Below are 109,769 nucleotides of genomic sequence, written 5' to 3' on the forward strand. Positions count from 1 at the left end.
CGAGAGAAACACCAACAATGAGCTCAGAAGATTCACGAGATAAAATATTGGCTCAGTATTCATGGTCCATGTCGTCGTTTTCAGAATCAAGGTCATTGTCTTCCCCCAGCTCCATGTAGTCCTTCTCCAGACAGGCCAGGTCCTCCCGGGCCTCGGAGAACTCCCCCTCCTCCATCCCCTCGCCCACGTACCAGTGCACGAACGCACGCTTGGCGTACATGAGATCGAACTTGTGGTCGAGTCGAGACCAGGCCTCCGCGATGGCCGTGGTGTTGCTCAGCATGCACACGGCCCTCTGGACTTTGGCCAGGTCTCCACCAGGAACCGCAGTGGGAGGCTGGTAGTTGATGCCGACCTGTTGAGAGGAAGAGAGCGATCAGAAGGATGAAGTATCTCAAGCTTTACTTCTAATACTGATCCCACATGTGACCAACGCAAACTAGCCACTGCAACCTGGCTACACGTGTTTTGGCTATGTTCGAGCCTCCAAACATACCGGGAGAAAATCTTTGTATCGCTTAGTGACATCTATCACGTGCCGATTGAACCGCAACCTGTCGTTGCACTCTTTGGGGTGATGCCTGAAAGCACAGTAGGGCCGGTTGGCATGCATGTTGTGATCGCCTTTACCATCCTGCTAGCCCGGCGCCTTATCCTCCTTAAAGGGACTCTCACCTTTGTTGCATTTTTACACTTTTTGTGGATAAGGTTAAATTGGTATTAATAAGGTAATGACACTCTAAAATGCAAGACAGACCCACCAGGAGTAAAAACAAACAATTATTTCACTCTCATAATATTTAGTGAAAACTTCAACCAATAAAATTCTTCGGACCGAAGGACCTTATTGGCCGACAGACCTGTCTGTTTGCTGCATGGACGTGCAGGTTTTCCGTCTGCTTCTTGTGGCGCATTCGGGCCCGCGTCATCAAGGCATGTGAATGTAAATGTATATAACTTACCGGTGCTTCTGAATCCGAATCCATTGCTTTGGTAAACAAAAACTCACGTGCGTGCGCGGAGGCAGTAGGTCGTAAGTCTGCTTGTAAATAAAGTTTCTTCAAAAAAACACCGCGGATGGGAACGAGGGGGTGGGGCATTGGAGGAAGGCGGGATGATTTGAATGTGCTGTAATTCTCAAATGCAACAAAGGTAAGAGTCCCTTTAACTGGAAGAGGCCGGTACCACCATCGCATACAAGATGGCTCAAAGAGATCATGTTCTATTTGAACCTTGAAAAGATTAAATACGCACTGAGGGGAGTCACCGACACATTTGAAAAGGTATGGAGGCCTTTTCTTACATATTATAACAATTTAACCCAAATAACAGACTGGATCGATTCATAATATTTTTAGTATAGCACAGTGCAGAGTGTACATTACATGTTTATTTATTTATTGTTGTTGTCAAGGGGATGCTGGGGTGGGGTGGGAGGTTGGGGGAGGGCACATGGGACGGGGGGGAAAAAAAAGAAAAAAAAAGCTGAAACTAATGTACTGATGACTTTATTTAATGGAGCAGATGATGTTTGTCCAACACGGATGTTAGCCAGCCTTAGTACAGCTCCAAAGAATGCTGCTGGTATAATTGTTTTGAAACCATAAATCTTTCTTTTTTTGTTTTTGTTTTTTTCCTTAAAAATGTTATTATTACTTTCAATCGATGTTTTGCAAAAGAGTTTATATCTGTAAAACGAAGCATCGTTCATCCTGAAGTGGGAAAAAGTCAATGTCGTAAAAGGTCATTGAATGCACTGGACCCCATTAGTGTTATAGATGTAGGTTACTTACAGATTATTGTGTCAGAGCATTTTCAGAGAATTGAATTTCAAATAATGTTTTGTTGTTTGTTTTTTTTGTTTTTTTGATGAGGATCTGGAATTAAAGTTCTTATTGTACAGTATAATACATGTATATATGTTATGAAAAAAAAAAATCTTAAAAAAAAAAAGACTGGTTCAATTCCAATCTTCTCTTCCTGTGGTTTCCCCATTGGGTTCAACTTTGACCCAATATAACCTCAATGCATTAACGTTTATCTGACCAGCTTTCTTAATGACTCTCACCTTGAAACCAGTCGGGCACCAGTGGACGAACTGAACGGATCGTCTGGTTTTTATATTTGCGATGGCGGTGTTTACGTCCTTGGGCACGACGTCTCCTCGGTACAGCAGGCAGCACGCCATGTACTTGCCAGTACGAGGATCACACTTGACCATCTGGTTGGTCGGCTCGAAGCAGGCGCTGGTGATCTGGGCCACGGTCAGCTGCTCGTGGTTCGCCTTCTCAGCAGAGATTATGGGCGCGTAAGTAACCAGGGGGAAGTGGACTCGTGGAAATGGCACCAGGTTGGTCTGGAACTCCATGAGGTCGACATTGAGGGCGCCATCGAACCGGAGGGAGGCGGTGATGGAGGACACGATCTGACCGATCAATCTGTTGAGGTTGGTGTAGCCAGGAGTCTCGATCGCCATGTTGCGGCGACATATGTCGTAGATGGCCTCGTTGTCCACCATGAAGGCGCAGTCGGAGTGCTCCAGGGTGGTGTGGGTGGTCAGGATGGCGTTGTAGGGCTCCACCACAGCTGTCGAAATATGGGGAGCTGGGTAGACGGCAAACTCCAGCTTGGATTTCTTGCCGTAGTCGACAGACAGACGCTCCATCAGCAGAGAGGTGAAGCCAGAGCCGGTGCCGCCTCCGAAGCTGTGGAAGACCAGGAAGCCCTGCAGGCCGGAGCACTGGTCCGTCTGGAGAGAAGGAGAGAAACACAGAGAGTCTCCACTGACTTCAAGTGGCTAGAAATGATCATTTTATGAAAAATGTATCAACCTACAGAGAATTATCATCAGAATCTGCAACATAACTTGGTTTGTCAATAAACCGTAAACCTCATCTGTAAAGATATATATTTAGATGTATATATTTTATTTTCTATTTTAAATTTTTGATATTCTATTTCATTGTTATTCTATTTTATTCTTGTTTATTCTATAGCATTGCTTAAAGAGAGTGTGTGACCCAAGCATTTCATTGACAGTGACTACATCATGTTATCTCTGTTCATTTGACAATAAAAAATCTTGAATCTTGAATCTTGAAACGGGCGCCTGAAATCATTCTATAACGGTGAGACTCACTGTTATTGAATTTAAAAACAGTAACTTGTTGTTTTTATCACAAACCATTTTCCTAATGCGCTGCATGACGTCATCAATGATTTCCTTCCCGACAGTGTAATGACCACGAGCGTAGTTGTTGGCTGCGTCCTCCTTTCCAGAGATCAGCTGGTCAGGGTGGAACAGATCTTTGTACTTTCCAACTCGCACTTCATCTGAAATCAAAGATTTAGTTCAGAAACGTCGACTGAGATCAACGTCCGCTTGGTTTAACCTGAGAAACCAGAGGAACGTGGACGATTGTCACCAAAAGAAAACGTGTCCAAGTGTGGGATCCTAGTTTATCATCGTAAATATCTGTGTAATGATAATATTATTGACATAATTGTAATTATTAGAACTTTTTCAACCCAATTAACTTTTGTTTCCTTTTGCTGTAAAAGGCAACATCTTAAAACCTCCATTGATTATAAAGGTGAAGCCATAAAAATCTGTAACTGAATATAATTTAAGCACGATAATGATAATTGCACCATCTTATTGTTATAAAATAGCTAAATATGCGACAAAAAGATAAGTATTATACTGAGCTAGTGGAATATAAATAGAAAAGTTATAATTTATTTCAACAAATGCATTAAACGTTAAAGAAAATGTATAAAGCTTTACAGTGTATATTTTTAACACTTGATATTACTGATCTTATTCACAGTATTTTGCACTTGATAACCCTGTAGTACTTTTTGTCAGGTTTAGGGCTCCATACTTGGAGCATTTCACTGAAACCATATTGATATTACAGTCATATTTAACCATGTTTATTTTTCTCTGCACAAATCAAAGGTACATATTGGAAAATGGCTTTCACCATCAGGCTAAAATCTATTAATTACTCCGCCAAGTATGATCCTGCTGTTGATTCAACAGACTCTGTAAATGTTTGCCACGATTGAATCAAATGTAAAGGAGCCACCAAGGCACTTGTTGCCTGGAAACCAGGGGCTTGGATCACATGAGCAGTTCCCGCTGAGATGCTCTCACAATAGATTCACACATCTGTACTTAGAGGAGGAAGGGAAAGGTAATAAAAGGCAGAGATAAGGAGAGTAAACAAAAACACATGAGCGCTCACCGACCACTGTGGGCTCCAGGTCCACAAAGATGGCTCGTGGAACATGACGCCCGAAGCTGCCAGGGTTGAAGAAGGTGTTGAACGAGTCTTCTCGGGAGTTGGGTTCTGCAGGTTCCTCCAGGGAGACGCCATCAGGGCCGATGCCGTGCTCCAGGCAGAAGAGCTCCCAGCAGGCGTTTCCTGTCTGGACACCTGCCTGGCCCACGTGGATGGAGATGCACTCTCTCTGAGCAGGAGAAAGAGATGGAGACACAAGTTAAGATGAAGGTCACAACAATCTTAAAAGCACAAAGTAGTGGTGTTTCTCAACATTTCGGACACACAAAAAAGTGACGATTCTTTTGTATGGACTGTTGAAACAAACCTGGGAGAGAACAAGGATCCTTTTTACAATATATTTTTGCAACTCATGAATTACATTAAATCAGATATTAACTTCAGATTACATCTCAAATTTAAAACTGTTCAAAATGTGGATGTGTGTTATTCAAGATAAAGATATTTATTTAAGTAAAAAATGGATTTCTAAATAAAAATCTAGATATTGGAAGGCAAATTTTCTCAATCTAGGCCATCAGCAGTTCAATTTTAAAGCTAATAGAGGGAAAACTTTTCACCTTACATTAAAAACCCAAACCATTGCTAACTATGTATTGTTGAAATCGAAACATATTTAAGTATCTTATTGTGGAAAACGTTTGTGGTTTAACGTGTAAGGAACTCCTGTCATTTTTCGAATATGTTTTTACTTTGTGCAAACACTTGGAAGATTAAAATGTGTTTGTTTGTTCAATGGGTTCACAGATTCAGATGTAGGTTTGTGAAACAGGAAATTCCAGATGCTCAAATAGAAAAAGTCAACTTCAGTTCCAAAACTTCTAAATAAAATAGTTTTTGAAGTTGCAGCAGTTTAAATCACCTGTAGGGCATTTAAACCTCAGAAAGGTCAGATGGTTTTCAAAGTATGATATTTCATTTCATAATTTATGGTGTAAATCATTATGCAGTTTTTTTATGCAAACGCAGAGCCTGATGATTAACTGCACTGCCGTTGATTTTCTAATCGTCAAGTGTAAACCATGTAAATAACAGGACGGGCTCGTTTCATCACTGCAGCTCTTTCCAAGTTCTCTCAACAATCGTGTTTCAACATGTTGAGAATTTCAGCTTTTGTTCTCGCTGGAGGGAGAACACCCCCCCACCACCCAGATGATTTTCTGCTGTTGAGTGACATTTGTAAAACATGGGTGGATAAAAGTCTGGAACATGAAAACTTGCAAAAACTATGGAAAACTCTCAACAGCCTGTTTAAATCCAGAGCTTTTCTAGATTGAATATGAGGCTGATGGTGAAGCTTTGAGCTCCACTTGTTGCAGCTCTGCAGTAAACAGCCTGTCAGTGATTGTAAACTCATAAAACTGCAGTTGAGCAAACACTAATAGCCTGAAAGGACGTTATCAAAAGGTCACAGGAGATTTGCTGTGTCAACACAATCAGCAGCACCTTTAACATTAGATACATTCAGATCAGAGTCTGGAGAAAAGTATTGTTGATCATTAAAAACCCTGATTTCAGAAAATGCTGAATCTATAATCCATGATAAAAGTTCAGCAAACTTTCTCAAGATGAAGTTTGATTATTTAACTATCTTACCATGATGCTCCAGATGTTAAAAGCAGTTTTTTGGAAGTTAGGCGTGTGTCAGCCAGGCTCCAGACAGACGTGTAATTCCTGTGCAGTGTCCCGAGACGAGTGAAGTGTGTCTCCGTCAACACAGAGCTGCTCTGTTCCTCCCGCTGCCAGACGCCCTTTATACCTGCAGACAGTGACGGAGCTGTTCCAGGCTGCAGACTGACGAGGGTGAAGGCAGGTGGAGGGAGGGAAGGAGGGATGATAGATTTTTCTCTCTCGTCAAGCAATTTATTGTTGATTGATCCCTGATTTTGTTTATTTTAGCAGACTCAGTTAAAAACAATTATTCAACTTTCAATGTGTGATAATCAGGGAATCAGGAAAATATTTGATACTCTTAGTTGTTTTTGGTGTCTACCGACGTCTGAGGGAAAAGATATCGTTGTCTTTAGCTGTGAATCGCTTCACAAATCTCATCAGCCGGTTTCTCACTTTTTCGTGTCGTTCTGCTGTCACCAAACAGGTCGTTGTAGATAAATATTTACAACAGCCACTTACATTAAATATAGCTGATTGTAAATGTTGGACGAAATAAAAGTTTGATCAGATGACAGAGTCAGATGAATAGTAAAGGGATCAACAATAATTAGGATGAATGTCTGTAAATGTCATTGAAATCTGTCCAATAGATATTGAGACATTTAACTCAAAAGCACAAATGATGGGGAAGCTTGAAGAAAAGTCAGAGGATCACAAACTCATTGGGATTAATCCTGATGAGGATCACAAACTTTTGAATTGAAGTTTCATCTCAAACCCTCCAGTCTGATATTTCAGTCTGGACCCAGGTAATGAAAGAGCCAATATAGATATCGCAAAATGATTTATCTTTTATTTAAAAAAAGACATGTTGGGAGGTTGGAGAATGAAAGCAGAAATTTGCTGACGTGTGGACATTCAGTTTTTACTGTTTTACTGATGTTAAAATGGACATATTCAGTTATATAGTGATTAAAAATGCATCCAGCCCGTTCATGTCAAGCGTCTGGAAGATTCCTCACATTTTCTCTGTGGGTTCAGAAACAAACGAGGATGTTTCTTACTGACTCTGCAGAAGACGTGTGAAGCGAGTTTATAGCGTTTTGTCCTGATGAGTCACATGTTTAGATCAACACAGATAAAAAAACGCTTTGGTTCTCAGTCGTGTTTATTCACTTCCCAGGTAACAGTGATGTCAAGACTACATGGACCTGTCCGAGCTCATAAGCTGAGTAAAAAAAAAGAACACAAATCACATGCACTTCACCCTGTGATTTCTCGGTTTTGCCAAACAAAGCGACAAAATAATCAACTGGTACAACTCAGTCATTTTCTAAAACAATATTCATCTCTAAATATATATTCTGAGAGCGACAATAAGTAATAAACCTTTCGTAAATATAAAGTGATTGGAATCTAAAAGCACTGTTTTACAGGTAGAATTACAAAAAGGATTAGTGACCCATTGAAGACCTTGAGCACACGTGATGATGAGCCGATCGCGGAAGTCTAACGTGAGGCAACATGAATGTTCACGGTTTGATGGAGGCCGGAGTCGTAAGGCAGATAGCAGCAGCTGGAGGTCGAACTGTGCTCCAACTTCTCATGTGTGTTTCTCGTGATGAGTAGAAATATATTGCACTTTGAAGACAAACTGAAAAAATAATCTCACTGGTAAAGACAGCAACAAGAACCACCGATGAGTGTCATGCAAGTGGCGATGGGTCCTCGGGGGTGAAGACGACCACGGCGAAGGTGAATCTCTGTTGCACGGTCCAAACTGGTGAAGGGAGAACTCTTCAGTGGAGGCGGCAGCGGCCCGAACTGTGGCGCCTTCTTTGAGTGTTTACTGGCGAACAAGCGTCTCCCTCTGCAGCTCCGTCTTAGTGGCATTTGAGCAAAGTCTAGCTGCGCGTCCTCCGGCCGGATTTTCCTCTTGTGGCTCTTGTCCTTAGCGGAGATCACTTTTCCCGTAGAACACAGACGCCGGCGTCGCACCGCTGCGTCGCCATCGAAGTGACGACTTCCCAGGAGTCGACAACCGGGTCGTAACATTCGATGCTGCTGAGAAGTGAGTTCCCATCGTATCTAGAGAAAGAGAGAAACAGAGATTTTAAACCACAACATTCAGGACTGTGACTAGTCTGAATCAGCCTGAACACAAGCCCGATCAAAAGTTAAACGAATATAATGTTGAAACTTGCTGTCTTTGAATGTGGATCGATACGTTTATTGATTTAGCAGCTTCTTTCCGAAGCAACTTAAACATTTACCCTAGAGATCTATAGTAAACACATTGAACAGAAACACTTTAAATACTGTAAATTACCAGGATAAACCTCAAAACTGAGGGGCCACGGCTAATCTCATACGTCTCTATGTCAAAGCTTTTTCCCATTAATTATGTAGACTAGGGCAGATCGCCATATTCTTATTTGTCCTGCCACAGTTTCATAATGAACCAAAAATTATTGACACTTCTCATAATAACACTCCACCTTGGTGTTTACTCTGCTGCATTGTACAGCAGTGTGTACTTGTCCTTCACATATATATAATATATATATAGTGAACTTTACTAACACTGCCAGAAGTTTGAAGTAGTTTATACTAAAGACACAAACCAAACTGACAGAGGTAGAGAAAGATGTTTTTCAAAGATGAAAACATATTTTGGAATAGGTTAAAAAGAAAGTTCACAATTGCTGGTTTGTGAAACATGTGCATACAAAACCCTTATATAATTCTTCTTATCACTTCATACACTTTATATATTCAATATACTGTGAGCTTGATACCTGATCACACAGGCACCACAGTCAAACCTGCTTCATTTGGTCCTTTAGGGCCCTGGAGCAACTCTACTGTTTGATCAACTTGATGCTACATGTTAACGATTATTTGTTCAGACCCAAAAAAAAACCTGTGTCAAGAAAAACAAAAAAGGTAAGAAGCTGCTGCGGAGAGGGCGTGTTGCTTCAGGTCCTCGGGAAACTTTGAAACATAATCAAGTCCAGTTTGAACAACTGATCCATGAGCTTTAAAGATGTCACAATAATTTATCATTTAAAAACAATTTATGTTGCAATGAAACAGGATTTGTAAACAATTCTGGAAAGTTACTGTCAATCATTTAAGGTTTTCCTGGGACAATTTGACATTAATGTTACAAAGTGTATTATAAAATCACATAATATAAATGTATATAAATGGACCAATGTAGGAATAACACATTATTTACTCCTTAATACCTGTGTGGGCATTAACTCGCAAAAATCCATATTGGTTGGGCTCTAAAGCTTATAAACTATATAGACAGTACATTAACAGAACTTGCTGAAATTGTGCAATAACTCTACAATAAAGCAAAACATTGATCTTTATTGTTATTATGAGGAGTGTTTAGAATTTACAAATCATTATGAAACCATGGCAGGACACATTAGATTGTAGTGGCCCATCCCAGTCTCTGTAAACCCAAAGAGAGAAGAACATTAGACCACTTTTCTTACCCAGCAATGGCATAGAGACGTCCTCTCAGTACAGTGGCTCCCACGTAGCACCGAGGGGTCGTCATGCTGGCTACAGTGGCCCAATAATCTGTTCTGATGTTGTAGACCTCAACCGAGTCGAGGTGCGAAACGCCATCGAAGCCTCCCACCACGTAGATGTGGTCGTTGAGCAACGCCACACCAGCTCCTGGAAACAGAGCACACGTCTCTGATGAGCAGTCTCACTCACAGGTAGCGGTGATCTTCCAGCTTCCTGTCGTCTCACCTACCTGACCTCTTGGTGGCCATGGGCGTGACGCTGGTCCAGTGGCCAGTGTGTGGGTCGTACCGCTCCACTGAATTCAGGATATTCAGTCCATCGTATCCACCTGTGAGGAGACGTTAGATGTTGATTTGTCCATCAGCAGAAAAATAATTGGCAATTAATTGTTTTAGGTTGCTGTACAAGGTTAATGTGATTTCCTGCTCCTTTTATTCTTCGATGATTATCGCTAGATGTCGTTTGTGTGCGACTCTTAATATAAAACAGTGTTTCGCATTGATTAGAGACTGTGGCAGCATGTCAAAGCCTAATTTGTTCAACCACAGGTTTAATACGCGAAGGAAAACTGTGTTTACACATTCATAATAATATATAAGATCCCTTAATCAGAGTTTTTCATTGTTGTTTCATTGTATTAGTGTGTGCAGAGCTCTTTCCCTCTCGCTTGCCCACTTACTCCCTCGTCTGCTCCTCCACTCCTCTCTAGTGAATCTGCCCTGGCAGTGTCTGAACCTGTCATTTGTGGTTTGTGGGTGAATCAGTATGTGAGGAAAACTTTCCCAGCAGGACAGGTGTGGTCTCATAATCATGGTTCTCTGATATTTTTAGATTTGAGTTAGAAGACTCTGCAGATATTCTGATAATCAATGCATCGTTTCATTACATTTTCAAACACAATGTGAAACAATTGTTGGATTCATCATCCTCCTTTCATTTAGTGTGTGTTTTAAAAAGGTTTAGGTAAATTATATTGGGGAACTATAATTACCATTTTATTAATTGATTAGTTGAAACACTAATCAGAAGATTATGTGATAAAAAAAAGTCATGTGTTGCTTCCCTTTCCTACTAAAGGATTTTTCCTCCATACCTAAACAGTATATAAGTCCACTGGCCACCACCAGACCAGCCCCTTCTCTCGCTGTCTGCATATCTCCCAGCATGCTCCACTGGTCAATGTTTGGGTCATATCGCTCCATGCTGGTATGACGCCGGCTTCCATCGAAGCCTCCAGCAACATAGATCATGTCTGTGACACGGGCGAAAAGAGAGAATCTGTCATGTTGTGGTTTACTGCGAGAGAAGAAAACCTTCAGACAGGATTTCACAGAGAGGCAGCACACGTCATTCTGAGCTCCCTCACCTCCAAGTGTTGTGGCCCCTGCGAGGCCACGCCGTACATTCATGGTGGCGACGGTGTACCACACCCCGTCCTCGTCCGCTGTGTAGTCCAGGCACTCCACGGAACTGAGCCGCGACCGCCCGTCGTAGCCTCCGATCACATAAACCCGATCGTGGAGAGACACTGTGGCAACGTAACGCCGTTTCCGTGCAATGTTCTGTTGAAGACACGACTGTCAGTTATAGATAAATCCACTCAGACAATAAAGATAAAAACTCTCTCTCTTTTTCAATACTTACAGGAAGGAAGCTCCATTCTTGTGTTTTTGGATCATATTTCTCAACAACGTCTATCGGTGATTGTTGGCTGCCAAACCCTCCAATAACCAACAGGACTTCTTTGGCACCTAAAGATAATAATATAATAATACATATTATCTTTGTAGCACTTTTAACAAAGCTCAAAGACACCAGAGAGGATTACAAAAAATAAATCGCTTTTCTCATTAAAAGGGACTCTCACCTTTGTTGCATTTGAGAATTACAGCACATTCAAATCATCCCGCCTTCTTCCAATGCCCCACCCCCTCGTTCCCATCCGCGGTGATTTATTTAAGAAACTTTATTTACACAAGCAGACTTACAACCATCCCGGTGTTTTTATTTTTTTGAAGAAACTTTATTTACAAGCAGACTTACAACCTACTGCCTCCGCGCACGCACGTGAGTTTTTGTTTACCAAAGCAATGGATTCGGATTCAGAAGCACCGGTAAGCTACGGTCGCTACTCGCTACTGTCTGCCGTGGAATCAAAACAAACCCTCTAGTTGAGGACGCGCCTTGATGACGCGGGCCCGAATGCGCCACAAGAAGCAGACGGAAAACCTGAATGTCCATGCAGCAAACAGACAGGTCTGTCGGCCAATAAGGTCCTTCGGTCCGAAGAATTTTATTGGTTGAAGTTTTCACTAAATATTATGAGAGTGAAATAATTGTTTGTTTTTACTCCTGGTGGGTCTGTCTTGCATTTTAGAGTGTCATTACCTTATTAATACCAATTTAACCTTATCCACAAAAAGTGTAAAAATGCAACAAAGGTGAGAGTCCCTTTAACAAAAGAGTGCATTTAACAGAATAATGCATAAAGCTAAATTACAGTTGCAAACAGGATTCCCACCTAATCTGGCTTGTGTGCGTGGGCCTTGCATCTCACTCCTCAGCTCCGGTCGCAAGTGGAATTTCTTGGCCTCATCCACAAGGTCTCGACACGGCAGGCTACATCGAATGAGGGGCTGAGCCGTGTCAAAACACGCTTAATTATGAATGTAAGTGTAATAAATACATCAACAGATACTCTTTTGCATGATAACTCAAAATCCCTGCCGTGTGTCAGCTGGCTCACCTCGGCATCGATGACATCTGTGAGGTACCGCGGGGTCAGCAGCGGCAGTCGGACAAACTCGAGCATGTCTGAGAGGCACGGCTCTCGCTCTTTTCTGTTGTGTTTGACCCAGTTTAGCACGGCTTCAAATACCGGCTCCTCCGAGTCCACCTGCACACACACAACATACACAATGAGAAGAATTGGAGCTGCTCCAAAGACATAAATCCGCATGACGATTTTACAAAACTCCAGTTAAAGATGTGGCACATAATTCATTAGAGATGCATCGACTGCACCCACGCTGTTAATCTGTAAATCGCTCACAATGTGTAAAAGAGACAGTACAGTCTGCTGAAGGTAGGAGAAGCCACTGTTTTATGGGTTTTACGTGTAGGGTCTGGTTTTATTTTTAAAAACAACAAAAATGCCAGGAAGAGCGATGTGAAAGAATTGATGATCTATAAATCAGCGTGTGATAATAACTGTGTTTTCACAAAGCAAGGCATGCGGTTTCTGGAATAGGAATTTCCTGAGCACCGAGGTAAACTCAAGTTAAGTTTTCTCCTCTGCAATTTCAATCCTCAAACGTGAGTGGAATTGGAGGGCGACACACCGACTGAGATCACAGCAGGTTGGTACTTGCTGAACTCTTTTTGCAGGTGTTTGAAAGACAATATGAAAGCTGTGAACGTTGAGCTCAGTTCACACCTTTTAGGTCAAGATATTCACCAGTTTAAAACATTACAGATGTATTGGTGAGCAGATGTGACGGATGGATTCACAATATTCAGTGACAACAGATCAAACAACCTCCACGAGACACTTGAGACCAAACTGTGGAAAGGCTGATCCACACATCAACTTTTCTTACCTGAATTTCGTCACATTTTATGAGCTTTTCCACTTCGGTCTGGCCGAGCAGCATGTACTCCTCATGCTGCACCACCTCGGAGAAATGCTTTTGGGAGAAAAGCTCGGCGGCCCACATCAGTTCAAGGCAATTGTGGGTTTCGGCAAAGTCCCGAATACCCAGACAGTTGGTAGGATCAAGCTGACTCTCCAAAAAATCACAACATGCTCTTTTCACCCCTGAGGAAAACAAATGATGTGTATAAGACGAAATCCGATGCAAAAAATACTTTCATCATCTTTTGAATAGGAAATGCTGTGCGAAATTGTGTTAGTTGAATCAAATATAAGGCTTTTAAAGTTGTTGCTCAAATAAAAAACTTTAAAAACAATTTTTGCTACAGGTCTGGTGAAATACAACAAAGAAAGACTGAAAAACCTGCACTCGGATAACCATCCATAACAATAAATGTCTTTAAACCAGGCAACAGGACTTGCCCATTTAATACTTGTGTAAATACATTTTAAGACCTATAATCCCTTCTAAGCCCTTTTTAAGGAACTGAATTTATTGGTTAATAAGACTTTTCTAAGACCTGCAATTCCCCTGTCCCTGAACTCACTCTGATAGTTGCTGTCTAAAGCTGGTTCACCACCACCCACCTTTCAGCTGCAGCAGACACGCTGCTGGGAGCAGCTCTTGTACGTTCTCCACTGTGACCAGCACCGTCTCCGTGTAGACAAAGTCCAGGAGGATCTCCATAGTGGAAGCAGTGAGTCCTTGGATGTCGACGAATGATTTCCCCTTCTCTGCGAGCTGCAGAGCCACAACAACAGAGATCTTCAGGTGTAATAACAAGAAATAAGCAATTAAGGATTTACTAATGAACATTAAGTATTTAGGGAGGTTTTGGAGAGACTCAGAGAAAGACCATTGAGGAACAGGAGTTTTCCCTGAGAGTATCAAGACCTATGTCATATGTTTAGTACAGAATAAGCATTTATTTATTTGATAGCATTGAGTTCTGAACAAATCAAGAGTTTTAGTTTTACCTCACTGGTGAACATGGCACAGAAGTAGTCACTGCAGGCAGCCAAGACAATGCGGTGCGCTGGAAAATCTGCGCTCTCCACTCTCAGAGTGATATCGCAGAGTGTGTTGCTTTTGCGAAGTGAGTTCATTGCATTGAGGATGGACTTGGCGTGGGAATTGGTCATGATGTCTTTAGGAGCCATGTTGCCTTGAAGGTCCCTTGAGGATCTCAAGCTGCTGAAGGAATCTAAAAATAAACAGAAACACATGCGTTGAGAACGAACGTCTATCACACAGTGACAATAACAACTTTTTAAATGTGTACACACTTAATGTAGGAATGAAATATGGTGAATGAGTGAGCATGTGCTGTATGTGGACACAACATTGGTGTGTTAAGGGTTTAAGATTCATGTATGAACGTTATTAATGTGTAACAACTTAATTTCCCAGAAATATGCCTTGGGAATTTTCTAATTAATTAAAATTGTACTTAAATTGGAGATTTCTCACCCACAGTATATAATAATTTAAAGGTTCAGTGTGTAGAATTTATTGAAGTTTCATGTTGCAGCTCAACCCCCCCTCACCTCACCCTCCCCTTCCAAACATGAGACCCATGTAGTAAACTTCAGCTGTCATAAAAACTCAAAAGTTGTTAAGTTTGTCCAGTTTGGGCTACTGTAAAAAACATGGCAGCCTCCGTAGACAGGGCCCACTCCTGAAGTAAATATTAAATATAAAGGAACCATTCTAGGGTCAAGAAAACAACAACTACTATTTCATATTTACTTTCTGCCACAATATCCTTTCACTAAAATCTTACACACTGAACCTTTAATAAAGATATTTAACGATGTATATCATATCAGTATTTGCATCTCCCACATGTGAAAATACCTTTTACATGTAATTCAATGACCTAATAAAGTGAACTACTCCTTCCTCCAGTGCTGACACTTCACTGTTTCCCCAGTAACATGTGGAAAGTACCAACACTCACTGTGTTTATCGTGCTAACGTCACAACTCACCGTTAAATGATTTGAACACTTTCTCCACCACTGGGAGGCAAAAGCTACAGCTACACATTAGCTAGCAGCAGCCACCGACAGCTAACGCCAACGCTGCACAACAAACAACAACAACAACAGCTGAGGAGACACAGGCGGCGGTCAGAGGAGACAACACAAGAAGCGACACGGACACACACAGACGGACACACACAGGGAGTTTTCTTCATACCTGTCGCCGCCACACAGCTGATTCACAAACGCCTAAGTAGCTAAGTAGCTTTAGCTTGCTAGCTAACGTCAGTAGCACCGGAGTGTCCCCCGGAGTGTCCCCCGGTCCCTGCGGCTGCTGTCGGGTCAGAATCCTGCGGGCTTCCGGTCACTCCCTGGCGGGCTCCACCGGGTCTCAGTGTGCGAGGCCACCTCCAGGACCCATGTGTCCGCGGACCAACACTCCTCACACCGCCATGTTGCCCCGCTGCTCGGTGCAGAGCCTCCGCAGGTCGATCAGCTGCTGGAGCTCCACCGGACCAACATAAACACTGCGTGGCCGTGAGTGGCCGTGCGTGCGCGCTCCCGAGGGCCGGACGGGCCTGTGAGGCGCGCTCACGTCCATCCTGTCCTTTCTGCTCCAACCACCAAGACCATCGGAGACCAGGATCGATTATAACCGATATTTTCTAATTCGATCTCAGCGTTTTTCAATGGTTAAAATACAAAAGTGGTTAACCTGAAAACTATTGTTGAATACAGAAGTGCATAAGTAATAATAGTGATAATAATAGTGTAGATAAAAGACCGAAATAAACTGGAACTACTCAAAGCAAATGAAGTCAACACATGCAAATAGAAAAAAACCCCACATGCAAATACAGAAAACATCATCAGAAATGTTTACAGGGGAAACAAAAAAGGGATGGACCTGCTGTAGTTCAATGCTTTGTGAGGTCCCACCACCACCAGAGGTTTCAAAAGTATTCACATTCATTACTCAAGTAGAAGTATAGATACTAGGGTTTAAAAATACTTTTGTAGAAGTTGAAGTATCAACTCAAGCTTTTTACTTAAGTAAAAGTGTAAAAATACTGGTTTCAAAACTACTTAAAGTATAAAAGTAAAAGTAATGTAAGGAAAAAAAAAATTCCTATAGGCGTCTCAGGGGCCTATGGTGCACTACCCCCCCTCCTCCAAAAAACAAATTTTTCTAAAGGCCACTATGACTATAATGTTATATTAAAATGTTATGTTGAAAAATGTGGGATGCACTAGGCTACCCGTTTGAACTGCAAATATGCCCATTGAAAATTTTATTATTTACAAAGCAAATACATATATTGTTGGAAGAGACCTTTGGACTCAACACTACCAATAATCAAACCTGACTATCTAGAGGAAGTAAAAGTCGTAACAAGGTCGTGTTGCCTTTTTTTGTGTGTGTTTTTGAACGATGACAAACCGGAATGAAAACAAGCCAAAATTAAATAGGAGTAACGAGGCTATTTTTTAAATGTAAGGAGTAGAAAGTACAGATTTGCGTGAAAATGTAAGAAGTAGAAGTAAAAAGTCGTCTGAAAAATAAATACTCCAGTAAAGTATAGATACCGAACATTTCTACTTAAGTAAGGACACCTCTGACCACCACTGATGAGGAGCAGACTTCAATAACTTTATCATATTAATATCTCACCAAGACTTGACTTCTGCCCCAGAGTCCTTGTGCTTTGCAGATCCAGGATCGCTGCTGCAGCCACATCGTGAATCGTGATGGTGGTGGCTGATCTTGTATGATTACAAAATCTGCTTGATTTACAATGTGCATACACACATATTCTACCATTACTGACAATAACTCCTCAATTAATTTGTCATTGCCGCTCCCTTTCATCTCTATCAGACATTTTATTATGTATAAATACTTGTAACATTGACTCTGTTTCTTCTTATCAATGTTGTAAATACTGTAATTTGGTTGATGTGCTTAGTGACAAGCATTTGTACGTTGTACCTCTGGACTCAGTGAGTGACGTCTGTCTTGCTTCAAGAGGTTTGTGGTGTTGCCCCAGAACATCTCAGTCCTCCCACACACACACACACACACACACACACACACACACACACACACACACACACACACACACACACAGCACTGATGCTCTTCTGAGAATTGAGAAAAGATCCTCACATGAGTGCATCTGTGGTCGGCCATCACCAGTGTCAACGCTCTGCTCAGTAGCTCGGTGGCTCACACATTTGTTCCTTCCGCCTGTTCACATACTGGTGACAGGCGGAAGGTGAAGTAGTTCCTGTATCAACTGGATATTATCCAGACAGATCCTGGTGATGGTGGAGTAACTTCCTACTGTCTCCTGGAATGTTTGGGATGGGAAGTATCCTCACAGTCCTACAATGCTTGAATTACAATTTTGAAATGGTCTACATTTAATAAAACATTTAAAATCAATGGACTATAGTTTTAAGAACTTAAAACTAAAATGTTATGTTTATATTAATTTGTTAGGTGTTAAACTCTGGATTTCTGTATATCACAGACAGTTCAACGAAACCGATTATTCTTCTAATAAATAACAAAGTTCCCACCAAATCTCATAGTACTGTTTGTGAAACTTTGTGGGGATCTATTAGGGGAATTAAAGACCTGAAAATGAAAGTGATACTGTTTATCTAAAAATGTAAATTCCTTGTTCCTTATCTGCTGCACAAACACTGTAACGTTATTTTAAGTCACACCTTGTCTCATTCAAATATCACTCATGCTTAAACTGTTTCCTTAGTAGGAAAATTAGTTTTTCTTCTAGAATAACGACTGAGCCAGAAGCTGTGGCCTCACAATGAGACAGAACTGGGATGTAAACAAACAAAAGTTTTAATTTATTTATTTCTCTCAGTTTGAAAGATTTAGATGAAGAATCATCATCATCATCATCCTCATCTACGTCTTCTTCTCTGAGGTTTAGCAGTAGCTGACATCCTCAGTGTTGTATTATACTGCCATCCTATGGAGTTTGTTAGCTACTATGTTTTCTCACCGCTCCTCTACTGGAGAGTCTGGATTATTATTATTATTTAAAAGTTCATTTAATCCAGTTATGTTTCAGTTTGTTCTGTAATAACTGTAAAAAAAACAAACAAAGACGTCATAATCCAGAGTCTGCATTTGATCGCAGTCATCATAGTTTAGAGATAAAATAAAATGAAATTATGATTTTTAAAGTCACAATTATGAATTCAAGTAAAAACGTTGACTTTCTAAATTTGAGAAGTTGATAAAAATAACGAGATAAACTATGAACTTTGATTCAAAAGTATGAGTTGGAACTTGAAACTTTATAAATGAGAAGTAAAAAGTATGACTTTAAAAGCCAGACAGGAGTATTACGTATATGTTAAATACGACAAGAGAAGAATGGAATAAACAAGTAATAAGGAAAAGAAAAGACAATAAAATAATAATAAAAAGTAAACTCTTTTTTTGTTTTTTTGCTTCTGTGACGGCAGCGGCAGCTCGGGCGTGTGGGCGGAGCCTGCGGCGTGTGGGCGGAGCCTGCGGCGTGTTTCCGCTCCGAGGCCGAACACACGAAGCTGATCTACGCAGGAAAAGCTACCGACGAGCGGCGGAACATTAGTTCAACCCAGCGACTCCGGCTCCGGACCGCGAAAGTGTCCGAATCCACCGGGAGATCGGTATCTGCACCGGGGGTCGAGGGGCAGGAGGAGGCCGGAGAGGAAGCAGCCGCCGGAGCGGGAGGAGGCAGCCGGACTGTCCGCTATGGAAGCCGAGTTTCGGGAAATCGATGACAACGGGAGCTGGAGCTGCGTGTACCAGGTAGGAGTCCCGGTAGATCCCGGTAGATCCCGGTGAATCCCGGGGGAACCGGAACCGGGACCGTCCGCGGGACCCCGGTCCCCTTAAAGGCCTTTCCACCGCAGCGTGTGTCCCGGGTCAGTCCGCCGGCGGAGCTCCGAGTCCGGGTTCCGCCTGCTCGACCAGTCCGATGATTGATGAGTGTGTCTGGGTGTCTACACCCGGGAACCACGTCCCATCCCCGGCCCGCTTCGTGCTGCCCTCCCCGGGACAGCGACTCGGTTCAGGGGGTTGATTCTCTGACATGCACCGCAGGGATGGAGGAAGTAACCACTGATTTAGTTAATACTCCATTACTAGTAACTGTCCTGCTTTAAAACTCGGGTTAAGAAGCCTGTACGAATGATCACTGATTATTAGTATATCCACACATATGTAGATTAAATGTTGTATCATTTATTGGTAAATTGAGTGTCTATAAATTAAGGAAATGGGGGGAAATGCCCATCACACCTGGTTCTGTTGGACCAACAACACCCCAACATATCCAGTTCACTATGCACAGCAGCAAAGGTTAGTTATCAGTCAATTAGTGGATCAATCAATCAGTTATTCGTCCATCTCTAATTCCTAAAGAACAGGGGGTTAGATTTCAGATCCAAAATCCAAAGATAGTTAATTATAGTGGCTTGGTAACTTATTATCATGTAGAGCTGTTACAGGAGAAAGCTGGTGTAGTTAATCTTCACAGAATGTTGGCCTGTAGAGGTGGAACCAGAGGATTCTTTTAATCTTTCTCACTTAAAACCATAAATCCACTTAATAAATGGATCGATAGCTGATTAATTATCTGTCAGTTGACTAACGGTTGCCGCTCCATTAATCAGGACAATCTACTTAAAGGTAAAAGGATTCATTGATGGTTATCCCATTATATATTTATGTCGTTGGATAATGTTTAACTATCATTTTTTTATGAATGTTCAAGCAGCGTTTTAATGCGGCTGTGGCTGAGGGGGTAGAGCGGTCGTCCTCTGACCAGCCGGTCGGCGGCTCGATCCCACACTTACCCACCTGCATATAAAAGATCAGACCTCAAATAATTCAACTCCAAAGAAGAAAATCTTCACATTTAAAAGCACGTTAACTGAAAAAATCGTTTATAATATAAAAGTTGCTATTAACTATTATCTGTGTAATAATCATGGGGCAGTAAATAGCTCAGTAATATATCTTGAACCTCAATTGTTGTATTTGTGTAGAGGTTTTCATGTTGTGTCGTCAGGTTCTTGCACTAAATATCCATTTCAACAACGTGTGTGTTGACATGCTCAACACCCCTCCCTCTTTTTCTCAGACTTATTTCTTGGAAGGAACCAACCCCCCCCCCCCCCCTAAACTGAATTCCTTATGTCATTTGATGCTGTTTAAAAGCATGGAGAACTATTCATACCGTGTCAGACCTTTAATGTCACATGAATGTAACGTTAAAGTAATACTATGTCATTATTTTTTTATTCTGTCACAGGAGATTCGTCACCAGTCTTGTGATCTGCCATGCAAACTTGCCAAACTACCCGAGAACAAGAATCGGAACCGCTACAGAGACGTGAGCCCGTGTAAGTCGTGCTTCCCCTCGATGCCTCGGTGCACTTCACCATTTCATTTACTCAGTTTCAAATGAATGAGCGACTGATTCTTTAAAGGTTCTGAGTCGTGCAAGTCTTCCACGGAAGAGAGTTACACAGAGGTGTTGATCTCCGGCCAAGTATCGTAATAATTACGTAAAATTACAGTGTTAGTGTTACTCAAGGGACACGACTTTGCGTCACAGCCGGGGACCGACTGACGTAAAACAGGATGTGACTTCCAATTCCTAACTTTTGTTTTGACTTTGTATTTATGAGGGTTTGTAGCTGTGGTCGCAGCACATGCACGTAGAGATAAGTGAGGCCAGCAGGAGATTAGACTGGAAATATTAGGTTTTCTTCAGAATCTGATTTGTTCCTCAGGTCTGACATCACCATCTGCATGATGTCTGATGGAAACTATCAGTAGCTAAGAAGTTACTTTGACTTCCATTGAGTTGTTTTTTTCTCCAGTCCAGACAAATTTAAATAAAATGACTATTTAAGGGACTGTGCGCTACTGAGTTCCTTTGAATTTCTCGTTTAAAATGCTTTTCTGTAAAAACAGTCCAACATCTGAACCATGTTAGTTCCTCTTTTCACACTTAATGAACAATGCAAATTGTACAGACCTTGTTGCAAATAGTGTTTTCACTTTTAACAAGACAACTACACGACAATCTAAGAATTTCTTTGACTGGATATCAAGAAAAGTGGGTGCCCCAGTTTTAAAGTTGGAAGCTCCCGACAGACTGTTAGTTCTCAGCAGCTTCGTTGATCTGAGAGCTGCATGTTCATTCCCTGGAGGTTGTGACAAATAAAAAAAACAGACAAACATGACAGAATCTTCATGATGTTTTCTTCCTCTCCTCAGTCGACCACAGCAGAATATGTCTGCAGCTGGGAGCGAACGACTACATCAATGCCAGCCTCATCACGGTGGAGGAGGCGCAGAGGAACTATATCCTCACTCAGGTACGTGAAGAGTTGAATGGTGATAATCCTCCTTTACCCAGAAGAGGTTGGAGTAGGTTTGTTTCATAGACGTTAGTGAGTGTACAACATTTTTATATTTATACTTTATATTAATCCAGCAAATAACTTATGATAATGAAATCAGTTGTGCTGTTCATAATAATAGAATCAAAGAACATTTGTTGTCTTTGTTGGTTATAATAATAAGACTGTTTGCCAACTATAACTTTTGAGGCTGAGGCATAAATAGATAAATGTCCCACAACTGCAGCTAATAAACCATTTATTAAACGTTATGTATACAGCTTATAGATTTAAAAAAGAATGTTACTGATACTTTTCATTCAATGTTAAAACATGGATTGAATCAATTTGTTTAATCCCAGAAACATTAACAATAGTAGAAAACAGCCTCAGATGTTGGCTGGAGTCGTCCTATTAGATCAGCCGTGATGTAGCCTGAGAGACGAAATGTGGGGCAAAAGAAAATCAATGTTTGTTGTGATTTCCCGGTCGTGGTTCATTGCAAACGTGTTCATCAGCTTTCATCCCCTCATCTGGATTTGGCAGCTGGACACCACGAGGCTGAGATGAGGAGAGGTCTTGGTTTTTAAATCAAAAAATAATAGTTTAGAAAGTGATGGGGCTGGGATACTCCGACCAAAGTGAGGATTGTTGTACTTGTCTTTTTAAAGAATATTATGATCAATCAGTACTAAGACCGTCCCCTCCTGGGTAACTTGGAGAGGATCTGAGTCAGAACCTTGTCCACTCACTACCCGGGTCCCTCAAGGTTCCGTCCTGGGTCCCCTCCTCCTCCTTTTCCCCCTTTAAACCAAACCCTCTCGGCTCTGTTATTCACTACATGGCTTTTCCTACCCCAGCTACGCAGATGACACCCGAATAATTCTCTCTTGTCCCCAGTTGAAACACAGGTAGCAGCACGAGTCTGACTGTCTGACTGACTTCTCTCAGTGGATGTACGCACACCACTTAAAAATCAACCTTGACAAGACCGAGCTACTTTTACATCCGGGGAAGGGCTCTCCCACCCATGACCTTACTATCACCATCGACAACTCTGTGTTAGCCCACACCCAGATCACAAAGAACCTGGGTGTGACGCTCAACTCTCCCTTACTGCCAGCATTGCTCCTGTAGATACATGCTGCTCAACAGCAGTGAGAATACTTCCCCTTCTCACTCAGAAGGCGGCACAGGTTCTGGTCCAGGCTCTGGTCATCTCACACCTACAGGTAGACTATTGCAACTCCCTCCTGGCTGCTCTGCCTGCTAGTGACATCCGACCTCTGCAGCTCATCCAGAAGACAGCAGCTTGACTGGTCTTCAACCTAAATTCACTCAAACTACTTCGCTCCTTTCACTGGTTACCAGTAGCTGCCCGTATTCGCTTTAAGACACTAGTACTTGCGTACCGTGCTGCGGATTGAGTCCAGTCTACATCCAGGACATGGTCAAACCTTACACCCCAGCCCGTCCACTCAGCTCTGTATCGGCCAATCAGCTTGTTGCTCCCTCACTGCTAGTTAAACACTCAACAAAATCACCACTGTTTACTGTCCTGGCTCCTAAATGGTGGAACGAGCTCCCCAATGACATCAGGACAGAAAGTCAACACATCCACCTTGGTTTAGAAGATGATGGTCTAATAACCAGGGTCAACTCTGATGTTGAAAAACAAAACAAACAACTAAAAAGTTAGTTGCATTGTGTTGTATTGCAGTTACATGTAGTACTTTGCACTTTGTAATTTTGCTTTGTTTAAGCTAATGTACCTACATGAATCCTGCTGTTCTGGGTTTGAACCCTCATGGTTGAATCTACTTATTGTAACTCGCTTTGGATAAAAGCATCAGCTAAATGATACGTACTGTAATGTAGTTGTACAGAATAAAATCCTTTATACGCTACCACTATATATACTAAAACTTGTTTTCCTTTTTAGGGACCCCTTCCGAACACATGTGGCCACTTCTGGGAGATGGTGTGGGAGCAGAGGAGCCGTGGTGTGGTGATGCTGAACCGAGTCATAGAGAAAGGATCTGTAAGCAGCTCGTCCTCATATTCTAACGTACTTTTCTCTCCGTCACACTGTTTCTAACTCGCCTTGGTTTGCTTTTAGATTAAATGTGCCCAGTATTGGCCGTTCAGAGAAGAGAAAGATGCTATTTTTGAAGATACCAACTTCAAGATCACCCTCATCTCAGAAGACGTCAAATCTTACTACACAGTCCGTGAGCTGGAGCTGGAGAATCTGTCTGTAAGTTTTCAGTGTGTGTACAAGCTGACCTGGTTTCAAGTGAACACAACACCACAACACTTTCTTATCTTAAAGTAATAGATCGGTGCTTATATAAACCTTGTAACAGGTTTGACTTGCTAGTGTTGTTCCTCCTGTTCACGCTGGTCATTAAAATGTCCCGTCTGAAGTTGATTTTAGTTCAGGTAATGGAGTTAAAAATTCGAAGTAAAAATGGGGCTGCAGGATTATGAAATAGTCAAATCAAGTCTATTTATTACATTTATTTACTTGATGTCTTCCCTGTGATCTTGCTCCGCAGACTCAGGAGACCCGTGAGATTTTACAATTTCACTACACCACCTGGCCTGACTTCGGGGTACCGGAGTCTCCGGCCTCCTTCCTTAACTTCCTGTTCAAGGTGCGAGAGTCTGGGTGTCTGAACTCCGATGAGGGACCCCTGGTGGTTCACTGCAGCGCCGGCATCGGACGCTCGGGGACCTTTTGTCTCGTGGACACCTGCCTCTTGTTGGTTTGTACAGAGCTCTGCTGTAAACAAATGATCACACTGTTCCTTTTTATACCTTCTTTATTTATATTGAGCAGGTAGATGCGCATGTAGAGTAGGGATGGGAATTGGCAAAAATGTGACGATTCAATAGTATTGCGATATTTGGGCCAAGATTCAAAAGTATTGCGATTCGATTCTGCGATATATTGCGATTCATGTCCCCCATATTATTCAAAGCCATTACAAAATATGAGGAAAATAAGACTGCTCAACTCACGTCAAAAGTCACATTTAATTCTGTGAACAACATTGTCTTCTACACATTAACAGTGCAAAAACTTTGTCCTTGAACATTCAGGACACAGGACCTTTGTAATTATTTCCTGAATAGGAGACCTCTCACATGAACACTGAGCTCAATCATATAAATAAGAGTAACCTAGAGCTTCAATCAAATTGAGACCTGCAAGGTCATGACCCAAAATGTTAAATTCATTTGGGAATATTGGCATTTTTGTTCAGAAAAAGGAGTTGGTCAACATGCTCATATGTTAAAGTGCTCCTCTGGGCCGTTACTATATCTCCTGCAGTGGAGAACATCCTTTTTAAATATTGCAATACTTTGTGCTACAGTATCGATATAATCGCGGGCGCAAAATATCGCGATACTGAACAGAATCAATTTTTTCCCCCATCGCTAATGTAGAGCAGTATAACTACTCTAAAACGTTGTCATCAATATTAAGTTACCAGTAATAATGGAGGCAAACTGACTGTAGAACTTGTCATTTTGTCAGTTATCATATTAAGAATGTTACTTTTCACTGTTAAATATAGATGTCCAACCGTAAGGACCCGTCTTCAGTGCGTATTCGCGATGTGCTGCTGGAGATGCGACGCTACCGAATGGGTCTGATTCAGACGGCGGATCAACTTCGCTTCTCCTACCTCGCTGTCAACGAAGCTGCCAAGTACATCAAGGGAGACACGTCCCTGCAGGCAAGTGCTTCCTCTCTCCTCTGCTCCTCGGTCTTGTTTTTACCTGGTGTATCGTAAACTGCCACAGGAAATAAAAACATATCTACTAATCTTCGGTAAATTTCTTTGCAAATGCTCAAATGGATTGTGTGTGTTTTTTGTTTTCGAAGGAGTCATGGAAAGAGCTGTCGAACGAGGAAGACGATCCACCGGAGTTCACCCCTCCTCCTCCTCCCCCTCCGCCCAGAGACCCTCACAATGGCAAAATTGAGCCGTCCTTTTTCCCTGAAAATGATGAAATCGTCCGACACATGGAGAGCAGGACTTTGGGGTATTCATCAAAATCATTTCTTTAAATTTTATTCCAGTGTAATTTGTTAGTTTTTGAACCAGCTATTCAGAAACCTGAAGATAAGTGTTTGTGCCACGTCTGTTAATGGTGAAGAACGTGGTTAAATGAAATGTATGATGTGTATGATGTGGCAAGTGCTAGAAGAGACACTTCAGATCATTTTCTGTTTGAACCTATGTAAAATGTATTTGTTTGACCTTTAAACAAGCTAACTTTAGATTTGGTCCAGTTAGCAACACGACTCTTTCACTTGGCTGCAAGTGGGTGTAAATATGAAGTGATAGCTGGTCTTTAAACAAGAAGTGGTTTGTGTGACGCAACACATTTTATTTTGGTCTTAATTTGGTAAACACAGAACTACTAGTTTGAAGAGCTGCTGCTTGTGGCTCCAGAAATATTTTGCTCTTTACAGAAACGTTGACACTGTTTAGACCTGGTATGAACATCTGTCCCGAGTGATCACAAGTGTGCAGTGCTAAGATCAGGAATGAGATCTGATCACTCAGAACACATTCGAAGGTCTAAAACGCTCTCTTCTAACAACCGTGCTCTTCTTCACTCTCTCATTCTGTCGTCGTCCAGGTCCTCACAGGACTCCGAGCTGCGAAAGAGGAACATCGCTGCCCCCCCGCCTCTCCCTGATCAGACCGAGCAGCTCGATGATCACAAGGTAATCCAAGATCTGACCTCCGAAGCTCCAGCCAAATCCCAGCAGCAGCACGAGGCCGCGAAGCAGGAGACGCCCGAGGCAGCGGAGCAGCCGAAGGAAGACGCTCCTGCGCCGGGGGCCTGGCCCCCCCTACTAGCCAACGTGTGCCTGTGCACGGCACTGGCTCTCAGTGCTTATGTCTGTTATCGGGCCTATTTCCACTGATGTCTGTCCCGCCTCCTTTCTGTTTCCCCTCCCCGTCTCTCCACTGAGAGAAGTGGACTGCTCTGGCCAATCAGCCTGCTTTGACTCTGGGTTTACTCTGCGAGTGAGAGGATTATTTGGACTTCAGCAGATTCAGGTTCACTCGTTTTGTCTTTTAACGAATGCAGTGCGAGGGGCCGGCTCCTCCTCCTCCTCACCCAACCAAACCTTCTGTCAGTGTGTCATCATGGACGCTCAGGGCCTCAGTTTGTCAGGTGTCGTGTGTTGAATATGTGTAAACGCAGACTCGACAAAACAATGACACGTCTTGCAGTCAGTAGAGTGAATGGGTTTGTTTTAGCTCCGTGTCCCAGGATGAATGTCCTCTCTGACCCCGTTTTACACACGTCTCCGCTCTTATTTACCAAATGAGTTCTTCCATTTCATCCTTTTTACAATGTGTCCGTTATGATTTCTCATTTCTTAGTTCTCTTACTCAAATCATTTATCCACATCTCTAACCAGCCTGTCTGAAAATATCCCAGTAAGGAAGCCAATTTAATTTGTTCTTTAGTTTTGGCTCAATATTAGATTGTGTGTATTTGTATAGTGCTTTGCCATTCAACTATTCACACACACACTCAGTGCATCTATTTGCAGAACAACACCCTGCCCAGTCAGGGGCCTTCTGCTTACTGGACAACCCTGTTCTACCTTCTGAGCCCCAGCCGCCCATTAAACCTGTTCAATAAGGTGAAGTGTATGAAAGTAAGACTGAAGCGATGCTGTTTCCACTAGATAAGAGATGCATGCTGGGGTGGGCACTGAATCCTTATCTGCCCCCAGTCGTGGGCCGCGTTGAGGTGCAGGAGGCTGGTCGAGTCCGTACAGTGTGTGTGTGTGTGTTTTTGTGTTTGAGTGGTAGTTGTTGAAACTTTCTTCTGGTGCTTGAGTTAAATCCACTCTGTGAGAAGTATTAATACAACATTTACAGGACATAAAATGTGAGATATGTGGCCCAGGCATTCTTCTCTCCCTGGTAGATCAACAGTGACACAGAATGCTAAATGCTCTGTATTTATAAAGCATTGATGACCACTCCTTCATACAGTGCATCTACGTGCAGCACTTTCTCTCTCACACACAACTCACACTGTCGGCACAGCCGTCTTTTAACATTTAGGATTCAGTACCTTGCCCAAGGACACTTGTGGAATAGGGGAGACTGGGATCGAACCGCCAACCTCGTGCTTAGAGGACGAGCCGCTCTTCCCCCCCCCCAACAGAACGACTTTGAAAACAAAATAGTGCAGGAAGAGGTTGATATGTGACTCTTTCCATTTTCCTCGCATTCTTTAATTGACACTGGAATGATATTGACGCCTTGAGATGTGTTTCTTCTTTTTAAGGTCAACACCTTTTCCTTGTTTTTCAGTCACCGTGGTTAAAAATGTGTGGAGGATTTTCACAGCAAGAGAATGTGTAACATAACCTGAAAGCAGCCGATGCATGTAATCGAATGTCCGACACAAAGTAGCTCACACCCGTTTCGCCAGCAATACAAACCCTTAATAACGTTTCACCCGTCATGTTAACGAACTCAGTGTCACAGGGAGCCGAGGATTCTGAACAAACCAAAAATCAAACACCAGCACAGGGATGGAAACAATACACTGTAGTAATAATCCGTTGCATTGTGGCGCAGCCCCGAGCTGGCAATGTTTTCTATGATTATGATCTTTTAACGCATGCTGCATTTGTGAATCAACAGGTTTGTCCTAAGAAGAGATTAGTTGAGCTGCTAGCGTCGAGTTTAATTTGCGACTGGACGGAGCTCAGCGCTCGAGTCTGACAGCTGTACCTTCCTTTAGAATGTATGAACGTCCCGTCCGAGGACAAACCCTTATTCTTAGATTATATATTTTTTTCCAAATCAGGTTTCAGTGTGCTGAGTTTTTTTTCTTCTTTTTTTTCTGCTTTAGCAAGGGATGAAATCTCAGCACCTGTGCAGCCATTGCACCAGGTTTCCCTGTTTTTCTACACTTACGCTGAGCTTAAAAACATGTATTTTTTTATTTACATTTGTTGTTTTACTTTTTAAATAAAACAATTAAAAAAAAAAAAAAGAATCTACTGAATTACTTTGTTGTTTTTTTGGAACCTAATTCTCAGTCTGACCTCTTAGACCATGACTCTGGAAATAAAAGATCACTCAACACCGTGTTTTTATCTTATTGGTCGGTAAGTAGCAGGAAGAGTGATGTTTCAAGCTGATAAAGTTTGTGTTTAGAATCAGACTACATCACAAATCACACTTGAAACTATGATTTATACAATAATATTTACAGGTGGAGTGCTTTTTTCAAACCTGGTCTAATTAGTGTTTCTGATTTTGGCACTTTTCAGAAATTACAAATAACGTGTGGTCACAACGAGTCGAAGCATGAAGAGTATTTAGTCGTATTTTGGTCTGATGTGTTGAATTAATGTTGTATTTATAAAGGACCCTTTAAAAAACTTTACATTCAGTGGGTAAGAAAAAATTTATTACGCCGACTTTTAATACAATATAAGGGGAATAACCCAACTCAAATAAAGAACATACAGTAAAAGAGCACCTGAGAAATAAAACAGGCCGCTGGTGCAAAGATTTGACGAAAGATGTAGAAAATGTTACTTGTATAGCTCATATTCACAAATCACAAATTCCCACATAGGTCTTTACAAGGTCCTTAAATGTTGGTCATTCATTAATAAATCTTTTGTTGATAGATTGATTTAAAGTCTAAAACTCAGCAGAAAGTGTGAATTCAACGCTCCTGACTTCCTTTCGAAGATCACGTCTGAAAACAGCTGTTGAAATACCACAGCCCAAAAGTTTAAACATCTCAATATGCTTAATAACAATTAATACAAGGCTATTAAAACATCTTCTTGTATTACATTGCAGAAATAATATTCAACATTATGAGCAGAGCTGTTGATATTTCTCTTCATTCAGACAGGCGGGAGGGGGGTGACGTGTTTTGTTTTGTCCACCAGGGGTCGCTGTGGGTCTAAAGCTCAGACTCTTCTCTCAGTGGAGGCCTGGCTTCTTGTTGCAGCCCACTCTTTCCTGTTGTCTGCACCAGGGTTTACTCAGCAGTTGTGTTATAATAACAGTGAAGTGGACTCAGTACCTGCAGCTCGCAGAGAGACACTGATGCTCACATGCATGAATGTTATACAAATTCTAATTACGTCCATTTATACAGGGACTAGTTTCCATAAAAATGGCTTATTACCTTGCTCAAAATCTAATATATTCTTACTACAATCATAACTGGTGTCAAATGATTTAAAAAAAAAAGTTTTCTTCTTGATACAGACACACAAACATCTGAGGTGGATGTACACTAGCTTCCAATAAACAAGGCCTAACAGTGAGTTTTACTGAAGCCTATACACACACACACACACACACCAGCACAATGACACTAAGCCTAACACGTCTGGAGACACTTGAACTGCTCGAGCAAACAAACTCGCCGCCCCCCCCCCTCGGGTGTACAACACAGATGATTTGGCAACAGTCTTGGCTAGAACTTCCCGTTCCTGGGAAATACGAGGCCGGCACTGTTACGTGCAGTACAGGAATGCAACTGTAACAGCGTGAGTAATGGCACTCCCACCAGCGCTGTGCTGCAGCAGGCCAGGACAAGTTGTTGTTGGAAAACTACAATCAAGGTATGACCTGGCAACCGGAAGTCATTTAAAGACACAGTGTTGAAACGTCATGACACGCGTTCTGCTCGGTGTGGCTGTCATTGTAAATAACCATTACAAATGAGACATAAAGGAGATTTTGAATATCTTTTTTTAGGGTCATTTCGGAGGCCAACGGTTTTTTCTTTATATGCGATGTTGTTGAGAAATTCAAGTTCAGTTATGTGCAAATAAAGTGAAGTCTCCTGCTGTGGCCCCTGACTCAGACCAGCACTGCTGACTCCACACTCACAGTGGAGCAGAAGGGATGTGTGCCCTGCCCTGCTGACTGTGTCCCCAGCTTAGTTATTAACCTGGAACTTCCCAGTGGCCGGCCAGCAGTGAGGGAGGGAGGGAGGGAGGGAGGGTGGGTGGGTGGGACGGTCTTTGACTGTAAGCCTCTCTCTCTTGTAGACATGCAGATAGTTTTCAGCATTGGAGCCGAGCAGGGATCAGGAAATTCCTGAATGTGAGGGGAGTCAGATCTTTCCAAGCGTGACGCAGCAGAGTCTGAGTCACTGCACACGCAAGCAGTGCACAATGGAGGCCTGATACCGAGAAGTGTGTGGTGTGCCGTGTCTCTTCATGCCCTTATCGTCTTAAAGGGAGTCAATGAGGCTTTGACAGCTTTCGGTATCAACCAGTGCTGGAATGAAACTCACTACATTGACTCAGTACTTTGCTTACGTGCATATTTGAAGCACTTATCCTGGAATATTTAACATTTCCTGTGTTTTTAAGGCAAAATAAAGAGCTTTTGTCTGTACGGCAAAACATTAGCAGTCTTCGTGCTGTAGGCTAAGTTCGTATGAAAAGCATTCGATCGTCTTATCCAACTCAAAGCAAACTTCACAAAATATTTATTATTATGTTCAAACTTGCAGCAGAACTCAGTTTCTTTATGTCTTTCCTACAACATCTATTATCACACACCTCAGATTTAGTTTGTGACCCTTTGTAGGGATGTGTTTAAACTAGTGAAAAAAAAAAACTTAGTTAAAACTGGATCCATTAGTTGAAAAGATGTCAAATTCAAGCGGGTACAACAGTAAAATGTTAAAATTGTTATTAATTCATCAGTATTCATTTGATCATTTGGTAAAATATCAGTCAGAGGCCTTTTCTCTGCAAAACAGGTACTTTCCCTTTTACATTTACAAGTTACCACACATTCATGTACTGTTTATGGCCCATTTTCTACTGCCTTATGCAAATAACCACCAAAATAACATATCTAGGTTCTTGACTGTAAAGGATCTGAGAAGCACCAGCATTGACTCGCCCTGTTTTTCTTTACTTAAACATTGAGATTTTTCCTCACAATGAACTTGATTGCTCAAATTGAGAAGCACCGAGCTGCTGCTCTTATTAAACTGCAGCCTCTCCTGTCTCTGGTTACATCTGTTGAGACATTCACCCCTGAGCAGTTCCTGTTCCTGTTCCTGTCCCCCCCCTGCTACTGCTGTTGAGGGTCAACCGTCAGACTTGCACACACCGATGTCACAGACAGTCCCTCCGCTGTCACAGCTAGTGGCTTGCATGTAGGTCATAGCGTAAACACTGTGAGATTGGAGCTGGTGTTTCCTCCTTGTACGCTTCAAAGCTCCCGCATCCTTCCTCTCGCCGCACGCAGCAAGAAGTGATGACGTCGACATGCGGTCCACATGTGTAAACAAAGCGTGTTGACCTGCCTGCCTCACCGCAGACGTCCCCATGATGTTCTTTTGGATTCATGTTGATGTTTTCATCATAACATCTATAGGACAAATGACAGGCGCTTGCATCTGATGAGTAGTTGTGGGCACGCCAATGATTCCGTCTGAAAGGACCTTTTGAAAGGAGGTGAAAGGTGGAATGTGGTGAACGTGAGGATGGTCACATAGTTCAGTGAGTGTAGGTGGTGGATTCTGTCATGCACCCGCGCGTCAACACACCTTACTTCCTGTTGCGTAATCTCTACATGTCAAAACCCCACGCATCTATCACACAATTCAAATTTTGCTGGGAGCTGTGATTTCACCACAGTACAGCTCATAATTGACTGTGTGATTTAAAATGTGTGATTTATTATGACAGCAGGTCTTCATAAGAACTGGGTTTGGATTTATGGATCTGGCTTTTCAATACAAATTCAAAGAGGTCCAGTTTGAGAGAATTTCCTCAAGCAAAGGTCGAAACATCTTAATGTCTTTTCTCAATTCAAGTAAAAATAACCAAAAAAGTTTGCATTCATAAATAAAGGACGGTTTGTGAAAAAGTCAAAATCATTTGCATAATTTGAGAAAAAATACAAAAATAAAAGTGTGGTTTGAGTTTCCACTTTTTCTCAATGTGAACAAACTCAACAAAAATGAACAACTGAACTTTAACGCTCCTATTCTCTTTATTCCCATTTTCTCTTGTTCAGTGAGAAAAGCTCTTCCTTGTGCTACTACCGTAAAGACTGCGCAGGTTAAGGTTAAGTAAGACTACCGTAAATGTGAGAAAAGCTGCGCAAGTTAAAATAGAAACGTTCTGTCAAAATCTAATAACAGGTTCTGGTTCTGTATAGAACAGCTTCTTGGTCCCGACCCGAATAATATATATATATAAAAGTAAGATATTTAATATAGACATTCTAAATATTTTGTTGATCAGAAAACAATTTGCCTTCATTATTTTCAGAGGTGTCAAAAGTATTCACATTCATTACTCAAGTAGAAGTATAGATACTAGGGTTTAAAAGGACTTCTGTAGAAGTTTAAGTATCAACTCAAGCTTTTTACTTAAGTAAAAGTGTAAAAGTACAGGTTTCAAAACTACTTAAAGTATAAAAGTAAAAGTAATGTAAGGGAACATTTTTTTCCATTAATGACAAACTCTTAAGCCGCGTCTCAGGGGCCCATAGTGCACTTCACCACCTCCTCCAAAAAAAAACATTTTTCTAAAAGCCATTATGACTACAATGTTATATTAAAATGTTATGTTGAAAAATGTGGGATGCTATTTTTGAACGATGACAAACCGGAATGAAAACAAGCCAAAATGAAATAGGAGTAACGAGGCTATTTTTAAAATGTAAGGAGTAGAAAGTACAGATATTTGCGTGAAAATGTAAGGAGTGGAAGTAAAAAGTTGTCTGAAAAATAAATACTCCAGTACTCCAAGTATAGATACCCAAAATTTCTACTTAAGTAAGGTAACGAAGTACAAATACTTTGTTACTTGACACCACTGATTATTTTATATCATTAATGATGTAATGAAGAAGTCATTTAGGACAAGCATGGTTAAAAAAATGCAGTTTTCTTTGCACCCTTTAGGACTTCAGTGGTGGATCCTGTATCGTGCTGGCTGATCGTGATAATAATTGTGGATCCTGTATCATGTTAGCATCTGATGGTGGTGGTGGACCACCATGAGGTGGCAGCTGATGGTGGATCCTGATGGCAGCAGTGGACAATGACTGGACTATAGTGGCATCTAATCTTGATGGTGGATCATGATCGTGGTGGCTGCTGACCAGAGACTATGATCACAACAAGACTTCTTGGTATACAATGTTTGTTTGTCCTCAGATACTCGACCTTACTGACAATAATCCATCAATTCATTGACCTTCCATTATGCTACAAAGTGTTTATTCTAATCAATGCTGCAGATAACCTTATCTTCCTGATGTTGTCCATTACACGAGGCATCTGTTGCACTTCTGTCCGTCCTGGGAGAGGGATCCTCACATGTGGCTCTCTCGGAGGTTTCTACCTTCTTATTACCCTGTTGAAAGGGTTTTATTGTAGTAGTTTTTCCTGACTCTTGTTAAGGGCAGAGGTTTCACAACTTGTCTAAACCCTATGAGACAAATTGTGATTTGTGAATTTAGGCTATACAAATACAATATGTGCGGACAGCCACTGGTAACCAGTGAAAGGAGCGTAGGATTTACAAAGCGTGACAGGGAGTAACAATAGTCTAGGTGTGAGATGAACAGAACCTGGACCAGAACCTGCGCCGCCTTCTGAGTAAGAAGGGGACGTATTCTCCTGATATTGTGCAGCATGGATCTACAGGAACATGTTGTTGCAGTAATGATGGCCTTAAGGAAGAGTTGACTGTCAAGTGTCACACCCAGGTTCCCAGCAGTCTTGGTGCGGGTGTTCAAAGGTAATAGTCAAGTCGTGGGTGTGAGAGCCGTTCCATGGAAGGAAAAGTCATTCATTCTTGTCAGGGTTAATTTTCCGGTGGTTTGCGGTCATCCACTGAGAGATGTCAGTCAGTCAGCCAGAGATTCGTGCTGCTACCTGCGTTTCAGATTGGGGAAAAGAGAAGATTAGTTGGGTGTCATCAGCCAAAAAAAGCCATGTGAGTGAATGACAGAGCCGAGAGAGTTGGTGTACAGAGGGAAGAGGAGGGGACGCAGGACGGAACCTTGAGGGAACCCAGTAGTGAGAGGACAAGGTTCAGACAGATCCTCTCCAAGTTACCCGGTAAATGCAGTCGTTAATGATTGATTGATTCATGAACACACACACATAAACGTCTCTCTATAGTTATGAGGACACTTTTTGACATAATGCATTCCCTAGCCCCTAACCCTAACCTAACTACAAAAACAAACATGAAACTACATATTTTTAATGCAATAAAAGTACAGTTATTATTTTATTTGTTATTTTTGTTAATTAATTTTTGTAAAATTAGTTTTTTTTAGGTTAGAAAACCTACCGAACCATGACCTCAAAACTGGGGTATGTACCGAACAGGGATTTTAATGTACCGTTTCACCCCTAATATATATATATAAAGATTATTATATAGATTGACAAAGACTTTTTGATCACATGGTAAGAATGACATCATCATGACTATGAGGTCATTAAATTACGTCATATATTGTAGTAATACATTAACATAAATAACCAATTCTGATCTTCATATCATTTCGATTAACTAATCATCATATAGTAAAAATGGCATCAGTCTGACAATCAATTTGAAATTAAATTACTATTACAATATAAAGCAAATCATTCATCTTTCTTAAAAACCTACAGTTTACAGTAATTCATGGAGCGTGTGGACAGTCGGACGAAACCTTCGTTAAACGTGTTCAGTACACGAGGACCGATTTTCACTTCCATAATAATGGTCATTTCTAAGGGCGGGTTGTCAAAATAAAACAGGATGTCAACTTAATTGAGGAGTGTGTCAGAGTGTCTGGTAATCTAGGAAAGTTTTAGATTCGAGCTTTGAGGAACAGGGCCACAGGCTCAACTTTCTATATTGATGGAGAATTCAGCAACTTGAAAGATACGTCAGATGTCTTCCTCATTGTAAAGTCCTGCCGTAGTAAAATGTGTGTGTGTGTGTGTGTGTGTGTGTGTGTGTGTGTGGAGGAGCCAGTATGATATGTACATTTTTTTTTGTTCAACTTCGACCAATTTTCACTAAAATGAAATGTACCTAGTAATCCATCCATAATACATTGTGTTAAATGCAACATTATACTATAGTACATCCTGCTGAGTTTTCTTATAAGTACTAGGTTGAATGTAGGATTTGTTTTATCATTGTGGGATGTATTTGCATTGTGGTCCTTCTGCTTTTAAGTAAACAATATGAACAATATTGTCTACACCTACTTACTTCTATCAATACATTTCGAATATCATTTCAGAAAATAGTAAAAAGTATTCATGCAAACTTGTCCGACGTCTAAAAGTGATGTTAAGAAATGACCAAAAGAAATATTTACAGTTTACTGTCACGAAAGACAAAGAAAATAAACGGATCTTTGAAACTGAATAGGCTGCATTTATGGTCTTTATTACTTAAAAAAGGACAAACTATGAATTATAAAATAATTATAATAAAAATCAGCTCTATAACTATAACCAGGCTGTTTGGTGGATTGACCCTTAGAGGCTTTCTTCGAAGTTTTCTAGAAATTATTTCTGTAGTGCTGATGAAATCCCTATTTTTATCTATCTTGACCTGATGGGAAACTAAACCACCATAATCCCAATTGAGTGCCAGTTGGCCCGAAACTTTTTTTACATCTACAATGAACAATTTTTCAGACAGATTCCTAAATCTTGTAAAAAATACAGCGGGAAGTGAAGTTTAAACACTTGCGAGTGTCCTTAAAACATCTTCTCACGGATGTTGCCCTAATGTATTAAACCAACATACATTTTGCAAGGGTGGCGTTGTGTTACACAAGATCTGGGCAGGGATACTTGCTCTGTAGTGACCACAAGTCACTTCTGCTCGTTTGCGTTTACACAGTCATCTACAGCCAAATAGCAGAAGTGCCCGAAGATGTCGAAATCTTGGTTCACTTCAAAAAGATAATGTTCTGTTCGGTTTACCGTAGGTCGACAGGCTTGGCTTCCCGTTACACCCCATGGTCCGGATATCCGATGTTCCCTTTCACAGAGGGGGAAGTGTAATCAAACAAGCAAAATCACTAAGTTACTTTTTCAACCTAGATTTGTTAATATGTTTGAATTGTATCTTAAAAGACGACTTAGGTTTGCCTATTTGCGATGTGAGATATTTGAGGTTTAGAGGCCCTGACATCTTGACCGTCTTTTGGCTCAACTAGAGAATCATGAGAGAGATGAAGACAATCAACAACTTTTTCTTTAAATTTCGAAGCAAATATTTGTACAAAACTATTCCTATTATCTGCGTGTTTTGAACTACTAAGCAATTACTCTAAAATCAAAGCAAAGTTACTGCATGATGTGTAAATTTGTGCTTCTATGATCATTAATGTCAGCTCTGATTATAGGTCAGTCTTTGGGTTGAAACAAAATTTGAAAATTAACGAGCAACCTTGAAAATTCAGCAAAGAAGGATCCTAAAATAGACGGCACCAAAAAACAGAAGATGGATTTAAATAGAAGATGGATATAAACAGAAGTATGTATTTCAGGGTTGAATCCTTTCTGATATCAGTCACTCAACACATTTGAGAGAGTAATTGGAGAATCAGTGAGTTTGAAACACCAGTTTTATCTGCATTCAGCTTCGAGTGTGACTTCTAGTCATCAAAACAATTCTAACTCAAACTACGCAAAAGGTGTATATTCATAGAAAAACAGAACAGGACCCAGAATAGAGCTTTGAGGTTCTTCACATCCTACCAGGAGTGAATACAGATTAAAAGACTTCATGAGACCACAGTGGTGGTGTCTGTCAGAAGTACATTATCAGCTAAATTAAAGCTTGATATTCTATATTTAACTTCAAGACTTAAACCAAGAATGAACTGATTCCACTATGAAGTAGGTATGTGTACACAATGACTCCATTGTTTTTCAAAAACTATTCAAAACACACCTTCCTTCCAAAATGTTGTGCAACAGGTTATTTTCACCTAGTCGCGCTCGCACACACACAAAGAAGAAGAAAAGCATTGAAAGATAGACAAAACACATCGATTGCTTTGGTCTTTTCATAGAACTTGTTGTCTGTAATAACAATATTTAATACAGCCTTATTTGATGGATTGATCAACTATGTTAAAGGAACATTTTAGCCACAACGTTTTATTGTATTAAATGAGAATAATATCTTTGTTGCAGTTGTAGTGTGCTGTTTTCTGCTTTGTGACGTGTGTGATGACAAAGTTGATCATCAATGACTATTTGTTCATAGATTCATTGTTTTGACTATAAATTGTCAGAAAAAAATAAAATAAAATTGACCAGGGCAAAATGTTCTAATGTCTTTTTTTGTTTGACCTACAGTTCAAAACATTCAGTTCACTGAGCGGTGACAAACAAGAGCATATGATGGGGAACAAGGTTGTTATCTATACAAGCTTTACATCATCTCTCAGAGTTACCCTCCCAAGTAATATTCACTTGTTTTTTATGCTTTTATTTTGCGCACACAGCCATCATTCATGTTCTGGAATTACTAACTGAGTTACGTTTTGTGTCGAAATTCCACAAAAGCCTCTCCAGTCCTCGTTAAGTGTAATTTAATCTCAACACACATCTGTAGATTGTTGACATAAAACAGCAGCAAGCGTGACTGTGCTGAACTGAACAAGTCAGAGAAACTGTATCAAAGCCAAATCAAATGTAAAAAAGTGTAAAATAAATCCAGGCTGCGGCTTCAGCATCCGACTTCATTGATTGATTAGTGAAACACAATCTGCTATGAAGCCTACTGATAAGTATAACAAATGTGTTAACATGACTCAAGGGCATTAAAAAAAATCTTCCATTTCACAACAGCTGGTATACAGTGGACATCATGACAGGTGTGTGTGTGTGTGCATGTGTGTGTGTGTGTGTGTGTGTGTATTGCTTTATCAGTGGAGTTTTTAGGAGGCCAGTTGGCCTCTGGAGGGGCTGTGATGCAATTAGGAGTTTACGGACAGACACGGCCCATTGACGGTAATATGTTGAAAAGGGGGCCGGACTAAACTTTCAAGAAAAGAGGTCATCCTGTGTGGGAATTTCCCTGTGTCCTGTCAGAGCAGGAGCCAGGAGCAGGGAACGACTGCATGGGGCTCGAATAGGAAACGTGGGGTCATCGAAGAAAGAATTCGTAGAATGTTTGAATGGATGCGAGCCAACACGAGGAGCTACATGTGTGCGGAAACACAACACTACACAACACTGAAGCTATGGATGTTGGAGTATTCACACATTGCTAAAAACATTACTTTCTTTGTTTGCTGGGACTGTACCACAACAAACATGGCCAACTTTTCTTGAAATCTGTTAAAAATCATACTTTTATTACTGTACTGGAATGAAACCAGACCGCAGCTACTTAGAGCCATTGTCATGTACATGGAGGATAACAATGTCTTATTCAGAACTGGGTGTAACATTCTTCAAGTGGTGATGTGTTGGAAAAGGAGGATATTGCACAACAGCTTAAAACTAAACTGTTCATCACTGCGTGTGTTGAAATATCCAAATGTCATCTCTGCACATCAAAACAACACCACGGGTTTTACGCTTCATTTAGATGGTGGAACTTTTCGGTTCCATAACGAATGTCGTCTCTGAACACATCCAGCAGAGTGGGTCTTTCTCTTCTTCTCGGCTCTTTGAAGCGAGAGCTGGAAAACATCCCCCACCCTGAAACGTCATGGATCACCTACAAATCCTACTGTGCTCCTTTTCTTTATCTCCTCCGTCAACTGTCATCTTATCCATTATGTCTGGTGTAACCCACTGTGTCACTCCCATCTTTAACTCCTTAATTTTCTGCTGAGTGTTTACTCTCTGGGGGGGGTTAAAGGAGGTTTGCTCAGGATTATCTGTATCTCTCCTGCACTGACTCGCAGCCGTTCAGCTCTCGGCTGTTGAAGCGTGACCTGAAGTGGTGTGAGGAGGTTAGTTGCTGATTAATTTCCATGCAACCTTGAACCCATCACTGGGCCAGTGGACCCAGCAGACTATTGACAGAGCCGGCTAAAGATAAAACCAACATTTCTGTGCTGCGTGCAGTGTGGTCGAGTTTTTTTCCTCTTTTGTTTGCTGCCCTCAGCAGTATCGTTTCAGCATAAATTTGGTTGCATGTATTTCAGGATCTGAGGACTTCAGTGTCCAGCCGTTAAGTAAACAGAGGAACCAAAATGGCGGTGGAAGAGTCATCCAGTAACAGTCTGAAGCGTCTGGAAAGTGAGAACTCTTCCTACATTTCTGTTGCGTATAAAGAGAACGTAAAAACACAAATTCACGTATAAATCCTCAACCATTGATAAGTGAGGATGTGTCTGTCGCTGTCTAGACGTGCTGATGGAAACCACTGCATTTTAAATGGGGATGCGTCGTTAAAAATGATATAATATTAGTGTATTCTGTGTAATGGGCAAACTGGATCTATAAGATTCACTCTCATCTGCAGTGTGACCTGTCTCTTTCCAATTTGGTACATTTGGCTGAATTCAACGGTCGTGAATGTGCCTTTTTGCCTTCTGCAATATGTTGGAATCCACATGCAGGGTCGTGTGAATATTAAAGGCGAGCTTTACATCTGTGTCTGTCTGAGCCTCAAACACACACACGACTTCCAAAAAAGGACAGAAAAAGAAGAAATTACAAGAGAAATTGTTTAGACAAAGTATAAATCTGTTTAATTCCATAAAATATCAAGTACAATTAAAGCATTTCACCTTTTAATATTAAATAATTAGACTTATTTCATTCATTGCCAGTACTATTACAAAGAGTTGCATCATTTCACTGCAGCACAACTCTTCCCTTGACAACCACTGCTGTGAATACACAAAAAAGTACCAATTCACTCGCATGTATGTAAAACCTGCACAGAAATACTGCATACACACCACGAAATAAAAATAAAAAACGACATGTGAGAATAAAGCTAAGGGGACATGTGAAGAACGATTGCGCAATCCATGCACACCCACTTCCTCAGTCCCATTCAAAGAGTCCTTGTAAACTGGTGCTCGAACCCGTCTTCCACGCTCACTCAGCGGATCAGCTGCGGCTCTAAAGTCCATCAGTGATAAGACAAGAAGTCTGCGGGGGGTCGGGTGGGGGGGTCTGGGGGTGGGGGGGGTTCTAACACTGTCCGGTGGCAGACAGCAGGTTGCGCAGGGTGGACAGCTCTCTGGACAGCTGCTCCACTCGCTTCTGTAACCGGTCGTTCTCCGCGGTGAGCTCCAGGACCTTGTGCTGCGTCTCCAGGTTCCGCATCTTGGCTTTGTCCCGGCTCTTCCTCACGGCCCGGTTGTTCCTCTCCCTCCGCAGCCGGTACTCCTCACTGTCCTTGTCCAGGCGCTTCTTCGACTTGCTGGACATCTTGCCGCCCCCGTGCGACGGGGACCTGTCCCGACCGGCCGGGGCAGGTGTGCCGGGCGCGCTGGAGCAGGACGAGGACGCGCTGGAGATGTTCCCCAGGCTGCCGCTGGTGGACTGGTAGTGGAGGTAGGACCTCATGTCAAAAGCAGACGAGCCGTTCTCCATCTTCGAGTCTTCCTGAGTGTCCTCTCCGTCCCCAGCAGCAGCAGCAGCGGCGGCAGCGGCAGCAGCAGCCGCTCGGTAGCGACCCAGCTCCGGGCTCAGCACGCTGTCCACCCGGGTCTCCTGCAGCTCCACCCGGCTCTCCTGCAGCCCCGGGTACCCCAGCGAGTAGGGGGTCTCCCGGGGGTCGCACTGGCTCGCCTCCAGGTCGCCCAGCATCGAGTAGCTCTTGTAGTTCTGAGCTGCAACTCTCTTGATCTTGTTCTCCGCGAGGAAATCGGAGAAGACGTCTCCCTGCTGCGGCTGCGGCTGCGCCTGCGTCTGCGTGTGCGCCGCCAGCTGCGGGACGTGCAGCGCGGAGTCCAGGTATGCGCTGAAGTCGATGGCTCTCTCCCGCTCCTCGATGCCCAGCTCCGGCATGGAGTCCCCGAGCCTCCAGTACGAGCCCCCCCCGCTCACCGGTGCGATGGCCCCTTGGTCTCTGCTGTGGATAGCGAAGCCGCCCGCCTCGTAGAAGCCGGCCACTTCCATGGAGCTCAGCACCCGCCGGACTGCAGGAGCATGGAGGTCCAGGTCCAGGGCAGCTCCAGATGTGCGACAGCGGTGAGGAGGTGGCTCAGGTGGTCGTGGTGGGTTGGTTGGTGGTGGTCGTGGTGGTGGGTTCGGATCCCGCCCTGGAGTCACTGAGTGGAGCAGACGGGTGGAGGGTCTGGAGGAATTGACAGGTCTCCGCGTCTCGTGGGGTTATATTACGAGCGAGGGGCGGGGCTTAGCTGGGCAGGTGTGTCAAGCGCAGAGCGAGGAACCAACTGGAAACTTTCTAACATCCAACTGTGTTTATATGTATTCATCAGTGGTGTATAAAGTACTTGAAAGCCATACTTGAGTAAAAGTACAGATATCTTACCTGAAAAGTGACTTCGGTAAAAGTAAAAGTCTCCCGTCAGAAAATGACTTGGGTAAAAGTCTTAAAGTAGCTCATATTAAATGTACTTAAGTATCAAAAGTATCTGGTGTTGAAATGTACTTAAGTATCAAAAGTAAAAGTACAAGTACCAAAATTAAAAATACAAAGTGCTTTTTATAGTAGTCCTATACAGACACAAAACAATCCAAAATGTTTCTCCTCAAGATTTATCTCTACTGACTGAAAAATTATAACAACAATATGAATATAATGTATGTAATGTATAATTTTACGAATTTTGAACCCTAGACGAGAGAGAGATAGAGAGAGAGAGAGAGAGAGAGAGGTGCGCTGCGCTGTGTGTAGAGGCGTGCTGCTTCAACCTCCGCTGCTCAAGTAACGAGCCCGTTTGAGAATGTAAGAAGTAGAAAGTACACATATTTTTGTTCAAATGTAACGAGTAAAAGTACAAAGTCGTCAGGAAAATAAATACTCAAGTAAAGTACAGATTTGTGAAAAATCTACTTAAGTACAGTAGCAAAGTATTTCTACTTCGTTACTTCCCACCACTGGTATTCATATATATATATATATACACTTTACCCATAAATACACTTTTCAATAACTAACTCAAACTTCTGGCTCTTCTTACAGGTGGTGTTGGGTTTCAGCAGCTGGATGTGCAGGTAAAACTTTTCAAAAACTTTCCATAAGAAATTCTTTTTTTTTTTAACTTGTTTTTATTTCCTTTTATCAAATACAGTCATACAGTACATCGTTTTTAGCATGAAATTAGGTATCACAGGTTCAAGTCTTAGGTTACTGGGGTTAACTGTCCATGTATGTCTCGGGTCCAAGCCATCATGATCCAAATATATCAAAATCAAGTTACCGATTAACAATGTCCACAGACACAATACATTTCACATAACATTTCATCAAGACATTATTCTGAAATAGTATGACCTGCATTTGTCCATTGCTTAAAAGGGGAAACAAAGGGAAAACAAAAGCAATATATATATATATTTTGCTCATATCAGATGGAAATGTAGAGCAATCGGGGACCAGTTGTTTTTAAAAACATAAGAAATTCAAAGTTGCCTATAATGATGAAATGATAATTATCTCTGAGGAGAGCTAGACGGCGCAGGTAGAGGAGTTAACACTTTCTGAATCCGTCACAATTTGGAATATGGAATCTGTTGCCACAATGCAGAAAGGGAGAAGTAAATACTTATCGTTCTTTGACTGCTCAGCTGAAAAAATGGATTATTGATAATCAATTGTACCCATTACACGACTGACTTTGTTTTTACTCGCTGTGTGTTGTCTCATATGTTGTGTTACTTATTTTCAACCGTTTGAATATTAGTCTAATTGTGGTTTGTATGTGTCATTGTATTTTAAAGTTAGGTGGCCATTTTAAAAACTGGTCAGGGAGAACAGATGAAGATTAGCCTGTGGAGCTAACTCTGGCTCATTTACAATCCTTCTGCTGTTGATGAATAAACATTGTACCTTTCAAATAAAACAAATAAATGAAATTAACTGATTGTATTTCAATCTGTGCTGTGTTGTCGGAGTCTGAATAATAAAAGTTATCATCAACATCTTTGCAAGGACGCTGGAAGAGGCACACGGGCTTTAGCTGCCAGGCAAACTAAACCAAACAGTTGAAATATAATTCTATTTCATAATATTGGATTTAATTTAAAAGATTCTGTGTATTTTGTGTGTATTTGATGCACAAACGTGACGTAGATAATGTTAGGATGGACTGAAAGGATTTAAGTGTTGTAAAAGTGGATTATTACAATGTATTTGTGTGTTTTAACAGCACATAATCCAAGTTGGCCGTCTGTTGTGATATAAAAAGGTAATAAAACTTTTTTTGGCCATTCAAATGAATACAGAAATCACAAGGCTGCTGCACTGCCTTCAATGTGACTCTCAGCACCCCCCCCAAATCCACTGCATGACCTCCACCACCCCCGTGTCCTGGTGTCTCTCACTACTCTATCATGAAAAGGAAACTGGGAAGACTCAAATGAAAACAAAAAGTGAAAATAAAAACCAGCAGCAGAATCAACTTCACCCAAAAAACATCAGACCACCGTTTCTTGCCAAAGCGTCCAGTCACGCCCCCTGCAGGTCCAACCTGAGCAACTCGACAATAATGGAAAAATACAGCTCAGCCGGAGTCAACCCTGTTTACCATGTTCTGAGTTCATGCGTAATAACCCTCACGACAGCGATGGAAGTACCCCTGGACACATCTGCACACAGCTGTTCCCCAACAACATCCACTGACTAGTTCCAACCAGTCTCTCTGTGGAGTGTTGTGTTTGGTTGTGGTTAAGGTTGGTCTAAGATGATGCATTCACTCCAATACTGCAGAAGGGTCAGGGTGGGTGTTTAGTCAAATGCATAAAGACTTGTTTACGTTTAAACAGATTTCCTATACGTGTGGTGACCTTTGCTCCAGAACAATAGATTAACAGACACAGTGAATTCCCTCAGGTGTAATCAACAGGTCTTGGTATCATATACAGATGTTCAAGGGGTCTAATGAGTCTAATGTTGAGAGATCTTAGGGGTTGTGATTGATCATAAGATAACATATTAAATACATTAAAGGGAAAAGTCAATAACTATCCGGTATAATTCTAGGCATTTACTAAATACTAAGGCATTGCCTGACTTATACTTCCCTACATAACTTATTGTGTGTGTCGACCTTGTGAATAACTATACATTCAATTGTCTAGCTTCATTTCATATCATTAATGAGGATGTCTACAAGGGCTGGGTAGTATGGACAAAAAAGATCAAGTTAAAAATGGTCATTTCAGTCACTATTAATTGTATATAATTATCAGATAAATGTCAAATAAGTAAGTTTAAAGACTGATTATTGCTCCTGAGTGAAGGTTCTGGTTTTAAACTCTTCATATTGAGAAGAGAACGTCAAAACACTTGATATAAAACTAAAAATGTTACAAATGCTATAAGATCAGTTCTGGGCATTACATCAATATATTAGACTTTTGTTATATTGCTATTGATGGCTACTATGATTCTAGAATTCCATTGCTCTCAAATGTTATGATTTAGTATATAATAAGAGTATGCAAATAATGTTCAGAGCAGAACCAAACACACTTTCTGATGAACATGATTTGAGAAGCATTTGGAAATTCTAAAGTCAAAACAGGGATTAAAAGGAAGAATGCAGATATAAGATTAAAAAGTGTGTAAAGAGTATAAGCTATAAGTGAAAGCCTGCTTTTGCCTGAGCCTGTTCAGCTTAATGCAAAGACTGTTTGGACTTTGTTTACACAGTTTATATTGTTTATACTTGTTTTACTGTGTGTCTTGATGAGTGAATAAAGCCGAAGTCAATAGATGCACAGTGGGTTCTGGTTATTTACAGCGTCGTACACTTTGTGATCAGAGCTGAGGGATCTGGATTTTATGTGAGGTCTGAGCTCCAAGTATCTACAGCAGCAACATTACAACAACAGAGTAAATGTAAATGTTTAGTACGTGTGTATCTCTCCATAAACTGTTGCACTGGTGTGTGGCCAAAAACACTTCTCCGATCCGGTCCAGCTTCAAAACATCTGGTGCCATTCCCGGAAACATCCACTCTGTTACACTTTATTTTGTGACGTATTCGAATTTGGGACTTTACTGGTAACTTTAGCAGTCATTGTTTTTTCCTTTTGCTTTGGATTAATTGCTAACTGCTGTTGACATATTAGGGTCACTCCATAGATAGGATACACACAAGGCTGGATTCCTATCTAAGGTAATCTAGGGCAAAATCATAATATTTAATGATATTTAATATTATATAAATAGTAAAGGTCTTAAATGAGACTAGATTCTCACATTAAGTACTTAAACAAAACCAGGTCACGAGAAAATGAATAAGCACATTTAGGCCTGGGACTTTGAGCCCCCTGGAGGTCAGTCGCCTTCACTGCCTGGTTGGTTATCCAGCCTTTGACACATTTACTTTTCTTTTGAAATAATCACATTGTAAAATCTACTCCTTCGGTAAATGTACTTATTAGCTTTACTCAAACTTTTGCTGATAATATTTGAGCACTTGCACAGTGGCAGTTATGAGGTAAAGGTAAAGGTTCATGTGATAATAACAGAGGTGGAGGAAAGTCATAAAGTCAACAGTGACTCAGTGATATTACAGGAGCAACGTTAAATGGCAATATGTAGTTAACTAAACCATATGAAACCAAATGGATGGGTTCACAAATGGGCCTAAATGGCACAGACCCAGAGGCTTGAGAGGTCAGGCCTGCACTGAAATAGTCGCTATATGAAAATAACTGTTTATATTTCTCGTCTGTAAGTCATGGAGTTAAAAGAACAAACTAAAAGAACACAAAGAGTCTTTCTTAATATAAACCCCAAACAAACAAAGATATACTAAGTTGCAACATGACCACAAAGATGTAAGATAACCATAAAGACACACAAAGGGGTAAAAAAACAACCACAAAACCGATAACTAGTTACAGCCTGGCCCTAAAGAGGCAGAAAATAACCACAATGAGACACAACATAACCATCATTACATGCAAAATGACTCAAGAGACACAAAATGGCTGCAAACATACAAGAAACAACGATAAAGCCACTCCCAACAGCCACAAACCCACCACAACCAAGATGTTTTAAATTATATAATGTTGACATTGACAAAGAAACTCACAATGTCTACAGATAAATACAAAGATTCAGAAACATATAACCAATTACTTTTTTATAACTTTATACCCGATCTATTAGGTATGTTTTGTTTATGAACTGAACTTTGTAAAATATCCGGTTTTAATAAGGTTACACACTGTGAATAGGCTCTTAACTCTTCATTAGAATCAGATCCGGTGTTTTATTGACAAGCAGGTTTTCACATAGAAGGAATTTTCTGTTGTGTATTTGTGGAAGTATAAATATAAAACACATGCTAAGCACTGAACAGAATCAGAATCAGAATGTAGCTTTACACCTACCTGGAATTTGCTCTGGTTGTTGGTGCTTACAATGACCATACAAAAATTAAAACTAAATAAATACAACACACATAAGAAAAAAATAAACAATATATAAAATAAAAAGATAAAAAAGATAAAAGATATGAAAAGTAAAATAAAAAGTGAATTGCAAAATGCAAAACAGGAGAAAGCAATGTCAATTTGCAATATGCAATGTAATGCAATATAATATAATAAAATATGTGTTAATGTAACAGCTCACTTGTTTGTGTGTTGACATGTTTTGGGGGCGTGTCGCTGCTGCAGGGTCACAATCACGCCGGAAACAGAAGCCTCTCAAACATAGATATATATAAAGGCTTTAGATACGTATAAAGCCTTTATATATATCTATGTATATGTATATCTGCAGGTATTTGAGAGCATCAAACACCTGCTCAGGTGTGTTTAACTGTAGTTTCAAGCCACGTGCTCCACCTAGCGGCAGAGAGCTGAACGCACACAGGCCGGGTGGGGCCGAGGAAATACGGGTTTCTTTTTCTCCCTCTCTTCCCCCATTGGCCACTCGACTGTGTATGTAACACTGTTCCGTGCGGTGATTGGCTGTAGAGCTCATCGGCTCGCTCCTGATTGGCCCAAACCTCAGCGGTGACCGTGGGCTGAGAGAGTCGATGCTTCCGCTGGTTCCTGGCTGCGAGGGAGACACTGAAGGGGCCGGACCCGCCGGGGAAGAAATGGCGAGGACGGAGAACCAGAGCGAGTGTGGCGGGGAACCACGGAGCCCGGAGCCGCAGGGACCGGGCCGAGGGCCGGCCCGAGCGGGCCCGCAGCACGCCGGGGCCCGGGAGCTGGCCACCCTCTACTCGCCAGGTGAGTGCATCCGCCCGTGGACTCGATCCCCCGGTTCAAGTGTGTGTGTGTCTGTGTGCGTGTGTGGGACGTGACGACTGGTTGTGTGTGTAGTTACCGACACTCACCCACTGACCGACCCGTCACCGACACACCGGGTTCTCGGTCCCCGGGTCCGTGTAGAGACACCGAGCCACCGGACACCGTTGTGTGTCTGTTACTGTCACTGTGTTGCTGCTGTTGCTACACAAGGGGAACTGGTTGTATTCGTGTTTGAGTGTCGTTGTGTGTTTGACATTTGGAGCTCGGAGCAGATTCTCCGGAGGATCCACCCCCCAGCGACCGGTTCAGCAGCCGCCCAGAGTGTCGTCCCGGCGGCGTGACTCAGTGTCACAGCCCGCTGGAAGTCCCCGAGCTGCCATACCAACCAACTGAGTAACTAACTGAGTAACCAACCAACTGAGTAACAAACTGAGTAACCAACTAACTAACTAACTGATTAACTGAGTAACAAACTAACCAACTAACAAAATAAGTAACAAACTAACTTACTGAGTAACTAACACCAAACCCACTAACCAACTTACTGAGTGTCAGCCCACAGTCTTAAACTCACTGAGCATCCATCACAACCAACTGAGTTACTATCAGAGTAGCCAAGTAACTATCAGAGTAGCCAAGTAACTATCAGAGTAGCCAAGTAACTGAGTCACCAAGTAGCTATCAGAGTAACCAAGTAACTGAGTTCCTAACAAACAAACTAACAGACTGACCAATATCATCAGTACTATTACCATCATCTTGCCACTGCACCGTATCTACCTATTTTATTTAATTTAATTTTATGTTGTGCTTCTGTTTTTTATTCTTTCTACCTCAATATTTTTTATTTTATTCTATTGTATTTTATTGTATTCAAATATACCGGCTGCTATGACAACTTAATTTCCCTTCGGGGATGAATAAAGTACTCTATCTATCTATCTATCTATCTATCTATCTATCTATCTATCTATCTATCTATCTATCTATCTATCTATCTATCTGATACAACTAACTAACTAACTAGCTAACCGAGTCACGACACTGTTTGCCAACTAGTTAACTATCTACATTAAACAGATAAAATCAAATAAATAACATAGAATAACTCACCTGTCTCTATGTTGACTTGCTTTGGCAGCTGAGTCAGTCGTCCCTCCTTGAACTTGATCACATTGAAGTGAGTGGCCTCAGCGCCTGTTGTACGAACACTGGACACCTTGTGAGCAGCTGAGGTCTTCACTGGCATGGGGGGGGGGGGGGGTTTGGGGAATAGCTGGGACTTTCAGAGCCACTGCAGGAAGTTCACACATCAGCATTAAACCACAGAAGAAGAGAAAGAAGAGTAAGCAGCTTGCAGTCTTCATCTCCAACGATAAAGTGTTTGCACAATGAGGACGCTCATTTGGCTCATTACATGTCGGCTACTGCTCCTCAACTTGTTTATGCTGCTAATAATAATATAATGGTAATATTGTGGGCGACTAGATTTACTAAATGAACCAGTTTGTCATTTATAGGTAGATTCAGCCACATAAGAGAGGACGACAGGATATTCATGACCTACATCGTCTCTAGTGCCCTCCCTAAACTGGAACGTGAAACCAAAGCTAGACTGATCAAATATATATGATGCAACAAAGACGTGTTAGCTTCCTTATGCTTCTTTTTGTGTCTTTTATATTTGTTAACTTTTCTCTGTGGTCCCTTTTGTGTCTTTTATAAATATAAATGCAGCTGGCTGCCCGGTCAGTAATCTGTCTATGCTCACGAGGATCTGAATGTGAGAGCTCTAACTGTGGTGAATTAGACTCTTGCTGGCTAGTGGTGGGGTTTTCTTGGTGGGAGCATGTGTAGCGTCTTTCCGTGGGGCGTGTACGTGTCTTTCAGGTCCAGCTGCTCATCAGCATCATGTCACGTACTCAGTGCAGAGGAATGTTTGCCTACTGAGTGTCACTGTTGCAAAGAAGCATCTGATTATCAACCCTGCTGACTGGATCGCTAACCTTTGGACATTAGATTGATTTGATATGAGGGTCACATCCAGTTCAGTTGCTGTGACCTGGAGATATTACAAAATCAATAATCGTATCAGGAAACAAGCAGCAGGCTCTTGTGCTGAAGTTGTACTAATGTGTTTTGCTTTTGTTTTTTTCTTTCAGGCAAAAGATGTCAAGAATGGATCAGTGTCGTCCTCTGCTTCTCTCTCATGGCCTTCAGTTTCATTCACCTCCTTGCCAACTTCCATCTGGGGCATCTGTGGTACATTGTGTTGGCCATTGGTAAGAACTGACTGAAGAATGTTTGTATGAATGTAAGGGTCTGTTGTTGTCTTGTCAGCGTTTGATTAGTTCTTTGGTTTTTTCCAGATTTGCATTCAAAACAAGGGTTGTTTGTTCTCCTTTTTTATTTACGAGGCTTTCTCTTATCTTCTCGTCCTCAAACAAATTTTCAGTGGCAGGAATCCTCACCGCCGACTTTGCATCAGGTCTTGTTCACTGGGGGGCCGACACATGGGGATCAGTAGATCTACCCATCTTTGGAAAGGTATGCAATCATTTTCCAAATCTAGAATTAGTTGTTTATACAGAACATAAATCTTTCCTGCATTTACAAAGTGTATTTCTGTGTCTGATCTGACCTGCAGGCCTTTATACGACCCTTTAGAGAGCACCACATTGACCCCACAGCCATCACCCGTCACGACTTCATCGAGACCAATGGGGACAACTGCATGTTGACCATTGTCCCTCTTGCAAACATGGCCTTCAACTTCCTCACCCTCTCCCCTGGTGTGTTTTTATATCAACAAACCCAGCCTGATTCTCCTGCTTCTTAAAAATGCTGTAATCTGCTTTTTGAATGAAACTGACAGACGGCAAATGAGTTTCTCTCTCAACTCTGTGTCCGTCTTCTCTTCATTGCAGCGGACGTTTACCGTAACTACCCCTGGTACTGCTACTTATTTGCACTAGCCATCTTCGTGACCCTCACCAACCAGATCCACAAGTGGTCGCACACGTACTTCGGACTTCCTGGTTGGGTCGTGTTGCTGCAGGACCTCCACATCATCCTCCCACGCAAGCACCACCGCATCCATCACGTGTCTCCTCACGAGACGTACTTCTGCATCACCACAGGTTCGTCTCTTTACCTCCTGATGACGGAGTTAGCCATGAGGTTTTGGAAGCCCTGAGGCAGATTAGGTCACTGAGCTCTGTCTCTGCAGGTTGGCTGAACTACCCACTGGAGAAGCTGTGTTTCTGGAAGAACCTGGAGGATCTCATCCAGGGCGTGACGGGCGAGAAGCCCCGGTCTGACGACATGAAATGGACTCAGAAAGTCAAGTAACGCTGCAGGCTCACTGCACCCTACCTCAGAAGATGCTGGCTCCGTCCAGGCTTCTCATCCCCTCTTTTGCCTCACTTAAACTGTAATCCATAGGAAGGAAAACTAACAAACAGTTTCTGATGCCATAGCTTTAAGTCTTGCACATTTTGTCTGTTATTCAAGAGGAGGGCTTTGTTGATTTGATTTCTAATTTACTTACTCATGGAGATCTTTGTTTAAAATTGCAATATATCTTTAACTTACTGTTTATTTGACATCACTCATCACTTTTTTTTCGGAGACATACACAGGTTTTGGTTAGACGTATAATTTGAAATCGCTGTCCAGGGAGATGGAAGCATTTTCCTAATGTCAGATCCTTCAAACGATCCCATGAAAGGATTACTTGAACGTTGAGCACTCGCCTTTTTCTCCTCCAGAGCCACAACTGTTCATTTCCAGAGTTGATGAATCTTATATTTAGCACTTCTTTATTTCCTCTGGATCAGTCGTTTCATCTCCACCTCATTAAGGGTCTATTTTGATTTGAAGTATTAAACGTGGATTTAGGCCATAGTAAGCCGTAGAGCGGGGGGGGAGACAGGATGCTTTACCAATGTTGAAAGCTAAAGAACAATCAGTTGATTACTGTTACATCTCTCGACTGTTTTAAAAGGTGAGGTGATGATAAGTTTAGGGTTTTTCTCCAGTATTAACAGATCCCTTTGTTGATTCTAGTGACTCGCTAAAAGTCACAATGCAGAGAGTTAAATAGTTAAGTAGACCTGAGGCAATGACAAGCTACAGTAGAAGAGTCAGTGACACTTAACAGCCAAACAAACTAGACACCAGCATGATAGACGACAGGTCTGACAGCGCAGAAAAACACCTTTTTACAAAATAAACAATATAGCTGTCAGATACTTAGCAGAGATTTTCTTTTATTGTTTATAGATATCATTTGCTCAAAACACAGCAGATGAGACATTTTTAGGCTTCATGGGGACGTACAGTAGGAAACGCACGTGTCCTTAGTTAATGTGGCTGCTAGACAATTAGAAAACTTCGGGAAATATATATATATATATAACGCTATTGATGTGCTGAGTCATTCTGGACCTATAGTCTTTCCAGATGATGGCTGTGTCCAAGGAGAAAAGCATTTTGGGTAGAGAGACAGTTCTTTGGGAAAGAAGCATGTGCAGTTATGTCTAGTTGCCTTAACGCTCTGTAAATGCAGCTCTTGTGTCTTTTGTTGTTGTTTTATGTGCAGCACTTCTTCTGCGTCCGTCTGGAGTTTGTGTCTCAGTTAGTCAGACACGGATCCTGCAAAGTCATGTGCCAACTGTATGTAACGTTAACTCCATTTACACCTGGCATTAGAAGAACAGCCACACAGGATCCATTGAGGACGGATTGTGATCTGATTGGCTAAACCCTCTCTGGAGGTTGTCAGGGACGTATTGTGACCATATTGAACACAAGGCTTCATGCTATTATGTTGTTAGTCCACATTCAATGACTTCAGGGGTGGAATTAATAATCTCCCATGACTGTTCTGAACCAGCGAGGTAGCAGAGGAGGAGACTAATTGAAAAGCATCAGCCACAATAACACAGCATCAGTAACGGCTTCCCATCTTCCTTTTTATATATTTTTGTGCTGTTTGTCATGCAAACAAGAGGAAGATGTGACCTGAGCTGGACAGATCTCAATTGAATCTCAATGTGGACACTGGGGACATTAACACCAGATGTAAATATGATCAGGTGAGATCACATCTAGACACAATCTGGATTTGAGACGTATTGTAATGCCGGGTGTAAACGGAGCAACTGTCTCTGTTCTTCACATCTTTCTTTTCTTTTGTAATGTTAGAAGAAACTGTCAGTGTCAGAGTGAAACATTCCCAGTGAGTGATTAACTATCGTTGCCGTCTCGGTGACTGTGACAAGTTGAGCTGGGGATGTAACAAGGGCTTCAGTGAAGGTTGACGAGGCAGGACTTTCTTCACTCCTATACATGGCATTATGTAAATAGATAAAACATTATTTAATGCTTTAGTTACTAATCTGTAAATGTATTGTACAGCCAATAACTATGCATTGTAATAAGAGGCCCTTAACTATACGTCTTAACTCATATGATTAGGTTCAAATGCCTTTCTATTTTTAATAGTTTACACATATTTACTTAGTTGGGGAACTGGAGTTCTGAAATGTACCTACTTAACAAACTGCATGACAAAATTACTTTAGCTAATGAAGACGTCACAGACGTAGGAGTGCATGTGTAGAGCATGTCTGCTTGTGGAAGCAATACACTGAGTCATCAGCTTTCCTTTTGGGTTTGTGTTAAACTAACACTGACCATGAGGATCATGCTCACTCCAAATGAAATTAATTCTTACCTCTTTTAAAACATGACCCCAAACTTTGACCGAATTGTCCCGGGTTTGAAAAACCAAAATGTTACCTTCATTCCAAGGAAAGCGTGATGAAGATGTTCAGGTTAAAATGGGAGAAGCTGACCTCGTTCAGTCGGTTGACCAGGTTCAAGGCTTAATTATCAAGCTTCTGGTGTTAAACTTTAATCATAGTTGTACTTAACTTTGAAACCAAAATTCTGTTGTGTATGTGATATTCCGGTTTTTGAATCCTTTATACTTGATTAGATACAATTGTTCAGCGCAGGTCAACAGCAGAAGTACATGACACATTGCATTGTACTCGTAGAGAAGTATTGTGAGAAGCAGTTCTGTGTGGACGAGTGTAATGTTTGCTGGTAAACGAATGGCATCATGTGACTCTGCATCAAAGTTGTAAGGCCTACGTACAGATAGCAGTCCTGCTAATTCTTTATTGATTAGACAACATTACGGGCAGAGGTTACTGCCGTCAGACACTCAACTTTACTAAGAGCAAGTTTTGCGTCGGCTCCGCTGAATGTTTCAGTGCTTCAGTTAATTGCCTTTTTGTGGTAAGATAAAAAAGTAATGATAAGGTAATTTTGTGTTTTTGTGAAACTAGGACAGTCTAAGATTTTAGACACGATTGACCATGATTAGTTTGGACATCGACACATTTGACATGAAAAAACATGCTGAACTCATACTAGAATAATCTTTGCTTGGATACAGACTTGCTTTCATTGCTATTTAAGGCTGTAACATGTATCGACTTATTCTTAATTCTGATTCTCCAGATGATCTCAGGATTGTGGTTAAGCTGAGTAAAGTAGATTAATATGAATTGGAAACAAAACAAGACAAAACACCCCAACGAGTTGAAGTTACAGACGTTATTTATTGGATAAAAGATTCAATGACTTATTTGTGTCAGATTCTTTTGACAATATAGTTGAACGATCTTAAATACAGAAGAGGTTCTGTTGTAGCCATATATCAGTGCAGTTAACTTGGCCTCTTGTTATTGAGGTAGAACTTGTGAACTGTGTGTGGTTTTTCTGCTTAGAGACAATGGGCTTTCATTAGTGGACTTGAAGGGTATTTTGTGACAATGTGAGCAGTTAATTCAATATTGTTTCCACCGGAAACTATTTTGTGGAAGCAAATGAAGTTGTCAGTGGGCGGTAATTGTTGGTATGTTTGACATGCTGTGTTCAAATCGGTTTTGTAATGAACCCTGGACTTTATATTGAATTGCCTTATTCTCTCCCTGATTGATTTACTGTAAATCTTGCCGACAACGTGGGAAAAAACAATTCACCGGCTGACTTTAAATTGCCCTTCGTTTGCCTCTCACTTCTTCGGAGGCAGGACCCATATGGATGTTGTAGTTGGTTATATTGGCTGGTGGTGATGGAGTTTTGGATATCAGAATAATGCCTCGATGCCTTTTTGTTGTCTTCCATGTGGGAGACTTACAATGTATATATTAAACTGTATTTATAAGTCAACTAAAATAAACAATTGATTATTGCTGCTTCTCGTTTTGTCTCATGCTGTTCTTTCTTTCCCTGCTTTAGCTTAAAGATGCTTTACATCCTTTTCTATGTTTTTACCTGCATGGACTCACAGTGTTGGGAGTTTACAGTTTTTGAAGATGATATTTTGCCATGTCACAGTAAAAAAAACAATCTAAGTGATAAAATACAATGTGTTTTATTTTTTATTATTAGTATTATTATAAATACGATTTTAAAAAGGTCTAATTATGTTGCATAGATGTAGTAGAACCTGTTGGGAAGAGAACCTCTGTCCTGCCTATTTAAATGATTATACAGGCGATATGTTTTTACCGTCAACAAATACCACGAAGGCACCAAATCCAACAGTTTAAGTCCTTTCCTCAAGAAGTTTCTATTTCTCTATGTTGATTATGGAACATAGACTTGAGCTCATGGGCTCCTACTTGACATATATATATATATATTTTTTTTGTTTATTTAGAAGGATCCCCATTAGCTCTACCCTAAGACAGAGCTACTTTTAGTGGGGTCCACATTGAAGACATACATACAGATATCAAACATTTAAAACATACATTACAATACCAATATCAGACATGTAAAACATACGTTAAATTACAAATATCAAAAGTTAAAATACATTAAATAATGATCATACAATTATATGTTACAGATATCAAAAATAAGTTAGTGGTTATGCAGTTTTACCTTTGTCATGATATAAAACACTGATAGGTAATTCCATGGAAGCGACAAGGTCAAACCATGTAATAGAATCCTACACATTTATGTACAGTACAACACCATCTAGTGTCACAAGTATGTTGTACCCAAGTGTTTCATTATTTGCTTTTTGAACATAAATTTACGTGTCACGTTTATAATTTCTGTTGGTAGTAGGTTCCATGACTTCATGGCTCTGTATCCCAAAGTGCGTTTAAGAAAATTGGTATTAGCTCTGGGGAGTGAAAACCTTCCTTCTATTGCCCGTCTAGTGTCATAGTTATGTGAGGCTACATTTTTATTTAGTTGCCTATACTGATCTGCTGGTGTTTTAGACTGCAAGAGGCGCCATGTCGATAAAAAAAGTGCAGCATATATCTACATATTTTTATTTTTTACATACGGTAATTTCATTAGGGCCCGAGCACAGACATCAAAGGTGTCTGGTGAGACCCTATTGAAATTGTAAGGATTATTATTATTATTATTATTATTATTCAGGCAAATGAATTGGCTTTTTGAGGGCTTTAACATGCTCAACTTCTTACCAAAATTTGCAGAAAGTTAGAAAGTGGTGAAAATTTACGTATTCTGAAGGAATTTTCAATGGGCGTCGCAAAATGGCTCAACGGTGCCCCCGAGACAGCCCGAGACCCCCGGAAGGTGTTCCCATTGACCTATCTTCACAAAAATCGATATACAGGTGTATCATGACCAGACAAACAAAAAAGTCTCTGGGTGCAATTGGAAAAACACAACAGGAAGCCTGCTATATTGCATTTAGTGGCCATTTTGGCCATATTCCACATTTTTTCTTTGATACACTTGTACCAGGGTTTTCATCGGATCAACTTCAAATTGAGATGAGTGTCATCACGACAAGATGGAGATAAAAACTGACTGACGGATTTTTTTTTAATCACACAGTGTGACCGTGGCGTGGCGTCAAAGTTTGATTACACGCCATTAAAACATGATGTTCTGTAACGCGGACATACATGGACCATGAATCCTTTGATTTCAGTCTTCCTAGATCAAAGGAAACTTTATGTCTTGCAAAGGTTACCTCTCTCTCTCTCTCAGAACTGGTTATTTTTGTTTTTTCAGACAAAAAGCATGCAACGCTTCAAAATGGATGTGCTCGGGCCCACCCAGTGCTGCTTTGCAGCCCTAAAAATGTTCTATTTTCATATATTTTAGTTCAGACTTACATTTTGTGCCACAACATTAGCAGATGCTAGTTGTTTTTGTTACTGAAGAAATGTATTCTAAACTGCTGTATTTATACGGTTCAGTATTTAATTTTTATTGTAAATAATTTTAATGTTTCCTTTTTACTGTTTTTCAAATGGCTGTGCACACAGCACTTTCTTCAAGTCATTTTATTTAGACATATATGTTAATGTTCGACCTGGGGCCTTTCAGGACATCCGACAATGATTGTCATCATTTCACTTTGAGTAATTTAGTAGTCTAAATAAGCGTCTGCTGGAAACATATCTAGTAAAGTACCACAGTAACTTTCATACACGAATGCCAAATTCAATCACCAATTAATAGCATAAATGATGTCATATACACAGAAGTATGCTCCCAAACACAGGTCTACCATTTGTTATAGCAGAGGAACAAAACCTGTCTATCCTGTCATCATTTATACCTGAAACTTTAATAAACAGTTTATTATCTGATCCACTTTGTATTTTCCTGTTCATCAGATGTGGTTGAATCAAAGAAGAAGAAGACGACTCAGAGCGGTTTGTTAACACACGTCACTTCCTGTCTTACACCTGAAGCAATGTCACGTGTTGTTAACCACGCTGTGTGTGTTTGTGTGTGTGTTTGTGTGTCTGCTTGTGTGTGTTTGTGTGTCTCAGCTTTGTTGATGGTTGCTGTCGTCAGTTCGGGGCTGATGATCCTCCTCATGTCCATCGTCTTCATTTTACTGACGAGCACCAAGTGCAGGAGGAAGCCAAGATATACAGGTGTGTGTGTGTGTGTGTGTGTCTGTTTGTGTGTGTGTGAGAGAGAGTAATGGTTTAGACTCTCATTAATAAGACTCGTCCTTTGTTTCCAAGCAGCTCAGACACTCGACCACACCGAGCTGCAGCCGTGGACGACCAACACAGCGACCGGTAACTGCTGCCACTGTCCTCAGATCCCTTATCTACCTGAGGTCCTGTTACACCTGTGTGTGTGTGTGTGTGTCTGTGTGTGTGTGTGTGTGTGTGTGTGTGTGTGTGTGTGTGTGTGTGTGTGCAGAGTGGGAGGAGTCAGAGAGTTGGTCCACGACGGACGACATCCACTACGCTTCTCTGGGACGACACAACTGGAGCGAGACGCCGAGCCGGACGCCACCGAACCAAGAGCTGAACCACGTCATCTACTCGTCTGTCATCACCAGAGCTGCTGTGAAACACACACCAGTCCTCTAAACACACACACACAGACACACACACACACACACACACACACACACACACACACACACACCAGGCCTTTAAACACACACACACACACACACACACCAGTCCTTTAAACACACACACACAGACACACACACACACCAGTCCTTTAAACACACACACACACACACACACCAGTCCTTTAGACACACACACACACACACACACACACACACACACACACACACACACACACACACCAGTCCTTTAAACACACACACACAGACACACACACACACACACACACACACCAGGCTTTTAAACACACACACACACACTCACACACCAGCCATTTAAACATAGACACACACACACACACACACACACACACACCAGTCCTTTAAACACACACACACAACTCACACACACACACACACACACACACACACACACACACTCACACACCAGTCCTTTAAACACACACACACACACACCAGTCCTTAAAACACACACACACACACACCAGTCATTTAAACACACACATACACACACTCACACACAAGCCCTTTAAACACAGACACACACACACCAATCCTTTAAACACACACACACACAAACACCCACACAAACACACACACACACACATACACACACACACACACACACACACACACCAATCCTTTAAACACACACACACACTCACACACACACACACACACACACACACACACACTCACACACCAGTCCTTTAAACACACACACACACACACACACACACACCAGTCCTTAAAACACACACACACACACACACCAGTCATTTAAACACACACATACACACACTCACACACAAGCCCTTTAAACACAGACACACACACACCAATCCTTTAATTTTTTTTATATTTCTAGGCCTAATTAATAACCTTTAACATCTTTGCAAGAGTAAACACTGCAATTTTTGAGGGTGTAGATTTATTAACATTTGAGTGTATTTCCAGCAGCGGGGTGGTGCATATGGTGAAAAGGTAATAAAATAAACTAGTAATAGAGTAATAAACACTCCACTGATTGCACATGTTAAAGTACGGACGCGACACGTCACCTGAGGCCTAATAAACTACAATTAGCAAGATGTAACAGAACGAATTTAAGCATCGTCTTTAAACCAATTAATTAAAACCATTAAACTTATTTACCGTTACTTTCTAATCGTGAACAATATAAAAACACGTCACATCCACAGTTTCTCAGGCTCTAACTGATTCTCTGAAAAAAACTACAGACCCCGAGATGCTTTGCGTTTCCTTCCGCGCGCACGCTCCCCCCGGGTCGGTCACAATGGTAAAGCAACGTGCGCGCCCCCGCTGAGCAGCGACAAGATGGCGGTCGCCGCCGGATCAGGTAAATTATCCAGAGAACAGAAATCACAATGAGAAGATGTCGCAGATTCACCGGCTCAGTGAATTCTCCTCCCCGCAGTGAGAAGCTCCATAGGCGGCGTGACTGGGTTGTGACGTGGCGGCTCCATGCTAAGCTAACATGCTAAGGCGGAGCCGCCGCAGAGAATGAATAGGAAGCGCCGTGTTAGCTAAGCTAGCGAGGATGGGGACAGGATGACTGTTGATAAATAGGATTTCCACGTCGTTCGAAGCGAAGCTAGGTGTTTAACAGCAGTTATCCCAGTATGTGTGACGGTGTTACGTGCTTGTTTCCATTTAATAACGTGATCTAAACTGGGAACCGAGCCCCAGCTTCCCACTACGGCCGGGCGGTGTTAGCTTGTTTGCGGTATCGAGCAGGGACCGGATAGCGGATGTGTGTCAACAACAAGCCGCGGTGGAGCCTCTCTGTGTGGCTCCTTCGTGTCGGCTCCACACACCCACTGGCCGGCTGGTGGAGCTGTGGAGCCGGGCAGTGGGAGCTGTGGAGCCGGGGGTCCCTGCAGCAGCTGCTGGTGCCCCCCGGGGTTTGCATGATGGTGCAGCGGCTCCATCACACCTCACTGCAGAGGCCGAGCGATGCAGCACCGCCACTGGCCTCCATGTTCCACCAGAGCTAGTGAATATGTCTCTCTCCTTAAAGGCTGAGGACAGGTGGACAAATCCAGATGTGTCCTGATTCCCTGCTGGTTGTGTCTGTGTCTGGCTGATGGAGTTGACCCCACCTGTCATGTGGGACAGGGTGCAGCCAGGTTTGGGTGTAACAGTGTTTGTTTGTGTTTGTCCTCCACAGGCGTTAAAGTTCCTCGCAATTTCCGGCTCCTGGAAGAGCTGGAGGAAGGTCAGAAAGGCGTGGGAGACGGGACGGTGAGCTGGGGTCTGGAGGACGACGAGGACATGACCTTAACCCGGTGGAGAGGAGTGATCCTCGGCCCTCAGCGGGTGAGTGGGGGACAGACTGTCCTCATTACAGTGGGGGACAAACTGTCCTGTCAGCAGAAGGTCTCAAGTGTCTGCTGCTGGGAGGGATTGTCTCTGCTTGGGGTTTTAAACTGGTGCAAAGGGAGACTGATGAACGATGCTGCATTAATTAGCAAAGTGAATTTGAGGCGATGGAGCAATCAAATAATTAAGTGAAGAGGATTTATCACCACACACATTATCACAAAATAACAGGGAACAACAGGTTGATGCCTCCATTATGAATTCCTTTTTGCAATCAACACTTTAGCATTCATAATTTTTCAAATGCTGCAGCTAAATATGCATGTCATGAATATAAACAACCCTCAGTAAATTAGGACATTTCCCAGAGGATGGTGGATATTATCTGACGACAAAACCAGAGTTTACAAAACCTCATATCGCGCCTGAAAAATACTTGAGTGCTGTTTGTTGATGTTTGCTGTGCTGACCTCTGACCTCTGGTTTCTGTCCACAGACCAGCTTTGAAAACAGGATGTACAATCTGAAGGTTGAATGTGGGCCGAGCTACCCAGAGGCCCCGCCGTTTGTCAAATTCGTGACAAAGATAAACTTGAATGGCGTGCACACCTCCAGCGGTGTGGTACGTAAACCTTCTACAGCCGGTTTGATTCTGTGTCATGTCGTCTAAAATGCTCTTGATCTTGTTCTGGGATGGTTCCACTCAATCTGTAGGATGTCTTATTATTTATTCTTAACTCTAAGATTGATTGTGCTCCTTGCAGTTTTTCAAATTTAGCTACACAACACCCACAATTTTATACGTTAGTGAATATTTTATTAAGCGTGTATTAACCTTGTGTGGGGGTGACTCACTTTCAGTAAAAAGATTGGAACATAAGGAGGAATTGGAGGAATTCATGTGACTGTTAAGTGTCTTCTGATGTTATTTCTAACATTTTGGCCATTTAGAAAAGTGAAAGCTAAGACAGACGTTTTCTGACTACAACACAAAATCACTAGGGCTAAAGGCATCGTATCAATCCTTCCTGGTCTGTCCTCCAGGTTGACATACATGCGGTGACTGCACTATCCAAGTGGCAGAACTCCTACAGCATCCGGATGGTGCTGCTGGAGCTGCGGCGGCTCATGACCTGCAAGGAGAACATGAAGCTTCCTCAGCCGCCCGAGGGCCAGATCTACACCAACTGAGCCCCTTTCCACGTCTGGCTCCATCTTTTTCTCCTCTTCTTCTTCTCCTCCGCGCTCCCACTCAACTCTTATAATTTGCTTTCATCCCTTGTATCCCCCACCATCATCCGCCATGTGACATTCCACCTCCTGCCGATATCTTGGCTGAGCATGTACACACACACGCAGAAACAAAGAAAAGCATACACACACACACACACACACAGAGAAACAAAGAAAAGCATACACACACACACACACCCACACACACGCACTCATATATTAGAGCATTCATGAAAAATTCATTCCAGGCCCCACCCCCCCTCCCTCCCCCATCACTGGAGCTCTGGGCGGACTCGATGTGACGAGGCAGGTGGAGTCCACACCAGATGTGATCATTCGAATACTGTACATCTTACTAATCTTCTTTTTATTATTATTTGTTAAAAATACTGCAGATTGTACAATAACATAAATAATCTTATTGAGTGTACCTCTGTGTCTGTTGCCTTTTTGTAACATTGAAAAAAAACGGTCACTTATCACAGTTGCACGTGGTTCAGCAGATTGTGTGTTGCTGTAAATCATGAAATAATCATCTTGAGATACAAACCCTGACATGCAAACCAAGTTGAACCTGGAAAATTATGTTAAGAATGTCATGTGGTCAGATGTCGAATGAAATATTTACTTCAGTATGTGTTGACATGGGCTTGCACACCTTTTTTTTTTCAAGTAAATGCACGACTGCAGAGTGCCAGGAAGTGGTCAGCTCGAACTGTCCAAAGTGAACGTTCTTATCTACGCCACTATATCTGATCTTAATATCTTTATGTAATATCTGAAACCATGTGCAGTGTTTGTTTATATAAAAAAACGTATGTGCTTGAATGACCCAAGTGGAATATTTGGAAATGTGATGCAAGCTCAGACCAGTTTAAGGCACAATGAGTTTCCCTTGTGTTGTGAAATTCAGACATGTTGCTCCCTTCAGGCTGAACAACAAAACCTTGGATTCAGCCCTTATCTTCTTTTTCTCAATCCAGCTCCATAATCAGGTCAAAATGTTTATTTGTCCAGCAGTTCACCCTCAGATTAACTACAATGCTTAGTGAAGATAATTTAATGTTAGCATACTAAGGAGCTATACTGATATGGTGAACAGACACATACTACTGACTAGCTTTTAGTTTCGCAACCTTTAAGTAGATAACCACAGAGCTGATAGTACGACTGTCGGTGCCTATGCTGAGTACTTTGTCACTTTTCTATTGTGATCACAAACTCAAAACCTACTGGTTATACATTATAATATAGAAGTGAACTCTTTTAATCTATTGCTAAACTTAAGTAGTTCTGTTGCTTCGACGTCAACAAACTGACAGAAAACTGAAGAAAGCTTCTAAAGCCCTGAAGGCAGTTTTCTCCTGACAACACCCACGAGTTGCCGCTGCCGAGCTGCCAGCACTGGACAAAGTACAATTGTTCCAAAGTGTCAGCTGTTTGTCCCAATGCAATCTGAAGCATCAGAGCTGTTTCTGCACAGCCGTGTATCTGCATGGTGTTGCTGCCTGTGCACGCTGGATAAGGGGAAACACTGCATTTACCTTCTCTGTAACAAGAAACGCCGACTGTGAGATCTGAATATGCTGCTGTGTTTGCAAAACCCCTCCAGGAAGATTAGAATAACTGAGTTTCAGGTCAGGAAAAGCAAACAAGGAATTAAGCATATTTGCTACGCTGGTTAACGTGGAACCAGTTCATTCCTGACGACCAACAAACATGGTTGTGTTACCTCGGAACAACAGCCTGCTTGTGTTCTCTGTGCTTCCCGAGGATTTTCCTATGTTGAGGAGACATGGACCGAAGTTTGCATCTTACTGCTGTGAGCAGTTCTTTTCCCAAACGGACTCATGTGAAGACTGACTGACTTAAAATCTGGATGATGATACTATGGTGGGTATAATTATCATAATCATTGCCACCACTACCATCTGACATCAGACGCATCACCAAAGAGAAGCAGATCCGGCCATCGATTGATGAGGTTAGTGATTTATCCTTATCATTATTTAAAATTGTCTGTATCCTTATCATTTAAGGGCCATATGCAATTGTTAGTTACTGACATGCCCTTTCAGACATTCACTTGTTTTGCCATAGATTTTGTGAAACACTTTATAACCTTTTTAGATAAGTGCTTTTTTATTGGAAAAAGGGAAATAATGCTAATTTAAACACAACCAGTCCTGTGAGTGAGTCCAGCTGTTGAAGGCAGGTGATGAGAGTGATGTCTGCTGAGGACAAATGAAGAAGTGTTTACTTCCCTGAAACTCATTTAGCCACCATTTGTTACACAAGACTCGAAACCATCCCAGTCACTGTTTGATATCAACAATATATATATATATATATATATATATATATGACATATCAACCTCCTGAGGCCTGAGACACAGCTCACATGGTGCATGTTGCCCCTCTGGCCAGCTGTAGGCGTTGCAAGCACAAGAGCTGCTTCTCTGGAGTTTGACCTTATGGATACAATTGGAGGGAAAATGTGTCTCATAAAACGTGCTGATAACAACATACAGGTAGAAAACCAATAAGATTAAAGGTAAAGTTAAAGCAATTAAAGGAGAGGTCAACGCTGTAAAGACGTCAACAGATCAGCTGTTGTAATTTGGCAAAATACAATTATTACGTCAAACGTCTTCTCAGAGTCAGACATATAACATACAGACAGGAAGTCTGTACGTTATAAGTCTGACTTCCTGTCTGTACGTTATATGTCTGACTCTGAGAAGGACGTTTATATTATCTTTTATAAAACCATATCCTGCTCTTTTCTGAATTCAACATTTAATTCTCAACCTCCTCCTCTGATCTCTATCTTCCCTTCTCTCCAGCACATTTTGTTTTTTCTGCACATACAAAAAATCTCAAGTGCCTCTCGCAGTGCTTCCCTGATACGACCTCATGAAGGTGTGTGTGCAGTGGAGGAATCTCAGTCGATTGAAACACTGTCCTCTTGTTATCCAGTGTGGCTGATCAGTGGTTGCAGTGGACTCTGACCTACCCAGGAGCCATGTGATTCCCATCAGTGTTTGTGTGTGAGAGCGGCCAAGGGAGATCTGTCACTAGCTTCTACACAAGTTGACAGGAAGACGTACTCACCACCTCCAGGGGCTGAAGACGCTTGTGAGTACATGTCCACGTGTTCTCCTGCAGCATAGTGAACAGTAAACTGACAACATGAGAATATGTTCTTAGACCACATTTTCTTTCCAAGATCTCAAGGGATCACATTGCTATAAAACATAATCCGGTTTCCTGTTGTGTTTTTGGTAACTGGATTTTAGTTGAAGACACGTGTATGAGTCACGTAGGCACTTGCACATGATATTGTCTGACTTGGTTAGTCCACCATCATGAGATCAGCGAGTCGAGAAACAAACAGCACACATCACGACAGCACACACAGTGTTTGTTGGATTCCTCAACAATGTGCAAAAGGGATGTGAAACCTGAATCAGCTGCTTGTCACACACCAGTGACGTCCTCTGTGTGTGTGAACTGAAACAACACTGGTTTAGGAGAAGCTTGATTTTCCACCTGATTGGTCTCTGATAGAAACACACTTGTCCTTGACTCGACTCGTTACATCAACGAGCTGAGTGCCTGTTGTAAACCTGCGTGTTTGGAAACGAGCTGTTTGACCTGCGGTGATGCCGGTGGCAGCTTCTCTCTCTGGAGCTGTTAAAGTGACCTGCGGAGATTGAGTCACATGCAAATCATGAGCTGCTGCAGAACTCAGGCCACTGAACCCTGAAGCTGCACTTCTTCATGCTTTAATGTTTATAATTAATATTGAACTGATCGTGTGTCTAAATCGCAAGAAATTCAACTCTGCACTTCCTCTGGCCCTTAACAATACACAAGTGTGAAGCAGATTCGATGAAAACTTAGAAATAGAAATGGGAAATATTGTGTTTCGCTCTCATGTCTTGATACTTGGATTGTTGGAGGAAGATGGAAGTGGAATTCCTCTTTAAGGAGTCATGACCACACTTAGTTTCAATTGGAGGTACAATTATTTAATATTTACAACCAAAAATGAAGATAAATAAATGCAAAGAAGTGTTTTGTTTCTTGTCTCTTCTCAAATGAATCATCTCAGGAACTCTCAGATTCATCATGTGACCCTTTTAAAGGTCCACAGCCTGAGGTTGGGAGACTCTTGTATAGAAGATACACTTTATTTATCCCACACACATGCACAAACATGCATAGACACACTCATGCAATGGGGAAATTAGTCCTCTGCATTTATCCCATCTGGTGTGATCTTTTGGACAGACACACAGAGCAGAGCAGTGAGCAGCCATGTACAGCGCCCGGGGAGCAGATGTTGGGGGAGTAAGGTGCCTTGCTCAGGGGCACTAGACAGGGTATGGAGAATAGTCTTTTGATCTTTTTTGGACAGATCCAGGTTCGTCTTTATGTTGTTATTCTATCCAGGTAAGTTTTTTGTTGAAACTCCGTGGAGTCGAACCAGCATCGAACCAGAGACCTTTTTCTGCCAGTAGTCCAAGTTTTCTGCCACTAGTTACAACTTCCTCTATCTTGAGCAGCTGTACAATAAAACTATGTTTACACTTCGATGCATCAGTTATCAGCATTTATAACATGATATGGTAATTAAAGGCAGTAACCGGAGAGTACTTGTGTTACTTTTAGCTCATTTTGCTGGTCGAACATTTACTCAAGATGAAAATTCTACCCAGTAAATCACCTCTGGCTCTGAGCTCTGGATTTAATAAGTCACAGTGTCTGATTCATGAGATCTATGAGGTTTTCTTGAGTCAACAAACAGAGATTCAGTCTAGCTTCTCAACGGCCAACATCAGGTTCATTACTGTAATGTCTCTGGTTTCTCTCGTCCTGTAGGTGCGACCCACAGCAGGGGGGGAAGGATCTGGAGTGTTTTGTCATCAGGGGTTCATCCGACTGATCCGGCTGCAGCATGTCTCTGCTCATCCACGTGCTGGCCTGTGCCTTCGGCCTGGGCTCCTGGGTGGCAGTGAACGGCCTGTGGGTGGAACTGCCGCTCATCGTCAACTCTCTCCCCGAGGGCTGGGATCTCCCCTCCTACCTGACGGTCATCATCCAGCTGGCCAACCTGGGACCTCTGCTGGTGACCCTCATGCACAAGCTGTGCCCGGGTCCTCACAAAGAGCGTGTGGTCATCTACACCATCCTCTCCATCGGGGTGGTGTCCTGCATCCTGCTGGCTGTCTTCTGGGACACGACAACGGTGGTGGCCGGGGCGTCGTACAGCTTGGCCTTCTTCATCATCACCTTCTTCCTCTCTCTGGTGGACTGCACCTCCTCAGTTACCTTCATGCCTTTCATGACGCAGCTCCCAGCAAAGTACATCACTACGTATTTCTTCGGAGAAGGGCTGAGTGGGTTCATCCCTGGCGTAGTCGCTCTGGCACAAGGTGTGGGCATCGCAAGGTGTGTCGACTCCAACCAGACGGAGGGAAACCACACGTACGGAAACGTGTCCATCTCACACACTGAGTATCTTCCTCCCAACTTCTCCATCGAGGTGTTTTTCGCCTTCCTGGCAGTCATGATGTCCGTAAGCCTGGCAGCTTTTGTCGCTCTGAACAAACTTCCCCGAACATTCGAGCTGTCCACTGAGAACCTCATGCCAGACCCTGAGGGATCCGTCCGCTACGGCCTGGAGAACCCCGGAGCAGAGACTGATGGAGTGGCTGTGAAGGGTCGGGGTGAAGGTGAAGTCAAGGGCAAGACTCTGGCGACTGCTCCCCAACTCTCCACGTACCAGCTCACCTTCATCTACACTCTGGTGGTGTTGGTCAATGCTTCCACCAACGGCGTGCTGCCCTCGGTGCAGACCTACTCCTGCATGCCGTACGGGAACCTCGCCTATCACCTGACGGCTGCTCTGGCGTCCGTGGCCAACCCAGTGGCCTGCACCATCGCAATGTTCTTACCAAACAGGTAAAATCTAATGGTGTCTTCTATAAAGTCTTTCAATTTACAATGAAAAGGGTCACTGACCGTCAAGAGGTCTCGTCCTTGTCTTTTTATGATTGAAAATGATGATCGATCCTTGTTTTGTGCAACAGAATCTTTATCTGACAGCTTCAGTGCCTGGTATTTATTTCTTTAGCGAAAAGTGTGTTTGGTTTCTATCATTTAATTTCAATAGAGGCTTGAGGCGCACGACCCTTAAGCACTAAAGGTTATAGATGCATCTTCTAAAGTTATCGTCTATTCAGTAGAAAATTCCCTTATTGTGTTTCTGTTCACTGCAGTTTAGCCAGCGAGCAAAGTTTATGAAAAGCAATAAGAGTGAATTGAACTTCATATTAGAGTAATTCAGGCCAGTGAAGTCTTACATTATCTTTGAAACTGGACTTTGGATAATAATGTAGCATAAATCCAAGACCATAAAATAAAATTCCGCATTCCTTACATTGGCAGGTCATTAAAAGGTTATCTCCGACTATCTGTAATCATGTTCCTAGAAACCACTGCTGATAACTAACCCACTGTCCTCAGGTCACTGGTGTTCCTCGGTGGGCTGTCGATGCTCGGGGCAGGATTTGGCAGCTACAACATGGCTATGGCTGCCATGAGTCCATGTCCGTTGCTGCAGGGTACTGTCGGGGGAGAGGTGATCATTGTAAGTAGGGTTGCAAAGGGGCGGAAAGTTTCTGGTAAATTTCCGGAAACTTTCCGGAAACTTTCCATGGGAAGGTTAGCTCGGGAATTTTGGGAATTTTGCACAGATAATTCCCAGCATCCTTCACTCTACAGCAGGGCTATTGAGGCCTGCTGTAGTGTGCAGGACTATAGTCAGGTAAGTTTCCATGATATTACTGGGGAAAATATATTAGCATGCTGATTGAGGATTGTTCATCTGTTCATCTAGACTATTTCCATTCATTTATCCATCAATTGTAAAATATTTTTACAGACGATTTCAATTGTTTGGCTAACTATTTATACCTCTGGCATTGCATTAGTGTTTTTTTACAAACTTTTCTCATCTTATTCTACAGAACAATGCCACGTGCACTATCTCATGTGTGGAGACATTTCACCTCATCCAATGTAGAAGGAAAGGCTGTGTACATTTGCAAATACTGGGCAAAGACCTATGTTAAGAATGACACAACGATGCAGAAGCATATAGTCAAGTGCCCAAAGTGTCCTCAGGGCTCAAATCAGCCTATGACAAAACAAAATGTTTATATTTATGTCTGTATATGACAAGGTAAATACAGTTAGTATAAATTACCCACAACATTTCCAGTTTATTCCCGTTAATTCCCGTTAATTCCCATGGAAAGTTTCCAACTTTGAATATTCCAGGAATTTCGCAACCCTAGTTGTAAGTGAAAGAGGTTGTGTGGCTTTACGGGGGAAACACTTTCTATAAATCCTTGATAGAACCCTGAGTGTTGAGCAACTGATGAGGCTGAGATATCAACATTTAGATTTTCCAAGATCATCATCTAGACGAGCTGCTGATTCCACTTTGCTCTTGTGCTCTGACCAGGTGCTGTCGTGGCTCTTCTTCACTGGAACGATGTCTTACGTGAAAGTCATGGTGGCCGTCATCCTGAGGGACCGCAGCCACAGCGCCCTGGTCTGGTGCGGAGCCGCGTCACAGATGGGCTCGCTGGTGGGCTCGGTCACCATGTTCCCGCTGGTCAACACCTACCGGCTGTTTGAGTCGGGAGATTTCTGCAGCACCCGATGTCCTGTGTGACTTTGAAACTTTACCTGTGTGTTGAGTAAGGTGTCCGAGATGGAGGTAGCACGGCTCGCTCCAAAGTCGGCCTTCGAAAATCCACCTCCTCTAAAGTGTACATGTGTAATCTGTCTGTAGCACAAACCTAAATATATAAAATCAACCCTTTTTTGATTCATTGGAAGCTATGGAGGCAGAACTATTTCTTGACAACCTCTGACCTTAGTCTTTATGCTAAGCTATGCTAACTGAATCATGAGGGTCATATTGATGTAGAACTTTTTCTTTGACGTTCCTCGGCATCTTTAAAACTTTATTTACCTCCACCAAGAAAGTTATGTCTTCACCCTTGTGTGGGTTCGTTGGTTTATTTGTCAGCTGCAGAGAAACTTCTTCATTAGTGGAGGGATGAGGCCCCATGGGAACAACCAATAAGATTTAGTCGTGGATGCAGATTAAGGTGTAGATTAAGGAACTAAGGCAGATTATCGGATGTTTTCCTAAATCTTACTGAGAATTCTGTACAGATCTTTATACTGAAAATCAATCAGGCGTATTATTGGCTCCACCATTTAAAAGAATTGATGCTTTTATGGTCATTCTTTTCTCTTTGCAGCAGATTTTTTAAGCCGTGTTTGCACATGTCGATGTGATTCAATCAAGTATGATGGAAAAACTATAAACTTATTTAAAAAATGAAAGATGCAAATTTCAACTCTGAAGTGCAGCTCGTTTATTCATCCTCTTGCCCAAAGTGCGTTGCACCAGCTATGAGGCTCTTTGTCCACTAGATGTCGCAAGCACACTTCCATCACCAGTTACTCAACATTCTGCAGGAACTCAAATCCTCGCATTTAAAATACATGTATTCTGTCTACATGAGAAAATGAAGCTAAGATATTTAACGCTGATGGTTATACATCTTTCACACGGAATATTTACCTTCAAACCAAATCATTCAAATTCAGAAGTTCAAAAGTGTAATATAAAATTTAAAAGTATAAAATGAAAACAGGTTGTTTTTGCATTAAATCAGTGTGAATATAACAGAGAGTCAGAAGATGGACAGCGACTGACTGTGTTATAAGACTAACATGGAACATAAAGTTAATGTTGTGGTTTTAAATACAGAAGCAGCATGTGCACAACACATACATCTGTATTAAATACACAGTATAAAATATGTCCTGCAGTACACATTAACTCTGTGAAGTGTAAGTGATTCTCATTATGTGCAATTGTTGTAATTTTGTGCCAAGTGGTGGAAAATATCCAAATACAGTGAATATTTTATGTTCTCATACTTTAGTATTATATTCTACATTCTACATTTTACACTTTTCATAGGTAATAAATATTTATATTTTCACTTGACATTTATTTGATAGATATAGTAATCTACAGATTCATATAACACAAAATATAATATAATAAATGATAAATTATCATAAATGATGATGTATTATTATAGATTAAGTTTCCCTGCTGTGCATAATGTTGTTAAATTAGCCTTGTCTTTACCACCTGCAAATTTATTGACATACACATGAAGTGAAAGATTATGAAGTCAATTAATCCAATATTAGAATATACATCATTCTGATGCCACTTAAAGTACCCTTGGCACATTTAAGTATATTTTAATGCTAATACTTATTGCAGTACTTTTATCACCACTGTCATATTTTGTCACAACACCTGAAAACTGACCGTTATTCACTCCAGATTAAATTTTTTAATTAAAGTGGTAATTGCATCCTTCATAAAAGCAGAACCTATTACAAATGATTGTCCAGCCACTGTGATTTATTACTCATGTGATGCTTGTGTTAGTTCTGCAGCCACCACCTTTAGAATACAGACTGAAATGTGTGTCACGTCGTGGGAAAGGATGATAACGATCAGACTGAAAGAGATAATCGCCATCGCAGGGATGCTGGTCAACCATGGGAGCCGGAGAGTGTTTTCCCATCAGCAGCTGTTCCTCCTCTCTGCCCCCGTGCCCTTCAGAAGGAGAGCGAGAGGTTCCCCGGCCTGGGTCTGTAGGGAGGCGCAGGGAGGAGGAGGCAGAGTAGGGCTCTAATTACTGATGCTCAGCGGGGGGCCGATTGGCTGTTGCTCCTGCCGCTGGTCATTTGGGAGCTTCCCTGACCCCGACACTGAGTAAAAACAAAAAGATAAGGAAGGCAAAATGGGGCCACAATTAGCCCTACGTAGCCTCCAGGGCCTGGGATCAGTGGAGGACGAGAACAGATGGGACTTTCTCACTTGGATTTGTTGACTCCACGTTGCAGTAAAAAAACAATCAGTGCAGTCAGCGGCTGATGCAGATTTTTTAAATATACGGGCTCATGAGAAATTACAATCACATTTATTCTGGTCCCAGCCGTGAGAGTGTTCACCTGCAGCTTGCATGTAACCGCTGTTCTCTTGTCGTCGGCGTGACCTTGGGTGTTTATGTGTAATCAAAACCATTTTCTCTGAGCGTCATTAGCTAAACTCCTTGATTGGCTCGGGGCTTTTGTGCTGAGAACAAAACAAAGCAGCAAAGAAGAAAAGTGTATCATTTCCTTGCGAGTGTCAGATGGTCCCATCGCTGCTCCAGCTGGACAGGAGGGGCCGCGGCCACCTGGATGCCGAGGCCCGCTCCTGTGAGATCCTGCAGTCTCCTCTGCCATGTGAAGACTCCACTTACTACGCCACTGAGAGCTCCATCTGCTCAGGACGACACCTCCCAAAGAGCACACGGACCCCCCCCCCCCCCCCCCCGACTCCCCCCCCAAACGCCACCTCGGCCCCCCCCCCCCTTCCAGCCATTCTCCGTGCCTCTCAGCTAAATGAGCAGTGTGTCAAATGGAAGGAGGATTTACCCTTCCTGTAACGGGATAAGAGAATGAATTCACCGGCCATGATGCGATGACTGAATGGATCCACCTGCACTCCCGCGGCTCGGCTGCTGAATCGACAGATGTGTCACCTGCGTCTGACTTTAGCTCGATCTCCCGGTTCGTGGAGACGCAGGCTCCTCCGACTGGCGTGTAAACATGTGACAGATCCAAGGAGAAGCTCGGCCTCACCAGAGGAAGGAAAACAACTCGTTTTTTTTTTTAGGTCAACAATAACCAAAGAACACGGAAAGTGTGGAAATTCGCTTGGCTGAACCGGCACAGCGACAGATTCTGGCAGCTGATGTTGGAGTGAACAGCTTGTGGGTAAACCAATTGCTGATGCATGCAGACGATCCGCAGCTCAGACGGCACCTCGCAGCCCCTCGCCCATCAATTTCCACACACACCTCATTTAATAAATGCTGTCTGTTGATTCAGAATTGGATGTGACAGCCCGATGTCATTTCACTACAGTGTCTCGGAGCAGACAGTGATGCACACAGGCCCACTCCTCGGTTTCCATCAGCAGGTATTGATGTTGCTTTAATGAAGTGCCTAGCACTCCACCCTAGGAGGAGACAAGTCTGTCAGCATATGTAAATGCTTCCTGCCTGTCATTGTTGTGGAGGGTTCAGCATGGGTCAGCATAGATTCCCCCTCTGGGAACCCTTTGTTCTGGGGCCCGACTGTGCCACATGAGGGGACCAATTACAGAGCTGCGCAGCAGGACGGGGGTGCAAACTTGTTACCCTGCTGTAGTGAGCTAATTATTACCTCCAGTAATAGTGTGGAGCCCGTGCATCACGGACAGGAAACAAAAGCTGCAGCTTCTCCGAATGCTCATAGCCTCTAAATAAGTGGTTTACATGTCCTGTATACGACAAGGAATTCTCCACTGTGAGTTAGTTTATATTAAAAGCACCATTATCACCGTTTGAGAAAAGGTCATCTTAATTTTCCAACCATAAATAGCTACTGAACTGCTCAGATCCCCGTGGAGCTGCTTTGCATTGTCAATGCAAAGGCAATTTACAGGCTCCAGACTGCCAACCACATAACCTTGATGGGGTGTCAAGAAATGATTTATGAAAATGCATCCTGCGCTCCCTGTCCCGAGTGAGACCTGGCTGGACCCGCGGTGTTGACACAAAGCCCATATGGCCCGGCAGACAGACACTCGCTGAATTATCAGTCCCGTCACATCAACATCTTACCGGGCTTCTGTTTCCACAGCCTGACGAGACATCGGCAAACTGTCTCCCATCTAAATATTGAGAAAGGAGGCTGTATATCGTATAAGTCGGGGATGTGGTGGAAAGCGATGGTAAAGGTCGGCGCCCACACGGGTGAACACACCTGAGCAGCAAGTGCATTGTCAGTTAAGTGTTTCTGAGGGTAAAGTGAAGGCTGTATTTTAGGATAAAATACTAAACACACCTCTTGATGAATATAGACGCCCTTCCCTTCTTGCTATTAGCCCCCGTCCCTTCCATCCAAGCCATTCATCTCCTCCTCCCCACCCCCAGTGACCGGCCCAGCTGCTAGGGGCTACCAGTCCCCCTCGTGTGTGGGGCCAGTCAAGTGGAAAATGGCTGCTACCGAGAGAGCCCACTTTAGAGAGCCATCATCCTTTGAAGGGGCATGATGGCCTTTGACAGCCGCAGTGTTAGCACGGAGCCCACCCGAACACATCACTGCTATTACCGTGTTTTCTAAAGCCAGAGCAGCGGAGAGGGGATCAAGGGGAGACCCTGTGGGTTGGTGTTTGGGTCCAGGGGTGGCCGGGGTGGCTTGTCTGAGCAACGCCACAGTGGCATTGTGGGGAAACATGACATGAGATCACCCACAGCCAGGTGGAGATTGTGTCTCAACACGCCAGTCAGGCTTTTAGTGAGCGTGTCGTTCTGTGTTGTGTGGTGTCGACGTGTTGTTGTTGTCTTCCTCATGTTTTCTTATCTGGGAACATGTTCCACCTCCGTCTGATACCACGGGTCACATCCCTGATGCTCTTTTTCTTCTTCCCACAAACGACAAGTAAAAACCACGACTCTGAAAATCAACGAGCGATTTGTTTCCTCGTAACCTCTTATGCTTTTTTTTTTATGCTTTCATACAGAATCTTTAAATGAGCCAAACGATTTGTCGTGTTTTGTAAAGGCGAACATCTGATGAGATGGTGTGAGCAGAAAGGAGAATTTTGATTTCAATGAAAGTATGAACAAGTTATCAAAAATAACCAGAGTGGACCAAAGTGTTGTACAATAAAACATAAAGAGAAACACGAGTAAAATAAAATAAAAACTTGAATTAATATATATATTCATACTTTTAGTTTTCATATAGTGCGACTACAATCTTGTGAATTATTAGAATGTTGTTTACATGACATGAGTTTATTCAGTCAGTTGTATTTCTGGCTGACTATTACTGACACATTTTCTGATTTAAATTTTTTTCCACTTGGGGTCACATCATTTAATAAGTTGATATATCAAACTTGTAGAGAATAGCTTCACATACACCAGCTATAGAGCAACTTCGTGAAGTGCAGGTTTGTCCAAATACAGAATCTAAGTTGGACATTCACTGTCTTTTAGCTCAGTTTTTGGTCTCCACCAGGAAGAGCTTGTGGATCTTCAGCGGCTAAAAGCTTCATTATGTTCATCAACAAGTCAGGAAGAGCATCTGTTCGGTGCTAAGTCTGTAGCGGACTCTGGGTTTTTCAATGGTAACAGCTGCATCCTTTACAAATTAACATTGAGGCGAGCGGAGCTTCATATTTAAATTCAAATTGATCGCATTTTATTTCTAAAGCCCGTATTCACAAATCACAATTTGCCTCATTGGGCTTAACAATCTGTTCAAGGTGCGACACCGTCTGTCTCCAAAGGAAAACAGGGGAAACTCTTCAGGTGTTCATTCTCTACTACGGTGATAACAATGTAAGATAAAGAAATAATAAAAGGATCAGCTTTTTAGGGTTTGAACTTGTTTAGAATATTTTGAGAAAATGTACCAAAGCATGAGAAAACCAGCAACATTAGCTGATGCTCTTACACAACGTTTTCACGGACGCAGGTCGAACCAGCATCAGATTAAAGTCCTTCTCTCAGGTGCTGATCCGCGGCTGCAACCCGACCACGCTGCTCCGGCACATGTTGCTGGAGGACACACGCCGAGCTCCCAACGAGCAACAGTGATTTTAACTGCAACAAATGGTCAAGGTATGTCATTATCCAGATTTCTGCTGAAGGGATCATTACCTGCCACAGATGCCGAAGTTGTTTTGTGTCTGCGTTTGTCCTGAGGCCAGTAGAACCGTGATACTTGAAAAGAGCAGGAGGTGCCTTTGTGTAGACGAACACCTGATCTTAGCAATCAATTGGCAGCTCTCCCCTCGCACACCAGTCTCCCCGGCTCTGCCTCAAGGCCGTCCATCTGTTGCTGCGAGGATGTGAGGCTGTGGATGAATGTGCCAGTGTACAGGTTGGCATCTATCCGTGTGTGTGTGTTTGTGTTTGTGTGTGTTTGTTGGGAGTGGGAGGCTGCAGAAAATATGTGATTTGTGGTTTTGCGCCTGTTGACATCCCTGCTCCCGGAGGCGCTGCTCTCTCGCTCTGCGTCGTCATGAAACTGATATTTAAAGCTGAAAGAGGCGACAAACAATTGTGCTGTGTGTAATTAGTACAAACAGAGGGTGGGTTTAAAGCGCTGGGAGGAAACACTTGGATCTATACGTTCTGCTGAAACAAGCATATTACACTGTTTATCTGTTCTTGTTTTCAGATGTAAAGGTTTGCATGAAGTGAAGAAACAAAAGCACAAGAAGATGCGTTGTCTCCTGCTGAGTCCTCATTATACTTCAGATTCACGTGCAGCTCATCTGCTCTGAGAACGTTGGAGAAGCCTTTTGAAGGTGGTGTCAAACTCCCTCAGCATTCAATACTCCTGCGTTTCTGGGTGGAAATACCTTCACATTCTACTCATAGTGTCTCATTTCAAAACAATCTGCAGGCACAATGTAAATTACAAAAATACACAGCAGCTTAAATGATGCCTCTCCCATCATTCAACATGTAACGTGGTTAAAACAAGAAGAGGAAAGAATAGAGGAAAAGCATCCGAAGCATAATATTGAGACGACTCACTTATCTTGTTTCAGATTCATCAAGTTTTAGGAACTGCTGTTGTACACCGGTGACATGTCGGGGGTGACCCTCAAAAGGAGGAGCGCTACAGATGATGGATGGATGGAATTGATGTTTCAGATATTTCCATATTTGTCCTCAGAATATTTCTTTCCAGTTTAAAGGGCCAATTTCTGCCTCAGCAAGATAAGAAAATTGAATTTACAGAATAAAATCCACCAGGCTGCGTAAAAACCAGTGTAAGTTCTGCTTATATATAATAAACTAGATGTTGTGTCCACTTTAGACTATTTAAAATAATATATATACAACATATATATAGCATTAGAACTATACTGTTTTATGTTACTGTCCATGTAATTATTATGCTACGGACAGTTATCTTTTTGCAGCTATATGTCAGGGTACTCAGGTAGAGATCTAAATATACATTTATCATTTAAGTACTTGAATGCTTTAGATTCTCCAGGATATCTGTTACCATCATTTCCTCCAAACTTCCCTTTTGTCTCCTAGTGTGTTCCACAGGTAACCACTAATAAAAGAAAATGTATTTATTGTTTCCTCTAAAATACACAGATTTACTTGTTTAACATGATTTTGTTTTCTTCAACTGTATCTACATTTAAATACTAAATAATAAAACAGGAAGAACTTTAATTGTGCCTGGTTGATACAATTTAATGACCTGTAAAACATGGGCTCTATTAATGTTAATGCAATTATACCAATTGCAATACTGTTATATGAGCTCTAAATAAGTGGGGGAGGGTGCTGGAGTTCAAAGTCACAGACGGGGTCCAAATAAAATATTAATAAGACCAGAGAGGCTCTTTCTTAGGTTCAGAAGTAATTCAAAAGCACCTCAGAGTAAATTAAAAACAAGCCAAACACAAAAGACAGAAATCAAATGGAGAAAAAAACTTGGCCAATCTAGAAAAGTTGAGGAACAAGACACACATTGTGATATATTATTATTCTGGTCTTTGATTTACTGGGAAGAATTACTGCATCCAAAGAGCTCCTGTGAGCCACTGACCTTGTAAATATTGAACCTTTTAGATGTACGATACGTAACCTGATTCAGGGTTGTTCTGTGTGGAGTCTGGTCATATTTGATGTACATAATATATAAGAAACTGATTAATAATTAATGGATAATGGAAAAGAAGCATGTGTTGCACTGTTGCTCTGTGGCCACGCTCTGTATCATTTCCTTAATCCTCTCTTTTGTGATTTAAATAATGTTTCGGCTCTCAGTGTATTTTCATTAAACGTGCGTGACAGTTTGTTTTCGGGATTCGATTTTTTAATTGAGGTTTTGCCGGGGACCGAACAACAGGCTCCCGGCTTCTGAGCGTGGATGTATAATTTCATAACTCTACAGATTATTGATCCCTCTAATGGCCTCACCTGCTGCGTCGTGAGTAAAGTAGATGAGAAACAGTGATGTGCCGTGTTCATACCGGTGCCCTCTGTCCCTGCTCGCTCTCACTTTAACATGATTCAGTTCATCATGGGGATTCGGTGCTGCAGAGAATGTCATATGCTAAGTTAACCTCTGCACGCCTCGCTGGCCCGGTGCCAGCTACGAAAGGACACAAACATAGACACACTCTCTTTGATGACGACAACTGGCAAAGTCCCCAACCTTTAAAACAACTCGAGCCGCGGCTGCTGGATGTATCCGATGGTGTGAGTGCACTCGATAAATCTGCGAGGGTCCGATTCAGACTCCCACACATCACTGTCCAGTGTCCTTGAACGCAGCGAACGCCGCATCAGTTCAGGAAACATAAGATCCCTCCGCGCTGACACAAGTCAATGAGCCACTGAGAGCACTTTGAATTGTGTGGATAGCGGGTGAAGCCCATTTCATAAAGATATTGCGTAAAATACTCGCAGATCATTTAAAACCCGACCCTCCGGGCTCGTCTCTTCATTGGACGGCCCACCGCGAGGACGGCCAACAATCCCATTGAGAAATTAGCAGGGTCCCCTGTGCTTTCCTCTGCTTTAATGAATAATTCAGCTGTCAGGGCGAAAGCAGGGCGAGGAGACCTTGTCACTGGCGACTGACTCAGCACTCTGTGGCCTAAGGGTGACACTCTAAACCCGAGCATTGCATCCTGTTCCTTCCACAGCAGGTAGTGGTGCTTCAGCACATCCTCTGTTGCTCTTGTGAGTACAGAGGGAAAACGGAGAAGAGGAAAGTGTGGATCCAGACCCGCTGAGTCCTGCAGATCATTGTTGAGACATATTTAAGCCACTTTAGAAATGTGTGTCTACATCAGTGTGTGAGTCTTGGTCAAGATTTAAAGCTCTCGGGTGAATCACGATGACATTTTGGAAAGACATTCGTCGTCCCCCAGAGGCTGGAACCTAATGACTATGGTCGTCATCCTTCTTCTCCTCATAGAGCAACTGCAAGATTCACATTCAAGGCTTAAATTTAATATCTCAAAAGCTATTGGACAGATTGGCATAAATGTTGCTTCTGATATGTTCCCCACCTCGGGGTCCATTGTTAAAAATAGTGCTGATTCCTTAATTCACATTTCCACAGTCAAGTGTTTGATTTTCTCAATGTTTTGATTTTCGACCTTCAACACAACACTGTCCATCCGGCAGGAAGATTTTCAGCAAATCCCTCAAACTCAGATACAATATGTTAACCTCGAAAGTCTGAGGCAGAGGAGGAAGTGGTGGGATGTTATGAAGGAAGTGGAGGGGGGGTGCACTGATGCATCAAGAAAACGTTTTCCACCAAGAGTCAGCATTAGTTTGTTCCCTGATCTGGACGAAGCGGTTACGTAGCCTCAGGAAACTTCGATGTAGAAACTCTGTGTTTCCACTGCAGTGGGATGGACTGGAGCATCTTGTTGTAGCTGCTGGTTGTTGATACGTCCACAGGCTTTTGTCTAATCTCCTCTGGTCTTTGTGGCCGCGGTGGAAACATCGGCGAACGGCATGCTGCAGGAACCTTTGAGTTCTTTGGGAAAAGTTCCTGGTACTACAGGCTTCAGGTACTTTTGGTCAAAACATGGCAGATGATGACAAAAGTTTTGTTTCCTGAGATTTAACCGAGACATAAAATAACCTTAACCACAGCTTTGTAAGATCACATAACAATTTCCCAACTTAATTTATATTGCTTTCTTGATTGTGAATGTCAGATCCTAAAATGCTTCCATGTGGACATTTCCCATCTTAGCTGTACTTTGGGTTTATTGCTAATTAGCGGATGTAAACATGCAAAACTACCACAATAAACATGGCATTGTCATTGTGAACATGTTAGCAGCTGTCGGCTTTTAGCACAAACCACTACAATGCCAAAGTAGTCCAAACCATTACCAAGCTAATGGCATTGGCCTGGTTATGGTATGTTAGACTGCACCATTCGAGCCAAGCCACCAATTCTCACTAGGCGTAAACTCGCTAGAAACTAAAGTTCATGTGTTGGTTGAGTCTCATTTCAAATCTGCTCCTGAAACACTTGTTTATTTTGTCATTTGCCTTTAGTCTCATTTATGAAGCAGGTTCACAAATGTTTGCATCTGAGGGAAATTAGATTGTAATTGCTCCCTGTCGTGTCCTTCCATCGACTTTGCATGTAATTACGCCACCAGTAGAATTGGTCTCTCTTCTCCCTGAACTCATCTCAATCTTGTTGTTGTAATCACTATCATTCACACGGGCAAATATTGGTCAGTTTATTATTTTCCTCTCACCTCTGCAAATGTCAAACGGATCTCTCCTCTCCGCTACAACAGCAATCTCTATTCCAGAGTATATTTCGTCCTTTCTCTCCTCTCTATTGGGCGCATCATGCCTGTGGCTGTCTCCTGCATTCATAGCTAGTGGAGGAGGAAGGCATTTCAGCACAGTTACAAAGGATGATTCCTCATCCAGGGCACACAAGCCCCCTGGGCCCTGTGCATTCGCCTCCTCTGGTCCACGGAGCTCCGAGCAAACATCTGCTCTGGAAACAACCTCTGATCTCGCAACCAAGAGTCGCTGTCAAATTAATGAAGGAAGGGATCGTTACAAACAGAAAATGAAAGGGTGAGGTCTGTGTCCCTGTTATTGATCAGGTATGCAAGTGTGAGTTAGAGGATGATTCATTTCTTCAACCTGTGCTTATCTAACTGGATCGATGCAGTTCAGGATAGTGGACACACATTCAGGGAGTCATAGAAAAACATTGTGTTGTGTTCATGCTGTGAATATGTTTTTATAATGTTCCATCAAAAAAACATGAATCCATTCATCCACCTCACTGTCTGTTTATCCATCCATTCATCCATCTGACCATCAGTCCATCCATCCATCCATCCTACTAGCTGTTCATCTATCCATCCACTCATCCTACTAGGTGTTCATCCATCCATTCATCAATCCTTTGATTCATCCACTTATCCACTCATCCATCCATCCATCCATCCTAGTAGCTGTTCATCCATCCATCCATCCATCCTACTAGGTGTTCATCCATCCATTCATCCATCCATCCATTCATCCACTCATCCACTCATCCATCCATCCATCCATCCATCCATCTAACTGTCTGTTTAACCATCCATTCATACATCTGACCATCAGTCCATCCATCCATCCATACATCCAACTAGGTGTTCATCATCCATCCATTTATCCATCTGACCATCAGTCCATCCATTCTACTAGCTGTTCATCCATCCATTCAATTATCCATTGATTCATCCACTCATCCACTCATCCATCATCTAACTGTCTGTTTATCCATTCATTCATCCATCTGACCATCGGCCCATCCATCCATCCTACTAGCTGTTCATTTATCCATCCACTCATCCTACTAGGTGTTCATCCATCCATTCATCCATTCATCCATCCATCGATTCATCCACTCATCCATCCATCCATCCATCTAACTGTCTGTTTAACCATCCATCCATCCTACTAGCTGTTCATCCATCCATCCATTCATCCACTCATCCACTCATCCATCCATCCATCCATCTAACTGTCTGGTTAACCATCCATTCATACATCTGACCATCAGTCCATCCATCCATCCTACTAGCTGTTCATCTATCCATCCACTCATCCACCCATTCACCCATCATGTATACCTGCTCAGCTGGGAAGTTGAGTGAACCCTGAACCAAGCCCCCTATCTCAATAAGTATTAATATGACACAGTAGTTATAATGTAATGATACCTGTTGAGATTAAAAGGGCGTGTTTACATTTCCAAAATCATACTCTGTGTATATCTAACAAACCCAGAAGTAATAGCTGTGCTGATCACAGTGTTGTGACCTGTTCAGCAAATCTTCCTGTAGCCCAGTGCATGCTGGGAAAGTGTTCAAGCATTCAGTGTATCAAGAAGATGAGATAATGGACCACACATCAGTGATACTGGCGCCTAATCAGCAGGTCTCCACTTCCACTAAGAATGAGATTGTATCTGTGGTGTCAGTGTGTAAAGGGGAAATGGATTCCTTGACTTTAACAATCAATGTGAGCCCATCAATGGGAACGTGCACATTACTATTAATCTCAAGCAGAATAGTGATTATTAACGATGGAGAGAGAAATATTAAGTGACAGCAGATTTGTCCCCGACATGAAAAAGCCTTTTATTGGGAATTCAAACAGGTGTCATACTGGTTTCTGAGAGGGGAAACAAATGAAGGGCTACTGAGCCGTAAATAGCACAGCAGACGATGAGAGATTGGCCATATGTCCACAGTGTGTGTGAGCGCCAGCCGCACTGGCTTGGGTTGAGACTCGATTCTTTTGGGAACGTCCCAGTAAAAGCTCCTCTGGGATAAAGAGGGATTTGACTGCAGCAGCCACTCACTCAGTTCTTGTCAGCAGAAATGCTTTAATAGTGCACTTGTCTTCTCTGAGGTTTGGATGTATTACTATGAGAGTTTAGAGTTTCATCATCGTGAATGTCCCACACAGGGAGAAAGCAGGAATCGACCCAAGATGTCGCCCTAACGTGATAAGATATGATAAGATAGGTGTAAAAGATAAACTACAGCACATATTAAATTGAAATAAAATTATCAGCTAATACAGCACATGACTAATATTCTCAAATGATCATATTTAAAACATGTAGATTGTATGGAAACACATGTTTGAGTCAAAAACTACTCGGAGTAGTTGTAGCGATATTGACTCTACAAGCGGCTGGGTTCTCCTCCCAGTGGAATTTGTTTGCTACTATACTATACTACTATACTATATCAGTTTGAAATTCATATTTGTTAACCTCATTAACCCTCTTCACGTCCCTTCTACATTCACTAGAGAGTCCAGGTTGTGTGAGTGTGTGAGTGTATGAGTGTGTGAGTGTGTATAGGTGTTCAGCAAGGATGGGGCTTTCTCTGAGGAGCACATTGCTCCATCTGGGCCAAAGTAATTGGTCTGCTATTCATATTCAGCAGTGTAATAGCTTCTAGCTATTTCATACAGTCACACATGAACTAGTTACACTGGGAACAATCAAAAGATGGGTTGACCCGCGTGTCACGATTCCAGGAGCGCTTCCTGAGACAACACGCTGGGAAAATCTAACCTGGTTTGATGGGATGCATGAGAAAATAAATCCCCTTCTGATTGAATCTGTCAAACATTATCCGCTGGATTCAGCTCTGCAGCATTTAGCAGGAGATGTGGAAAAACTCCATGTTGCATTATGATGATCAGCTATTAAAAAAAAAAAAACCTGCAGCACTTTGAATAAAAAAATTATAAAATCTGCCCTGTTTTCCCTGAGAAAGGCCTGGAGCAGTGCTACAGCCGGAAATGTATGCAGTGAATCATCAGCTGCCGTGGTGCATTATTGTGAGTTATTATCATATTGAATAAATAATCACGTTAAAGTAGCGAACTGTTGTGAGTTCGGTGACAACAATGAGAACAATAACGCTGTGAGTGTGTGAACGTTTTCCTCTGCGGCTGCAAACCAGATCGATTTCACCATTCACACCCTCCGTGAAGCCGCCTGTTGTAAAGGTAAGCTGTCGCTGATCTGCTTCCTCCCTAAAAACACCTATAATTACCTGCGTAATGGGAGAAAGCACCCTTCATCATCTGATCATTCCTCAACAAGATAAATATGGTGGTCAAGGCATTTAGAGACAAACGCTCTCCTCTCGCTGGCGAGGGTTTGGAGTGCTGTATTTATCATGGTTTGAAGTGGTGTCTGAATCTAACCAAAGCACTGATTATTCAGACTGAAGAAGAGCTGCCAGCCCATTACCTCCCGGAAAATAACAATGTGAACACCCGCCTCCCCGGCCTTCCCCAATGTAGCCTGTCAGAGCTCGTCAGCTGCAGCACCATTCATTCAATCTCAACAAGCACCACCACGCTGCAGGATTCATTCCTCGTCCTGCACTATCTCTCCCTCCTTTTAGTTTCACCCTCCCTCGCATTACCTCCCAATGTCTTGCAGGTTGCCGCCTCCCCCCCCCGTCAGCCCCACCCGCTCACTTCCTCCCATTCTGCAAGCCTCCGCTGCTCCACCCCTCCACCCTACTTGGTCCCGATGAGCCATTGTGAGATTCAAGCAGATGGATGGGGAACAAAGGGGTGAGAGGGGGGCCCCCTCTGCCTGTCCCCCTTGTATCACTGCCAACCAGGCTCTGGGTAATCTTCTCAAGCTTTCACGGCAGAGCAATGAATAACCTCAGCCTTCTCTCTGAGACCCGGGCTCCGTCGCAGCCACCCCCCTCTTATCTCACCCTCTGCAGACTCGCCAGGGCCGGCTGCTCCCCGGATAGCATCTCTCACCCTCGCTTTCTACTCACTGTCTCTGCCCTCCACACCCAATCAGGGTTTTTTTTTGTTTCTCGGGGCGTGTTACAAGGCCCGGAGATTAATTGGGGCTGTGGCTGGATGACATCTGGTCCTAGCCTCATAAAAGTCTGGGTCCTCGAGGTCTGCCGGGTTTATAATGAAGTGTATATAAGTTAATTTTCTCATCAACAGAGCGTTAATCAGAGCTTCTTCAATGGGCCATTTCAACACTCACGCTGGGACACATAAGAGAGATGTCTGGTAAATTTGATTAGCAGAACTTACTGTCAGAAACTGGGCTTCTAATAAAAACCTTTTAACCTGTTAACCAGATTTTCTTCAACTCTGAATTATTTATTTGCTGATATCTTACTTATTGTCGAGAAATTCCATAAAAAAATCTAAAACTAACAATAAAAGAAGCAGAACCCTGATATTTCTCATTCCTCAGTGCCACACAGCCACAGGTTGACATGTTCCTTCAATATGATGAACATTATTTTTTAGATAATCTCGCACATCCTGCTCCTGATGGTCCCCAATTAATACGCTTTCATTATTTATGCCCTTTTGTCTCTTTCAGAGCATCTTCAATGTGTATATGTACCATAAAAATACAATACCTCCTCCCTTCATGGAGTTTGTAAGTTGATCAGTAGATTCAGAAGTTCATGGTCATGTTGGAGGCACAGAGTCCACAGTATACATCATTGAGGGTTGGCTAAATAACAAACACCTCTCTGTATACTCTGAAGATATGATTCATGACAGAATAAGATTGTGTTAGGTGTACCTAAAAAACTGGCAATAGAGTATACTTCAGTAAAGAAAGCACTAAAGAAAAGGAAAAATATACCAAATAGATAATTAATCAAACAAATGCAAACAGAAACACTCATGATGGTGCACAAGAACAAGAACAAATGCATATAAAAACAAAAGAAACTTGACAATTAAAAAAATGTCAAAGACTGACAGATTTAAAAGCTGTAACAGTCGTCTCCTTGTCTAATTGAATCATGGGACTCGATGCGGAGTCAATTATCAGACCTGACTGAGCTCTGCAGTCCCTGATCGTTGCCTAATGCCTGTGGCTCCGCACCAACAACAATCCACCTGTTCTACTTTGCAGGAGCAGCTCAACCACTCTGCAGCTTCCTCGCACGGCCCTGTTAAAATATTGAGCAAGAGCTTAAGTGCTATTTGGCCAAGTGTCATTTAGCATGAAGGGCTCTCCATCCACAAAGGATGTCTTGAAGTGACTGGATCAGAGCTGAACCACAGAGGAATACACAGGTGTTGAATTATTTACTCCCGATGAAATATTTATACTTTTGTCCCACAAACTAGGAACTACAACTCTGAAGTGGGCCGGTAGACACGCTGAGAGCCGGGGCCACATGAGAGAACCACACTAACTTTATGTTACATGTGTTTTACTAACACAAGAGGAAGTCGCAGCCCGAGATCACGACATGTGAATTCACCAGAGCTCAAAATGGAGACGACTGAAGTCTTGAATTTGTGTTTTGGGGGGAAGCGATGGCTCCGTATGCTTCACTGACATTTATCAATAATAAAACATTCATGTAACATGACTTCAATTCAGATTTCATTAGAAAAGCCTCCTGGACCTCGGCCACATGTAAAAGCAAACCCACATCCTGTCCTCGTTCTGTATGTAGCGCACCCCCCCGGCTCAGCCACTTCCTGTTATCCTGCAGAATAACTGTGTGGAGTGACTTATCGGAGTTCTGGGACTGCCACGGCTTTTATTCAAAACTGATTTATTTCACCACCGAGATGAAACATAAAACTTGTGAACCGACAGCGCGTCTTCACACTCGGCCAATAATTTGCGCACGGGGGTGATCAGTTGAAAGCACATTGTACAGGACCTTGTCTGTAAGCTCTTCATTTTTGCTCCATAAAATGTGATGACATTCGCTGATTAAATTAGAGCTGTATTGACTTTTAGGAACCACTTGCCTAAATCTACAAGATTAGCCCCGTGAGTAATGACGGACACTTAATCCTTTGTTCAAATTGGACTGTTCAGAAAAGATTGTATCGGGCCAGACGAGACGTTCACTCTCTCCTCTAACACCTGCCACCTGCTGTCGTGTAACAGGGCGACCGCTCGGAAAAACAACCTGTAAAAACTAAACAACCACGTCACGCACGTGTGTATCCTTTGTACTTACAAAAATGCCACACATAGCACCGAGGGATCATTTTCATACAGATAAAATGTTGACAGCATACAAATCTGTCGGGGACCTTTTACGTGACATGAAAGGCAAAGAGCTCCTGTGCAAAGCCGCCAGTGTTGAACTTCACAGGGAGGAAAAAAAATAAGATGGAGTGCCAGGCAATTTATGGATGGAGTCATTTCAAAAATCCGAACGTAAAGGTCTTTAAATATCCGCTCGGGTCTGAGGAAGCAAAACCTGGAATCAGACCATGTACCAATGATCTGGATCGGGTCTCGTTTAGCTGGCAAAGTTCTCAGGTCTGTGCAAAATGTCGATCGATAGATAGATAGATAGATAGATAGAGAGAGAGAGAGAGAGAGAGAGAGAGAGAGAGAGAGAGATAGATAGATAGATAGATAGATAGAGAGAGGTACTTTTTTTATCTCAAATTGGGAAATGCTTGTGTTACCGTTGCACGTCAACGGCATTGAACACAGAGCAAAGTAGCAATAAAACAGATACTAAGAATCAAAGACAAAAATGTACTTCATAAGTAAATGATACACAATTAAGTACTACAATACACAGTAAAGTACTAAATATAATAGAACAGTGAATGTAAAAGATAACAAACTATGACCAAGAGACAAGTGAGCAAAGTTGCAGTCGTTGTTTGCATTTAAACACAATGTAATGAGGTCGGTGGGAATACGACATCGTAAAATAAAATGTGAATATAAGATGTTCACAGTTATTGAATCGCAACATGAAAGCCAGGCTGAAAAGACGGGTTTTTAGTTTTACGTTTTTTCAAATAATCTATTTTCCCAGCTCCTCTCAGCTCCGGCTCAGAGCTTCGTGGCTGAAAGCAGAATCTCCAAATGTTGTTGTTCTGCTTTGGGGAACAGCTCAAAGAGAAGAACCAGAGGATCGGATCATAAACCAAAAGCAAACCTCTGACAGGTCGTCAGGTGCAAGGCCGTGCAGTGCTTTATACTTTAAAATTTACAGCATTTTGGATCCTCCAGTTCCCGCCCGCCGTCCCGGTGTTTCTGCCTCTATGCTGATGATGAACAACTATTTGTCCTGAATCGTCTGGGAGCCTGAAAAAAAACAAAAAACTTTCGAGTTCTCAGCGTTGGCCCGGACGATGTGTGTTAACTCCTCACAACTCTCTACAACATCTGTAAAAATCGCAAGTAAAGGTGTGATTTTATTTGTTTACATTCTACCGTTAATTTTCAATTGCATATGAACAAGGTTGTCCAATCTTGTTCACATCATCGGAAGCATTTTTGCCAAATCTCTCCCTTTCTGCGCTCTGAGACTCTGAATCCTTCGTGCCTCCTCTCATTTCCTCACATTTCTATTACTCATCGGTTTGCTCCCAGGCAACAAAGCCCAGAATCCAAACAGTGCACAACACAACAACAACTAGACTGGAGATGAGATTATATCTTTACTCCGGCTACCAGTTCATCACATTATCTTTAAGATCCAACTCATTATAGCAATTAATGGCCCCAGAATATATATCTCTCTCCTGCGCCTTCATTATTATTTATCCTTATTTAGTTGTTGAGTGACACTTTGATTTAGCGCAGAACAAAACAACACAACACCTCGGTTTACGCTGCTGTATGTTGCATTAACCAATCTGCTTTTCCCTTTTATCTTCATGTCAGGAAGTAGTTTGACATGGTGCCTTTTTTTTTATTATTTGCAAATGTGCTATTTCTGTCACAGCCCGAATTACCTGTCACACGGGTGTATATCCATGTGTCACAGCGAGAGAACTACCATCAGAGGTGTGTGGACGTCCATGAAAGACGATGAAGAACACAGACTCGGAGCCTTATTTAGACAAAAAAGGTTTTTTTTTTTGCTGGGATATCAGACATCATCGCGTGACACACAGTCTGAGCAGCTGTTTATACATAATTCCTTTGTAGTTTTCAGGAGCTCATTGTGCGGTTGATCATATTCTCTTCTATCTGTGTTCAGAAGCTGACCTGTTGTGCAGAGATGTGCATATTTATTCTATTCATAGGCTCCGCACTGCACACATGCTACAGGCACATATTCATTACTAAGTAGCCTGTGGCGACTGTCATGTGCAGACAATGGTGGAAACAGACAAAAAACAGTGTTTCCACCACACAGGGAAGCGTCCACACTTGTAGCCACACTGTGGAGGTAGCTCTCGCAAATAGCATGTGTTTTTTGTTTTGTTATCACATTCACATAATCTGGTGAGAGTCGTATGTGGACGCGGAGATAAGCCCCCTTATGTTGCTCTGATATTACTGCAAATGAGCACGTCTGAGAAATGTAACACCTTGCACAGACTCTTGCATTTTAATTTCGGTGGCATCTGTGACCGGTCCGTCATGTCCCTAACCCCCTCGGGGGACCCCCCAACCTATCTGCTGCAGACCCCCAAAACCCCAGGAGGAGCGGCGGAGCGGAGGAGGGGGGGGGAGACCAGGGACACATTTGATTGATGATGGTGTGAATTAAACAGAAAGAGATGGAGAGAATCCTTTTATCAGGCCAGAAACACGAGTGGATTAAAATGTAGTTGTACAACCCCTCTGTATAATGCAGCAACCTGGCCGCGTATCACGAGGCAGCAGGAGCCAAGTCGGGGGGGCCGCTCGTTACTGTGGTCCCCCCCCACTTGAAACTTTGCTGAAGCAGGGAAACCGGGAGGAAGCATGTGAGAACGGAGCGGAGAGGAAAATGCTGATACGATTAGTTAATCACTGACAGAAAATTAATCCTGAAAGTAATCTGACGATCGGTAAATCTCTGTAGTCGAGTCTGGAAGCAGGAGAATAAATGACAGGTTCCAGCCTCGGTTATGTGTAGAATTACTAAATCCTTGTTATTGTAATAAAACTGAGTGTCTCTGGATTTTTAACTGTTGATGAGACAAAACTGGACGTTTGAATCTGTCTATTAATACATTTCACGGACACATTTTCTGTTTTGGGATATTTCAGAGAACAAATCACTATCAAACAATGAGTGTAGATAAAGAATAATCATATTAACTGTTTGTTATTGAATAGATAATCCTTTTCTGATGTGAAAACCTTTCTACTTTCCTATATTTGGACGAATCTAACCTGTCAGCTTTGTGTAGATTTTGGAAGATAACACATGAGAAGCATCGTTTGATCACAAAGGAGACGTTTTATTAGAAGCTGCCAATAGTTATGCATACGATTTAATAAAAGTAAGATATATATATATATATTATTATCATGCAAAACAGTTTCTTCATCTGCTCGTGTCATGCGATCATGCAGGTAGAAGCCCTTCATTGTCCTTAGACATTATCATTGAGTCCTTCAGGACCAAGTCCGAGGCTTTAATGGAGCGGCAGCGTGTCTCTGTCTGGCAGCCGCCTCTGTGCCCGGCCACACTGCTGCTCTGCTGATGTTTTGTGCCACTGCATAATTTATTGCCCTCTTTACAGGCCTCTCCCTGCACATCCCGTCCTCGCGGTGCAGGTTGAGAGTTCAGCTGTTTGGTTTAACACATCGCCGAGAAGGGCCTCAGACCAGCGGACCCCACGTGTGACAAATGCAATTAGAGGAAATATGCAATTACTGCAATCCCCACTCTCTCATGTGGCCAGACAAGGACAATTTGTCACTGAGGCCCCAGCGGTATCTCCAGAGCCTGGGTAGAGACCTGCAGGTATCATTGTCCCTGCCTCCTTCTCCGGAGCTGGCCCGTGGCGCTGGATGGCCTGAAGCCCCTGGGACGCCTGGCAGAGGAAGATGTATGGCCAGAGAAAAGCTACAGGGTTCAATAATCAAAAACAAACCCCTTTGTCTTTGACCGTTTCAGCCACGTGGACTCGTTTACTGCTGTGGAACCACAGAGACGCTGGATTTAATAAAAATCTTTATTCAAGGTTTTTACTTGTGCCATTTTAAATAGTAATATTTAAATAAAAACAGTTTACCACATGGCCAAGTTTAATGTGTCAGTGATTTGGAATAATGAGATGTATATATATTATTATGGATATCACTGGGAGTGGGAAAAATGGAAATCTGGGACCTTAAAGATCCAAACTGGTCTCAATGCGTTTGTTGTGTTTTCAATCCCTCTCCGTTTGTTTGTCTGTTTGTGTGTTTGTGACCAAATTTACACAAAAACTACAGGATTGATTGCCAGGAAACTTGGTGGAAGAATGTGGTTTAGCTCGAGGAAGAACCCATTCAATTTTGATGTGGATCTGTATCAGGGGGAAGATCAAGGAATATATTTTAGTTTTTCATAAGAATACTTAAGGCACATTAAGGGGACTAATATTTATGGTATATGTGTACTCTCAAAGATGTAGTTTCACTTCCTGTCTTCAGCTGTTTCTCACATTCAATGGCTTTAACCTGTAATAACAAGTTGTGGCTCCGACTGTAACACATCTTTCAGATTACGACGCTGACCTTGAAAGAAAACGGTCGCATCTACAAACTCAGCAGTTACAGAAACACACAGTTTTCCATTTGTCGTCATATTTCTGTTCACCTGATGATTACGGCCAATATTCAACAGTCCAATCTGCTGTTTTCTGCTCTCTACCGACTCCTGAGGGAAATATCTGGCTCTTAAGTTGCTGAATGCTCCGCCACGTTGGCCAGGTAGTTGTTAACTGGGCCCGAGCGTCCGTTTGATGCTGCGGTACAGTGGCTTTTTACAGTTTTTTATTTTCTCCGCTGAGAAACGTGGCCAAAAAACGACGCCGTGAGAGCACAGCGCGACTGAACCGGAACGGTGGATTTACGAAGCGGACAGTGAAAGTGATGAGCTGACACTGGCTCCATAAAGCCGAGCAGAGCCACGGATTCAGCGGATGGTTCCTCTGCGGGGTTCGTCCCTGTGAACGAGCCCCTTTCACATCTTCACATTTCTTGTCATCAGATGTATTGTTGGTGTCAAATATGTGTTACAGCTGCTTTGAGGTTCCCTGGACTCAAACCGCTCACACAGACCTGATTAATCACTTTCCTTCTTCCCCACTCATCCAGATAATGATGAAGGGAGCCGGGTCTCAGACGGAGACACTTGTCTGAAGTGCTCGACGCTGGGCCGACACACGAAGTGCACGACCTGCTGCATGCCTTTGTCGTCCCCCCCCACTCCTTGAATGGACATGATAGATAGAACTGGAGCAGTTGACAATTTGAGCGCTGACCTGGTTTTCACTGTAGTCATCATAAAACACAGAGCCCGGCGTCCCGGGGACATCTAATAACATCAGGCCTTTGGTGTAATTCACTATCTCAGTGTGTGGCAATATAGCAAAAGCCATTACATTTGCCTTGTAATTTGCTGTCACCCCGGCGAGGGATTCAGGTGACTGCGACCCCCCGTTAATGGAGTTCCAGCGATAAGGACAGGTCTGTTTATTAGCCACATGCGGTCAAGCGTGGCAGGAACAGCTGAGCGCCGGCAGGTGTCGGGCCCGGCGAGGGCTCAGGCACCGCTGGCAGGCCTCGCCGCTCATTTCACGCACATTATGGTCACACTAGCTGGGTTGAAAAAGGAGGTCGCCGGGTGCACGACAATATAACTGCTGAGTGATGAGGAGCCACACTGGTGAACACCACTCCTGGCAATTTGGTTTGTTTGTGGAAATCAATGAGTCATCTGCTGCTTTGTTTTTTAGCCGGAGCCGGAGACGGAGCCCGGTAATGAAACATCAGGGTTTATTTTGTTGTGTTGTTTTTTTTCACTTCATTTGAGGAGAGCCACCGGAAATATCGGGGATTTACACTCGTTCACAAAAGACCAAATACAACCAAATGATAAGTGAACATTTCATTAGGACACCAAAATAAAAAAAAGATCACATCCTGTAAAGAAAGGTTATCTCCGGCAGCACGCGCGCTCGCAGACATTTACAGAGCCGTGAGGAGAAAATGAACTTCAAATTAAAATGTCTATTTGATGCATTATCCTAATAGGGACGGAGCGGGAAAGAGAAGTGTGCGGTGCTCTCATCCTTCAGCCCGAGGGGACAGACTTGGGGAGTTGTCATTACCAACTTAGCCCATCAAGATGAGCCTGTTGGGAGGTGGATTCACCGAGATCCTCGGCTGTTTTGACAGGTGTCTGTGCTGGTTAATTTATCAGGCAATTACAGAATAAATTGAGCTATCTTTACATGGGAAACATGATTGATCCCATAAAAAAAAGAAATGTCTTGGAGTTTGATTTTGAACATTTGGTCGAGGAAGAGGAAGCTCGTGCAAACAGAGAAGGGAAACTGAACTGAACTGAATGATGTTGAGGATGTTGAGTTTTGTCCATTTCTGCTTGTATCATGTAGATTTGATTACATCTAGTGTTATGCTTTTTAATTTGATGATATTTCAGTTGATAATCGTGATGTTTGATTTCTCACTGGCCCCAGCTGAAATCTGATGGGTCCCCGAAGTGTCAATCATCTAAAAACTAAAACTAGTAATTTACTAACATCTACTATCTTTTCATTTCTAACCTTTTTGAAATACAAAATGTATTTGAATAAGGAACAATGTTCACAATAGATTTGATAATGATGTGTAACTTTGCTCAAATCTACAGAAATAACAGTAAACAAGGGGATGACTTGGATATGAACCTTTCTGAATCAGGTGTTGTGCTGGTTAATTTATCAGGCAATTACAGAATAAATTGAGCTATCTTTACATGGGAAACATGATTGATCCCATAAAAAAAAGAAATGTCTTGGAGTTTGATTTTGAACATTTGGTCGAGGAAGCTCGTGCAAACAGAGAAGGGAAACTGAACTGAACTGAACTGAATGATGATGAGGGTGTTGAGTTTTGTCCATTTCTGCTTGTATCATGTAGATTTGATTACATCTAGTGTTATGCTTTTTAATTTGATGATATTTCAGTAGATAATCGTGACGTTTGATTACTCACTGGCCCCAGCTGAAATCTGATGGGCCCCCAAGGTGTCAATCATCTAAAACCAAAAAACAGTCATTTACTAACATCTACTATCTTATATTTTCTAACCTTTCTGAAGTACAAAATGTATTTGAGGGAACAATGTTCACAATAGATTTGATAATGATGTGTAACTTTGCTCAAATCTACAGAAATAACAGTAAACAAGGGGATGACTTGGATATGAACCGTCCTGAATCAGGTGTTGTGCTGGTTAATTTATCAGGCAATTACAGAATAATTTGAGCTATCTTTACATGGGAAACATGATTGATCCCATAAAAAAAAGAAAAATGTCTTGGAGTTTGATTTTGAACATTTGGTCGAGGCGGCTCATGCAAACAGAGAAGGGAAACTGAACTGAATGGTGATGTTGAGGATGTTGAGTTTTGTCCATTTCTGCTTGTATCATAGGGATTTGATTACACCTAGTGGAACGTTATTGTTTTTAATTTGATGATATCTCAGTAGATAATCGTGATGTTTGATTTCTCACTGGCCCCAGCTGAAATCTGATGGGTCCCCAAGGTGTCAATCATCTAAAACCAAAAAACAGTCATTTACAAACATCTACTATCTTATATCTTCTCACCTTTCTGAAATACAAAATGTGGTTGAACAAGGAACAATGTTCAAAATAGATTCGATAATGATGTGTAACTTTGCTTAAATCTACAGAAATAACAGTAAACAAGGGGATGACTTCGATATGAACCTTCCTGAATCAGGTGTTGTGCATGGACGTCGGACATTTCATTCCTGGGGACCCGCTTGTGTATGAATTATTTCACATCTACACAAAAGTCTTCTTTATTATGTGAAAGAACAACACAAGAGATATTGTCGTCAATATCACACAAGATAAAGAGGAGCTGCAACAAGCTATGTTTATCTCTGAAGAATAACTCAAATAATGAATTATTCGCAGATTCATTTTCTGTTGATTGACGAATCACTTAACAGACGACTCATTTCCTCTAGACTGCAGAAGCCTGACAGAGTCCAGTCGTCTGTGCGTCTCTCAGACGGTATCGACGGGCGAGACGGCAGACGGACAGGCGGCCTCCACGCAGCCCGGATCCAGAGTGACCCGGGAGCCAGGGCTTTCTGTAAGTGTGCCAACGTGGACGCGCTTCCAGCAATAGTCATGCTTCTGCCAGCTGCATCATCTGTGCCTGCACAAAAGCATGCCCTTTGAAAAGCGCTGGACGCACACAGGGGCAGTGATGCGTGCTGCACATGCATCACTGTGCAAACGTGCATGTTCACATTACCCTTTATGCAACTTATGATCCCCGGTTGAAGCTGATTGTCGAACTGATGAAATGGCTCAAGTTCACATTTTTTTTGGGATATTAAATTAAGTTTCTTCTCTTTCTTTGTGTTTGTATTTTTTTTATTTTCCTCTCCTGGTTGAATCTTGCAATAATGTTGAAAAAGCAGCAGAAGCACTGAGGCTGGTTTAAAGAGATTTGAGGTGAAATCTAAATATGTGGTGGCAGATTGAAGTGGAAGCAACAGAGCTCATCTGTCCTCTAGCAAAAGACTCACTATGAGTCATACCAAGTGCACGCATCACTGTGGAGACACTCAATTATGATTCAAATCTCCATAACGGGGCAATAAAGCCATTTGTCATGTGACCATCTGCAGAGCATCCGATTCTGCCTGAATATAGTTAGCCCCCGTGCACTGTGCGAGTGCACAGAGTGGAACGTGTGGATTTATTAGCGCCGGGCTGAAACTGTAATCACCACGGGATCAGTGCCGTGCCGATAGATTAATTTCATTTTCACTGAATTATGTTGTAGCCTCCTCAAAAAGGGAAATCTCTTCCTCGGAGGCAGAGACATGCCCCCCCCCCTACCCCCCACGGCCGTCTTTGTTTTTACTTTCTCTCCCCAGATTTAAAAACAACGTGCGAAGGGAGAGAGCAACACCAGTTTAGCTCCAGCGTCGTAATTATCGCCTGCTTTCGTCTCCCAGGGATGTTCATGGACAAGGGCCTCATAACAGGTGACAGAATGCCTGCCAGCCGCCCCCCGGTTCCCCCGCCCCCACCCCAGAATGGTGACTATTATAAACCAAAAACGTATGCTCTCAATATATATGCAAATGATGCTTTGGTCCCAAGGTGAAGTTCGCGGAGCAGCAACGCCGCTTGCCTCTGTTTTGCTCATTTGCAAAAATGTTGAGAGTAACAAAGACCACAGGAAATTGAAAAATTGTTACTAAGTATTAGAAAAAGCAATCATTTTCCCCCTGGCAGCCTAATCCTGTGGAAATTGATCTCACCTCTCTTCCTGACATGCACGGCGAGGAAAAACACATAAGAGGAAAATGCTCGTCTCAGTGCTACCTGCTGGAAAATTTGTTTGGTTGTAGATTTTCTTTCTCTCATTTCTTTCTCTTGCTCCACGTGACCACGCTGTCCTGTGTTATGAGGAGCCGCTCTTTGTTTGGCTCCTCGGCTGCAAACAGGTGAAGTGAATCCTCAAAAAAAGAAAATTAGTAGCTGCTGTGTAATTGTTTTCTCGACCTGCTGCTGCACAAACCCTGAGTTCTCTTTCTGCTGAGCGGCTCCATCCATGCTACTTGCATGCAAATCTCTCCATTTGTTGTCTAATTTTAAACGGGCTGATAAAATCTCACTAATGCAGATACTCTTCCTTTGCTTGGAAGTACAAATTGGAAACGACAGTCTATTACCCACCGCTCTGACCTTCGTGATGGGACATAATGTGAAAAGACCTACAATGCCTTTATTTGAAGGGAGGGAGGGCGAGGACAGTGCCGGTGATTAATTAACCCAATTAATTTAGACTAAGATTATCTGAACAATTATTTCTCGATAAATCAGAGCAAGGTGTGACGATGACTATTATAGTTAAGGTTTAATTACAGCATTCAAAGATGAAATTACTTTGCTGCGAACACACTGGAACCTTCTGTACCGAGTCTTTGAAGGAAATTGCTACAGCTTCCGTTTGAAAGAGACAATAGAGCCGAGGAGAAGAAATCTTCCTCTGAGAGAAACTCATTCGGAGTTAAAGAAACACTTTGCACTCAGGCTCTCTCAAACTCTCTCTGTGGAGCTACAGGCAGTAGCCTAAAGGCCGGCGCATGCTTCTGCCTTTTCACGGGCAAGGAAGCGTAAGAGCCCTTCCGGGACCCTTAAGTACTTACTTATCCCTTCTTACGTGCTTACGTGCGTCGCCCAATTTTTCTAACTAGACGGCAAAGCTTCGCGAGCGTCACGTAGCCAGCAAGGCTGTGATTGGTCGGCTAACTACATCATTTCCGGAGTCGCATTTCCGGTGCATGCCCGATAATAGCGGCGGAAACCACGGAAGATTTAGAAGAACTTCTTCGTGCCACACACGAAGAAGAGCCGACTTTGACAAAAAACATTACTCCGCCTAGTGTTCTTGCGGGGAATTGCATGGCAACACGCGCAACGCTTGGAAAACCATGAATGACAACGAGTCCTGCGTCACAACTGCGTGAAAAGCCGCAGACGTCGTTGCAGAAGCATGCGCCGGCCTTAACTTATCTTTAGTTGCTGCACACTAGAGGATAATCAGGACGATTTCTCGATGCTCCTCGATCTCGAGTCTTAAATATCAAACTGTTTGATTTTACTACTGATCACCAAACAGCAAAAGTAAATAGTAATATGTCACTGACTGGCTATGAACTGTCCACGTTGTTTCCCGCCTCTCGCCCGATGTTAGCACGACTCCAGACCACCTGCGACCCTCAGAGGATAAACTGTATCGCTAATGATTTAATAAAAAAGTAAATAGTTGTATTCCTCTTTAAATTTCTATCATAATATACATGTTATTGTTATTTTTTTGCAGTAGGTCTAAAGGTTTAAGGCCCAACTCTGTACAAATGCAGGTCATTCTTAAATGTAGCTTTTCCAGCTGCTAGCGTTAGCATCTAAGAAGTAAACAAGTTGTTTTGTGATGTAATTACTGAATTTCAATTAGCAATACTTTCTACTGGTATTACAGAAGAAAACATTAGTAGGTAGTAGCCTTTTTTTATAAAGGTGCAGTTTGACCTGACCTGGCCTCTCGATGCCGATTGATGCCCCCCCCCCCTCTTGCAGACAAAAGCCAGATGTTTATGAGTATTAGTAGATTTTTTGACTGGTGATAAAGAAGCTTAAGACTATTAGCAGCTGCTGGTGTGGCTTTTATATTTACAGTCATGAGAATAGTATCGACCTTCTCTTCCAATTCTCTGCAGCAGACCCCCCAACCCCCCCTACCCCCCCACCCCTCCACCACCCCCCTGAAAGCATTTCCCCAAGACGCAGTGTTTGAAAGTGTAGCCCACATTGTGGTCAGGCGTTCCAGTTGCAGTGCACAAAAGAAATGATGTCAGCCTTGGAAGCTGACACATTTGTTCTCAGCGGCTGACACGAGAGCTCCTCACTGTGCATGAAAGTGGGAAGCTGGTAGAGATTTCAGATGCTTTATTGCTCCCACTTTCACCGAGGTTATTTATTGAACTGCCACCGTGGCCCCTGCTCCGCACGAGCCCCCCGGTGCCTCCGTGCCCCCCCCCCCGCCCCCCCCCCGGTATGATCGAGGAATTTATGTCACATGAACAGCACGCGGGGAGCGAGTTTAAGTTTTATTCAGAGGCATCACTCATGCATAGGATACTATTTACAGTAATGCATTCACACATGCTGCGACTTCCTGTGATGGCCCTCGACGGAAAAATGATGATAGATTGTGTGCAGGGTGTGAGGCTGTAAGAGAGAGAGAGGGAGAGAGAGAGAGAGAGAGAGAGAGAGAGAGAGAGAGAGGAGAGAGAGAGAGAGAGAGAGACAGCTGAGGGGGGGGAGATGGCGGTGAAAAGTAGGTTTCAAGTATTCCACAGGCTAAATGAAGAACAAACAAGCGCCACACAAGACAGTGAAGGAGAAGAGATTATCATCTGCAGATGAAAGCTGGAGAGAGAGAGAGAGAGAGGGAGAGAGAGAGACTCTTTCTCTGCCACACAGCTGTCTTATTTGCAAGGTGTTGAGAAACCAGGTTTTTTTTTTTTTCTTTCTTTCTCCAAGAGGATGAAAAGATTCTTCTGAAGCCAAAAGGGGTCTGCTATCATTTTTGGGCAGCTTGAGCGGTAGAGATGTTATTAGCATAAATTATCTCCCCCACCAAAGAGATGGGAACATGCTAGCTCGTTTCTGCTTTTCACACTTAATTGCCCTATTTACTGAACAGTTGCCCGTGGACAACAAATGCACACACGCTCCGAGATGCATACAGGACAACAGGCAGACACAAGCCAAATAGGGCATGAGTGATACACTGAACTATCTGCCAAACAGCATTAGATACAGTGCGGCTGGGGAGGCTGCTGAGGTCCATTCAGACTTCATGTTGGACCAGAAATCCACAGTAAAATGTGAAGTGTTGCCTTCATGGTCTCATTCATCGAGCCATGTCTGATCAGTGTCTGCGTAAAAAAAAAAAGATATTAAATAAATAAATAAATAAAGGATTCTGCCAATGACACATCTTAAAAATCACAAATTAAATCAAACCTTTCTGATTGAATCAATACTTGTTGCAATGCTTTAAACAAAATCGCGTCGTGCTTTAAACTTTTCCTCCAGCGTCAGCTCCTGTTTTCTAAAGAGCACATGAGTCTCCTCCTCCTGCAGCAGCTGAAAACCGCCCGGCTGAAGTGACCCAGTAAGCAAGAGTGAGGTGAATTATACATGGCTGCGCCTAATGGACTCTTAGCCTCACTTTACCTCGCCCAACCGGCTCCGAGTGTCTTTACATAAGCGCGCGGCCTCTTCACGAGATGTGTAATCATATTTTCTGTTTGGTTAATCTTCCTCTTCCTCGGCGAGAGTGTGTTGTGAATTAGCTGGAAGTTAAATGATTAAAGCGACTTAACACGTCTGTAAATGGAGATAATAAACTTCTGGATGTGGGCTAACGAGAGTCGCGTGAAACGGTGCGAAGGAACGAATCAACGAGATTGACTTCACTCATTCAGCCGGCGAGGTCGTCTCCTCCGACGCCCCGCAGGGTCGCACAGGATGTTAATGAGGCTGATTGTAAACCCCCCCCCCCCCACCACCACCACCCACCCCACCCCATCCCCCTTGTTCCATCTGACCAGAGCGTAACTCCCCCCTCCGCTCCTGTGAGAGAAAAAACCTTTCCTCCAGCCTGAGGGGGTCCGTCGCTATGGTAACATCCCGAGGCAGTGACCACATGTCGGAGTCCGGGGGCCATAAGTGGACCCGGGGTCCTGCAGGAGGCGGAGGAGGAAGCAGTGGAGTCTCCTGCTGCTGGAAGAGGTTTCCATCCCAGCATGTTTCCTTTGTTCCTTCACTTCTAACCTGTGGCCGACTTGTTGCTCTCGCTCCTTTAAAGAGTCTTTGAAGCCCAAACGTGATGGAATGGAGAAATGATTAATGTGTTAATTATGTTAACGTTGTGTTAAAAGAAAAACAGCCTGAGTGCACAGAGGGTTTCATGTGAAGTTACTGGAAACACACTGGTTACAGGTGGTCTCTACAAGTCGAGTGAGAGGAGCTGATAAAGAAATATATAATATAATATCTAAAAATACAACAACTCAAACATTAAGTTCTGTCTTTGTTATCTTTAAATCTTGTTCAAGTTAAAGAATAACCCGAGACGATCACAATATAACAATCAATGACAATAACTGGGCCCCAAGTAAATCTGTTGTGTAATTGTTGTGTTATCCTGCTGACAAACACACAAACAAATGCTCACATTACCCTTTATGCAACTTATGATCCCCGGTTGGCAAAATGTGAAGTATTGGTCTCATTCATCGAGCCATGTCTGATCAGTGTCTGCGTAAAAAAAAGATATATAATAAATAAATAAAGGATTCTGCCACGACACATCTTAAAAATCACAAATTAAATCAAACCTTTCTGATTAAATAAATACTTGCTGCGATTCTTTACGCAAAATCGTGTTAGGAGCTGATAAAGAAATATACAATATAATATGTAATGATATTATATATAATCTTATCAGAACAAACAACTGAAACTATCTTTAAATTTGGTTCAAGTTAAAGAATTAGGGAAAAAGCAACAATAACCCAAGACGATCACAATATAACAATCAATGACAATAACTGGGCCCCAAGTAAATCTGTTGTGTACTTGTTGTGTTATCCTGCTGACAAACACACAAACAAATGCTCACATTACCCTTTATGCAACTTATGATCCCCAAATGGCAAAATGTGAAGTATTGGTCTCATTCATCGAGCCATGTCTGATCAGTGTCTGCGTAAAAAAAAGATATTAAATAAATAAATAAAGGATTCTTTATTTATTTATTTAATATCTTTTTCTAAATCAAACCTTTCTGATCAAATAAATACTTGTTGCGATTCTTTACACAAAATCGTTTTAGGAGCTGATAAAAAAATATACAATATAATATGTAATGATATTATATATAATCTTATCAGAACAAACAACTGAAACTATCTTGAAATTTGGTTCAAGTTAAAGAATTAGGGAAAAGCAACAATAACCCAAGATGATCACAATATAACAATCAATGACAATAACTGGGCCCCAAGTAAATCTGTTGTGTAATTGTTGTGTTATCCTGCTGACAAACACACAAACAAATGCTCACATTACCCTTTATGCAACTTATGATCCCCAAATGGCAAAATGTGAAGTATTGGTCTCATTCATCGAGCCATGTCTGATCAGTGTCTGCGTAAAAAAAAGATATATAATAAATAAATAAAGGATTCTGCCACGACACATCTTAAAAATCACAAATTAAATCAAACCTTTCTGATGAAATAAATACTTGTTGCGATTCTTTACACAAAATCGTTTTAGGAGCTGATAAAGAAATATACAATATAATATGTAATGATATTATATATAATCTTATCAGAACAAACAACTGAAACTATCTTTAAATTTGGTTCAAGTTAAAGAATTGGGGAAAAGCAACAATAACCCAAGACGATCACAATATGACAACAAATGACAATAACTGGGCCCCAAGTAAATCAGTTGTGTAATTGTTGTGTTATCCTGCTGACAAACACACAAACAAATGCTCACATTACCCTTTATGCAACTTATGATCCCCAAATGGCAAAATGTGAAGTATTGGTCTCATTCATCGAGCCATGTCTGATCAGTGTCTGCGTAAAAAAAAGATATTAAATAAATAAATAAAGGATTCTTTATTTATTTATTTAATATCTTTTTCTAAATCAAACCTTTCTGATCAAATAAATACTTGTTGCGATTCTTTACACAAAATCGTTTTAGGAGCTGATAAAGAAATATACAATATAATATGTAATGATATTATATTTAATCTTATCAGAACAAACAACTGAAACTATCTTTAAATTTGGTTCAAGTTAAAGAATTAGGGAAAAGCAACAATAACCCAAGACGATCACAATATAACAATCAATGACAATAACTGGGCCCCAAGTAAATCTGTTGTGTAATTGTTGTGTTATCCTGCTGACAAACACACAAACAAATGAACACAGGCTGGTAACATAACCTCCGTTGGCAGAGGTATTAATCAGCAGATTATTCGATACTGGAAATATTAATTAGTTACAACCGTAATTAATTCCCTGCAGCCTCCACTCTCACCACCTCGATATCTCCTCCTCCTCCTCCTCCTCCTCCTCCTCCTCCTCCTCCTCCTCCTCCTCCTCCTCCTCCTCCTCCTCCTCCTCCTCCTCCTCCTCCTCCTCCTCCTCCTCGTCGTCCTGAAGTGCGGCTGCAGCGTCTGTACTTTTAGGAAATGAAGTGTCGGTTCTGCGCTCGCTCAGAATAATGAGTTTGTGTGTCTGAGGTGAAGTGAAGTTCAGGCTGATACAGACGACAGGTTGTGAAAAGCTGCTGAAACGGTTTGATTTCAGTCACAGGAGGTTTCACTGTTAACTCAACCTCTCTGCTCCGCGGAGTCAGAACCGGAGGAACAATCTCACGCTTCTTTGGAACAAGTGAAAAAACATTTCAACACGTTGACGTCGCAGTTTGTCGTATCTTGAAGAAAAGAGGTGGAAATTTGATCATTGAAGAAATGTGATATATCGTGACCTCCTGGGAAGTGATTCTTCACAGGATGACTTATAAAGAGAGAAAGAACAGAGACCCTCGCTCGGCCTCATTATTCCCGACAGCGGTTCCCCCCCCCTGACCTCTGGCGACCTTGCCTCTATCAGCTTGGCTTAGTGACATCAATGTGAACTTGTCCTCTAATGTACAATCACACACGTATGATAAATCCTGACGCCGCTGATTTAACGCCGGCCCCTCTTGAAACCTGTCGTGTCCGAGCTGCAGGGTCACCGTCACTGGCCCGGTATGATATAGAGCGGCCAGCGGGGGAGGGGGCGGGGTTAATCTACAGCAGCATTAACACCAGTCAAGCACGACTTCAGGAGCACAATCAAATCTGAAACAGCAAAACGTACGAATTGAAGTTTCCCAGTCGATGCTACAAGTGGTTAACAACATTTTCAAGATTTGTCATTTGTAAATATGTTGTTTTAAATATGACTTTTAAAAATTTAATGGACTATACAAATTGAATAAAAGATACGACAACCAACCACAACAATTTAACATGTCACTGGTTTTAATTTAGTATTGTATTGAGTAGTATTATTGAAGACATAGAAAATAATTGAAAGTAGTTTGATTTGAATAGTTTAAGATGTTATAAATCTAAATAAAACTTTATACACACACAAAACACAGAAACCACCTGTTTTAATGTTATTTAATTGTGAGTGTATGAGTTTTAAAATGAACAAATATGATACAAAGCCAATTCATCTGGTGCTAATCCATGTTAATGTGTTCATTTTCACAACCAACCACAAAACCAAATATACTCTCTTGTTAGATCTTCTCTAAAATGTGTGTATTTGCGTATTTTGTTGGTTTTACTTGACAGAAATGTAAATATGTGATGTTTTTAAACACATTTAAATATTCCACTTTTAGGGAAATAATACAATAACTGACAAGAAATGGATTCACATTTCATATTCTTCCTGCATCACCTTGTTTCTCCCGACACGATGAATTCACACTTGTTATGAAATCCACAGAAACCGAAGAAGCGACAAAATATAACAGAATAAAAAATGTTCTTTTCTGACTTATACTGATATAATGTGCGAAACATCAGAAAAAACAAGCGTGAGTCATTGATTTTATTAGTTTGGTGCTTTAAGAAACGATTCAATCAAACAGGTGACGTGACACAAGTGTTTCCTGTTGTTGAATCTAACAGGTTCATGAATCCAGCTCCACAAGATAACTTTTACTTTTGCCCGTGTAACTATTTAACTTTCATTCGTTCTGACAAGTCGGAACAACAAGTGTGCGACTCTAATGAACACTACACATCACAGTCTATTGTACAGTGTAGCATAAAATCCACACAAGTGAGCTAATGAATCTACACAAACACAAACCAACAAGCAGAAATCTGGCCAATTTAGCAAAGCACGAATCTAATTCTAGATTTCACCCTAATCAAAAAAGATGTAATTAATTAATCAGATAATTCACTGCCGCGCATGGCAGCACACACATCTGTGCAGTGGTAATGGGGAGAGAAAGAGAGAGAGAGAGAGAGAGAGAGAGAGAGAGAGAGAGAGAGAGAGAGAGAGAGAGAGATGAGCTGAGCAGTGCAGCACTACAGAGCTCTTCCCCCCCCACACCAACGACAGCATCAACAGTGCTGGTGTCCTGTGCAGCTCCAGGACACAGGTCCTGTCCACGTGTCCTCAGAGTGGCGTGTCCCCGGGACGCAGAGACCTGAGGCCGCTGGAGGTGAGGACATGAGGGAGGCAAACATGAACTGTGCCACTCCATCTGAAAACAATGGGGGACAGGACACTGAGTGCGCTCTCATCCACATCTCCATTGTCTGCCCTCCTCTTTTACTCCTCCTCCGAGCATGGAGCATAAGCGGGGTGAAAGAGGGGAGGGGAGAGGAGAGGAGAGGAGGGGAGCAGCAGTGGGGGCAGTTGGGTGGGGGTGGGGGGGGGGGCAGTGGGGGTCTGGCTGTGTTCTTTCTCCTCTGTCTGTGTGCGAATGCACAGACGGTTCAGTAGTAATTTGATGTGTGTCCCCGGGGACATTTGATGGATTAAAGCTAAGCAGCTCCATTTCGCAGCACCACCTGATCTTCCGCTGCCCGTGCCCCATATAAAGGCTGGCGTGATTGCTGATCTCAGCTAGTCTGACAGTCTCTCTCTCTCTCCCTCCTCTCCCTGTCTGTCTCCATCTCTTCTCTTCCTCACTGGTCCCTGAAGCCTGCTGCATCACAGGAGCTATCCAGTGCTGAACAGGATCGCTTTTATTTTTTATTTTTTTTTTATTTTTCCTGGGGAAGCTGGGGGAGCCAGAGAGTATCACACAGCATCGCCGTCAGCCTTGTTCTCCACCGGTTTCCATTTTCTTTCTTATCTTATGTTTTTGGCCGCCCCGTCCTCACATCCCTCGCTCACGGATTATCCTTCCGGCCGGCTCCGCTCGCGTGCTTCCTCCGAGGGCTTCCATATTTTCTCTCATGCATTTTTTTTCTCAGCTCTGTGTTTTTATCCATTGAAACATGCCCCGCTCATTTTTGGTGAAGAAAATCAAGCTTGATGATTTCTCTTCGTCCAATGTGGCCACCTCCAACCATCATCACCACCACCTGGACGACTCCTTCACTTTTGCACGCTCCATCACAGACTCGGTGACCAGCCTCGGTGTTCGCCTCAGTGAGAATGGTGAGTTAACATGCCTCCACTTGTCTGCCCGGCTCCACATAGAGATTCTCCGCTGCTGATTTCAGCCTCTCTCACATTTCCACACTTAGCACAGATGGCTCCCTCTTCTGCTTTTGCGTTAACTCAGCGTTTCTCCTGCTCCTCGTAGAGTGTGTTATATATTAACGTGAGATGTTACATGCAGCCGGGCTGATTTTTGCATCAGTATCCCGATTAATCCCCTCTCCGGAGGCACCCCACCCCCATCCCTGTGCCCCCAGACTTTTGTTTTTTGACTCCAGCGAAGGACAGACACAATTCAGGTCACAGCCACGGATTAGCTTATGTAAATAGGGAACAAAACGTGTGTGTAATCAGGAGAAGCTCCAGTTGTGTGTGTGTGTGTGTGTGACTGCACCAACCCTGTGGTGGCGGAACACGCACACAGCGACTGTATCTGGTCATCATGTGCACTAAAAAATTCATGAAAATGAGAGATGAGTATCGGATGATACATTTGTCCTTAGCTGTTATTGTCCTTGGGTTCCCATCACGGTCCGATCCTCCCCGGCCCCCCCCCTCCACATCCAAGTGGAGCAGGCACAGCCTCCCCACCCCCATCGCTCCGCTACATCTTTCTCTTCCTTCCGGGCATTTGAAAACTAGCAGGGGTTAGAGTTTCAGCCGCGCAGGCCTATCGCCGCCACTAGAGACATCAACACGCTGTACAGTACGGCCGGAAGGGAGGCGGGGAGCCGGGCTGTGGGGGGGGGGGGGGGGAGGCGAAGGGAAGGAGGAAAAAGGAAGACAAAAAATGCTTGGGGCAGCAAAGAGGCCGGGTCACGTGACGGAGGCTGTACAGTAAACACGAAGAAAGGCACATAGCTGCACTGTGGTCACCGCTCGGGCCCGGGCCGCGCTAATCCCCCCCCCGGTCGGTGCAGAGAGGCGACCTTCACTTTCACGCTCGGCTTTGAGCTCGCCGCTTCCATTTTGTGGCCACGTTGCGAGAGGCCATATGTGTCTTTGTTGTGATTCGTCAGGATGTTCTCACGGAGGCTTGGCGGTCCGCAGCTCCACGTTGTGACGATGCCCACCTGTTATTCAGCCGCGTCGATATCAAGCTTCACTGATATTTTACATGGGATCAGAGGATTTAACAAACATTCAACTTGTTATTTTAATAAACTTAAAATGGAAAGTGTTCAATTCCAAGCAACCTGCTGAGGAAAGACTCCAAAAAATGTGATAAAGACGTTTTTATGCATTTGCTCTGCATGTTCTGCAGTTTGTGATGATGATTGCTCTTTTAGTTTCCTGCTGCACAATAATCACATCATTATTACAGAATCCATTAGTATAGTTATTGTCACTCTCTATTGTTCCAGAGTCTATTGTTCAACACCACGGAAAATAAGCGTTATATTAAGAAATGAGGAAAAAGCGCGATAAGACACGACACTGATGTTGACAAAAGGCGTTTAAATCCGAAACAAAAGAATCTGTTTTCGGTGCTGATTCCCCAAAAAAAAGAAAAAGAGGAAGCGAAAAAATGAAAGAATTCCCTGCGAGGCTGAAATACCTCACATCAGCACTTCTGCCGTGCCAGGAGATTTTCTTTCCCCCCATTGTGGAGACATTTGACTTGAGTGTCTGTTGAACAACAAAGAGGGGTGGCTGAGAGGCTCCATTAATTACATGCTTGCTTTGCATTAGAGAAACGAGTCTATGAGCTGGAAAGAGCTGATAGAGCCAGAGTCCCCGAATGATGAGCTCCATGTCTGACCTTGGGTAATTGAAACACAGTAAACAACTCTGCTTAGTGGAGATTAAAAAAATATAAAAAAAAGAACTCTGGAAAATAAAAAGGTTATCTGGCTGTTTCCGCGAGTGACTGTGAAACAGGTGCTTACAAAATAACAAGAGCTAGGTTGTTTAAATCGCGAAATTAAATCGCAAATGGAAGAATTTAGGTTTAAAAAGAAAAACAAGTGATATTTCTATCATTTTTTTTTAAAAAGAGAGCATTGCTCCGTCTCTCTCTCTCTTTCTTTCCTTCTCGGACACACACTCACCATCTGTGTGGTTGAAAACAGTGCACCCATGCAGTGCAGCATCACAATGTGTGCACAGGCTCGGTGGTTCCCGGACCCCGGGTGTCACGGCCGTGTGTCTTTGACAGAGTGGCTGTGTGAACAGAGACCCTCGGGACCGCAGACGCTGGAGGAGGAGAGCACTTCAGCTGATTTCTTAATGGCCTGTTCCTTGAAGGCTCTTCAGCCGCGCTGGGCAGGTGACCCTCTTCACAGACAATGTGCACGATGCCATGTCGCACATTATCGGCCCTCGAGCGCACCGTGCTCAATAAACTATTATTGTGTGTCGCAGCTACTTGATCTCCTCCTGCGCTCGGCTGTTCCAGCAGCTGCACTATTTTACAGATGATGGCCTATTGATTAGTTCAAAACTTTGAATTTCATTAAAAACACGTCAATACCCAATTTCCACCGCTTGCTGCACACGATGCTTAGGAATGGCTTTTTTTCTGCTGTCATGCACTATTACTCTCCGAAAAGGAATGCGACCACATTTTATACTCGCTATGTTCCAACCTCTACAAAATCCAACCTGGAGGTAAATGCATTTAGTATTTATTCAGCTCCTGAGAGTCGCAGGATCAGAGTATTCAGTGTATTGAGTTGTGTTTGGATGCGTTTAGCTGCCAGCGAGCCTTTTAGCTCCTCTGGCACCGAGCTGCCTCAGAGAGGAAGGAAAGACGTGAGCGATGCCAATGAAAATACATCTCTCTGAAATCATGCTCCGTACAGTTGGTGACATTTAAATCTCTCATGGTGCCTTTTGTGTTGCAGCACTTTTTAAAAGACGAAGCACCGAGTCTGAGAGGATGTAACAAGTTGAATCGGTGCAAAAACCAAACTATTTAACCGTTTGCAGGGAAAATCAAAACAGTAATTGATAGAGAAAGCTTTCAAATCGACCTGTTCTGAGGTGTTTCGGTTTGAGAACACACATTTAAGTCAATTTAAAATCCTTGTCACAATAAAACACCGGATGACATAAGGTCTTGTTTGTGTTTTGCTGTTGAGACTTGATGTAATCGTTGAGCCGGTGTTCAATAAGTAAACATGGAGCTCGGCCCCGGCCACAGAGGAGAGGACGTCTGATCAATGAGACGACTTTATTTAATATGCATCCACTCACTTCTCTTCCCTGATGAGCTGTTACCTCCCGCTCATCCTCACTGTAAAATTGCAACCGTCCTAATTGCAGCTGAATCACATCACGTTTCCCTGCATCACCGCACTGTTGTGTGTACGACCTGTGAGCTCCGGGAGGAAAAAACGCAATTATCTCTGAGCTTCCACTCGCTCTTTCCCCATTTTACGAAGGGCAATCATCCAACACGATGATCATGTAATCACCAGAGTGTCACTGTGTCCTTATCCATCACAACCCCTGGCCAACTGTGTTTGCGTGTCTCTTTTTTCCCACCCAGGCTACATCCAGGATTACATCACGCCATCTGTATACCAGGGGGAGAAGAAGATGGAGCACAAGTTGGCGTCGCCGGTGTCCGACCCCCTGTACACGCCGCCGAGCAGCGGGGGGGAGTACTGCGACCCGGACCTGAAGCAGCCCGACAGCCCCCAGTCTGGCATGACCGCCAGCGGCTTCTACAGTGGTGAATCGGAGGCCCTGTCCGAGGGTTACACCATGGATGCCTTTTTCATCTCCGACGGGCGCTCGAGGCGAAAGGGCGACACCGAGAGCCGCGGGGGGGGCTCCAGGAGCAGCAGCGCCAACGCCGGCGCTCCGGAGGGGGTCCCCGGCACGGCGCGCCATTCCTGCAACGAGTGCGGCAAGACGTACGCCACCTCCTCCAACCTCAGCAGACACAAGCAGACGCACCGCAGCCTGGACAGCAAGATGGCCCGCAAGTGTCCCACCTGCAACAAAGTCTACGTGTCCATGCCGGCGTTGGCCATGCACATCCTCACCCACGACCTCAAGCACAAATGCGACGTGTGCAGCAAAGCGTTCAGCCGGCCGTGGCTCCTGCAAGGTCACATGCGCTCACACACGGGGGAGAAGCCCTTTGCCTGCGCCCACTGTGGCAAAGCCTTTGCCGACCGTTCAAACCTCCGCGCCCACATGCAAACACACTCTGCCTTCAAGCACTACAGATGCAAGCGCTGCAATAAGACCTTCGC

The 109,769-nt window shown here is 42.6% G+C and overlaps 7 protein-coding genes across 8 annotated transcripts in view; 5 read left to right on the forward strand and 2 right to left on the reverse strand.

Annotated features, from left to right (window-relative positions):
• Positions 1-7,071: 7,071 nt before the first annotated feature.
• On the reverse strand, positions 7,072-15,611 carry klhl12 (kelch-like family member 12). 2 transcript variants are annotated; one of them, XM_061075229.1, is made up of 12 exons: positions 15,328-15,611; positions 14,104-14,330; positions 13,714-13,867; positions 13,073-13,290; positions 12,220-12,369; positions 11,995-12,109; positions 11,118-11,224; positions 10,840-11,035; positions 10,567-10,725; positions 9,703-9,801; positions 9,434-9,620; positions 7,072-8,009 (listed from the first exon to the last, which is right to left on the reverse strand). In XM_061075229.1, exons 2-12 carry the CDS (start codon positions 14,284-14,286, stop codon positions 7,883-7,885), a joined length of 1,695 nt encoding a protein of 564 aa, XP_060931212.1. In that variant the 5' UTR covers positions 14,287-14,330; positions 15,328-15,611; the 3' UTR covers positions 7,072-7,882. The 2 variants fall into 2 exon arrangements, with proteins under 2 accessions (XP_060931212.1, XP_060931211.1); XM_061075228.1 differs by lacking the exon at positions 15,328-15,611 and adding an exon at positions 15,117-15,174.
• Positions 15,612-18,715: 3,104 nt separating this feature from the next.
• Positions 18,716-28,591, forward strand: ptpn1 (protein tyrosine phosphatase non-receptor type 1). Its single transcript, XM_061074243.1, has 9 exons — positions 18,716-18,939; positions 20,447-20,537; positions 21,421-21,521; positions 23,488-23,586; positions 23,665-23,802; positions 24,104-24,313; positions 25,130-25,291; positions 25,441-25,601; positions 26,205-28,591. Exons 1-9 carry the CDS (start codon positions 18,883-18,885, stop codon positions 26,494-26,496), a joined length of 1,311 nt encoding a protein of 436 aa, XP_060930226.1. The 5' UTR covers positions 18,716-18,882; the 3' UTR covers positions 26,497-28,591.
• An 11,692-nt stretch (positions 28,592-40,283) lies between these two features.
• Positions 40,284-41,874, reverse strand: cebpb (CCAAT enhancer binding protein beta). The gene has a single exon (XM_061074945.1). It carries the CDS (start codon positions 41,691-41,693, stop codon positions 40,761-40,763), a length of 933 nt encoding a protein of 310 aa, XP_060930928.1. The 5' UTR covers positions 41,694-41,874; the 3' UTR covers positions 40,284-40,760.
• A 5,922-nt stretch (positions 41,875-47,796) lies between these two features.
• On the forward strand, positions 47,797-52,887 carry peds1 (plasmanylethanolamine desaturase 1). Its single transcript, XM_061073949.1, has 6 exons — positions 47,797-47,963; positions 50,147-50,266; positions 50,440-50,531; positions 50,632-50,776; positions 50,912-51,124; positions 51,214-52,887. The coding sequence occupies exons 1-6, from the start codon at positions 47,828-47,830 to the stop codon at positions 51,333-51,335; spliced, it is 828 nt and encodes a 275-aa protein (XP_060929932.1). The 5' UTR covers positions 47,797-47,827; the 3' UTR covers positions 51,336-52,887.
• Positions 52,888-59,715: 6,828 nt separating this feature from the next.
• Positions 59,716-62,416, forward strand: LOC133004492 (ubiquitin-conjugating enzyme E2 variant 1-like). Its single transcript, XM_061073951.1, has 4 exons — positions 59,716-59,770; positions 60,602-60,750; positions 61,250-61,375; positions 61,798-62,416. Exons 1-4 carry the CDS (start codon positions 59,749-59,751, stop codon positions 61,942-61,944), a joined length of 444 nt encoding a protein of 147 aa, XP_060929934.1. The 5' UTR covers positions 59,716-59,748; the 3' UTR covers positions 61,945-62,416.
• Positions 62,417-63,458: 1,042 nt separating this feature from the next.
• Positions 63,459-70,352, forward strand: slc52a3 (solute carrier family 52 member 3). The gene is made up of 5 exons (XM_061074386.1): positions 63,459-63,970; positions 64,966-65,124; positions 66,874-67,956; positions 68,521-68,644; positions 69,524-70,352. Exons 3-5 carry the CDS (start codon positions 66,950-66,952, stop codon positions 69,734-69,736), a joined length of 1,344 nt encoding a protein of 447 aa, XP_060930369.1. The 5' UTR covers positions 63,459-63,970; positions 64,966-65,124; positions 66,874-66,949; the 3' UTR covers positions 69,737-70,352.
• Positions 70,353-105,395: 35,043 nt separating this feature from the next.
• Positions 105,396-109,769, forward strand: part of scrt2 (scratch family zinc finger 2) — a 4,459-nt gene continuing 85 nt past the window's right edge. The window contains exons 1-2 of the mRNA XM_061074104.1: positions 105,396-105,558; positions 109,055-109,769. The exon at positions 109,055-109,769 is cut by the window's right edge and continues 85 nt beyond it. Of these exons, the coding sequence (XP_060930087.1) occupies positions 105,396-105,558; positions 109,055-109,769 (878 nt within the window). The remainder of the gene's footprint in view (positions 105,559-109,054) is intronic.

This window comes from Limanda limanda, chromosome 7, assembly GCF_963576545.1.
Source record: "Limanda limanda chromosome 7, fLimLim1.1, whole genome shotgun sequence".
Classification (NCBI taxonomy): Eukaryota; Metazoa; Chordata; class Actinopteri; order Pleuronectiformes; family Pleuronectidae; genus Limanda; species Limanda limanda.

Coding starts and splice junctions, on each gene's coding strand:
- peds1 (XM_061073949.1), top strand. CDS start 47,828: ATGGCGAGGACGGAGAACCAGAGCGAGTGTGGCGGGGAACCACGGAGC. Junction 50,532..50,631: donor ATCTACCCATCTTTGGAAAG/GTATGCAATCAT, acceptor TCTGACCTGCAG/GCCTTTATACGACCCTTTAG. Junction 51,125..51,213: donor GTACTTCTGCATCACCACAG/GTTCGTCTCTTT, acceptor CTGTCTCTGCAG/GTTGGCTGAACTACCCACTG.
- slc52a3 (XM_061074386.1), top strand. CDS start 66,950: ATGTCTCTGCTCATCCACGTGCTGGCCTGTGCCTTCGGCCTGGGCTCC. Junction 67,957..68,520: donor GCAATGTTCTTACCAAACAG/GTAAAATCTAAT, acceptor CACTGTCCTCAG/GTCACTGGTGTTCCTCGGTG. Junction 68,645..69,523: donor TCGGGGGAGAGGTGATCATT/GTAAGTAGGGTT, acceptor TGCTCTGACCAG/GTGCTGTCGTGGCTCTTCTT.
- ptpn1 (XM_061074243.1), top strand. CDS start 18,883: ATGGAAGCCGAGTTTCGGGAAATCGATGACAACGGGAGCTGGAGCTGC. Junction 18,940..20,446: donor GCTGGAGCTGCGTGTACCAG/GTAGGAGTCCCG, acceptor ATTCTGTCACAG/GAGATTCGTCACCAGTCTTG. Junction 21,522..23,487: donor GGAACTATATCCTCACTCAG/GTACGTGAAGAG, acceptor TTTCCTTTTTAG/GGACCCCTTCCGAACACATG.
- klhl12 (XM_061075228.1), bottom strand. CDS start 15,174: ATGTGTAGCTGTAGCTTTTGCCTCCCAGTGGTGGAGAAAGTGTTCAAA. Junction 14,331..15,116: donor AGTGTTCAAATCATTTAACG/GTGAGTTGTGAC, acceptor GTTTATTTTTAG/ATTCCTTCAGCAGCTTGAGA. Junction 9,621..9,702: donor CATGGCCACCAAGAGGTCAG/GTAGGTGAGACG, acceptor CTCTGTTTCCAG/GAGCTGGTGTGGCGTTGCTC.
- cebpb (XM_061074945.1), bottom strand. CDS start 41,693: ATGGAAGTGGCCGGCTTCTACGAGGCGGGCGGCTTCGCTATCCACAGC.
- LOC133004492 (XM_061073951.1), top strand. CDS start 59,749: ATGGCGGTCGCCGCCGGATCAG. Junction 59,771..60,601: donor GGCGGTCGCCGCCGGATCAG/GTAAATTATCCA, acceptor TGTCCTCCACAG/GCGTTAAAGTTCCTCGCAAT. Junction 61,376..61,797: donor TGCACACCTCCAGCGGTGTG/GTACGTAAACCT, acceptor TCTGTCCTCCAG/GTTGACATACATGCGGTGAC.